Source organism: Pagrus pagrus (assembly GCF_965226575.1).
Source record: "Pagrus pagrus genome assembly, chromosome: 12".
NCBI classification, from domain to species: Eukaryota; Metazoa; Chordata; class Actinopteri; order Spariformes; family Sparidae; genus Pagrus; species Pagrus pagrus.
In genome coordinates this window covers 11467642-11601160 of record NC_140196.1, presented here as the reverse complement: position 1 = coordinate 11601160, position 133519 = coordinate 11467642, and the positions used below count along the sequence as shown (strand labels likewise).

The following is a 133519-nucleotide window of genomic DNA, read 5'->3' as shown; positions in this document are numbered from 1 at the left end:
TAGACAAAAATCAGGCTTTTAAATAGGCTATAAAAAGATTTAAAAAAAACACCTTCAATATTAGTCATTTACAACCGTAGCTTCTAAGACAATTAATAAACTTTGTCACTTTGCACTTCATCTGATATACATGCTGCAATTATCGTTGATGCTGATACAGGGTATTGGACAGCAAAACATCCAGTAATTAGTTAATTAATTAAATGTATTTATATACACATATTTTATATATCTATATATCTCTAAATATATAAAAATGTGTAAGTAAAAATGTGTATATATGTATATATATGTGTATATATATATATATATATATATATATATATATATATATATATATATATATATATATACATACACACACGCACAGTTTTTGCAATGACCCCTCAAAATGTGACATCTCGTGACAAACATGTAATGGAGGCGTGATATTTAACAATAAAGTTTATTGTCCTTCATGAAATCAGTGCAATGAAACAGTTGATTTCACTTGGAAATAAATAATTATAATTGATCCTTAGCATCCCATCGTGCATTATGTTCCGTAAAGAAATGATTTTCCTGATATATCGGTATTGGCGCATATATGCCATTACATATATATCTGTGATATCACAATAACATATATATAAAAAATAGAAAATTGTCAAACTGTTTTGGTCGGGCTCTATAATTTAGGACTTTAGTAATTGGTTTAGTAATTACACATTTCACAGTTTACAGCACCCCATCATTAAATCCGACCATCACGAAAGGTTATAATGTTCAGTTTTTGTTGAAACTCTTTTAGAGACATGTTGATTCAACTTTATCGTCAGTGGAGGCTGTAGTTTGTGGTTGCTGTTAAACTCTTTGATTTACACTGAAAGGACAAATGTAATCGATATTATCATATGACCGTTTGGGTATAATAGTCTCTTCTTGGTGTGTATTGTAAAAAAAATAAAAATATGGTACAATTTTATTAAAAATGTTTCTAATATTTTATAAAATGTTCTAAATGTATTTGACAGGGTAAACACAACAAGTGCCTTATCCCCCACATCTAAACATCTTAATTAGTATATTAACTACAATACCACAATTGTGAACATTTTTTATGTCAGCGTGTTAAGTAAAAAAAATGCAATATCTGTTCTTAATTTATTCAAATGCTAATTGCTCATCTTCTAAAATAAGAAAATTAAAAAAAATCCACAAAAGTGAGGGATTGTGTCAGTCATTTTTAGATTAATGTCATAATCAAAAGCCAGACAGTTAATAATAACTTGGACTTTTTGACTGGTAACAAAAACACAATAATTGTGATGGAAATATCTTTTGACAGTCATATTTCAGGCGACCCGGGACTCTGCGCCATAATCCCTGCCCTGCCTACAGTACAGTCTTAAATGTCTCGCTGCTGTATAATTCACACCGCACCGTGCCACTGCTGTGTTACATGTCATGCTGATAATGACACAACGCATTTGTCAGTTCATACCCTCTGGTTTGTCCCTCCCATCACGCTGCGTTTGGATAAACATTTGGAAATACAACTGTCGGCGCAGTAAACTGCGCTGGGATGCTCAACAGGAATGCGCACAACGCCACTTAACATCTTTTAGCAAGTCAAGGAGTCAGTTGGCCACAAGGAGCCGGAACACGATGAGTGTAACACAACAACACTACCAATTGAGTGATATTAGTGTCAGGTCTCTTGTTAACACAACTGTGGTGGTCTCCTTAACTGCTGTGAGTGTGGACCCTATGTAAAAATCCATATCGCTGTATGTTGTCAACACGTCTTTTTCACGGTAACATAATTCCTATAATAGGTGTCTGGTAACACTCTGAGTCGGCTGTATAATCAGTGCAGAAACAGCCCTAGGTGCTCAGTTTATTGTATGAATTGAAATTCATACTGATAGGTCAATCTCAAAAAGTAAGACTGTGCAGTGTTGTGAAACTGTGGAGCCGTGCTGCTACTGTTCTTCCTGACTTTCTGCGGATCATTTACTGTGGATTTCCAGTGCTGAACAGTGCATTTTGTCACACTGTATGGTGCTTAAAAACAAGAGGTTAGGCAAACATAACCTGCCTGTCTGGGGGAATATGCTGTGCAAGGTCCTGCTGCTTCTCACTAATTCCCAGCGCAAGAAAATCCAAGCAACACTGTGCCAGCGAGAGAAAATAACACATGTTGGCCGGTCTAATTCTATAGCGCACTCAGTAGAGTCAGATGAGAAAACATAATGCCTAATCAGATAATTGGGTCGAGGAATTGACAAAATGAATTACCCATCTGTTTGTGTCACAGCCGGTGATAACCATGCAATTTTGATTTTAAAAAACACCATAATATTTTCATGAGGGTCTGCAAGGCTCTGAGAGATTGGGGAGCAAGCTAGCCATCCAGAATGCACCGCATTACTTATCATAATAGATAACCCAGGGAGAAGTCACTCTGCGCAAGTGACCACTCTAATGCTGCTATTAAGTAATACATATATTTATGAATTTGGATTTAATTCGACAAAATACAAGAGCTTTCTGTGGAGCCACAACACTGATAAAATGTAGCGAAATATGTTTGGAAAAACCAAAGATATAACTGAATACAGTGATAGTTCTTTCTCATTAATCAACATTCAAGCAAACAGAAATGCACCTTAGTTAGCTGAATGGCTAGTTTTCATCAGCAGTCCCTTCACCTGATGATAATGGGTATTCTATTAAATAAATAAAATCAGTGCACAAATATATAAAGCTTCATACTTTGAGACACGAGACAACTGGTGGAAAATGCAATGTTTTTCCTTTTTAAGAAAATAGATGATGTATCTTTTGCTTGCTCATCTCCGTCATTATCCTATTTTTTCCCTTTTTTTTTAAATGTAATTATTTTTTCATGGCACACATTAAATTATTTATCTATGCCCTAATTTCCTTATGCAACAATTCTCACGTTGCTTACCACATTCCCAATTTTCCTGAGGGATTTATGTTAATGAGATGGGCGTATCCTTGTACGCACAGAGCAGTGATTGGTTCAGTGTGTGTGTATGCGTGTGTGTGTGTGTGTGTAGAGCAAATCAAGAGTATTGTGGCTGGCTATCTTAACTGAAAACACTGGTGGCTAAACACACACATGGTGAGCAGCTTTTTCAGCTATCAAGCTAGCTGAAGCTAACCACGTATGATAACCACACCAGTGTTTATTATCCATAGAGTGTCCTGTAAACTGTTGATGCTGTGGCATCTCAGTGCACACTTACACTTTGTTTAGTTTATTTAACAACATTATAAGAAAAGAGATTAAATCATTCCATCATGAACACTAGAGACATCACTGAAGATGAGGATAATGTTAAGAAGAAGTATGGTGTCTGAATTTCTAAGAAATGTCCCCCCATGGAGTATTTTTGTCTTGTCTGATTAGCTTCTGCTGCATTTTGTCAGTTCCATGGGCTCCAAACTGCCATGTATGAAATTAAGTTCAACAGAACATACTTTTTAATTAAGATTTCACTCGTCCACTTTTCCACCTGCAAATGCACTCATATACTCTTTTATCTGCATGTGAAATGGCTTTTGAGTTAAATTCCGAAAACTGCTCACGTACTTTAATTTTCCAAAATGTTCAAAGCACCAGACTCCTGAAAAAAATAAACCAAAAGGTTGCATCCTTTTGTTTTGTTGGAATTGTAATAAAAGTAATTTTTATGCTCTGTGGAAATTTAATTTCGGAATGAAACTCTTCACTTGAGACAGATTCATCCAATTATTTTTGGCCGTTTATTAATGAATTAAGTTCTATTAAATATTAAATAGAGAAAATGTAACAGAGGGCTTCATCTGCCCTTGACATGAGATCTGGCAGTGAGGAATGCTCGCAAGCTAAAAAGTTGCATCTCTGTAGAAACCTCTTGGCATCACCGTGGGGAGAGATTAACCCTGTCCTCTGCTGTTTGATGTGGTCGGCTGATGCAAAGCGGCACAGCCAATTGCATAAAGATACACCAACCCGTCACCATGCTAATGCTTTGAGTCTTGTGTGAGCCATGCAAGGATGCTATATGAAGCATGTTCTCTGCTAGTCCTCTCCGTAACAGCTTCCAGCCAAGGATGATGTCACTTCTTGCCCTCCAGAGGAGCAATCAGTCTCCTGCATGCCTGAAGGGCCCCTTAGGAGTTATCAGTCTTTGATAGTTGTCTCCATTGCGGCCGATTCAATCTGTAACATCACTTCAGGCCTTGTGTGAGCATATAACAAACATGCTTGATCATTTCCGTCGTTAGAAGTGGAGAAAATCCTCCACGAGCCTCCCTAGTTATGTTCTGGTTGCAGAGTATTAATATCAGAGCAGACATAGTGCTACGCCTTGCAAGAGGTATGATTACATACATACACATGACAGAGGGAGACGGAGAACGACGGATTCACACGTACACACCCGCAGGCTGATACAAGCACAGAGACACACACACACACACACACAGCTCAGTGTGCCACTTCCTCATCTCCTGCTGCTCTGTCCTTAAACCTCTTCACCCTCCATGCAGGGAGTAGACACTGTGCTCTTTTCTCTTTGTCATGGTAATAACACTAAGCCTAACTGTCCCCCATTTTGCCTGTCAACTTGCATTTATTTTGTTTTCCTTTTTTCTTTTCTTTCTCCGGCATGTACTGTCAGGTTTCTTGGGGTACGTTTAAGTCCCTCCCCGCATCATTCAACGCTCCTGGAACCAATTATATTATCCGGCCAGGCCCTTTCAATTCCTACAGAGGGAGGGACAGAATGAAATCTAGAGATCTATTCTCTATGCCAGCAGCATCACACCTTTACTAACCTACTCTTAAGATCCCACTCGAGAGATTTGCATTCCCGGCCCTGCTTGCTCTTTCCCTCTCAAACTCTTCCCTTCGTACTTTCTCATTCTTTCCATGAAGCTTCTCCTGACAGTGTGAATAAGGGTCTTGTTGTTTGCAACACCCAACATACTGCTGTGTGACACATTATCTGGTGTAGTCTGCCATTGCAGCGGGATGCTTGCCTCAGAGCCTAACCGTATTGTCTGAGCTTTCACCTCACCCCTGGCTATCTGCTGTGCTCTGGCTTAAGGCTTATCCTCAGGCCTCTGCAGAGCTGCCGGGCCAATGAACACTAACAACTTTCCCTTTGTATGCTGTGAGAACCTCGCTACACCACCACTGGCACATTTACTACCACTATCTACCTCTACTACTGATATTATTCTCTATGTGGTGCAACAATCAGTTGTATTATATTGGATTGTTCGGCACAGGGCTCTCAATTTAATACATGTGTTGCTCTGAACAATTTACTACTACCTACCTCTACTGCTGATATTATTCTGTCTGTCTGTTTGTGGCGCAACAATAAGTTGTATTATATTGGATTGTTCGGCACAAGGCTCTCAATTCAATACATGTGCTCTAAACAATTCACCACGCATTTTGTTCTCTTGAACACTTGTTTGGATGAGATCACATCTCTTGTTTCTGACACCACATCTGGTGTTTTTGTTACAATGTGAAGCGCGCTTTGTTTTTTGTCACGAGGACGGTAGGAAAGCAGTCGAAATGGGTCAAAAAAATATATTTATTATGAATACGAATCTTATTTATCTATGTGTTCATCCGTCGACACTACCTTGCCAAAAGTATGTGGACACATCAAGATTATACCCATATGTACTGTAATTGTTAAGGATCTTATTTCAAAAACCATGGGCATTGATCTGTTGCTATATCAGTCCCCGCTCTTCTGGGAAAGCTTTCCACAAGATTTTGGATGCCGGCTGCAGGGATTTGCTTTCATTCAGCCGCAGGAGCATTAGTGAGGTCAAGCACCAGTGTTGGACAATAAGGCCTGGCTCGCACTCGGTGCAGTCAATTCATCCCAAAGGTGTTGAAGGGGTTGAGGTTAAGGCTCTGTGCAAGCCAGACAAGTTCTTCCAAAATAAGAAAATCACATTATATAAAGCTGGCGTTGTGTATCTGTCTATCTATCTATCTATCTATCTATACATCTATCTATACATCTATACATCTATCTATCTATACATCTATCTGTTTATACATCCATACATCCATCATTCAGTCAAATATGTGAAAAATAGAACAATAACAACAGTCAGACAAACAAATCAGTACAATTCAAACACAATTAACATCAAGCCAACCTCTAAAAGTAAGCCAATAAAAAGATAAAAGAAAAATCTCCCAGCAATCTCTCTGCAGTGTATAACATCAAAAGCCTGAATAATGTCAGCAGTCCAGTTAAGAAAAAATATGACACGAGTTTAACAGGAAACAGAAACAAAGTTGATTTAGCCCTTTTGGTCCCTCCAGCTATCTATCTACCGACCTAACTTATTCCCTCCTTGTAAAAATGGCAGTCAAGGCTGACATTTTACAGCCCAGTGGGAGTTAGGACAAGATGTGTTGCCACCTGAATGATGACACAACGTCCATTTGACTCTCTCACATTTTTGACACCACTTAAAGATGATAGGAATCTACCCCCTATAGCACATGCAATGCTTTTTCAAAGGCATGGAGGTAGACATTGCATGCTAAACCATTTTTTTTCATCTTCTCACTGGCTGCTATTGCAATCAGACAAGGCTCTGCTCGCAAAGTCATTGGCTTTGATATGGATGCAGTTCCATTGAGATTTGTGTATCATCAATTCTTTTTATGTTGTATTTCTGAGCTGCCAGACATTGGTTTACTCTGACTGCAAGGAGATGCTCAACTTCAGATAAATTTAATATGAAAGTGATCATGAAAGTTTCTGATTCTCCCATGGTTCTACAGAGATGTAAGATGCTGTGTATGAGCCTGATTGAAATTCCACTGCTACATTCAAAGTTGTCCTCGGTTTCAGCTGAAAAGCGTTCCTATGTAATTATCCTAATCGCAGTTTTAAAAGCAGTGGAGCTGTCAAATACTTCCATGCAGGATAATACACATATTGGCTAGAAATGAGCTGTTCGGACAAGCGCAGCAATGTGTCAGAAATGTCACCAGCTGAACAAAATGCCCCCTATTGTTGTTCTGTGACACCTGTGGCTACCTTTTTGCAGACAAGCTCTAATTAAGCACTCAAAGAACGATGTGGATGGGAAATATTTATGCTAATTTATCTATGTTGGTATTTTTTAGGAATTTATTATGGCTTATGTTCTATTGTTGTTGTTGTTTGGCTCACTGCCATTGTTAAAAAACTTTTAGATAAATACAAATACAAAAAATGAATACATAAATGCATAGAGCTCAGAAAAACAAGCTGTGTAAAATGTTCACAGGTAACATAAATAAATATTTATATATGTATTTCTGATCTGAAGCAGACAGCTTAACACCTAGCAACCATGTTGGAGGTTCTGTGAATACCTTATGGTCGATAATACTTACATCTTCTGAACCTGCACTAATGTTGAGTCTTTCTCGAACAATGTAAATGTAACCGACAGAGATATACCATTCCAAACAATAGTGTTGTGATGTACCTCAGGATGTACTCAAAAGGCTAGAAAGAATGGCAAAGGTGGGCCTCCATCCACCTGTTTTTATGCACATTTTTCATTTATGAATGGAAAGAAAATTAGAAAATAAAATCTTGAAATATTGTTAAAAAATGTTGACACTTTGCTGATGTGGATAAAGATGGTCTATCAATAAACAGCACATCCTCATATCAAAATGACTGAACTGCCAGTGACTTCCAAAACGGCATTTATCACCATGCCCAAGACAACATGAGCGTTGCAGCGTACCAGCCCAGACACACTGGACCTTCATCTGATGTTCATAATTTGGTGAGCTTTAGGCACTACTTGGTTAGGTTTAGGCATAACATCTACTTGGTTAGGTTTAGACACATAAACTGCTTGGTTAGGTTTAGGCTCGTGAACTACTTGGTTCGGTTTAGACACAAGAACTGCTTGGTTAGGTTTAGACACTTAAACTGCTTGGTTAGGTTTAGACACAAGAACTGCTTGGTTAGGTTTAGACACTTAAACTGCTTGGTTAGGTTTAGGCACAAAAACTGCTTGGTTAGGTTTAAGCTCTTGAACTACTTGGTTAGGTTTAGACACTTAAACTGCTTGGTTAAGTTTAGGCTCTTGAACTACTTGGTTAGGTTTAGGCACAAAAACTGTTTGGTTAGGTTTAAGCTCTTGAACTACTTGGTTAGGTTTAGACACTTAAACTGCTTGGTTAAGTTTAGGCTCTTGAACTACTTGGTTCGGTTTAGACACAAGAACTGCTTGGTTAGGTTTAGACACTTAAACTGCTTGGTTAGGTTTAGACACAAGAACTACTTGGTTAGGTTTAGGCACAAAAACTGCTTGGTTAGGTTTAAGCTCTTGAACTACTTGGTTAGGTTTAGACACTTAAACTGCTTGGTTAAGTTTAGGCTCTTGAACTACTTGGTTCGGTTTAGGCAAGAAAACTGCTTGGTTAGGTTCAGGCTCTTAAACTACTTACTTATTTTTAGGCCAGAAAACATCCTGGTCAGGTTTAGGAAAACATTGTGTTAAAAAAAGTTAAAAGAACTCAACGTTGACTTCTGGTTTTACACTGGACATGAACAACGTTCACCTCAATGAAAGTCCTGTGTTTGTTTAACCCGACCATCCAATACCGACCTCCTCCCTATACAGACTTTTCGCTCTTTGTACTGCTGCTCCTCACTTCCTCCTTTGGAGCCATTATCATTACTACAGCAGCAAGAGGTCGCCGCCCGACAAGAAATGTAAATGTTGGTTGTAAATAGCTGCTGTCATTGTCGACCTTTGTGGTTGTTTTTCTGATGAACACTGGCTTAATGGCAGAATGGGACAAATTGCAATGGAAACAGAGATAGCAAGTAAATCTTGACGTACATGATGCATGCGACTTAAATAAGACTCTGCTCCACTCGAGATGAAAAATAGTGGCAGATGAAAGACATCATATCTATATGGAGTGATGAACTGACCATAACGTTAAATACATGAAGACATCGTCATTAGACATTGTCACCTTGATGCGCTCCCTTCTTCTGCAGTGAATTCAAACCGGAAAATAAGCACTACCAGCTGCTTATCTCAACAAACTAACTCCTATTAACTGGTCGCAGTTGGAACAAGCATCAATTTGCAGATTTTTTTCATGATTAAGTTAAAATTTTTACTAGATTTGGATTGAAACCTAGTTACAGATATCTGGTATAAGATTCTGCTTGGAAACAACATGCCAAGCTCTGGGCTAAAGGAATTATGGCTGCATTTAGGCAAACATGCACTGGGGTCTTGGCTGTTTCTTATATACTGTATATTGTACATTGTATGATGTATAAATTTGTTTTGGTCCTGTTTTGATCCCGCCCCCCTCAGGAGTTGAGTCAATCAATCAGCTTGCTTGACATGCAGGTCTGCACATCGCATAGTCTAAATGTGTGAGTCTCACGTGTCAGTTCCTCTGCGAGCCTCTGCAACCTATGGTTGCCTATATAACCCTTCCTCTATGTGTGTTCCTGAGACATGTATGTGTATCTTCAGAGAAGCATAATGCTAGTCTAATAAGAAAATGGTGTAAAGCTGACCTTTCCAGGGAAAGAGCGATTAGATAAGATTGTTGGTATACAATGGAAAAAGTGATGTGGCTGCTGAGGTAAAGGAAATTGATTTGGAAAAAGTGGATCATTACACACAAGATAGTGGTGATAGCTGTTTAAATAGATAATAGCTGGAAAAGAGAATGTGTACATGTGTAGGTAGCCCTTGACAACTAGTTTCCAAATATGAAACCCCAAAAAGAAATATAGTATGAAATATGAATATATCTCTGAATTTCTTGCACTAATGATTGAGATGTTTTATTTTGGGATTAAAATGAATGGTAAGAGATGCAATGGGCTGGTGATCATACGGAAGGTGTTGGCTGAAGCTTGTTTGCTCATGCAGGGTGGTGCTCGTATCTGCACAGCGTCCAACAGTGTATTGATCGGGTAGCGAAAAGCTCGTGATGGTAGGTGTTGTCATGACATGACAAGTTCAGAAGAAGCTGTCCTGACAGCGTGGAGCAAAACCGGCTCCTGGTGAGGCTTACAAGCCCTGTGCACACGCACATGCCGAGCAGATTCAGCAGGAGCTGCTCGCTTCTCAGGTCACTGACAGTTCAGACTCCCAGATTTTTGGTCCTGCAGTGAGGAGAGTCTGCTGCCGCTGTGAGAGGAGGTGCAGATCGAGACTACAGAGCTCTGCAGGCACAATCTTATTTATATTCAGTGTATAGATTTACCCTGACTCATCATGGCGCAGGAAGAAGTATTAAGAGTGCCGCTGCATATCACTGGAAGAAAACAATCTGCTTATACTTTGTGTCAGAGATATCAGCAAACAAAAAGCAAATCAATCATTTACATGTGACAGTTGGTTGTGAAACAGACACCCTTTTGTTTGCATAGTGACTTCCCACATTACTTTAATTTTTTTATTAATCCCTTTTTTCAAAAACGCCCACACGAAATGCCAATCAGCTCTCAGCCTGGCCTCATTTTTACACAATGCATTTCTTTAATAACTATGCAAAACAAATGTGAGATCACCAGCTTCCATCAAAGCCACCTCAGAGTAAATCTGATTGTTCGATTGAGTTGCATAGCGTGCTGTCTGTCTGCTCAGTGAGATGAAATAATGCAGCCACACCATAGTATATAGAGGGATGTTTCATCATATTGGAATAACAACTGTTATTCCTGATGCCACAAGCCACAGTATAGAAAACTCACAGCTGCCTGTGTTTAAGGGTCTATTAATTCCAGCCATGACTGCTGAAAGATGAAACAGCTGGCCATAAACTATCTTGACAAACTTGTGTGTTGTGTGACAAAAAAAAAAAAAAAAAGAACGGGAAGGACAGCCGCAGTTACAGTCTTTGTGTCCATGATTTTTTATTTCCTCTATCATCGCTTGTGCTACATTTCCCCAACTATGCCAGAACCATCACTTCTGAAGGAAGGACAGAGAGCATATTTAAAATCCCTACAGCTCACTTAGGACTGTTTCTTCGGATTCCTCAAGGACTTTGCAGGTAGCCTCTTTTCAGGGGTTTAGTGCTTACTCTGTACTTCCACTGGCATGAAAAATTAAAGGAATGGATTCTGCATGAAACAGCTGGGACATACAGTATGTTGAACCTCCTGTCCAGTGAGTCATAATGTTTGCATCAAGTTTGCATTTAATAATAACTCAAGATCTAAATCCAGGCTCCATCAGCCAACGTAGAGTTTATGTAACGCAAAAGCTATTAGTGATATATTTGAAGATTAGCCTTGAAGATGCTGCCCCTTTCCTGCCTGTGAAGCCAGCACCTCTGGGGGGCAGTAGAGGCATCAACACTTCCTTTCATCTCATCCTGGCTGCTGGAAAGGGGGTAAGGTCAGAGGGGATTTGAGCTTGGCTCTCCACCACATGTTTCTTTGCTTGCCCAGTCTTGCTTTAGGCTCAGATTATCACCATATACCGGCTACTGTTACAGGCTACCTTTGTGGCCGCAGCACCACGACAGATCCTGATTGGCGTGTCAAGAGACTCTCCCTCGTCCCCACCTTTTCCTTTCATATTTATGCAACTGAAGCCCTTTCTTCACCATACTAATAAAAATATACACAAACATCAAGGAATTTAAAGAGCTTCTTAAAGGATTTCCAGCCAAAATATACATCAACAAAGGAGAGCTGGGAGCCATATTTAGAGAGCTTTAGCTGGATACGCTTCAATGTGTGGACTGAATGTTTAGCCTTACCTTTACTTCTTATTGTGTGCCACTCCAGCAGTTTGAACATTCAAATTTTTACTTTAATTTGTTGATATCATACACTATGGCTCATATAACGATGGGAGCCATTTCCTCACCGTTTATTGTTATGACTTCCAGCCAGGCGTTCAGTCGGACACTCCTTTCAGGACGCTGTGTGTGATAAAAGATTAATAAAGCTTTCGGTACGCTCACAGTGTCCTTCACCGGCACATCCTTTACATGGCCTACATTTGTTTCGATATCATAAACACAATGAGCGCTCTCTGGGTTTGCTGTAAACTGGTAGCGTGTGGCTTGATTGTGCTGATGATTTGGCAGAGAAAAGAAGCGGCAGGCAGAGCGTGACTGAGAGCGAAATCTTCGAGTGAGTGAAAAAAATTAGAAATTCATTATGTTTCTGGGGAGTGAGGAGTGTGAATAGAAGATATGCGGTGCGGGAATGAATAACTTTATGACTCTCGCTACATAAAATGTCACCAATCCTGCCATTTGAGGAACACAGTATAATTGACAACTATAATGGTCTTTGAACTTAAAGAAAATAAAGAACACTTGAATAACTGTCAAGCATTGACAAAATAGTAATAATAGTTAATATTGTTATGTTTACTTCACTCTGTTGAAACACCTGAAATTGACTGACATGACTGACACAAATTTTCCTCACACATTTCTCCTGTAATGGACAATAAACAAAAATGCATCAAACTGCTGTCGTTTTATATGTTTCTCGAAATCTCTAGGGGCCTTAGGAGGACTTTGCTCAGAGTATGGCGAGGTCGAAGTCATCCAGCAGTGGCCTCCGTCTGGCATTTTACCCAGAGCATATCCTGTGGGAGCGGGAGCTTTGGAGCCGGCTGTGCGACCACATCAAACAATGGCTTTTTGTTGTAAACAAAGCCAGGGCAGCTTGCCGGGGGCCCGCTCTCTCTCTCTCTCTCTCCTCACACTCACGGCCCGGATCCAGTCTGCCTACTATAATTCTGGACTGTCAGACAAATGTGCGCCAATGCGCCACAAGTCTTTCTTATTTCATTTGCATTTGTACACACAGACCATGAACCTGGCAGCGCAACAGACAAATTCAAATGTTTTCGAAATAGTAAAGCGAGATGAATTGCAAAACTAAGGGCTTTGCCTCAAGAGAATAGTTAAAACACAATCACCTGAGCAGTTGGTTGACTGCACGGCGTGAAACATTATGTCCTTGTGTTTGTTTATTGGTCAATGCAGTCACTGCTGCAGCTGCTTTGTCCAGGGGACAGAGTTCCAGTTGTGCATTAAACATTTTATGTATATTTGTTTTCTTGACACTTACATACACTTATTTCACAGGTTGCATCTCTGTCATTTGAGAATATTCAGTGTCCACAGGTTAATATAGTAAAGCAAACATTTTCCTTAAGATATTTCTGAGTTTGCACTATCTCTGTTGCATGCTAAGCATTTTATGTCATTATTTGTTTCATGAAACAACAGTCATGGGCAGCAATATTCTTCAAAAGGAGAGAAAAATACTCAGTAAGGTGGAGAAATAAATTAAACAATGAATGGAAAACTGCATAACATATGGAAAGGTTGTAACCTTCATTTTTATCATTTTAATTACTAACATGAAACTTAAATAATCCCTGAAAAATGTAGATAACACACAGTGCCAGAAGAAAAGACAGTATCTACAAAACATTATTTACAGTCCATAGCTTATCTGTCTGGCTAGGTGAAAGTTTGTCCAACTACTATTAATGTTTATAATGAATTCAATATTCTAAACTCATTTACAATATAGCACAACTATATTTAATGTTAGTTTAACTCACATTGAGAGTCACTGCTACTCTTCCCGTTACGTTAGCTTTAGCTCGAGTTTAACCAGGTATTTCTTTATCCCCAATAACTAAATGACAGTCTCCATGTTCGGCCTGATGACGTTTAATACCCGTGACAACTTCTGTAGTCTCATTTAGCCGCTTGTTAGCAACCAGTCAGACGTGTAAGCACTTTATAATTCAATTATGGGACATTTATTAATGTATTTTATGTCGTAGAACAAAACATGTAAATATCTTATATCTCAGACCTTATTTCAGGCACGTAACCAAAAACCAATTCGAAAAACGAATTGACTTTGTAACGTTAGCTTAAGCTAGAATCTAGCTATCTAATATTATTTATCCTTAATGATTACATTTTGCTACAGCCTCATTTGGCTTCATGGTGTGACTAAATAACCAAGATGTAAGTTAATTAAAATTGATATATTATTTTATGACAGATCAAAATTAATGTGTAAATTTAGCTTTGGTTTTTAGCTGAGGCTAATCTCACCAGCTAGCTCTAGTTTGATAGAGTCCTCTTGCTACAGCTGTGGTTACTGCTGTTTGGCTTGGTTTTCGCTCTGTTGATCATAATCATTTTAACTATTGCCATGAACCCTACATAATACCTGAAAAATGCACATACCACAATCTACCTTTGGATAATCCTCATGGAGCGTAAGAGGACATATAGCCTATCTGCAATACATTATTTACTGTCTGTAGGCCATCCGTCTTGCTAGGTGAAAGTTTATCCAGGTACTATTAATATTTACAAGGGTTTAAAACTAAGTAACAATATAGTAGCCTCCTTTTTTATTCAGCTTAACCACACCAAATCACATGAATAGTCATTGAGAATTACTTCAACTCCCCCTGTTATGTTAACTTTGGCTAGAGATTAGCCGGGTATGTTTTCTCCTTAATGACTGGATTCAGCTCCTGTCATATTTGGTTATATGGAATAACTACCTGAATAACTAAGATGTCAGTTTTCATAAAATATATATTTTTAGATTACAGAGAAATTAATATGCAAATTCAGCTTTAGCCTCGATATAGCCCTCTTGCTACAGCTGCGGTCACTGCTCTTTGGCTTGGTTTTAAGCTCTGTATTGTTGTTACTGATACATAACACACCTCTGTGGTATATTATTCATTTGTTAAAATAGAAAACAGAAAGTAAGTATATGTTTATATGCGTTTTCCCTTTTGTAGAGCTGAATAGACCTCCTGCATTATAGCTCAGTTGGCACACTGACCAGTCTAACTAACAAGCCACACTCACCATGAAATTAAACTTAATAGGTACCCAAAGGTGCTGCGCCACAATGTCACATTACATTGAAAAATCCATTTCAGGATCAGGAATGATTCAAAACAGTACCAAATGCTGCAACGTGCTGCAACCCCTGCTGTTTCATGTTAGTGCCATTACCGCTCATATAGCAGGGCTGTACTTGATCAAAGGTGACAATGCAGAATGTTTTCACAGTAGGGCTCATGCTTATCCCATTAATTAGCACCATATTATTGTCAAGAGTGTTGAATGCACTCGGTTGGTATAGACCAGTGATCACATTTTCCCCATGATAATGAAATACTTTAAACACCAAGCTAATTGAAATGCTGGTGCAAGGTAGCAGCTGGTCTGCATGCCTAGCTATTATCACTACTAATAGTTTAGATCGGAAAAGGAAACAGGAAATGGAAAGGGAGGCCCATCTCTGTGTCCCAGGAGCCACCCAGACCCTCGGAGGCTATTAGAGTCTGTGTTTTTCTATTATGGCACCTATGTATATTTTATCCAAACTGATATACTGTCAGCAACTCATGCAGAGTAGAATTTGGAGAGCTGGTTAATTGCGAGGTTTGCCGATAATTGTTTCATTAATTCTAGCTCGCTCCCATTGTTCCTGGCCAGGCACATGGGTCCAAGCCTACGCAGGGCTTGGCAGTAGTTTTTAAACGAAGGGGAAATGGAACAACCTGCTTCACTGCCCCCGCTGATCCCTCGGGTTTCAGCTGGTTTTTCTTTTTTCTCTCATACCTAGTGTGTCAAGGGCATTCCCTGTCTCTAGGCTTCTGGAAACCTGCATACGACAATCACTCTAAAAGCCGGTGGAGGCGCACAGCAGGGGACCAGATTTACGTACTCTCTCCATATTCCCTTCGACAGAATAGCTGGGACATTTGTTCTTAATAAATTATACCAGAGCTTTTACGGTCTTGTAAAATATTCCCTTAAAAAAAATGTACACTGTAAGGTTCAGACATCATTTGTTTTGTTTTTTCAACAAAAGGAGGATTAGCATCCTGTTAACATTTATATTCCCATTCTGTTTCATATGAAGTGGAAATTATAATGGATTGAATTCTAACCAAGTATGTGCATGCTAATCACACGGCTTTGCCATTTGAGATCCACATGCTGACTGCTGAAGGGGAAAGAGGCGCCTATTGACTCTATTTGAATCCATTGGTGAGCACATGTTCCAATCTCAACACTGAGAACTGGGGTTATAAAGTGTGGCAATGGGAAGTACACCAGAGGGCAGAGGCCAGTGGCTTTATTGCTATTTGGAGCGCTGCTGTGTGTCTTTGAGGTTTCAAAAGTTTGAATTAGATTTGCTTCACCACATCTCCAGCTGGGAACTATGTAAATTGACAGTAAGGGACCTTATCTGTGCAAGAAAAAGTTAAAACCTCAACCATCAGCTCTACAGCCATGGGCACTGGCATTTTATATCCTCTACACTGAATGACTAGTCTATAAATTGTCATGTACCAGTGATTGAATAGGCGTCTCATCTTATCTGGTGGCCATCAGCAGAAAGAATGTAACTATATGAGCATATCCTGCTGATAAAATCTATTTCTGTTCTTGTTCTTTAGGACGGAACTTCTTTCATTTGAGGGAATTAACCCAGCATGAAAATATTTTTCAGTATCTTTTTGTTCCTAAAGAAAAACAGGATGCCTGGGCTTTTCAATTTATGTGCAGTTACTCAAAATAAAGGGAAGAATCCAATCCCCTCACCGTGAGGCTTAGAAGAGCACATTTCAGCTTTGAATCGCAGGGTAATTTCTGTGTGCTGCCTCTGCGGGCTGGTGTGGCCTGTAGACCCTGGGCAGGGCTTTACAGTGAGAGACAACAATTCACCGTCATGGCTGGTGGCCGTTTTTTCCTTGAACTGCGAAAACATATGAAGAGCCGAAGCGCCTCTGTATAGCTGAGAAAAAAAAGACTATCATTTATTATTCAAATGAAATGAGGTCCGGCAGATGGTGGAAGAGGGGCCGTGGGCTTGCGGCAGAAAACCTCCTGCTCTCTACCTCTGTGATTCCAGTCAGCCCGTGACGAAATAAAAAGTTCAAAGGGAATCAGCGATCGTGACGGCTCTCATTAGCATATTTCCAATGAGCAACATTAGAGGCAGAGATGGGGGAGTTGCGGGTGTATCCCATGCAGGAACTAATCAATGTATGAAGTGTATACATGATACTGCAAGCTTTGCTTATGTATACATCATTTAGTATACACTGGAAGATAGAACTTTTTCTTTTCAAACAAGAAGAGGCAGTGTTGCATTAATGTGAACAACGTGATCGACAGTTCAGACTCTTGGGTCAACAAAAAGCCAGAATTTTACATTCGATTTTCTGATTATTCTCCTCAGATTCAGTGTAACACAAGTCTCAAAGACCTCCATTCTGTTTTTGAATAGTTTAAACGTTTTGGAATGAGTGAATAGAGGAAGCATCCTTTCAGGCTTTGTTAGCTTTATATTACTCCAATGTCAGAATATATCGTGAAAAGAAGAACATAAAAAAGGAACAAACCCCACAGGAGACTGCTAGAGCTCAATTCTGACACAAAACTGACTTGTTTAGGTTATAGTTCAGCAGCTTGGGAAATTCACATAGCCTATTGACTTTCTTGCTGGGATTTAGTTGAGAAGATTGATACTCACTTTTTGTCCGTTAAATATTAAGCTACAGCCGGGAGGCGGTTAGCTTAGCATAAAGATTGGAAACATGGGAAAACAGCTAGTCAGGCTCTGTCAAAAGGTAGAAAAATGTTCTCTGCCAGCACCTCAAAAGCTCACTAACACATCACACACATCTTCTTCAACACATCTTTGAACCTAAACGACTGAATAGGTAAATTGCCAGCGACTCCCAAAACAACATAGCCTTTTACCTATGTACAAACACACGTTATGTAGCCATGTCAGCTTGTCAATGAATGCATGTTAGCATGTTGAGGTTAGCATTTAGCTCAAAGGAGTGCAGTGCCTGCATGAGTATAGCCTCGCCATAGCTATCAGCGAGTTAGTGGTACAAGAAACGAAGAGAAAGTGCATCCAAAGTTTTGCTATACTAACATGCTAGCTTGGCGTCAGTGAGTATGGCCGACATGACATAAGTTACATCATGTACATGAAGTAACTTACCTGCATTAGGAAGTTAAAATTACTCACTGTTGACTTTTGGTTTCATACTCGATGCAAACAGCTGTCTGTGTGTGTTCTGGCACTCTTTATACTCACCTGACTTCCTCCTTTGCTGCTGTTGTAATTATTGCCATCTCACAAGAAACCTAAATATGAGCCATATTAAGCTGCTTTCGCAGTCGACCTGTGTGCCTGTTATTTCTGATGAGGATGGGCTGGCCTTGTTTGTGAATCAATAAAGAAAGTTCAAATGTGTTAATTAGTGAGCTAATGGGTGGATATTGTCACCTCTGGACAGAGCCAAGCTTGCTAATTCTTCCTGCTTGCTCTAATTATGCTAAGCTAAGCTAACCTGCTTCAGGCTTCTTATTATCGGTACAGGCAACCCTGTCTCCTAGAAATTACATTTGTGCATTAATTATGTTAAATACAAAGCATTTCCTCATTATGTTAATAGAAAATGCAATTCGGTTAATGTTACAGTATGTTTCCCTCAGACGTACTGTGTTCACTGTTGCAAATTAGTTTTATACAAGCAATATGTTGAGGAAAAAGGGATTTTACAGACATGAGCATGGTATTGATCTTCTCGTCCAACTCTTGGCAGCAGAGTGAATAAGCCTATTTCCCAAGAATGTTTAACAACTCCTTTAAGAAGACTTTTTTCTGTCTTTTCTGAGCTCTGCTTACAGTCTCCTATAGGGTTTGTTCAGTTTGCCTTTTCTAGTTTGTCACAACATACAAAAACCCTGACCCAACATGGACGATATACCACTACACAATATGGTATGTTGTACAATAGATACTGTAAATGGTTATATATTCCCAGAAAACCACAATGGCTCTATTCACTCAGTGGAAACTGTAACGTTATGGAGTGCAGTCGCGTCATGCCATTTGCCCGAGCACTGTAAAACACTGTCATGTGTGGGGTGAACAAACCAAGGCTGGGCTTGTAAAATAGCAGAAAACTCTTAAGCTTCCCTTCAGACACATAAGACTTCAGCACCTGTCAAGGGGTAACTTAAGTGTCAGGCTGTAACCACGTGCACCCAGCAACATGCAGCCAGCCTATGGTACATGGGGTTTTATGTTATTTAGTACTTTATTCTTTAGGAGACCTCTCCCCCTTTCTTTTCAGAACAGAGTACCACTCCATCTGATTTGAAATACTGGGCTGGGAGATGCTTTTGCCCCCTAGGCGCGACTGTATTTCAAAAACTGAAATTTGAGTGAGTTTTTCTCAAGTTCCCCGTGGTGCTGTTCTTTTGGACCACAACAGGCCACAAATCTGGCAGCGGCAGCTTTTTCTCAGTGAAAATACAGAGGAACATCTACCCATTAAAGCACAAGAGGAATTTGGTTAGAACTGGAATGCAATAAAAACGTATAAAAAAGCCTGATTTGACTTTACACAAAGGATCTAAGAGTGTCTCAGACCCAATGAGGGATAAACAGGAACAAATAGATGACAGTCTTTTTTATTTATTGGATATAAAAGAAGGGGTGGTCACATCCTGCAATTGGGTTTTGGTTATCACACAACATAGGAATGTAGTCGGCGGACTAGAAATACATTTGCAGCAAATGAAATCAGGTGATATGTTAATTCTAATTTGGAACTGATTGTGGAGACATGTTGGCAATTTGACTACTACTTGTTATTTGCATATTAATTAATTGGGTATAATTATAACATAATACCCTCTTTTTTTGAAAATGTGTTACATTACAAACTGAGAATCATGATGGAAGTCTTTAAGCAAAAACATTTGGGAATTTGGCTTGGCGTCTCTGTTCTCTTTTGTTCAGCACAGAAGAAAAATGGCTTAAATACAGTGCAGATTAATATAACAAAAATCCCATTGCTGGGAAAACACCCAAACCTTGCTATATTGGCAAGGATCGTGCTCATGAATGTCTGTTTTGAAGATTAATGACTAAGAAGACGTTTCAAAACAGAGACATAGAAGGGACAATAAAGTGGCAAATTGTAAGTCTTGATTTAGGAGGGGGATCAGTGTTAGAAGCTCTGGCTTTCTTGTAGCTACTTCCTTCTTCCTGCCGGATAAACAGAGCCCTCGTTGAGGCTTTTTGCAGATCACACATGGCACTCTTGCAATATCAGTTTGTGAATCCCATTCTTTTTAGCAGTGTCACCTTGTAAATTCCTCCCCCCCCCCCCCCCCGCTTGAAATGCATTTTTACAGCTTTGAAAATGAAGAGACCACCATGTGCTTGGAACATACCTTCGCTCGCTCGCAACAGGTTCTTCTTTTTTTTCTGACTCCCACTCAAACACTCACCCACTCACTCCTCTACACTTGGCGACCAGAATAGAAGCAGCAGAGCGACATTGACGAGCCTGCTGGGCCTGCAGGCCGACGTTAGCCCACCCTGGGATGAGGTCGGTGGAGGACCACCCCAGCAGGCTGCTAAGCCAAGAGTGCCTCGGCCAATTTATGACACCTTCAAGGAGAGATTGCACTGTAGACACTTTAGAAAGCAAGTGGCTGAGTCATGGACCTGCTGCATGGCTTCCTGCTTCCATTTAAGGGTCTATCTCTATTTGTTTTTGTTATACCAACTGATTTCTTTGTTATCTTTATGAGTGTGATTGCTATGCTGCAGCAATCATACTCATATTGTATTCCATACTAATCATTATGTCAATTGGGTGCCTTCTTTTTTTTTGCTCACTTCTAGCTCGACATGAATTGTGCAATAAATATGTTCACATTTAAAAGTTAGTTTTCTGCATTTTCATAAAAAATACTTTAAAAAACACTTTTGTATCTCTTAACCATCTTTTGTATTATTTAATAAGATTATTTAAATTTAAAAAACAATCCATATAGTCATGAATCATATTGTAGCGAATGCAAACAAATCAAATTCTACTGATTTTTCAGAATGCTCAGTATCACACACTGATCAAGGGTACATAGGCTCATTGTGATAACATGTGCGGTTTATGAGTCATTCTGAGTCATGTACTGTTTACAGTTTTGTAAAAAGTACCCAATAGTCATACTTGAGTAAAAGTAAAGATATTGTGTTTAAATGCCACTTTGGTAAAAGTACCATACTAATAATACTTGAGTAAAGGTCTTAAAGTATCTGACATTAATTGTACTCAAGTACCAAAAGTAATTTTCTGCCAATAAATATGGGATCAAGATTTTTCTGATTATCCGAATTACGTTTTTTTAAGTTAATTAATTGAAATAAATGAGCTGCTTTGGCTCTGATGCAGCATGTACTCTAAAGTCACAAGTAACTAGATTAATCAAATAAATGTAGGGGAGTAAAAGTACAATATTTGCTTCCAAAATGTAGAGAAGTGGAAGTATAAAGTAGCAGAACATCGAAATAGTCAGAGTTAAAGTACCTCAAAATTGTACTTGAGTAAATGTACTTAGTTACATTCCATCATTGCATATATAGTGTTTTAGTCTACAGAGTTAATTTACTCCCATTTCCTTTAAGTCAGGACATGTATATGTTACAACCTCAACAATTCTCACACTACAATACATTTATTGTGATGCCATGTTGGATTTTGGAGTAAAATAATGCATCATTTTCTATGGAAACTATTTGACCTCAATTGTTTATATACCTCTGTCATGGTAAGTAGTTAATTCGAATTTGAAGATGCTCAGTATTGCACAGTAATCAAGTGTTAATAAGCTCACGGGGACATTCACAGTTTGTGAGTAATTTTGAGTTATATAATAAACAAGTCAATACATTATACAAGTCTATTATGTCCCATTGTATTTGTCACTCACAGCGACTTACACACTGATTAAATGTGAATAGGCTCTTTATGATGACATGTACAGTTTATGAATAATGTACAGTTTTGCATTTAAGCCTAGCACAGCAGTATTTTACTGCCATTGCTTACTCTAAAAGTCATGTCATGCAGCATCAACACAAACACCACTGAAATGCATTATTATTATTATTATTATTATTATTGTTAATATCATCATTATTATTATTGACTCCTGACATTGATGAAATTGCAGTGAGCCTTCAAAGCTTTGGACAGTAATCAGAAGCACCCCTTCAGTCTGACGGCACAAAAAGGAGTGAAATTAAGACCAGACCCGACTGCGGACGAGGCTTAATCCACAGCAGATTCTCCCCTCAGCTTGAATAAAGCTTTGCAGCGTGGCTCTCCACTATGTCTGCTTGCTCTGGTAACAAGCCTCTTCTGTGACCGGGGAGGAAAAAAAAATCATAAGCAAGGAAAAAGGTAGGGATAACCTCCCTCCCTTCCTCTTCAAATAGAGGCATGCTGAGCTTCGCTGGAGAGGGTGGCGGTAGGGGGGGCACTGGGGAGCATTCAAGCCCCTCTCCCTCTCGCTGCTCAGTTTTTAACCAGCGTTTTCCATGAGCCAGTGTGCACGCAAGGCAAGCCAAAATAGATAATGAGGAATGTCAGCCTAGAAACAGAAAATCACCTCTACCAAGACCAAGCTGTTCCAGAGGACTGGATTGCATTCCACAGCAACTCTGAGTGATTTATTACTACCAAAAAAACAAGTCCCCCCCCAAAAAGACATATAGCTACACAGCTGGTTAATGCCAACTGGTAGTGACTTGTGATGAGTAATGACATCCCTTTGAGTCAGTAGCTTTGTTCTGCCGCGTCTGGATGATGGATCATTCTCTTAAATCAGTTTTCAAGATGTGCAGATTATCCGTTTCGTAGTTATTATTTTCTAAAATGGAGCCGGGAACTTTAAGAAGTCTCCCCGCTCTTCGCCGGGTCAGTTGTGTTATCACGTTTCTGCGAAGCCGAAGCCGTAGATGTCCACTCCTCACCCTGCTCATCAACAGTAGATCCAGGGTCCATACAAACCCAATTAAGAATCAATTTGAGCCAGTGTCAGACAGTCTGGCGCCTGGAGAGGGGTAAATGCTTTTAATATGAACATTTTATCGTTGTCTCACAGTCTTCCATCGTCTAACAGTCTGGCATGTGTAAAGTATCTGTCATGAAGCCTTACGCCTGAGCACTACCACAGTAGTGCGTCTGCGGACCTCCACACATGGCATGCATGTGAAAGGAAAGGTAGAAAAACTGATATGTGAGACAATCCTACTTGAAAGGCATAAATCTTGCGATACTGGATAACAATACGATTTTTGACAGTAGCTATGATTGGCATATTTATTCCTCCCGCTGTTCAGTCTCAATTTAGTCCCAGGACAAATGTCATGGCGTGAAATGCGCACTTGAATCGTGTCAAACACGCTTAACATGGGCACAGAATGATGTTGATGCCATGAAGGCGTTGAAAAACGGACACCTTTGCTACTTTTAGCCTTTTAGTAACTCGGTGCCACTTCACGTCTACCACAACGCAACTAACAGTCAGACTAATGGAGTGTGTACCATATATGTATCTGCATATCTTAGCATTTGTTCATAGCTTTGAAGACCTTTATTGAAAGTGTAATAACATCATTTTCAAGGAAAAGTAGCATGTTTTATGTCAGTGCTAACAGAAAAGGGCATAGATGCACATCAGGCACTCCCTGTGTCACGGCAGACATATGCCATTCATAATGGTGCTATCAAATCAATATCATACCATACTTCTGCCTCCGCTCCCACCACGTAGCACACTGTACCTGTATTTTTCCATCAATTTGCAGCATTTCACATAACAAGAGCCTGCACTTAGAGCACACGCTGCCTGAAACCTGTGCTACAACAGCCTCTTTTGGCGGCTCTCTCCACGCTGACATACCTGTGGCTGTGAAATGCCATGATTATCATTTGAGGCAACACTGTGGAGAAAGGCGCTGTGAAGAGATGATGGCCTCTGAGGGCTGAGTGGCAGTCAAGAAATGAGTCATGTTTTCTGAACATATTCACTTGAGCGTGAAGGTAATTTTTACACAAAGGTTTCTGAAAGTCGCAGATGGCCGTGATGTTTTTCATGCTGCTATTGATTAAACAATTAGGTTCACTTATTTACTGGATGCATGTTTTCAAACAAAACCGGTGGAGAGGTATTTTTTGAGAGTTGCGCCAGTAAAAAAAAAAACTTTTATTGATATTTTAGATCCAAATTTTGTGTTGATAAACGACTGACAGCACACACCAGGGACAGACTTTCGAGCCACCTTGACAACAGTGTTTGCTTGGACTTCTCTCTGGAAAGTTAAAACAGAATACTGTGGGTTTCTTACTGTATTTTAAATGTAATGGGTGTGTACTATTAAACACCTTTTTAAGAAAATGCTAAAAATCAGTGTGTTATGTCAGCGTTCAAGAACCACTGTATGGCTCCCATGAAGCTTTAAAACTTCTTCTGTGTCTGATGAAGCATTAACACAGTGTCTGGAAGCAGACGAAACCTCCTTTTATTCTGACCTGTTGTTCGTGCGTTAATCTACGATATTTACGATATATTAGTAGCAGGTTGAAATCAGATAAACAGCGTATAGCTCCATTAGCTATTCTGACTGAATTTGAATTCTTGTTGGATTTTATCTAAATGCGACTGCTTGCAATGGTTGTTATCGGTATATATCAGTTGTCCAATCATAATTAAGCGTGAAATGCAGCCTAATTACAACTTGGATGCTTACATGAACAGAAATTTAAGTGAAGGGTATTGAAAATAACTGATGACATGTAACAAATGCTGTTCTTCGGTGGCCCTGCAAAAGGAGAACACACCCATGCAGGTGTTGTTAGGAATGATGGTCATGTTGAACTTGGGTGGAGCAGTAGACCATATTTATACAGTGAAGCTAAAATGCTGGGATACTATTAAGCTGCTCTGTTCCAGCTTGCAAGTTGTATAAACAAAGGGAGTCTGCAAGTTGTTATCATTTTACCCTTTGATCAGCAACTAAGTGGATGATGGATATTGAAATCTGGAGCGACATCGGGCCGTATTTCAAGGCAAAACAACATACTTGACAACCTATTAACATGCAAAATGTAGCATTCAACCACTTCCGAGCTAACATGCCTGTTTGATAGTGTTACAGGATATGAAAGGAATAGCGTAAATTCATTCCTATGCAGTTGCTGTTAAGTGGATGAAGCAACATACACTCATCTCAGTCTAACTTACCCGCGTTGGCGCATCATCGTTGCTGAAGATATATGTTCCAGGAAGTGGTTGAATGCTAATGTTAGCCAATTGGTTAGCATAATGTTAGTGTAACGGGTGTCATCTGGCGTTGTATTAAATAAAGAGGCCTAACGCCTATATGACAAATGGGTTGTCAAATATGCCATTTTTACCTTGAGATATGGCCCGATTTCACACAAGCTATCCATCATCTTTTCAACACCTGATCCATCAGGAAGCAGTGAAATGATAACAATTTGTCAGATTCTGCAGCCTATGTTTATATGACTTGCAGGGATGTCAAAGGAAAATGGCCGGCGTTTGAACATGGTCTATGCTGGGAATTACGTGAGCTTACTGAACTACCAAATAGAGATGGTAGAGATGTGATTTGATAGGCGGAAGACCACTAACAGGAGAGCAAGGCAGCTCCAACAGTCTGTGCAAATCCACTGAGAGAACGTCTTATCGTGTGTCTTATGTTGGTTTAAAAATGTTATACCAATTTATCTCAGAAAATGGATAGCAGCCCGCGGCGCTTCAGCTTTTCTGAGAAAACAATTCAAGAAAGCCTTTATGAGAAAAGGTAAGTGGAACAGAAGCTTGGAAAGGGGTAAGGACGACATTCCCACCTTGTGTTCCTCTTGCATCCATTCCACTGTGCATTTTTGCATAAACGGTTTATTTCACCCAATTTTCCTTGTGAGCTGCTTTGCAAATTAATGACTTGAAACCAACCCTGGAGAGGATAATATCTTCCTGTTTGGCGGATTTATTATTTATTGCGTCTGTGTTTGTGTCAGGGTTAAACTGTGTGGTATGCGTCTGAGCACCAGGGTCTAAAAATAGACGCAGTCCCAGAACTCCTGCTTGAGTGACAGGATTCCTATCACTGGCACGCAAGGATGACCCATTTCCTCTTTTCCTAAAAAGTTTACCACAGCCTGCCTTATAATGTTATTTTAAATGAATTCACTACTTTATTTGGCTACAATAATTTCTGCCAACGAGCTATATCAAGGGTGTTTTTAGCATTCTGCCGTTTATATTTTGCTTAAAGATAGGTCTGAGTTAACTACGCGCTACTGTTGAATAGAATCATTAGATGCTGTAAATCTTTTTTTTCCTTTCCCTGTCCTTTTTTCTTCGCCTTTTTCATACCGGAACAATGAGCATCTGTTTCCATTTTTGCAGCGTGTTTCAGCCTCGTTGTGGAAGAGGGTAGACTCGCTGCACAACAACGGAGCAACAACACTTCAAACTACACTCTAAGATAAACATGCACCATTGGAAACTAAATTAAAACAAATGTTCCCAAGTGCTTTCGAATGTGCAAGTAAAGACTGAGATGTTTTCATCAGATAAGCTTGTTTTTGGGCTGAGACTCACAGATATTTTTGGAGCAAATCACACAGTTGGAAAGCAGCGACTGTGGTGCATTACATTTATTTGTTCTGTGCTTTTCCCCATATAAGAGCATTTTTACAGACGTCCCAAGGACAGAGGAAAGGCAAAGTTCTGTGAGCCAAAAAGATCTAGAGAAGAGACAAGCCTGGATCCATGTTGCTTGTCAGATTTTATCTATTGTAGAGAGTTGAATTCGCTTTCTATGCTTGATCTAACTTCTGTCAGTGGAATCTGCAGTCGACACAAGTCTCATGGGGTGGAAAAAAATGGAGGACTACATAACTTCCAGAAGGGAGAATATACTGTATGGTTCTGAAACTCAAAGCCATTCAGTAGCTTCTGCTTCTCTAGCAGCTATATGCGCCTAATTCTGTTGAATTGGAAGCAACAATCTCCACCATCAAACATTCAGTGTATTACTGATCCTATACAGTTTCTCCTCCTGGAAAAAATAAAGTAGGTCTACAGGGGCTCAACTGACAGACAGGTCCTATGACTTATGGCAGCCATATTTTTATCTTATGTGGGCGACCCATAGCATAAGGATCTAGATTTTTTCACATTACTGTTGAACTGTGCAAGCTCCCTTAAGCCTGGACTTACTATTATTAGTTTGTAAGTACTTAAGTACTTAGGAAGTGATTTAGTACCTATTTTTCTGTCAACAAGATGAAAATTTAAGAAATAAACGTGTTATGTCAGTTACTATGCTCAGTTTTATGTAAAGACAGTCATTTTCACCAGTTCATAATGAATTCCAAATTAGCCTTGTTGTAATGTCGAGTGTTTACTGAAAGTAGTTCTTACATAGAGATCAGTTTTAACTAAATATCTCCACCCACTAACTGCCAGGTGTAAGTTAATGTTAGCTAACGCTAAAGTTAGCTTTCTGACCCATGTAGAGTAAGAAGTAGCCTAGCTAATAGACGCAATGTTAAATAATGGAAACATATCTGACCTGACATTTGAAATTTGGTTCCATAACTGTGTATACTGGCATATTTTTAATTACTCTTTACAAAAATAGCCTACCTCAAATCACAAAACGTTCTGCTAACAACGTCAGGCTAACACTCAGTACGTCAGCATGCTTGGACATTTTTCCATTAATTCAGAAACATGCTGTATCTCTCCATGGATGTCTTTAAATAAAACAAAATTACAATAATTTAGAAGTTAGTTTAGTTGCATGTTGATCATGAGGCGCTACAGATGTTTACTGAGAACTGGTTTACACACTTCTAAAGTCGCTTTAAGTTTTAATGATGCAATCTGATTTAGTTAATAAGTTTGAAACTAGCTAGTAGTTAAGAATTGAGGAAAGACATGCACAGTCTAATTGCTGGTGCAAACGAATGCCCCTGCTTCCATTGAACTCGTTCGTTGTCTTCACGAATGTGGTCAGGTTCACTCGCGGTTGATTCTTATAATGGAGCCCGTTCCATCACAGGAGCCGCCATTATATGACCATCAAGATCATGACGATTCCCACCCGTTTTCCTGTTGCCCTGTGATTACAGAACTATAGAAAGCTACTCTGCACAATAAGCTGGGAGATGGATGCTTCAAAGAATTAGCTTCCTCTCAATGTGGAAAGAACAGAGAGCGTTTTCTGTCTGCGTGAAACAAAAGCATTTATCAAATCCCATAGAAAATCCTCAAAAACTCAGCGTCGATCCTTTGATTTTTCCTTTTTCAATGAATGGCTTTTCCCTTTAAAGTTTGCGATCGCCTTTGATTTTGCGGCTTTTGATCTTAATGAGTAAAACCACCTAATAATGACTCCAGACATATTTACCGCAGCATTCCCAGCTGCCCTCTTATTTACCGCATGAATGTTTGTTGAAACACCCCACATTATTGCATGAGGTTTTGGGCCATAATGTTAACTGCACATTTGGAGGAGGGGGGGAACACACACAACGCATGAGAGGACAAAATCAAAGACAACATGTCGAGGTGAAAGGACTTCTGAAACTGTCTCTCTCTGTGGGGTCTCTGCGGCTGAAAAATACCACATAAAACCTACCACAAAAAAAAAATTTAATTAGCACCCCTATAATCCAGTGTAGCATCTGAAGGCTGGATTCACAAGAAGTGGAGTTGACTTTGAATTAAGGCATGCGGGCTGCTGTTTTCTTGTGTTTCGGCAGCTAATTTTCAAGTGAAGGAATCAGTAACATGAGCAGAATTTCAAAGCAGTGGGTGTATTATTATCAGGGGTGGAAGTAACTCATTACAGATACTCAAATTACTGTAATTAAGTCATTTTCTGAGGTACTTGTATTTTTTCAGGTCTGTAATTTTACTCATACTTAAGTATGCATTACACCATGTAATGTACTTAGTTATTTTGAAAGCTTAATGGATAACTGAGTACAATTTGAATGTATATCTAAACCTTTCATCTGCATTTTTGTAGCCAATAAGGTTATCCGATCACAAACGGGCCAATGAAAACACAAAATGCTAAACATCAACAGTTAGAAAGTAACTCTGAGTGCTGTTTGAGAAGAACACCAGTAGTTTAACTTGTGTTTGAGTAATATTTCAGTTATGTAACTGTTCTTGTACTTGATTACAGATTTTCAGTACTCTTTCCACCACTGGCTATTATGTATTGTAAAGAATCAACAACTAAATAAGTAATAAAACTAATACAAATGCATTCATACAACACAACCACAAAACACAACCACAGTTGTACAAATGTTGATATGTGTTGGTGAACAGAGTGAACGGGAATATGTAATCAGTGTATTCTGGTAAAGTTACAGAAAAGGAATGTAATGTAATTAGATTAAAGATGCATTCAGTAAAAAAGGGGATTACTAACAGGATTACAGTTTTAAAATAAAGAATAACACACATGACAGCACTTTCTCACACAACATCACAATGGTCTTGAGTGAAACCGAATGCACAAGTGTGTGTTCTTACAGATTACCGATCGTTATCAAGATTAAAGGTGCCACGCTTAAGAAATGGACACCTTGAATTGATCCCAACAAAGAGGATCATTCACACCTGGGCTCACCTAGCCCTAACGACCGTCATGAAGGCCGGTTGGGTCAACGACTCACAAGTTGCTCTACCGACTCTGAAACTCAGAGTTCACACGTGTCCTTTACGACTCTGTAAGGACACTTCCACACAGTGTTTAAAGCCTGCAACTCCCCTCCATTTAGTTAGAACTGAAGAAGTCTGCTGGATGAGAGGTGAAACGTCTTCAAGCAACTGAAACCAGTCTACGATACAGCTGGTTTTTATATTGCTAGAACAGAAGCTTTGGACTGCTGGGAGAAGGTCTAGCTGGTTAACATGCTAACTTCAGTAGACACCTCTTTAACACAATGCATAGATGTCTTTGACATAACGTTAGAAATGTTACTTCCTCACATTCTGTTGATCACTTTAGTTATAATCGAATGTTTTAAACATAAAGTCTTACATATTGCACCTTCAAATAGAAACTGTCTTATTGACATCTTTATTTGCAGATGTTTGGTATTGCGGTTATCCAGAAATAATCAAGTTACATTACTTTAATATTGTGATACTTGGACTACGTTACTGACTTAATTTTTTCTCAGGTACTGAGTAACTGTAGCAGAATATATTTTTTAAGTAACCTTCGCAACACTGAGAGTGAGCCAGTAGGATTGTTTCTGTCCTAAGCTATATTGTACTGTAAAGCAGAAGCAACCACAAGCAGTCATTGACGATGTAATGTGTATGGATGGTAATTATTCTCCCCAAAGTTAATTAACACAGATTTAGTAAGCAAAAGCTAGGTCAAATGTGGAAGTGAAACTATGGTAAAAAGTTAGCAAACTATACAGGAAACAGGGAGCATGTTGTTGTTTTTTGCACCGCTATAATGTCAGGGTGGCTTAAAGTGGAGATCGATAGAGACACGTAATTACAGCATGAAGTCTGTTCTCATGATAACGACCGATCTCTCGCTGTGAAATGTATTTGCTCTCTCAAGATGAGTCAGCAGCGAAACTTTTAGCCCTTTTGTGACTTACTGAGGGTTTTCACTGCACATTGAACGCAGGCAGGAATGACAGGCTGCAGCAGAAAGAAGCAAACCAAAGCATTTCCTGACAACTTCATCAGTCCTAAAAAAAAAAAAAAAGAAGAAGAAGAATAAATAGAGACAAGGGCCGGCTGTGTTTATTTACATATATACTGCATTGACCACAATGAATAAAACACCAGCAAACCGAGCTCTCTTGGGTCAGTTCAAATGAAATAGAGAGTTTGCACTTTCAGTAGTAGGCCATACATAAACATTGTTTCTCTAAATAAGAATATGTGCCAGTGGATCAGCATCATTACATCTGCTTTCTTTTACTCTGCTTTTCTTTATTATGTAAAACTACGCCTCAGAAAACATGCGAGCTCTGCACTAATCCTCTGCCTTTCCACCTGGCGAATTTGACCCAAATTCACATTTCCCCTGTGCGGCTAGGGGACTGTTTTTTATTGAAGCCACGTGTAACAGAGACCACTGACCTGGCTATGTACTTCGGCTCACGCAGCGAAGAAAGGAGAAATGATATTTAGGACATTAGTAGCTCCAATCTTGGCGATGGAGTGTTTGTTCACTGACAGACTTTTCTCAGGCAAATATGTCCTTCTCCTGATTTTGCAACACTGAGGTAGCTCTTTTATTACAATGCTGAAAAGTAAGGATCTAAAAATAGAATCAGTGTTGGAGAAGAATGAAAGCTCTTGCTAACAGTATAATATCATGTTCAAAGGAAAGCTGCATGGGGCTGAACTTTCGAAACCTGAGGAAAATGTTACCATAAACCTGCTTCCAGCTGGGCAGATCATTTTCCTTTCAGTACATCGATTGTTGAGAAATGACAACAGAAACTTGACATGGTATTTAGAGGCAGAATGACGGAGCTCAGACAGCATATTAAAAATCGCATGTCCCCTGAGGAGGAAGGTGGATGTGCGGAGACACCTTGGCTCGGAAAGAGGACACAGCTGGTTGTACGACGCAGGTAAAAATTACACATCTCATGAACCGTTAGTGTGCTGTGTTGCTTTGGCTTATAATGGGTGTAATGGTTTCTAATGATAGCCCCAGTGTGGTGACTGAATAAATCAGAACATTATGAAATACATTTATTTCTTCGTTTGTTTTGTTCCTGCATTTGCAAGATGGAAAAATATGTAGCCTGCAGCTGCCACATCCAAAGCAGTCAACAAATCATGACTAAATAATTGGGGATCTGCCGTGCACAAACATGCGGTTGTCCAGTTTGTCATTAAGATTATATCACATTTGTTTGCAAATGGCAATTTAATGCTAATGTTTTGCAGCTTACAGTGAAATCCTAATGGGCTTTCAGCTTTGAAGTGTAATTTCATCGACAAAGCCGAATCATTCCCAGTCAACTCAGTTATAGTTTCATGTTTTTTGGGGTGCCAAGTCAGTTACAATTCTGGTCTCCATTCACCACCATAAAAATCAGGATTCAATTTGCCCCCTCTCCATTGTAACCAAGGCAGAGACGTGGTGTGCTTTAAACATGAAGGCAGGGCTAATGCAAGAAATTTCCTCTTTGCGTCATGGATTATTACTTAATTTAAAGGCAGGCGTCTGTGGAAACAGTGACAATACTTTCCACCTAAATGAATTAATAATGATATCCTGCAATAAACAACAAAATTACCAAGAATACAGAATCTGAAAAATCCATACAGCATCCCTATAATGATTTGTAGTGCTTCTTCAGGACAGTTATTTTATCTTCTAGTGTGATAATATTCTTACAATGATCTACTTAATGCACTTGAGTGAGATGTATCCTGATCCACCAAGTCTTTGCTTAAGAATAGACATCATCCACTCACCTTATAGCTTTAATTCAATCAATATGATGCAGTTTTATTGAGTAGATAATTGATACAGTTCACATTTCCCTGAAAATCACATTGACCTGCACTAATTTGTGTAGATTTTCATGTTTTTCTACAACTGGTGCACACTTTCAATCAAAGCTAACCTATTTGTAAACCATGCTAATGTATTTTAGGAATTTGACCCTAGGAACCATTTACTCCTACTCATTTCAATTCATTATAGAAATCAGTTGACAACCTCAAAATACATCACAGTTGAAATTACGACTGAAAAGAAATGACATACTTGTTGAGTGGTAAATTACTTTAATGGCAGATGGATTTAAAAGTCTGCACTGCCTCACAAAAATAGTATAGTTTAGTGTAATGTAGTACATTTTCAAACACCTAACTTCAAAGCTGAACGATTCATAATATTTCTTGGCAGCTGTTGAACTGAAAGTGCCTATTTTGTTGAGTGGCAATTAATTCCAATGGCAGATTGATATAAAAATCTGTACTGCCTCACAAACATATAATGCAGTACACAGTATAGAATAGTACATTTTCTACAAATGGTGTACACTTTACATTAATACCAACCAATTTGTAAATTATGCTGCTGTATTTTTGAAATTTTGTCCTGGCAGCCATTGACTTCTATTAATTTCAATACATTTTCAATACAATAGAAATCAGTTAACAAACTGAAAATGCATCACATTCGACATTAAAACTGGAAAAACATTAATGTTGAGTGGTAATTCACACTAATGGAAGATTGGTTTAAAAGTCTGCTTTGTCACACAAAAATAGTATAATTTAGTACAAAGTATTTATTTTCTACAAATCATGTACACTTAACATCAAAGCTAACGAATTTGTAAACCAAGCTGCTGTATTTTAGAAAATTTGATCCTGGCAGCCATTGATTTCTATTAATTTCCATACAGTATAAAATCAGTTGACAAACTGAAAATGCATCACAGTCAAAATTCAGACTAGTAAAAATATTTACATTATTGCTGAGTGGTAATTTATTCTAACTGAAGACTGGTTTTAAAGTCTGCACTGCATCACAAGAGGATAAAATTCACAAAAAGTTAACACAAACTGTTTAATTGATTTTCGTACTGTAGAGAAATTAATGGAAAACAATGGCTGCCATGAGCATTAGGAAAAACACAAGTGTGCTTTGGAAAACACACCAGTGTGGTACTTAATGTTTCCATGTGTAAAACAAGTAGTCGTAGAATTACTTGACAATATAATGGTTATATAATTGTGAAAATGACATTCATGTTACCTTTTTGCATATGAAGGTAAATCGCATTTTTCACTTGATGCAAAAACTACAAATCAGTAATAAATGAATGTATCTATAAAGCTTTTTATGGTTTTGAGGGTTTCTGTATGTAAGGGACTGACGATGGCAATCGAATGTATTCAAATAAATCCTTGAGATTTCAGTCGAGCATTTTAGCGTCTCGTCGTCTAAATCCTGTTTCAGATTTTTTTTCTATGTCGACAAGTAAAAATTCAAAGGGAGGCGATGAACAATGGGATTTCTTGCCGTGAATATATGCACGCCATATGATACTTTGAGCTGTGCAACGTATATAAGCGTCGGCTCTGCTCTCTAAATGAACACTGTTTACACTTGAGAACATGATTGTGTGAATATGATTGTATTTCCTTTGTGCATGCTTAAGGCTGAGGGTTATGTTTGTATTGCCATTTTCCTTCAAGTGTGTTTGGGTTTGATGCAGTTATAAAGCAACACTGTAGGCTACATATACTATTACACATAACAGCTAAGCTCTTCATCTCTGGTAGCATGACCCTGTTATATATTATAAGTACCCCTTGTTAAACATAGTCAAATGCTTCTCATGGAAGGTGAGTTTTTATCACCTTCTGCATTTACTAACCTACTTTATTCCTAAAGTCTGTGCACTTGCCCAATTAAAACAAGTTGGAGTCAGCCTCATTATTCGCTGCTGTTGTTACAAACTTCTAATTATCCAGGTGAACACTGCTGCCCACAATAGTGAAAATCCAGCAGGAAACGAATTAGTATGCTATTTATATGAGCTGCTTTCAGTAGCATGCTTTCTTAGTAATGACTGGCCTTGTACTTGTTCGCACTCCTGATTAAACAGCGGGGGATCCTGATAAAAAACACAAAACAAAATTTAAAAAAAAGTGCTTCTAGGTTTGTTTAAGTCTAAAAACTTGGAGAAAGCACAGCAGTGCTTTAAATCTGAGCACACACCAGATAAGGGGTTTAACATTAGCCTCAATGCGGGCTGTCATAATTAGCATCAGGATCCAGTCCGCTCCCTGGCAGCGATCCGCTCCAGGTTTTGCGCGCCGCCCTCCTCGGCCAGCTGCTGCAGAGCAGGGGACCGGTGCGCCGTCTCTGCTCGCCTTGTTCGCCTCCAGTCCGGCTGTAGCTCCGACTGTCTGCGCGGCGTGTGGATGAGGCGCAGAGGGAACAACCGGGAGCGCACCGAAAGCCAGACTCAAGAAGTCATATCATCCCTCTCCGGGCTGTATCTGTGAACCAGGCCCCGCTGGAGACGTCTCAGACAAGACTTGACAGTGTGGAAGACGTGCTCGGAGTTTCATTTCGTGGCGAGACTGAGGGCGCATCTCGTCTCCTTGAAGTGCTCCTTTTCTCTCTCTCTCTCTTTTTTAATGCAGTCTAACCGTAGCGCTCCCGTCGGAAGGAGCCTGGGTGCACGCACTAGTAAAGGAAGAGGAGGCGGAGGTGGCGGAGGAAGAGGGGGCAAGTAACGATCATTACTTTTGAACAGAACCCCCCCCCCACCCCCCCTCGCTATGGAGCTATCCGTCCGGTCCCGGACGTATCGGCTTGAACAGAAACCTGCCACTGGAAACACCAGCGCCGTCTGTCCGCTGTGAAGAAGAAAGTGGAGCATGCAGCCGAGCCCCAGCCGTCTTTGTGCGACCCGCTGCTTAGTTTCTGGGGGCCTCTTCTGAAAAAGGGAGAGGAGAAGGAGAAGAGAGGAAGGGGGGCTCCTGGTCTTCATCTGAAATTCACACTCCATGCCGGGATCCATATTTTGGCACGGCGTACCCACAGTAAGTAGCCTTTAAAAGGAGGATGTTTTGAGTCTTTCAAGGGGAGATGCTGGGTTATGCCTCTCTGAATCGATACCATTTATTTACACTCCCTGGATATGATAAGGCAAATGTCAGAAAAAGGGCCCACGGGCTCCTCCAGCAGTTTAAAACTGTTGTGATGAGATCAATACGCACAGCCCCGTAGTATGGGCTATGATGTTATTTTGCAGCCCAGCCGTCTGTTGCCTCCAGACTTGTGATTAATATGAAGTTGCTTGTCTAATAGGATAATCCCCAATGTGGATTTGAGTGCATATGAATTAAATTAAAAGATGCAGTGCATGGCAAAATGTGTTTTAATAAAAAGAAAAAGAAAGAAATGCTCAAATTGAAGCTGCTTTCAGATGTGTAGGAGGTTATTTTTTTATTCGAGTTAAACTCTGAGACAAAAGAAGTCCTGGATATGATGGGAAAACGCCTATAAATAACAAAAAAGGAGGTGATTTATAAGATATTCAATGATGACAAATCGGGCGTGATAACACGGTGAAAAAACAGAGCTCACACAAACATCTCCACCCAGTCCAGGACACCGGGAGCTGAGTAGTTGGATGTCAGTTACTGTCTCCATTTACTTCTCCATTTTGCGGCTATAAAATAAGATCATTTCACAGAGCATGTATAATTCACAGACCTGAGCCAGCCATGTGTGATGATGGGACACACACACACACACACACACGCACACACACACTCACACAGACACAGTTTTTACAGGCTCAGAGAACCATATCTCACTCTCACGTGAAGCTTTTAGAGATAGGGCCGCATAGACTTGTGCAAGAAACCCCAGGAGGGCACGACCAGCGGTGGACTGAAGAATCAAGGTTAAATAACATTAACACATAAATCCATACTGTCAATGCCAAATCAGGATAGTGGTGCAACATTATATAAGCCATACTGACAAGTTGGAGGAACTGAGAGCTGCCCCAGCCGGCGTTCACTTATATAACAGCTTTTTCGTGCAAGTGGAAGTATGGATGATGACTTTTTCAAATCTTTTTTGGCAAAACCGGCAAAGAGTTTTTGAGCAAAGAAAAAACTGCAACATTATATAAGCCGTACATGCACAGTGTGACAAATTGACTTGCCACCACATAAATTCAAGCATATTGTGACCGTGGCGGAGAAGTTTTTCCTGTCACGCCAGCCATTTTGGAGGAATAGACAAATAAAGAATGGGATGATACTGACATGGCCATCTCTGAAAAGGAGATGAAAAGGTCGTTCTGTCCCCCCCCTGCCTGTGGGCCGTTACGGGGTGTTTTACTTTGAAAATGCTCCGACTGAGGCTATTTCTTGAAACAAATGCTGGGACAGTGGATTGAGAGCAGGGTTTGTGTGTGTGTGTGTGTGTGTGTGGCAGGGTGGACAAATGTTCTGTTGCCTCTTCCTCCTCCTCCTCCTCCTCCTCCTCCTCCTCCTCCTTTCCACCCTCCTCTACCTTCACTCCATCTCTCACCCGCCCCAGACGTGCTGGTTTGGTCCATTTGTCTGCGTTGTCTTGGGAGGAAGTGCCATCTCATCTCACATTGCGCAAATGGTTTCAATGCATGCTAGTGTGAATTCTAGCGGGTTTTTGTAACTGCCAATTTCCATATCAAAGTGTCTGCATTTCAATGGGGAGAACTTGAGCTACCAGCCCCCTTCCTCTAAGCAGTTTTGTTCTGATAGTGTTGCTGCTGCTGCTGCTGCTGGCGGCGGCGGCGGCGGTGGAGGCTACTGACAAGGATTGCTGGACACTGCAGTTGGTTGTGTGTGAGAGGCAAGTGTTGGAAACAGATTTAGTGTGGATTGGGAGAATTTGTTGGTCATAATCTCGCAGCAACAAGCCATGTATTTAGTGGAACATTTCTGGACGGCATTCAGAGACGTGGTCATGTTAAAAAGATTTCGTCTGTTACAGTATTTTCCCCCCAGAATGTCTCCACGCGAGCATGAAACATCAACAAAGGTCTGCATTTTATTTTCAAGCAGGATAAGAAACCGCTGTGTCCGGGCCGAGGGAGAAAAATAAAGCATAAATAACTTCTGTTTGCATATTCCGACTTGTATTTTGGCCGCAGCAGAAGCCTCCAAAGTGAATTTGCTTTCAAGTGGTTCTCTTGCACAATAAAACGGGGTTTAATTCAACAGTCAGCGAGTGTAGATGTAAAGACGCAGAGCATTCAAGCTTCGTGAGTCACTCTGAGCACCTAGTGGTGTCTGATTGTTTTTCTGTCGCAGAGATAATATTTATTTCCCATTCTGTGCAGCTGTTGTTTGTCAGTGAAAGAACGCAGAAAGACACTGTTTATTTTGACGGATTCCTTCCTTTTTTCTCACTTCTTTGTCTTGAGATACACGGCCTAATGTTCTCTGCAATTTTAGGCAATTTAGTCGAGGAGAAATAAACACTCATTTCGACCACGCACAAAGAGAAACTCAAAAAAGAGGCTTTCTTGCCTTTGTCCGTGGCCTCACTTTGGAAGGAGTAACAGCGTAGGTTAATGGTGAAAGAAAGTGCAGCGTGCGAGATGTTATTACGCAGAGACAGGGAATGTAAATGCCATCGGGAGCGCAGTAGGGGTCGGTGGCCCCTTCATGGTCATCCGGCTCCTGGGTAATAACATGAGCCAACTGCGCCCCAACCTGCCGGAGAAGAGAGGGCTCGGCCCCTCCTCTCCTCTCCTGCTGCCTTTGTTCGGACAAAATAACATAAAAAGGAAAACTTAGAAAAGAAGTGGGAGTTTTGAACCCAGAGAGCAGGAAGGAGGGGAATAAAAAGAGGACTTCACCTGCCATCTTCACTCATGGCGGACGGGTTTGACAGCTGTCTTGTTCAATTCCTCTGACATGCTCGCTGTGAAAAGTTGGACAAACAAATGGACAGAGGGAGGGCGAAAGAGGGTGATGCATGATGGTGGGTGAGACAGGTTTTGAGGAGGTGAAATACTTTTACATCAGTTGCACATAATCAATTTTTAGATGTTTGGCTGAATTCTTTGTTGACTTTTCGCCAGTCTGCACCTCTTCCTGCTAGTGATTTCCTATGTTTTCCTGCAATGATTTCTGACAAACGGCCCAAAGAACAGGGCCCTCTGTGTTGTGTTCGTGTAGGAGGATAGGGCAGGAGTGAAAACAATAGCGAGCATAGTAAGTTTTGTTGAGTTAAGAAAAAAGAGTGAGAGAGTGGAGCGGGAACCATGCTGTGGTGTGCTGAGCCGAGCCTGGTTGTTCAAATTATTAAAAAGCCTGCTGAAGAGGAGGAGAGGTACAGGCATTCTGCTCCGTTGAGGCTGCTATCGGTGGAGAAATTGGCATCAGTGCTCCTTCTCAGATGGATTTCTTCCTGGGTGAGTGTTGCTGCAAAATGGTCTAGAAAGTAGTCTCTGATTCTGAGGGGCTGACACTGAACCTGACATTTACTGCTGATGCTGTGAAGAGGCACCAACCAACTCCCTACAAACATTTTTTTTAAATTATTTTTTGAAAGAACATCCAAGCTGCACTCTTGTTGTTCGCATTTGGCCATGTTGGACGAGGAATACAAAACAGAGGGAGTAGGTTTAATGAAATAAAGGGGGCATTTTATTTATTTAAGAAAATGCTTCGGGGTGAGTTTCTCATTTAACCGCAGAAAAGCCCAGCGTAGCTATTCGGTGGCTCGCCTCAAAAATAAGGAGACAGATGACTGGAACGAATGATTATGCGTTAGGGTAGTTAACCCGATGGATGGATATATGGTCTCGCTCCTCATCACATCGGAGGGAGAGAAAACAGCTCTCCCATGCTGCCGCCTCCTGTGTTTAAAATCACAGTTAACTTTCCCCCACTGGTTCAAAATGGATGTTTAATGATCAACAGAGGCTTGGAGCTTAGGGTCTAGCAGTCACGCAGGCTCCATACGCGCTCTACGCCGAGCCTCTGCTAAGAAAGCTACCCCCTCGGTGTTGCTGCGCTCATAAGGAGGCTGCTTCTTGAGTGATGGATCATCAGAGGTCTCTTTGGGGGGTGTGTGTGTGTGTGTGTGTTAACTCTTTAGTGTGTGCGCATCTCTCTCAGTTGGGGAGCCGTTGGCGGCGTGTGATGGATGTGTCCCGGGTCTTTAGGCTCCATATATCAGAAGATTAGCACTGACCTGTGAGTTGTCTGGGCCGCCCTCGGAGCTTCTTCTCCAGCACTGGCCCGGCATTAGCATACGAGGACACTGCTCTGTCTCAGGGGGATACAAAGATAGTGTTCTTTATTTGGTTCTGTCATAGCACAGGTCACAGGAAGTGTGCAGATTAAAGGCTGAAGGCTTTGTCTTTGTATTAGGTGTATCTGACGGGTCATCTGTCTTCAACTGTGGAAGTGCTTTTCTCTTCCCCAAATTCCTAAATAGTAGCCCATCATGTAATTATCCTAGAAATTGAGGTTCAGGACATGCCTCACTGCAGAGAAATCTCTCCCCTGTCCTCCGTCACGGTATTCATGAATCGTATAAAAATGTAAATCACTCGGCTGATGTGGTGTAACATTGTTATATCTCGTTCTGCACAGGGAAGAAAGGGGACGTAACAGGTAAACACCCAAACTAATGTTTTCTTTTCCAAATAAGTCGTCGAATTCTTCTATTAAAAGCTTTCACACAAACATATTCGCTGTGTTGAAAGGCTAAATTCTATATTTTCATGCGTTTTGCAGCTTTCAAATTATCATAAAATCCTTCCACATGCATTCTGTCACCTCCCACTGTACCGCTGGCATTTGTTGTTGTGTCTTTATGTACAGAAAGTATGCTTTCAATGCAAATTTTCAGAGAGATGTTTTCACGTCGGATCATCACCTTTAGTCTGCCGCCTCTCTGTCTGCCATGTCTAATGGCTATTTGATGCCTACTTGGTGTCACTTGGTGTCTTGCGATGAAGCCAATGTGTTTTCAAGGTGAGGAGATATTGTCAGAGCCCTTGAATGTTCCCGCGGCTTTGATTGGCAGGCGTTGTCACGGAAGATGAGAAGCGGTGGGAGTCGCTCAGCAAAGAGAATCTATTACCTAGGATGGCAAGGCGCGCTTTCACAATGTGTCAGTGCAGTCAGCCATCTTGCTCTCTCTGTGTCTGCGGAACGGTCCCTCCTCTGCACAACCAGGGAACAGCTTTCAAGTTTAATTTCGGTGGCTGCCATAAGTAATGTTATTGATGGCTCTTTTTTTTTCGGCAGGGTTTCGCAGAATGATGAATTATCATGTAAAACCAAAAACATTTAAGCGCTCATCATCAACGGTGCGTAATCCGTTTTACGCTTTGCCGGCAGTCAACATTATAAAAAAAAAAAATGTATTGCAACGTAAATGGCGTCTTTAGCGAAGTGAAAAAAAAAAAAAAAGCAATATAGAAGTTGTAATTCAGCTGCGCCCTTTCATGTGGAGTTGTGCTGATTTCCTCCATTTCAAAAGCCTCCTTAAAACAGAGAGAGAGAGAGAGAGAGAGACAGAGAGAGAGAGAGAGACAGAGAGAGAGAGACTGCAGGCTCTGTGAGATGCAGCGAGAGAAGGAACCTTGTTGTTGATCAGCCAAGCAAATCAGATCTTGATATTTGAAGAGTGGAGTTGTGATTGCTAATCACTCCACTGCTGAGTTTTAATTAGGAGACTCATAAGCATTATGTCATCCCTCGGCAGAGCATAGTCAGGCATCAGATGAACTTAAAAGAACAAATAATTAGTTTTCTTGTTAGTTGGGCCTACAAAAACAAGCATGGGCTCCGTTTTTGTACTCCTGATTAATGAATATTTTTATTTAATGTGCTTGCATTGATTAAAAATATTGCAGCATAATTGGGCTTCATGTGAACTCGTGTAGGTTACACGTTATCTTAAATCATTACTTGACCTTATTAAGGGATGAAAAAGACTTATTTGGAGCACAACAGCCATGCATGGACACTTATTTTTTTTCAGCAAGGAAAGCCTGAATCTAATCTTTAACTATTTTCTAGGAGACGGTGCAATAATTTGGACTGAGCTTATTTTCAATGGGTAGGTTTCTGTGCTGTGCTCCTAAGACCTTTGTTAGGACATTTTAATTACAGCAGAGCTGGATGTAATTGATCTAGGCTTAGAGGGATTTCACTGTCAATGAGAATGAGCCTGGGCGTTAATACAGCCGAGCAAATGCTTCCACCCCTGTGCTGGAGGAGGTGAGGGGAGCTCTTCTGCTTGACTTTGCCTTAATTCGGCCAGGCGTCTGTCTTTTACGCGTAACGGTTAAATCAGCTGCACAGGGCCGGCTGGCACGGCGTTGCAGCCAAGTCTTCGTCCGCCTTCACTTAAACATACATTGTTGTCACCTGGAGTGTCCTCTTACGGGGCACTTTCTTCATGGTTCCGTGTTGTCACCCACAATCTTTAAATTTTCATAAGGCTGTTAGATAATGCTTCCCGATGAGGGTGAATTATTGATGGTCTTGTTCGTATGAGTGGGACAGGGCAGGCTTTTAACTCTCTGAGCTGCTGGGTCTCTTATCCTGTAACTAAGGGACACCGCACAAACACCCAAAAGAATGATGTACTGGAGGAGAAGGAAGAAAAAAAAAACGGAGGCAGGGGGCTGAAAATAAAATAAAAGAAGCATGCATCCTTTACACTAGTGTTGGGCTAAGCCACAGCACAAGTGAAACTTGGCAGCAGAGGAAAGCGTTGCATCTACAGAAGCCTTTTCTCTGTTTTTGAAGCATTGAGGAGCGGTATGGCGGCTGTGTATTTGTTGCTTATGTTTGTTGGATTGTATGAGAGTACACACAGCGCTCTCTGGTGCTGCTATTTTATTTTGTAGCGACAAATGTTTCAAGTTAGGTAGTTTTGTTAGCAGAAGGAGGATCGGGCTGGGATGTAAAGCGGTTGCATTGCTTCAAAGTTATTTTTTGGAGTTTGAGTGGACATTTAATATTTGTTGCCCCCAGAGCAGAAATGGTTAGCTTATTAATCGAGTGGTCGGTCAAAAGAAAATGAATCCGCAGCCATTTTGACAACTGATGGACTGTTTCAGTCAATTTTTCCAGTAAAAACTTGGAGCGTCCATTCTCTGACTTCTAGGCGGATTCTTTGCTTTTCTTTGTTTGACATCCTGTAGCCTGAATATCTTCGGGGTTTTGACTGTTGGTCGGAACAATTCAAGCAATAAGAGGATTCTGTAAACTTTTCTTTTTGTGGCTTTCTCTCTCCGTTCAAAAGACTTCAAGGTTATTTGATTAATCATAAAAATGACCAACAGATCCATGGATAAATGCATCCCTGGTCAAGACAGTTAACTGGCCAGATAATGCAGTGCATTCATAGTTCAAGTGTCCTTTTTATTTTTCGAGGGGAACAAGTCTTATTATTGTTATATCCTTGGTCCAAGGCAGCATAAACAATATTTCAGAAAATTTTTTGGAGAAAAAAACAGCACAGCCACAAGAGATACTTTGCTTATAAATGGAGCTTTGACCCTGACTGAAAAACTGTGAAACGTGCTGCAAACAAAGAACGACTGCACGAACGTAAACACACAGCTACATTTTAGTGAAATCACTGCCTTACCGCTAAATGTACACCCGTGCACCCTGACAGCTGTCCAGATTCTTATAGCTCGCACTTTCAGCATTGTTCCAATTCATTCTCTCTGCACTCGCATGGCCCTCTTGTTTGCATCACAATAGGCCGAGCAGAACAAACTCATGGAAATACTGGTAAAGCGTACAATTTGGCATGCAGAAATTCAGCCGTATTGTTGTTTGAGCTTCATTTTAGGTTCCATTTTAACATTGATTTAGAGATGCTGAAGTTTCTCAGTCAGAAATTGCTACGTTTGGCCCTGTAAACAGCCTGTCTTTTGTCCAAATCTCACAGATTTTGTGCATTTAAAACATGGAGTCTGGCCAATGCTGCAGTCCAAGATTGGACTCAAATTTGTGGAGACTTATCTAGTTGTTTCGAGGTTATGTTGTGTGATTGTGTTGTATTTTTGCCCACTCTGACTTGTTAAAAAGTCAAGTTGTGTCTGCGAATAGTCCCTGACAAAAAACACATGTTCAGCCTCATTTTAACCAGCAGACATGAGTCTAACTGCTCTAGAGGAAGAGACATTTTAAGCCCAACAGTAAACCTGCAGTGTCCATCTTTCAAAATGAAAATTAAGTGGTTACCAGCAGAATCGGGTCAGTAAATCTTCAGTAATAACCCTGAGACTGTCACGGCGAAGACAGGAAGAGAACAAGAAAGTGATTATGTACAATGCAACAAGACAAACAAGTCCAACCAGTTCCCATTTCCCACTGGAAACGCTGCAGATTGGTGGCTGTGCTCTCAGTTTCCAAAGGAACAGACAGAGTGGGTGGACAAATTAATAGAAACCAATACTGAGAGAACTCGACTTTGAATTGAAAACAAGCACGAAACCCATCCAGGCCTACAGCGCATACATGCATATTAAGTCCATGGCTCATTTCCAACTCAATACAGCCAAATGGTAGAGCTGGGCAATATGGCTAACAGATAATAACTTGATATTTTACGCCTTGGTGAAATACTGCATCTCTACAAAGGATTTCTTCTCATTAGAGCAGTAATTGAGAATAATCTGCCTCTAATAAATGCTATTTGATTTGAACAGGCCGGCACAATCATGTTTTCATTCAAGATTATTAAGCATATTTAATAATGTTTTCACGAATTTTGAGTCAAAAATAATCAGGGTTTGTGTCCAAGACAGTCCCTCCAGGGTCTTGGAGAGATTTCCGTGATTATGAAAAGCCCAGAATACTTCCATAAAGGCCGTTTTTCGTTCATAGAGTAATTTTAATATCCCCTTATTCCAAAATCAGAGTACACACACTAACATTAACTGCCACTATCAACATGTCATCAGGCGTGCCTTATTTTCTCTTTCACTCTTTCTTTAATCGAAAATTTAACTAAATTGTCGGTTATGTGTCCCCTTCAAAAGAGGATAATCACTGCTTTTTAAACCGAACTGATGCAACCACCAGTTCCAGCAAGACGTTAGTGCCTGAATTGCAGATGTATCATCCACAAAATAATTAAGGTGGAATTGGAATCGGTAAACACAAAATTGATGGCAGCAGTGGTGGTTAGTGTTTAATTTTTGATATGAGGACTAAACAAAAACATTGGTTTCATAAAATAGTTGGACAAAATTACAACTGAAGCTGCACTCACTAAAGGATAAGTTTACCCAAAAAGGAAAATTGAGTCATTATCTACTCACTGACGGAAAGTGGGTGAGTAGATAAACATTTCTGTTGCAGCATTGCACCCTAAACAACTGAACAAATGAAAAAAACATCTGAAAAGTAAACATAAAATGACTCTATACAGCTCATCCAGCTTAATTCGTCTAATAAGTCTACAGAAGCCCCAAGATCCCAAATGGATTTAAGAAAAAATAACATTATATAACACCCTTTTTAAAGCCCAAATCTTTGCTGCTGAGCTAATAGTGTTTGCACGCTCCCAATCTGAAGAGGGTGCACAATCTAGATTGCACTGAAAGGGTGAAAATAACATATTTCAAGTGAATTAGGCATCGGGGGCTTCTGGAGACGAGCTGTGTTGTGCAACGCTGTTTTGCTGTGAAGCTCCAGAAATGTTTTGTGGAGTAAAAAATTTCACCAGACCTTCCAATGATTCAAACGACTACATGCAATGTCAAATTGGTCACTCCCGGTGATATAGCCTTTTAGCGCCTTTTTAGCAAATTGTTTGGTGTTACACGCCAGAAATTCAGTCATGGCAGGATTTTTGGCAGCAGCGGGCAGCTACTTTCAGTGAAAAAGCTTTAGAAACTTACTACACTACCTGCTATTGACGTGCAGACAAAGTTAGCAAATAGCAGGTGAACACAGAGATATCTGTGGGGACATCTGCATGCCAGATATTTCACCTGGGAGTTGGTAGAGACCAAAAACAGAGTTAAAAGGAGAGTGGATATCTGTGCTAGTGTTGCTCTGTGTGTGCTGGATGTGGAGGCCGCTGTTTGCCAGCATGTTCACTATAAGCTGCCCGGACCTACAGATCTTGTTCTTCAGGCGTGTATATAAAATAGTGATGCAAAAACTGATCGTTCCCACTAATCGTTAAATCATTTGGCAATCAAAACATCTGTGAAAAATAACGTGTAATATGTTGTTTTTACAGCAATTAAAAAATGTAGATACAAAGACACCTACTGGGATAGCTAGTAAACACAATAAAACGGACCTCATCTGTTAAACATCCCCGAGCTAAATACATTGCCTTTAGGAAAGCGGGCACTGCCCAGAGGAAGCAGCAGGATGATTCAAGTGATTTATCGGTAGTGAAAGACTTAAGATTCTGTATGTGAAAGGTTAAAATTCAGGTTCAGGCGGCAGTAGCTGGAAAGCAAAAAAAGGACAAGAAAACAATATAGCGGCTAGGGTGAAGTGACAAGGGGTGAATGAAAATAGGATGGTTAAATAGCTGGAGGACGGATGAGGAAAATGAGGACAGGTGAGCAGGTGGGGCGGTGAAGGTCAGGTGATTGGGGAAGGAGGGTAAGTTTGAGGGCATCTGGTGGACATGAAGAGCAGAGAGAAGCAGAGGCATTCAGTGGGTTACGGTGTAAGAAGAGAAATAAGACAACGCTAAACATTTCTTGCACCCTTTTCCTGCATTCATTTGAGTTTACCTGCAGAGAAAGCTAGAAAATGTCCGCTGTCAACTGTTGGTCTATAATAGCATAGTCAGCCGTCTCATGGGACTCATTAGGACCGACAATTACTTTGCACTGTTGTGTAATGGCCAAGGTATATGAGGCAATTTTACAGGACTCCAGTAGCTGCGCTGTGTTTTGTGGTGGTTTCACGAATTAAATCAGATTCCTGGTCTGGTTTTCCCCCGTCACCAGATCTAAACATCATTTAACATGTAGGGGAAGTGTGGAGTCGATTTCCACCTCATTCAGCTCTCACACAGCAAGAAGTGCATAATTTACCTCTCCTAGAAAATTATGCCCTTCAGGACTTGTAGATGCTGTAGTCATACCTACCTCTTGTCAGGATCTTGATATTTACATACTAATACGTTTTCACTCTCTATAGAAGAAGACATTCTTTATTAATCCCCCCAGGGGGAATTTAATATTTTCCACTCTTGTTATTTTACACACACACACACACCCACACACACACTCACACACAAACCCAAAATACGCTCGTGCACAAACAGGACCTATACACATGCATCATTGTATGGAGAGATGCCATATCGAGGGGGCCTCCATGAAGTCAGGCGCCCCGAGCAGTTAGGGGTGTGCTGCCTTGCCAGGAGGTGAGCTGGCTGCTCTCCAGCTACCAGTCCACACTGCATACTGATTGAAAGGTTCATGCTGGACTTGAACCAGCAACCCCTCTGTTCCCAGGCCAAGTCCCCACGGAAAGACTTACCGATGCCCCAGAGCTCCACCATATTGACCTGTATGGCTTCAAAGGTGTTTGGCATAATTGACCCTAGTTCTATAGTATTTTACATGTGTTTGTCGTGTATTGTGTTGGTGAAAAAAAAAATCAATTTTATCATATTGACTTCAGTGAAGTCTATTGTGGCATATTGTGATACCATTTTACAATACTGCAGTGTCCTTCAGTCTTGGTCCTGCTCCAACACACCTGATTCAAATGAATGGGTCGTTATCAGGCTTCAGCAGAGCTCAATGATGAGCTGATCATTTGAATCAGGTGTGTTGCGGCAGGGAATCATCCAAAACATGCAGGACAGGGGGCCTGAGGACCAGCATTGAAGAACACTGCGATACTGTGTGGTCCAAATGAACAAATTCTACCAAGTTCTCGTGAAAAACAAAGAGAATGAGTCACAGAAGTCTTGGTTTTACATGCGTAAAGAGTTTGGCCTGATGAAACACATGATATCATAACCCACACAATCTCATTTGTCCGTGTGGAAAAAGTGCATATCGGAGAAATTATCCATTCAAACACGTGTTTAACATTGTGAAAGGGTGTTATTTCAACTCAAACCATGTTTTCTTAACCTAACCAAGTATATTGTTGCCCAAACCTTTTAGTTCCCTAAATCTAACCAAGTATTTCAGTTCCCTAATTTTTTTAGTCCCCTAAATCTAACCAAGTTTTTTAGTTCCCTAAACTTAACCAACTATTTAAGTTTCCTAAACCTAACCAAGTGTTTTTGTTGCCTAAATATTTTAGTTCCCTGAATCTAACCAATCATTTAAGTTCCCTGACCCTAACCAAACAGCAACAGAAAATTGCAAAAACATGGAAAGTGAACTTAGTGTAAAAATAAAAAGTGAACTGTATGAAAGTATATTCCCTAACCCAACACCAGCACGGCAATATCAGATAGACCACTTTAACAAATTTTAGCATTTTATAGGCTGCAGCTGATGATTGCTTTAATCATTACTGACTGTTCTTTTCCCAATACACTTTTTAATCGTTTGGTCCACAATGTTTTATTGTGAAAAATCACAATTCCCCAGTATCCACTATAACATCTTCAAATAGCCTGCTTTGTCTGACCAACTGGAAAATATTCAGTTTACAGAGACAAACAACAGTTTGGCATTTTCCTTTTTAAAATGTAACAATGAACTTATCATCAAAATAGTTTTTTGTTCTGTGTTTTGTTCTTAATTCAGCTCCAGATAATAAGATAATTTTAAACTATTTTGTGTTCAAGATATCACCATTCACAGTCGCCTGGAAACCGGTACACCTCAAACTAAAATTAATGCAATTTAATACATTAACCCTGCAATAACTAGATGAAGGTTTGAAAAGAGCTTAACTCAACTTTATACTAATTTTAGAGGCGTATTGTTGAGCTGTGAATGTATTTTTATGTCAGATAAAAATATTCTTGTCACTATCGTGATTCAGCTGAAGTGCTTTGGGCCTTTGTAACTGTGACGTGTGTGTTTTATATAAATTCAGTATTGTCACTCTGCTTCGGCGTGCACACTACAGCTCTGAATTAAGGCAAATTAATGCACGTCAGTCACTCAAGACACTGAATGAATAGAGACCACACATACCGTCCACAGTTAGAATGCAGCCCATGTGCTGGCCATGCATAGGTAATGCAAAGCAGACTGGATTCTGGACAAAAATGTGCTCGAGGTCTGACAAAACTTAAAACTGTACAATGAATCCACTGCAGGAAGGTGATGAAACTGGGAGGATGGATGTACCCGTGTATGTGAAGCAAGCCATCGTGGAAAAACATTAGATTGTTTCCAGTCGACAGAAGCCGCATAACTTTAAATAGCTGCTACAATCAGGATGAAAATGCATTGAGCATGAAGTGTAAATGTCGTTGTCGGGAGAGAGACAGCAAGCAGCTTGTTTGAGTGATGTAAAATGTCTGGTTAACAGTTTAGGTTCTTCAGATAAGAACAGTCTCACAGACATGGATCTAACAGCTGTGTGGCTGAGATACAAGCAGGAAGCAGTCAGATGTTGGCAGATTTGAGCTATTTGTCGTAGGTGTTGCAAGAGTTTTATCCAAACTCGAGTGGGAGCAACTTTTCTCACATTTTAGAAGTTTTATTTGTGTTCAGTATCATTTGAATTTCATAAGCCACTCAAAAAAAATACCAAACGGATTTCCATGAAACTTGGATGGAGGATGGGTCTCGGTCCAGAATAGAGCCCATTAACTTTTGGTGCGAATACAAGATCTTGTTCTCACTTTCTTTAACATTGCGAGGTGTTTTTTTACATTAATCTCATGGATCCTGATGAAAAAAATCAGCCATATTTTGGTGGTTGGTGTCTACAAGTGTGTACAATTTTGGTGTGGATCCAGATCTGGTGTGTTAATATATGCTTTAATGGATACTGGATTAGGCCTGATTAAATTTAAGGGTACTGCTGGGTTTCTGCGGAGGTATGCGCTATACTTCCATTTTGTTAACTTACTGTTTCAGCTCAAGTGTGGGTTCTATAACTGAATCTAAATGATTTAAATAATGCTGGCATGAATACAATTTATAATTTTTATGAGACTACCATTCATTTGGAAAGCTCAATAACCAGTTTTAATAATATGTATTAATTGCTCAATGGATATAAATATGTAAATACAGGAAATATCACCTCTGACTTTGTGTGTCTCCTCACCACTCCTGAAACCAAATGCACGCCTTCGCAAACAATTCAAAATGTTTTTGTTTTTTTTTGGCTACACCGCCAACCACTTGCTCCCCTCGAGGATTAATAGTGTTTGGAAAACTAACTGCTCTTCGCTTTTGGCAACAAAAATGACACTTTGTCATTACACCACTTTGTCATAAGCCCCTTTTGGATGGGATTAGTTTTACGGGGGGTGGAGGTGGGGAAATGTAATCGAAAATAGAGCATGTCTGTAAATTTTTTCGTCCCGCATGAATCTTGCATGTCAGTAACTTGGGCGGATTTTAGTGGCTGGCCAAATCTGGGATCTCCAGGCAGAAATAACCTCAGATAAAACCTGAGCGAGTCCCCTCCGAAATGACAACCCCTGAGATAGTTTGCAAATAATGTGTCATTTTTTCTGGCGGGGGGGAGGAGAGGGACTGTGCTCGCTCGGCACACTCCTCCGGCTCTCGGATGCTCCAGATGCAACATTTCCTCTCCATCACGGTTTTGTCATTATTTAAACAAGTTGCTGTCAGTTTGCGGAAATTATGTTTGATTATTGAGATGCGTTTTTGGTGCGATGGCAGCACATGAATGGAGCTCTGTAACACTGGAGACTGATTACACAGATCTCTCCCCCCCTGCTTTTTGTTTGGTAACATCACAGATGTTATGTATTAGCAGTTACTTCACGTACACTTTGCTGAAAACTAATACAGCCTGAATGGGGCTACAGTGTGTAAAAATTTTAACGTGGTGTCAGTGTATTTTCCCCCCAGAAGGTGTGAACATCAACACATCATCTGCTGGAAACGTGCTGAAGGAGTGAATGAATTTGTAGTGTGTGTGTGTGTGTCATGCTCACGTACAAATGACGGGTGATGCTGCCGGGCCAATCCTGGTTTCCGTTGTAAAAGCTGTAGCATTGGAGCGAGCTGGAGGTGAGCAGTGTGTGTGTGGGTGTGTTTGTGTGGATAAAGAGCAGGCAGGGAGTGCTAGATTCATGCGTGGAGGAGGTGAGAAGTGAGGCTGATGGTACATTTATGAAGAGACTGATTGAAAAGGAGCAACCTCTCTTTTTCCATGTCAGCGTCTTTGCTCTTCTCTGGTGACCCTGCTGCTTAACCAACTGCTCAGAGGTCAGCCTATTCACTTGAATGGCAAACAAACATCTCTTTCTCACACATTTTGGTCTCAACAAGCCAACGCAGCCTGCACAAGATGTTCAGGCAGAGAATCTTAAAAAGGAGTATAACCATGAAAGATTTCTGCAACAAGAATGTGGCTCAAATGTCAAGATTACCATTTTGTTATTTTTTTTTTTTTAAAGCAAAATTAGCTTCCTGAATGTGAATATTTTCTAGTTCTGTTAACCTTTCATGGTACTTAAGTGTATATTTTCAAATAGCACACGGATTGAATTGTACTGATAAATGAAAGATTAATCGATAATGAGTAGCACGTCGCAGCTTCTAAGTCAATTGCTATCGCTATTGAAAGGTGAAGTAGACAGAGATGATAGTAGAGTAGAGTCTTTAGGCCATGTTTCATTATTTCCGTGCGATTCCTGCTACAGACATCGACAGAAACATCCGCTCTTACCCTCTTTCTGCAACTGTCTGCTCCTCTGCAGCTCCTTTTTTTTGAACACCGACACACCACCCTCTCTTCATTTCGCCTGACACTAACCTGGTTGTTCAGTCTGGGTCTTCTTTGTTCTCTTTCACTTTACTAAGCTTCTTTGCTCACCCCTCTCTGTTTCACCATGTCCATCTGCCCGCTGGCACTCTATCTTATCTGCTGCCTCAATCATTTGGCCAAGAGCCGCTGAACACACCAACTGTTGTCCTCTCTCAATAAAATAGTGAAGCGTTGCACCTTTCAGAGGTTTTCTGTTTGGGCTTTTTTGAGCTGCGCTGAAGATCTTTTCTTTTTTATTTTCTGTTGGATCTCTCCTTTTAATCCAGAGCCATTTATCCCCAAAACAAAACAAGACATAAAAGCCGCAATTTATGTGCCTTGAATTAGAGTTTTTTGCATATTTAGATGTTAAAGGATCTCAGTGTGACCCAGACCCAAACAGAGACGATGTAAGAAGTTCTGTGATCTACCATCATAAAAAAATAACACCTGTTGACATATCAATTATTTATAGGCACTGAACCAGGCTGTGTATGATGATGAATAAATAGCACGAACAGACTTGTAGGAACTTGGGATGAAGAATTTTTTTTCGGGTTTTTGTTGATCTTAAACCTTTTCTCAAAGAATCACACACACATTTTCCCAATTTTTGCTTGTTTTGTCTGACCAATAGTCCAAAACCTCTTTATATATATACTCATTTTACCATAATTGCCAACCTCGAGGTCTCAAAAATAGGGAGGATTTCGAAAACCAAAGCAGGGATCTGGGGGTCCTTCAATTCAAAAATGAGCGATTCAAGGATTCCTGCATTCTGGTGACATTTAAAGAATGAAAAAACAAAACAATACATAAAATGCAACAACATGTTTATGTCAAATTATTTTAATTGTAAGGGTAATTATGTTACTACCAACCTGCTCATACTGATCATGTGACTGCCTGCTAACCTATAACTGGAAGAGCCCGAAGGTAGCCATTTTGTACTGCCCTGATAAAGGCCTTAATGGCTGAAATGCATAGGCGTGTTTTTACTGTTGCTGTGATTCAACAGCCATGATTAATTAAAGGATTTTTAACTCATTACCCTTTTGAGTGCCTCAGACTTTATGTCGATATTATATCGTCATCGTCTTAGATTTTGGATATTTAAATATCATGATATGGCATAAGTTTTGTGTTGTGCTGGTTTTAAAGGCTGCATTACAATAAGTCATTTAATATTCTGAAATCCCCTTCAGCTCTTCTCAAGACACATTTAAGAAGTCCTTGTTGTTTTAGTGCGTTGCACGGGTTGTAAGTCGCAGTTTACAACCTGTTTGTCAGACTGGTGTATACTGTATATTATCAGCTCCCTGCTCGTGCAGACTGCGCTCGGTGTCGGCCCATCTCTGTCTGGCAGTTGATGGCAAGTTCTCTACATCACTGGTGGAGCCAAGGAAATGACATCATGTCCCTGCAGGGGTTGAAAGCGCAGCCCTGACAGTCCTGTCATGACAAAAGAGTTCCTTGGGAACATCAGGGTGCACCGAAGACAGGGGGGAAAAAAAGTGTCTGGAGGCTGTGTTTTCTTAGTTCCTGTAGTTCCCGTCTCCCACTTCTAGCCCATCAACCATTTTCTGATGTTTGAAATTCCCCTCTCACATGTGCGTCTTTTTTTGTCCTGAATGTAGGGCATGGGGGCGGAGCCGAAAGTTCTCCAAATTAGTAGTTATTCAAAGAGTGGAAGACGAATCATTGTGTTGGCGAGATGCAGCTCAACAGAGCCACATCTCTATTTCACTTGTAGGTTTTCAGCTTACACTTGGACTTGCGCATTAGTTTTGTTCCAGTCTTACTTGATATGTATGTATGCGCTCTTTATCTGTCCCTCCTCGGCGTTGACAATTGAAAATAAATTAACATTCCTGGGCTTTATTTTTGTCTTCTCTAAGCCTGTGGAGAAAACTTGGAGGCGAACCCACGAGGTCAGGCCATACTCACAGGCTGTCAATCCTCCGCAGTGACCCCACCGCCCCTTCCTTTCTCCCCCTTCCATTCTTCTCCTCCTCTGCTCTCCCTCTCCCATCTATTTAGTCCCTCCCGGCTTAGAAACTCTCAAACTCCCCCCCCACTCCTCCCTCCTCCCTCCTTCTCTCACTCTCTCTTTCATTGGACGCCTCTCCAGCTTGAGTGAGGCAGACACAAGCTTTGTCAAAGCAGACTCACATTCATTCAGCCGGCTGTTGCACGCAGCCTTGTGTTTCATGTTAAGACATGTGGGCTGTCTCCATCTATCCATTTATTTTAATTATGTTTTAATTGCCCGCCGTCCTCTTTTAAACGCTTGCTTATTATTTCTATCAGGCTGATGTGAAAAATTGGCTGTGGACTGTGATTTCCTCCATTATCTTAACTGATGATAGATTTCCCTCCTTGGGTTTCCACTGTGTATGTATAGAGACAAAAGAAAAACAGATGTCCTGGATGTTTGCATATCATTTTTCATTTCAATGCTGGAATTTTTTTTTTGGTCCTGTACCCAGAAATATATACTGTTAATATGGATGGAAAAACCTGAGGGAATATATATACGTGTAATTTTTTAGGCAGAGGAGCTCAAGGCGCTGATCAAAATGAATAACTTTTATGCAGCCAGTGGTCTGCTGGTGCATTTGAGCTCATTAGATTTAGTGTAGGTGGTGACAGTTAGTCATAACTGTGTACCTTTTTTTAAATATCTGCCTCGGTGGAACATGATGATCATTATGTGGAATTTGCTGGCCGAGAAACAAGTAACCTCAATTCCCAGGCTTGGGGAGGGGTAACTAATTCCTCAGCACAATCTCTGAGGGGCTAACGATGCCTCACTTACCTCTTAAAATCATTTTCTGCTCGAGAACATCTTAGCCCCCCGCAACCGTCATCCCCCCCTCTGTCCCCTGATGTGAAATTATGATACGTCTGTCAGCGCTTGTGTAAAGCATCTTAATGTTAATCGCCTAATCCTTTTATCTCAAGTCCGGACCGATTCAGTGCAGAAATCCCACCAAACAAAACTGTTTTTTAGGAAGATGAGCATGGCTGTGTCCTCCACCAGCTTAAGGGAGAAAGGAGACATGTTACCCAGCGGGGCGACGGCTGATCGGGAGAAAGAACCCCGGGGTGGTGAGGGCAAGTCTGCATCCGCGAGGCCCGACAGGCTCTCGCCCCCTGGTGTCTGGAGGGGCTGAGTGGCTCAGCGGGCTCAGCAGGCCTGAAGGGCAGGGGGATGTCCCCCCAACAGTTTCCAATCTCCTCCTGTCAACCACCATTATGGTTACCCCATGGCCCCAGGCCTCATATTTGCAGAAGATAAATGGCTGAGGAAGAGGTCACGTGCGTCTCTGGAGATTTGGTGTTCTGCCCAATATTGAACTGGTGGCAGCGCTGTTAGAAGACTTGAGAGCATGAGCAGCCTCAGTAGACTGCTGGTGTTGCAGGAGAGCTTGTACCCTCCATTTCGGTCTTATCTGATCTGGTTGGGCGCCACTGGGAGATAAACAACTGGAAGACAAATAAAACCTCAATTCCTATAAAAACCACCCGAGTTTAACTGATAAATTATAAGTTAGCTGTTCGTGTGTTTCCTCGGCTCGGCCAGGGTGACCTCAAATGAAAATAAACACTCTCAGGCTGCGCCGGGCTAGGTGCAGATCCACTGGGGCTTTCTTTCCAGCTATTTTCCCCCCTCGACAGCATTGGTCATGTATAGAATGAATCCAATAGTGACTTAAATTATTACTCAGTGTGCTAATGTGAAAGCTTGCCATGTTTTGTGGGTTTTTCATGTTGCCAAAAATATCCGAGCGCATTAGCGAGGCCCGGAGAGCGATCAGAGCTGACTGCTCTGCTGCTCAAATTTAGGTTCATTATAAAATAATCAGCGTGGTTGACGGGTGGCTCTGGAGGAGCAGCATTCAGAGACGGGAAACATTCACTCCCCTCTGCATAGCGACGGCTACCAAGTGACCAATCCTGTTTATGATGTTGATACGCGTGTGTGTGCGTGTGCATCGGGGAGATGTTGGGAACAAACAAGATGTGATATGTCCGTGTGTGTGTGTGCCCTTTCTGCATGTGTGTCCTCGTCTGCATGTCCTTGATTATATGTCTGTGCAGGCATGCACATGTGTGTGTGTGTGTGGCATTTCACATATGACACAACACATCCCTCCTTGGTGTTTGACTTTGGTAAGCAGCTTATCTGTCTGGTGTGTAAGGCTCTAACCTTTTGCCGCTTTTGTAGACAAAGGGCTGTTTTTGCCTCCCCTCGATAAGGAAGGAGACAAAAGTAACTCACAGAGCAGCCGTGTCTCTAATGGCGTCCTGTGTGAACGTGTTGCCGGAGCGACAAGCGTTCTCCCGTGGGGGATCGGGGAGTACACAGAGAAGGTGGAACGGGGAAGAGTGGGAGAATGAGGCAGTGTAAACACTGAGTTGTAACACGCCGCAGAGTGCTGCAGAAGTGCGGCACGCTATCTGCTTTGTGTTCCTGTCGGTGTGCTCAAGAACATTTGAGAACAAAGTTTTAGTGTTTCTGCAGGAACTTCTGAAAGACACTTTTGTCTAATCAATCAAACAGCCGGGAATGTGGTTTTCAGATTTGCGTTTGACTGGAGCATTGTTATACGAACATCTTTTATTGTCATGCACACGAGTGGAGCCGAGATAAAAACATTGTCTGTGCAAAGTCTTGGAAGTTTTCTTAAAAATGCTTAGATTTAACAGATCAAGGTTAGGAACATGCTTGAACTTGCATATAATTCTTCAAAAATGCTTGATTTTCAATATAATCACTCATGTCAACTAGGGATGAGCAAGTATGGGTATCATCTCAGTAATATGTGTCCATAGAAGAACTTATGTGTCCACATAAGATGAGGCTGTTCTAATAAATAAGCAGAAAGGCACGTACCTACATACATCACATACCAACCAGCCACCTACATATGCCTGTTTTTTTTTTCATCAAGATCCATTGAGTGCATTATTCCCAGAGAAATCATCAAAAACCCCGCACATCCTTGCAAAATTAAAGAAAATCAGAAACAATTCCCGATTCCATCTCTTTATCCGGATCCGCAGCTAAAGTTAATGGGGTCTATTCTGGGCCGTGACCCATCCTCCATCTAAGTTAACCCTAACCCAGCATTAAATACACAAGCAAAACACAGAATGAGAGGTCATATAAACAGCTGGTAAACAGAGTGACAATATACACTGATTGCTGTGGGTATAAATGGCATTTAATGAAACAATTTGGACGAGATGATAAAAGGCTTCTAGAGTCTGGAAATTTTTTGGTTTATGTGTCTTGAAAGTGCTCGAGTCGTTCTCCTAAAAACACGACACGCGAGGCTGTGATGACTGTGATGACGCCAGTAATGATCGTCCATTTTCCTCCGTTTTTATGCTCTTTCCTCTCTTCTTTTCCAGATGAGAAGATGACTGGTGATGCTTCTCCGAGAACCACTGATCGTTGACATCGCTCCAGCATCCCGCTCTCCCGCTGCAACACACTGAATCACTATTATTAGCCACCAGGCTCCTGGATCGTTTGCATACAACACACAATGGCCTCTGCACTGTGGAGGTGTCCAGTGTTTCGCTGCCTCTTGCTCCTTCTCTTTTGCTTTCAGACTTCAGAAGGTGAGTTACCAGTTACGGGCTTCTGGGGCAGAGAGGGGTGTTAATTTGATTCTGGTCAGCCTTCAAGAAGCCACTTATTATTCAGCTTAAGAATGTGTTGAATTTATAAGCACACATTCTTCAGTGTGTGCTAATAGTTTCTCTTCAGCGGTTTTACCCTTGAAGACACGTTCACTTTGTACCGAACTCATAGAAAATTCCTGGCAAACCCATCGAAACACTTTCAGCGACACATTTCTTCAGGTTCAGAATCGCGTGTTCTGACGGAGACCTTCCCCTAAATGTTCGCAACTGCACCTTTTCTCCACAGCGAGCAGATTGAGCGTGCTTTGAGGCGCAGGGGGCCGCAGGGAATAGGCGCTTTTTTTTTTTATTTGCGCCTAAATCGGATCGTTTTCTACAGCCGGTACACCTGCAACCATCAAAAGCAGGGCACTTGATTCGACGGTAGACTCACTGCACTGGGATAGAATGTGTCACTGTTTTTTAATTGTGTGCAATGACATCCCAGGGCTCTTCTTTCATTCTTGGTTCCTTCCCCTCACTTTTGATTAGTACATTTGGCTGTAATTACAAGTATTGTCACAAAACACACCCGTCTGTTACATGCCCATCAAAACCACTGATGTTGGTATGTCTGCTTAATGATGATCATTACATTTTTTCCCCTTTCAGTCCCATTGTACCAGGAAATAAAGTAACCCAAAATCATATGCTTGCATGCCAAGCATTGATTACAGATAGACGTTGAAGTGCATTATTTTGGGGGCTTTCCTTTTCAATTCATCCTTTTTTTCTCGCTCTCGGTGTTTTGTTCCACGGTAGGTTTCTCCTCCAGTTTTATTTTAGGTTTGGCTGTAGTGCACAATTTGTTAACAAAGACAGATTGCCACGGAGCAGGCTATCCCAGCAGTCTTTCAAGAAGGAAGCATTTTTTTATTCTTTTTTTGTCGATTAGCAATTTCAGATAATATAAAGGAGTCTTACTGAGCCATCTGAAGAATAGCCCTCTGATTTGGCCTGGCTTTTCATCTGAGTTGAATAGTCCTGTTGAATTTTTTTAAAAGAGAAATACCGCTTTGGTATGCAGAAAGTCCAGGTTTTGGGTTTCACTTGATGTGAGGGCTCTCAGGCCTAAGAATGCATATTTGCCCATCCATCAGTAAGGGAATGTGTGTGTGAATGTGTATGTGTGTGTGTGTGTGTGTATGTGTGTGTATGTGTCCCTCTGAAAACAATATCTGATTCTATCACATGCCACTCACCTTCAGCCCGTCCAGCCCTGAGGGCCGGCATCCCAGCGCTTATGATCTACGTTTCCGTCAGAGTCGCTGCAACAAAAACTCCACCTGATAATTACCTCCTGTCCCTCACCAGGAGAGAGTATAATCAGGTTATCGCTTTCACCCAAAACATTCCTCACGCTTTGAGATCCTCATCGACGTCGCTCAAGAGAGAGTGATTTTTCTCTCTCCTGGTATTGACTTTCCCGGCCAGTATGAAGAACGAACGCCAGCCGAGCTTCTGTTTTGACATCATTCGTCAATTTGCGCAAAATCAGATGGAATTAACTGCTAACGGGGGAGTTGCAGCTAATGCACGTAGTCAGGCATAGATTATTCAGTTAAAGTTTTAATCTTTAAAGCGGCTTTAATCAATAGTAACAATGTGAAAGAGGTCGCTCGAAGTGATGAACCTACATGGAATTATCACCTGGATCTGCAGCCCTCCTCCTCGGCTTTACAAAGCCTGAGAGAGTTTCAGCTAATTTTTAGCTGTTCGGTAGCAGCTCGTCTGTTTTGGTTCACTCCCAATGCTCATATGGTCGACTTAGGCTGCAGCTACAGCATCACAAAAAGCTCCAAGGACATTGTGCACTACCTGTTCAGCACCAGCAGACAGAGAGCCAAATTCAGAGTCAACTGAAAGAACATAGTATCTCCCTCAAGAGCTGGTAGAGAGTGAATATTGGGCTACATACACCATGACTCAAAATGAATGATAATTTTGCTGGGTGTATAAATTAGCAGCTGTTTGCGAAGTTTGTCATATCAATTTAACAGATTATGATTTGTTAGTGTTGCGTCCACAACTTGTTTCCGCTGTCCCCAAACGCCCGAAAAAGTTAATTAATGCAGGATTAAGATTTCAGTCCAGGTTGATTTGGTGACAGCAGACAGCAAACACTCTTCATGACTCACATTATAAGACCATCAGCGAGATGGGGACGATGCCTGTCACTGGATTCTGACTTGTCTGGGGTTGGATGAGTCATAAAATCAAAACAATTTTTTGTTTTGTTTTGACTGAAGATGCTCTGTGGTCTGGTGGTACGGTGCTAAAACAATCTTTATCCAAAATGCACCAACAGAATCAACAAAAAAAAAAGAGTTCCTTTTAATATCTATAAATAAAGTAAAATAGGTAAATAAGTGGTCCTTTTCCGTCGCGCCATGAGCATCCACAATCTGATCTCATGGCGCGAATGCTGCAAGTAGTTAAAAAACAGGAATGCTGGATTACGTTCGTGCCTTGTTTTCCTGTGAATTTCCTGCATTTAAGGGCAATTTGAATTTAGCGTGGGAAACTAAGAAAGAATCTGATACATAGAGAGACAAGTACGGAGTGTAATATATCGAATGCCAACCATAAATAGTATCAAAAACGGGCTTTGATTGCATAAAAATCTTAAGGATCAAGATTAATCTTTTTGATATTTAAATTAAGTATAGCAGTGGGGAGAAAACATCAGCATGACTTTTCTGAATTCGCTGCTGTTTCTTGTTCTCGCTCTTTGTACTCCATTTCTTCCACATCCTTGTGCCATTATATAACGCATCTATGAAATGACGCCGCTGCGAGAGAAAAACTAGGTCATGCAGGTATCAGTTGTTTTAGATGTTTCCGACCGCCCAGTCTAGAGAAATGAAAGAAGACAACCAGATCAAGGGGAGCAGCCACGAAGGTGGGGCGAGTGCACAGGCACATACCTACTGTGAGTGCATGCGAGCTGTTATCTCAGTCTTTAAAGTAAAGAAAGCCAGATTTAGGGGGGATTATGTCGTGCAGTCAGTGTCAACACTTTTAGTTAGCTCTTGTGTTTGTGCTCTGTTTAAATGCCAAAAGGAGAGCAGCCACCTCGGCCTTCAAATGTGAATATTGCACAGAAGGGAAATTAAGTGGTTTGTGTTGGATAGCTGTTTCATATCTGCAGAGACGGGGAGAGCATCAGAGTAAAGGCGCGGTGTTTGTTTAGGTCCTGTAGTGATGCAGCGTGGCAAGAGAATGAGGCGCATTAGGATGCAGTTTTTTTTTTTAATAATCGTGTCCGTAGACACAAAAATTGTGCATGACAGAAATGCAAAGAGAAGCAGTGGATTCCTAAAAAACAAATTATCCGTTGTGTTTTTTCCTGTTCCACTCTAGAAAACACTAACTGTACAATGGAGATTTTTTTGTTAGTGTGAAATATTCCTTGGTTGAACATACCAGCATGCTTGTGTCTCTCCCAGGAAAGGTTGTAAAGGTTAAGAATACGTCTCAGCACAACATTTGTCTCAAGCAGTGCCGTGCATTGTGCTGATGGAAGACCCTCCCTCGTGCCACACTGGTATTTCCAGTCCTGGGGTTGACTGAATGGAGAAGCCATTGTGCTCTAACTCCTCTCTGGCCCGGGGCCATACACATCCAGTCTGTCATCCATTGATATGCTTGGCTTGCCATTTTATAATTCATATTGAATACTGCGGGTCCATGGCAGGGCGATCATGAATTATCAGCTAAACCATGGGAGATTCACAGATGACTGGTCAATCTGTGTGGCGAGAGCAAGCAGAGAGGAAGAGGAAAAAAAAAATCTGATATATCAGTATTGCATGGAAATTCTGCCCCGACTGGAAGCATTTCAATAAATAAGGCAGGGGTTCATCATCTGGATTGAATGGACTTTCTTGGAGATTTGGTGCCACATGGAGACAGATAAATCATTCCATTTATTGTTCTTTTTGCTTTATTTCTAATGCATTTTGTCAGCACTTTACCACAACCCCTGCAGTATGCAGCTTTTCAGTTCCTGCACAGAGCCCCAGATATATTTCTGTATAGCGTTGCGTAACAATACGCTGTTTTAATAATAACTGAGGACCTGGAAAGTTTTGAATCATGAGAGAACATGGAATTGAAATGAGCCAGAGTCACATGAATCTCCAGGATCAGTATTTCACTCAGAGGAAATGAAATACAATATCACCCTTGATGGGGTCATCCTAGATTTATTGCAACAGCGATTTCCTGAGTGCGTTTTTGGTAAAGCAAAAGCAGCAAGAAATGTCTCCATCCAATATGTGAAGGAGAGCAAACCTTTTTTTTCTTCCTCCTTCAGGAGAGAAGAGGCTTGTGTTTTATCGTGTGTTTAGCGGTGATTGTAAAAGTGGCTGTTATATGGGCAGCTGATGAACAAACACTTAATTTAATGGAGCAGGAGCTACACTTTTCTGACAGTTTGATTTCATTTGTTAAGCATGCTTTAAATCTCACTCGCTCTCGGCGTCTCGGAGCCGTTCAATTCACACCCCTTATGGTAACAAGTTGTATAAACATCGGACCAGATGCCTACCTCACTCTTTCCTTTCTTAAATGCTGTCTGCACTTGTTTTTTCTTCTCGGGGCAGCCTAATTCAAATAATAGATGAGTCCAGCTTACGACCACAAAGTAGTTTGCCTCAGAGTCTAAACTTTTGGATTTGCTCGGTGTAAGTCGCTGCATCACATGAGGGTTCAGCTGTCATAACAAAGTAATGCATTTAATCTTGAGAGGAAGCAGAAGTCTACGATATAGAAAGCTGTAGACTTTTTCCTCTCCTCTCCTCTCCTTTCCTTTCTTTGTGTGTGGGGAGGTGTTTGCCAACAATATACATCAGGTTTGGAAGGGAAACAAAAGTATTTACGGAGGCAGCAAGAACTTGTCGGATTTTAGTGTTGCTTGACGCTCGCCCAATACTTTTAAATAGCTTGGAGGCATGTCATAGCTAATTTTGTTTGAACAAAAAAAGGCACAAGAGCCAAACAAACATGCGAAAACAAAAGCAAGCATGTAACATTTAACACCAAAGGGACATCGTGTTAAGGCAATCAAAGCAGACTGTTGCTCTGACTAAATACCTGCCGCAGCGGATTTTCTTTTTCAGCGCAGCCACTCCAGCTGTTTTGTAGTCACATACGTTTTAAGCATTAATTTGTCGAAGAAAGGTCGATCTGGAGACACACCATGTGTGCAAAAGAACACGAAGGCCATTTGAACAAAAAGCCCCTCGCTGTTAGAAAAAGAAAAGGAGAGCGAGGGTGCAATTATAATTACAGTGTGTGAAAGTTGTTCAAAAAAAACGGTGCATTTGTCTCCACCTGTCCTCCTCGATCCGTATCAGAAATGTCACAACAGCTCAGGTCTCACATTTTTGTTACTGCTGGTTGTGATTTGCACAGTAAACGCTGGTGTCAAAACTATTGTCGACAGTGGGGAAAGGATGACAATCAATAAAAGAAATTATGATGGATTCTGTAAATGCGCCTTTGTGTGCTTTCCGTGACGAGAGTGTGTGTTTTAGTGTGTGCACAGACTTTCTGATTTGTCTTCAGACAAAGAGAGCAGAGGAGGGACTGATGTGTAAATATAACATGTAACTGGTTCCACTTTTGTTTGCCTACCAGTGTTTTTTTATTCATTTCGCCCACTCTTGCATGGCTTGAGGTCATGTATGATTCGAATCAGTGTAATAACGTGTGTTGGATCCCTCTCTCTCTCCGCGGCTGTCGGCTCGCTCTCACTACGGGTCATGAATGCAGCTCTGTTGCATTCACTGTATTAGTAATCTCCTCAGGCTGAGAGGCTGTGCCATAGAGCATGACCACACATTTTTTTTGTCCAGGAATTAAATGTCACCTCAGGGTGGGTCACCTGCAAACAAAAGGCCACCAGCCGATTTGCAGGTATAAACAGTCTAAGATAAGGGAGCCCTCTCCTGCCGCGCAGGAAATTGAATAAGTACGCACCAAGAAAAAAGTCAGAGAAACAGCGAAGCACAAAGGACGTTTTTGTTTGCCTTACGCTATCGGTATTGACCCCCTCTTGTAGCGTATATCCCCACTGAGTGTGCGAGAGGCACAATGGCCTCATCGAAGATGAGGGGCAGGAAACTGTCTGTCATCAAGATCTCCCCATCTGTGCATCTCTTATCAGCGTTCCTGTTTTCTGCTCGCATTGACCGGAATGCTGGTGGAAGGGAATGGGGCAAGGTCATCACGCTCAAGCCAATCAAAGTGGTCAGTGTTCCAGAGATAGCAGGGGGTTATTGCCAAGGAATGTGCCTGGATGTTTTATTTTCACTGACTTTCCTGGTAAATCTCAGAGAGACTCAAAACAGAGCTGTGTAAAATCACACAAAGGCTTCCCCTGTTGTGCCCTTTGCACATTGTGTAGCGTGCAATTCGCAGTGTGCAATATCTCCGACGGACCGTTACGATCTGCAAAGCGATGGTCACATGCTTATTTTTGGTAGCCTCACTAGCGTGGCTACTAATAAGGCCAGTCATGATGAAGCACATAGCAACTGTACTGAAAAATTACAGACAAATTGTGATTTGAACAAAAAGAAAATCTCAATGTATAAAAATTACAATAATAAAAAAAAACAACTCTTTTTAGCTAGTCAACCTCGTCCAAATCCAATTATATACCTTATGACATTTTAAAGTTCACATCCATTTGAGTTAATAAATAACAAATGTTATTTTTTTAATCATATCCTCTTAAATGTGTCTTTTGAAACCTTTTTTAAAAATAAAAACTTATATAAGAAAATCATCAAACCCACAGCCAGTGTCGTCTGACATTGTAGGAGGTTGCTCAACCAACAGTTGTCAGCTGGCAGCGAGCATGCTAGCAGATTAGCTTGCTAGCTCGGACCGTCACCCTCGCTTTACAGATTGTAGCAGTCTTGAGTCAGTGAGACCCTCCCTGTATGTTTATATTGACCCTATTTTTTCTGAAGCTGGTCTGACCAACACATTTTTGACCAGAAGTCCAGTCCTGGTGCTTTCGTATACGCAATCTGGAAAGCATTGTGAGCGGAAGCTGAGGATGTGTCCTGAAGACATTCCCGATAACAATCAGCCATTGATCTTTGCCGGCACAGACTCCTTAATTGCATTAAAAATTGAATTTTAATGCACAGTGAAATGTGCACTAGATTAAAAACGTATGTCAAACAAAAGAGGAAAAACAAAACATACATGAAAGGGTTTTTTTTTTTTTCATTTCTCTCGTGTGCTGCAACTGAAGCCACAAAAAATTCTTGTGTTGGGATGAAACACAGAAACATAATTTTATACCAAAATTGCACTGCACCACCTCATCAGCATAACCGCAACCTCAACTACACCATCCACTTTGGCACTAGTGGGTTTGTTTCAAGGCACGAAAGTACCAAACTGGACTTGTGCCCAATGAAATTGACAGCCCTACTGTGTTAACAGCCTCTTCAGGCTCTGCATGAAGATAAAACCTGTGTCTCTTATCAGAATTGTCTGTTCGCTATCATCTCAAGGCCCTGATCTCTGTTCCTAGTCATCCTCGTAGTCTCTGGCTCATTATTCATGTAATCGGTGTTCCGGTTGCAGCTTCGCCTGACACCCTGTCCGTGTGACGTACTGAGTAAGCCTCCTGGGCTCAGCTCGGAGTGGGGTGGAGGAGGTGGGGGGTTGATTGGGAGGGTGAAACGGGGAGACTTTGCACGAGAATACAAGAAACAGAGAGAAAAGCATGTGATGGAGACAAAAACACATCCTCCTCCTCTTCTCTCCTCATCCTCCTGTGTTTTCTTCCTCTCCATCCCCATCCCCACCCTCCCCGAGGGACGCAACTGACTTATTCTGAGACATCTTGTTGAGCAGAAAATCCAACTGAGGTTTAAGTGCAATGGTAAAATATGGGCTTTGAGGGGAGTTAAGCATCACTCAGGGCAGATCAAACCTGTGAAACTATACCCCTGCTGCACTCGGGAGTGTTCCTTTAACTCATCTCTTTCTACGTGTTTCATCAACTCCCCTGCAAAGAAGAGATGCAACAGTGTGTGAGATATTCAACTAACATTGAACTAATTCTGTCAAAATGGCACCCTCCCAGGAGCATATAGGTTTTTTCATCTTCCAAGTCGAACAATTTTTTTTTTCTTTCAAATGTTTAGCCTCCGTGACAGTTATTTGTATCTTTACAGAAGGGTTGTTTTCTCAGTAGACTATACAAGGCGTCGAATTATACTCTGCTTTAATCCAAGTGATGTGTCCATGGACCGAACAGAAAGGAGACGTTACATCTCGGTAATGTCTCTGCAACTGAATTACTCTTGTCACTTGTCAGTGTGACTTATATTAAGCACTGACCCTCTTTGCATTTAGAGGATTATACGTATTAGTAATGTAATGATGCTCCTCTCTCTTTCCCTGGTAGTTGTCTTTGATGTGCGCCCACAGGGTCAGGGATCATCCAACCAATCGACGGAGGAGAAAAACCTTGATTCTCGCGGCCAAATTAAGACACAGTCATTATAGCCTACACTTTCAGGGCTTTTTTTTCTGTAGTTCTCACTCCCCTGGGAGAAATTCTTCATCTGCAGTCTTCTGCAGCTGAGCCGGCTGTTCTGCTGAAACAAAATAATCCACCGTGTCGACTGTGCATCAGTTGTGGCAAAATTTAAACATTCTCTCTGTGTCGTGTTATTCCAGACTGTGATTTATGCAGCATCAAAATATTTGTGCATGTCAAATAGTGTGTGTACAGTGAGGCGCTGTTGGATACTTTATAAATGGATTTGCACATTTCAAGGAAAACTCTGGTATTAATTAACCCTCAGACTTATTCTCATAATTTCTAAAATAAACGAGTTTCCTAATTAATTTTAGCTTTACATAATTTCAAATGCTCGTCGCTCAGTCCCGCCAACACACGGACAGTATTGGCTGCTGTAGCCAACCAACCAGTTAACCAAGCTAGCTAGTTTGTTCTGCATACTAGCAACTTACTTAAACTTAAACAGATATTACAAGAAGTTCTGAAGACTGTTTTGTCCAGTCAGCCTCTGTCTTTTCTTCCAGTTGATTTTGGTCTTCAGCACAATAATGTAATGATGTAATGACATACGCTTCTTCGCATTTTTGCTGAGTGTCAGACGAGGGAGCAAGTTGTGCGATAATTATGTAGCTGGTGCCAGCGTGAGGTAAGCTAAGATGTTGTTTTTACAAGTTTTTGGATTAAAGAAACAAAATATACTGTTTTAATTGGTGAATTTGTAGGTGGTAAGTGATGTTAGGCAGATTAAATTTGGTCCCTTTTGAACAGAGCTAACTGCTTCCGACTTTACATCCGGCGGCTGTAGCTCAGGAGGTAGAGCGGGTCGTCTAGTAATCGGAAGGTCACTGGTTCGAATCCCGGCTCCCCCTAGTTACATGCTGAAGTATCCCTGAGCAAGATACTGAACCCCAAATTGCTCCTGATGAGCAGCTGGCGCCTTGCATGGCAGCCTCCGGCATCAGCGTATGAATGTGTGTGTGAATGGGTGAATGTGGCATGTGTTGTAAAGCACTTTGAGCTGTCCGAGAGGACTGGAAAAGCGCTATATAAATGCAGACCATTTACCATTTACCATTTTTTCAGTCTTTGCGCTAATCAAGCTAACAGGCTGCTAGCTTCATATTTTAGCATACACACATGAGACTGGTGTCCATCTTCTCATCTAACTCTCTCAAAATACTGAAAGTAGGCTATTAGTTTAAATAATTTATGTACAATTTAAATGTATTTGGAAAGATTTAGGAGGCTTGTGTAGCTAGCCCAGATATAACAGTTAGCCTAAGTTGTTTTGCCATAGGTGCTGAAACTTAACAATAAAGGTGGTTTGTGCAAAGTGGAATACACACCCAACAGTCCCGTACGTGACATCTGCTCATGTAACTGTCACCAAAACTAATAACTGAAACCTTGTACAGCCCTGTCACATATATTAGCTAGTTCACAAAACTGACGACTGCTCCTTTCACATAACTGCAGCTGTAATTATTGCCAGACTTGTTGTAATTTTCACCTCTTTCATACCTTTTCCTCTGACAAGATTACCCGGAAGGGGTGTGACTTCACAACTCTGTTATCAGAATAAGACCCAGGTTGAAAAAAATTGTCGATTTTCCCTTTAAATTCTTGCCGCTCAGCTAAAAGAGAAAACATTCCACGCCTGCGTTTGGTGTGATAGGATCTAGCTGTCTCTAAATGGACCCACCTGAGGAGTTAAGAGGCAGCAGCAGGGTCTGTCACGCTTAGCCTCAGCAATATGACAAATCCTTACCCTTAAACCCCTTCAAGGAGACATGCGTCAACACGAAGCATGTGATTCTCTCCTCCCACCCACTGTTTTTTTTTTTCTTTTCAAGAAAACATTCAAGAGATGCATTAGAGAAAAAGCATGGTCATGAATACAAATCGTGGCTTTGGAATTTTGAAGTGGCAACGCTGAATTCTCGTATCAACAGAAAGAGAAAAGAGATATGACTCAGAGCGCTCCGTCTAACCACAAATGGACTCTGGTCTTATATCGCCAGTTTCTATTTTAGAATACTTATATCGGAATCAAGAGTGTCTGATAGCAGTTGTCTGGGAAAGGCGGGTGTAGCCCCGGGGTTTGTGGTCTTGTCTGACACTGTCTTTAGAAACAATTCCCAGCAATGTGGACTAGAGCGCGGACTAAAGTGTCATGGGAAATGGTGCCATATGTCCAACTAGATTTCCAGTGTTTCACCGCATCTCAACTGTTGAAATGAAATACGAGCCGCTGTGGCATAGTGAGGGGTTCTCGGGGTGTTGCCTGTATTTGAAAAGCAGGTGTTATTTTGCGAATCCCAAATCTCCTTTCTCATCTCCCACCTCGCCCCTTTGTGTCTCGCACTTCTGATGGGCGGTCATGTTCTGCATTTCCGAAACTTGTGTTGCACGCCTCACAAATTTCGGGATGTGGAAATGGAAATTTTGAAGGCTGTTTTTGCACAGTGTAAGCTGACTTAGTCCAAGTATTAAGTTTGGCGGGTTTAGAGGCATGTGCACGGACAGTGAAGTGTACTTTTGTTTTATCTAATACATAAAAGGTTTGCCGCAGTGGTCTCTTGAATATAATTTTTTTCTAAGCTAATTTTACTCCTTGGCCGACAATCAAACCGTTCCTCTGAACAGATTAGAAGTGCTGCAGCAAAGAACAAAGGAGCTGGGAAAAAAAGAGCCGCAACTCTGATTGTGCTTTGAAAATCTTTACTCCACCAGAGCAAAACATGCTGTATGACCACTCTGTCACTCCGGATATTGGATTATGGAGGCATCCCCCGCTGTTGGAGAAAAAGCTTGACTCTAAGATCTGCTCTTTCTTCCAAAGATGTTGGCTACCAGTAATATCGCGAATAAAACAACGTTAAAAGACAAACAATCCTGAAGTACTCCTGCTGTGACCACGGTGGGGGCACTCTTATTTGACTAAAGGCTACACCCTCCTTTATGCTGCAGAGAAAGCGTCCCTGTCAAACCCAAGCACAGAACAATGGGGGCCAGCCTTGGGGAAACAGGGCCATTTGCATGCAGCTGTTTGCCGTTTCCAGGACCACAAAGGCCAATCAAAGGAACCTTAATGGAGGATGACAAGCGTCAACCAACGCCTTTGCTCTCTGTCTGTGCCAGCCCTCACCACACTGTCTACCCTCCAAAAAATGGCCCAGTTTTTTTTTTTTTTTTTGAGTGATCAAACATTCCTCCACTTCTTTCCCCCGAACAGTTTGTCAGGGTTAAAGGTTCGTCACGACTGCACTCACACACAGAAAACACGAGCCTCAACCTTTTGCGCTTTGGTCTGGCGCTCGCAGCCGCCAATCGGCAACATGTCGACGCCAAAACCTCCATTATCTCTTCGTTTCATCTCCAGGGTTTTAAAAGCCGCCGAGTGTAACTCTGCGGATCGTTTCAGATGCACCCATCTGAGCCACAGTGCCACTTCCAATTTCAAGGGTGTTGATAGAAAACAAAATATGTATTATGAGGTGGTGGGGGGGGGGATTGTCGCCAGTGAATTATAGGCTGTCAACTGGAGAAGAAGAAAAACTCCCAGAACGCAACATATTGAGAAGCCGACTCGGCCGATGCTTTGCTCTCTTGAGCTCAATAGACGGCTTAGCAGGCAGGTCAGGGGGGAGGAATCTGAAAAGCTACTTTCCTCACAGTCACTCACTGACCAGAATGCATGATAAGGCTTCATGTCAACAAGGCCAGGGATAGGGATCACAGCCAATTATAGCTAAGTCAAAGAGGCTACCATGGCAATTTGACTAACTGTTCTTCATCGAGATTGTTCAATTCCCATCCTGATTGTGTAATTTAACGTTAATCTCAGGTACAGATACAGAGAGAGCAACCTCGTTCTCATTCTTCCTTTTCACACTCACACACACACACACACACTCACGCAAGGATCGTGTTATGGATTTTTTCCTGCAGTTTTCTTGACACCGTTTTCCCCATGCAGCTGGTGCCCTTCTGTCGCAGTCTTCAACTTCTGCAAAGTTGAGCAGTCAAACAAAGCACAGAACGTGAGATGAAAAGCTTTTCGTAGCTCCCTAAGACATTGACATTTGTGCACACAAACAGTCTTCCTCTCCCTCCAAAACCTCGCCAAACTTGTTTAAACCGAGAAAATCAACACAGAAAAATACCTACATCCAGAAACCTTTGTTGTCACAAGGTTTTTCCTTCTTAGCCGTGCTTAAATCCTTAGATCTTAAGCAACATCCTGTTAAGTCGACCGAAAATACATTCTCTGAAAATCAGCACTCCTCCTCCTCCTGCAGAGCAGAAAATCTCCTTTATATATATTTTAACTTTTTAGACAGATTTGTCATTACTTGCCCAATTACAAGTTGACAAGGCAGTCATTAATGAGGCCGAGACTATCCGCAGTTTGGAGAAGAGGCAATTTGTTCTTTAGGCCGCCAGTACAGTCTCGATACTCCCCCTAATTGATGTAGTGTTAGCCTATGACCAGAGAGATCTATACTGGCGAGGGAGGAGGAGGCCAGCGAGGCACAAGCCTAATCAATCGCTCGGCTTCTGTTGACAGCAGCGTGCCATCATGCCATAGTGCTCTGATAGATGGGCAGAGTCAGAGAAATGGGGTTACGAAGGCAGATGGCGTGCGCATGTGTGCGTCCGTGAGGGTGTTTTTTAGCTGAAAGACGGTCTCTCGGCTCCGGGATTTTTAAAACCCCATGAAATGCATTCTTTCTGCGTGCTCTCTGTCGCTGCCGTGATAAACCCGTCACTCCTTCCATGAGGAATGGCAGGCGGGACGATCATTAGTCTTCGCCGTAAAGCCGGCAACTTCACTCTGGGTTTTATCATCCACCATTTCTGGACAGGTTTTCTGAAAGGCTCGGGTAATTGTCGTGGTTATTGGAATAGATGGAGTGACCCCACAGCCCTCCACTTACAGTCGGGCTACACTGACGTCTCCTAATGAGGTGATAAACAGTCCAGCTAAGCAGAATCTACTGGCCATTAGATAGATCATGGTATTATAATGAAATGTCTAGTGGCAGAATGCCAGAGAATTTATACCATTAGTTTCATATTTTGTAATACAGCTACCACTACTTGTGCGTGCAGGAGTTTCTCCTAATACACGATGACTTTTCTATTCTCTCAACAGTGTATGTTTCACAGATGTCGGTGTGTTTTTTTTCCTCTGTTTGCTAGTGTGACATGAACAGACTGACATAGAATATCATTATATCTGAGCCAGGCGCAGCAGGCTGAAATGACTAGCAGACATGTGGGTCGGGGGTTTCAGGGTAGGAATTTCAAGCCGGAATCACTTCAACTTTGAGCGGTTCAAACAATGCTAATTGCGTAGGGCCCTGACTGTCAAAAAGTGTGAGGATAATTAGAGTGAGGGGGCAAAGTGAACCCGGGGTGGTAAGCGTTAGTACATGACAATGCTCGGGAGCCAATGGGAGCATGGAAAAGGTAACAGGCTGAAAGGAGGGCTAATTAGCAGAGAGCAGTGCAGAAAATACAAATGGTAGCTGCCCCCTCAGGGACCCACTATTGCTGCAAACAACAGCGATTATTGACAGTTCATGCAGCGCTCTGCTTGCACTTCTTAAATGGAACGCATTTGCATGTTCTACTTAGATTTTACCTAATTGTTTTCTCAGAATTGCAGACAGTTACATTTCTTTTTTTTTTTTTTGCTCACTTTGGATCATTTTAACCTCAGATAATGGATTTCTCTTTCTCTTGTTTTTTTCCTAATTGTTTTGTTCTCTCTTTGCAAAATCTCCACATCTGTAGCTCCACACTGTTTGTGACATGACTTTTTAGTACTTACAAGAAGGAAATACCAAAAGAATAACCCATTTCATTGTAATCTTCTCTAAAAAAGGAGGGGGGGGGGACAGCTTTGAGTGAAATAGTTAATTTTCCCCCAAAGTAGAGCTATTTGGCTGTGCTCCCATCTGCTGTGTTCCGTGTATAGATTTTTCCTCCTGTGTGGACTCCAGACTCTTCGATCGCCGACACTGTAAAATGGATTATATTACACTCCATTCTGCCGGGATTCTGCCTTTTTCTCTATCTTCCTTTACAGAGCAAGTAAAGCAAAGAAACAAATGAGTGGGGTTTGTACGACTCATCTCGGTCCAGATAGCTTCGGCTTTGCGGTGGATGCTCTCTAGGTGGAGGCCTTCCTGATGTCTCTGTAGCCTTTGTGTTTGCCCAAGAATTTATGAGGTTAACATAGGTCTCCAATGACTTAGATTAGATGCCTTAGCCAACATCCAAAGCCACAGAGAGATGGAGAGATGAATTGTTTCGTCTTTCCCCCATTCCTGTATAGCGTGTAATGGCCCGTCTGTTTAAAACTGCGGTAAACATTGGACTGCTGTTGCCTATTTATTTTGTGCCAGTGGATCTGACTTGTGTGGTCTTATTGTATTGAAGCAGCGATCCCTTTCCACTCATTAATTTCATTATTTGCCTAAAGTTTTTCGTCTCTGTCTCCTCTGTCAGGGTTCAGCCGTGCGGCCTTGCCTTTCGGGCTGGTCAGGAGAGAGCTCTCATGCGAAGGATATGCAATTGATCTCCGCTGCCCGGGGAGTGATGTCATTATGATCGAGACGGCCAACTACGGCCGGACTGACGACAAGATCTGTGACGCTGACCCGTTCCAGATGGAGAACGTCAACTGCTACCTCCCCGATGCCTACAAGATTATATCACAAAGGTAAAACTCCGGGGAGAGGAGGGATTTGATTTCACAAACATAACCAGGAGCTAGAGAGGCAAAGTGTGGACCTCTTTTCTTTTTTAACCCTCTCTGAGCTGCGCACAAAAGAGATGCTTAAATTATCACCCTGCTCTTGCAGCCACCTACATACCGGACAATTAATCAACATCTCACACCTTTTATTCCTTCATTGACTAGATTATGTAGGTGGCGTTTTTGAAATTCAGAAAACTGGGGCGCAGATTAATTCTTGACAGGCAGGAATTGACATCCGTGCGGCACAGCTCTTCACACCAGCTGCGCGTTGTTGCTGCTGTTTGAGTCATAATCAGCGTAGCTCACAGAGGCTGCAAGTCGCATGAACACCTTCTTAATTCCCTCTCCGGAACATTGGGCTTGCTTTGTTCAAACACTTGTACCGCATTGAAGTGGCTTTGCCTCAGGTAGTGAGCAGTGCCCATCATCGTTGCCTTTTATCCCCGTTACCCTCTCACAGGACGCCGCTTTGCTGTCAAACGACAGTACAGCAACACTTCACTTCACTGCTGCCTACCCCTAGAGGTGTGTGTATTTTTAAAGGGCGCCAGATGAACTATTCATAAATAGTAACCAGCACAGTTCATCTTCTAATGCACCACTTTGCCCTAACCTGCCCTCCCTTTAGCTCGCTTCTGAGCATCATCGCCCACTATCTTACACCTCAGGGTTTTTCCCCTTGCATCATTCACTTCTGTATTTACTCCCATGAGATGCAGCACTACAGAATAGCTGAGGCATAGATCAACTCATCCTGTCTTGCTCTATCTTTCTAAATTTACAGCCCAGTCCCAGTGCTCTCATACAGTAACACGCAGCTGACAGTGTCCATGCCCTTCGGTTTGACTGCGACGTGCTACATTGTGCATCACATCTGTTGACAAGTCTGACTCGCACTCGCCGGAGCTGCACTTCAAACTTATCTCTGTCGTAGATCCCCCGGAGGCAGCGTGCGAGCTTTTGAGAAGACTTTGCAACACAAGCCCTTAACCAGAATTATTCTAATGATTCAGATCAGAGGAAATGGGCTCCTGACCGTAATTAAGGTTGATGCGATAACCAGGAGTGTTAAAGCAGTCGCAAAGCTTTGGGAGCCTCTGATTAGTCCTCCTTCAATCTGCAGCAAAGTGAAACAAGGAGGATATTTTAAGTACGTCACATTAGGACACAATGTGCTGCCAATATTGGGGGGAGATTAACAAAAGGCAGTAGCACGGCAGACAGATAAACAAACATATTAGACAAGATTGGATAGATAGAAACAGTGGGACGTCTGCTGCACAGAGTGGCAGTTTTGTTGGTTTGGAAATTGTGGCAGAAAGTAATCATCAGCAGCCCGTTTCTCAAAACAAACACCAAATAGACCGACTGCTTGATTTTCAGCAGCATTTACATCAGAGTGATTTGTGGAGTAAAATGTGAGGTTGTTGACAAAAAAAGTGGCTGGATGAAAAATGGATGAAGGAACTGATGGAAACTCTGTCTGTTAAGATCAACTGTAAATGGACGTTTTCTCTGACCTCTCTGTTCCTGCCAACCTCTCTGTTTTCTACCAGTGTAGGTATAAAAAAAAAAACTATTCACACACAAGCTCATAATCTAAACAAGGTTGTTTTGCCGACTCGGCCACCTATTCTCCGACCCAGCGCAACTGACAGAATAAATCTTTTAGCCGGTCAGAGGTGCAGCTCTTAGATGGAAAGCAAGCAGGATTCAAATACTTTACTACCATGAGATTGTGCTCAGTGCAATAGAGATTACAAGCAGTGATTCCAGTGGCACTTTAAAACAGAGCAAGCGTGTCAAAATGCTTAGCAACAACACCTCCCTTTACTCCGCAGCAGAAGCATCTGAAAACTGCAGCCGAGTAAATGCCAGAGCGAATTCTGAAAAAGCAGGTGAAAGATATATTTAGAGTTTACTTAAAGCTGCATTAATCAAGCTCAAAACGGAGCTAAAAGGAGCAGATATTGGAGTCCAAATGAATGTTAATTAATGTCACTCTGTGTCTTCTTGTTTGCAAACGCATTCATCATATCAGCGTAACAACGTGTGTTTACAACTTGTTGCACTGACCCCGCGTGGCAAAAAAATCTCCAAAAGAGTTTATTTTATTAATGAGGTATTATCACTGATGCTTCAACAGATAAACAGGATTGTAATATTGTGGCTGGTGGAAGTGAAGCAAATATACTATACATATATAATGCAGCTTTCTTTTATTTTAATAGCACTTATCAAATGATACGCAGTAATATATGATTCGATCAAGATAAAATGTACAAAACAATGGATACATTAAAATAGAGCAGTGCAAGTGCAATATCCTCCACAGCCGAGGAGCCCCAACAGCAAACGCTCAGTCCCCTTTAGTCTGTAAGTGTCAGTTGGGAACAAGGAGCAGGTTTCTGCCCGAGGATCTGGTCGGTAAAGGGCAATGCAGTTCTGATAAATATTCTAGGGGCCGGGCCATGAACGGCTTTAAAAGTAATAAGTAAGGTCTTAAAATCAATCATAAAAGCAACGGGCAGCCAGTGTTAGGGCATGAAAATGAAGTAATGTGTTCCCTTTTCTTGCTTTTGGTTAGCTGTCGCACTTTGTGCAGTTTGATTTCTGTTGAGTAATTTCTCATTAATACCTGTTTAAAGAACATTACAATAGTCCAACCGCCAAGAAATAAAAGCACGAATGACACTTGCATATATATCAAATGAACTTATCATATCTTGCCTATGTTAAATCCACTACAGTATCTATAGCTGACATTTATATCTAGTGGAGTAGAGAACATTATTTTCCTCTGGAGTAATTGTATCTCAAAACTGTATATAAGGGCTCCACTTAATGTACTTTACGGTGTTCAGAACTACAGTGTCAGCCAGACTTCTAAACTCTAAACACTGAATCAAACCGAATATCTTGCGGTGCATTTGAAGTGCTCTCATCTGCTGTCAGTCAGTTCACATTTTGATGCAGTGACCCCTCTCCCTCGCAACAGCTCTCGCTGCAGTGAAGCCATAAAAGTGAATCTCTTAAGTGCAGCTGGCACCATATTGTCAGTGATGTTTAAACCATCGCTCATGATGCTTCTGAGGCTATTTGTTAACTTCATAATGGGCCTTGCACCTTTTTTTATATCCTTATATAATGTTTAATAATCCATTAGTTTCAGCTGGGTTTGTTTTGAAAATGCATAGGTGGATTTAGAGTGCAGCCTGAAAAGTAAAGTTTCTTTCTGCTTAATGTACGTTTACCTTTTTATTCAATACCGCATAGTTAAAAGCGCGCAGTCATGGTTTTTGTGTGGTTTGTTGTGCAGCAGAAATCCCATTTTGCAGCGACAGAAAGCCTCTTTAATTACTAATGGTTCTTTGAAAGTCATGTCCAGTGTTGAAATGTGATGTCCAACTTGCATGACTGCTGCTGACCTTCTGAAATATTTATCTCAGTCTTGCAAATTGTTGAATGTCCTATTTTGGTGCCAGTTTTTTCTTGTTTGCCTCTGTTACTGCTGACATTATTCTCAATCCCTCTGCCTCAAGCGAGCTCGATTGAAGCGGAGCCAATTTCACCCTATACAGTATTCACACACACTCAGTGCTCTGCCATTCTTTTTTTTTTCACCTTTCCCTCTTTACTTGAACTTTTTTAGCACCCGCAAACATCTGCAAAGACACTCACACTAACCTTGCCATTCACACATTAGATTGGTAATTCATTGAGAGACACTATTTCATTCTGTAAGGCAGAAACGACACATTCGTGTTGTTTGTTTGCGTGCACGGGCTAAAAGCCTTCGCGTCTCACCAGAGGCCAGTCCGCCGTATGTCACCGCCACCTGTCGTGTGTGTTTTAATGAATGTTAACCCTTTCAATAGTGACATAAAGATGCCATGAGAGGAAATGCAATCCCTAATTCCCGACATGCCTTAGCAGCTCTCTCACTCTGCTATTCATCATCACATCCGTTTACTCTGCCTTAATGCTTTCATTCCTCTCTCTGTTTGCCAAGGTTTAAACTAGAATGCATATGTGACAGCCCAGGCGGGGATTTCATCAATTTTCTTTGTGGCTGTAACGATGAACTTTCCCCCCCTTGGCGTTATTAATGTTGTCTTTTGCCGAGTACTCTTGCTGTGGGGAGTCATGATGAAATCTCTGGTCAATCTTTTTCTTTCCTCCAGGTGCAACAACCGTACGCAGTGTGTGGTTGTCACTGGCTCTGATGTCTTTCCCGATCCATGCCCTGGCACCTACAAGTACTTAGAGGTCCAGTATGAGTGTGTTCCCTATAGTAAGTATCGCCATCCAAATCTCATCCTGAACTCTTATTGTGTGTTTTTGAAGCGTCTGTAGAGTAGACAGATGTGCTGTAACTACAGTCTCTGTTCAGTTGCAAATATATGTCTGTTTTACAGATGATCCCTCAACTGGAAACTGTAAGTATTTGGAAGGCACTAATGATGATAGATTAAGGTGAAGCATTAAGCATTACAGTCGTTTAAAGGGTCAGTTCACCATAATGACTCCGGTGGAAGTCAGCCATGCAGATAGTTTTGTTTTTACCTCGTTTTGAGATATCCGCCTTTAGACTTCTGTTTTGAAAGCTGCTTCCATTTTGGATGTGGTTCCAAGTTGGCGAAACACCCAGCTTTGTTAAGCTCAAAGGCTAAAGAAACTTTAATTGGACCTTATTGTATTTGTTAATTAATGTTAATTCTGTAATGGCCTAAATGAAACTTCTGGCAGCTCTCTGGTTAATGTGCTCTCTGCAAGCCAGCGTCTGCACTCAGCCAGAGACTGTCTGTGAGAGAAAAGAAAGATTACTCTAGTAGACTGGCCCCCTTTTCCACCAAATTAACTCTGGTTCTTGAACCGGTTCCGTTCAGGTTTCTTGAAACTTGGTGTTATCTTGCAACCAGCCCAAGTATTCACCTGTTTAGAGCGGAACCAACATAGACTGTATGACCTGTAAAATATGACACGCCCAGTGTGGTTCGCACTTTTCTTTGGTTCCAGCTAGGAACCAGCTTTTCCGGTTCCAAACAAATTAACTTTTGGTCGAGATGATCTGAATAGTTCAAAATAGGTGTGTGAACCAGATTGGCACAGGAAAAAAGGGCCTTAGGTGTTTTTTGTGTTTGAAAGTTTTTTCTAACTTTTAAACATTTTATATCAGCGTTAAGGATTTGAAGTACATCTTGACATAATTTGTACTGCAGTTTCATGCATTCCTGGTCAAATATTACTTTATAAATAAAGTTTAGAATTATACATAGTTTTGACTGTTACTTCAAGGCTCATTGACTAGTAAAACTTTGTTTCAAACGTAAGGAAATTAGTTGTTCGATAATCAAGTTTGAGTTCATTTTTTTATGAAACACATTTTAAAACAACTACAGCTGACCAAAGTGCTGTCCAATGCCAGAATCTGTGGAAAAGAGCATAAAACATCACAAAGACTCAAAGATCAACACAAAAATGTACAAAGTATAAAAATCACAAACAAGCAAACAAGCAGCTTATACAGATCAGCGAGTCTCAGATGCTTAAAAAGTATGTTTTAAGCCGAGACTTGAGTCGACAGAGGGGGCGGATCTGATTGACAAGGGCAGGCTATTCACAGTCGAGGGGCGGCTATTGCAAAGCACAATCAATATAAGATCAGCTTCAGTTGAATGTTCTGAGATTGGATCTTCAGGTTTTAGGTCAACTAGCTCGTGAACAATTTGGCCTATAAGTTAGTAGGATACACTTGTTGTTACAATATAGTGGTTCATTTTCAAACTAGCAATAGACAAGTGTTTTGCTCTAATGGATCATTATGAGACAAATGTTGATTGCACAAAGTGGTGGCTGAAGAATATTGACACCATCTGCGTGTAGATTGGCTCAATATGCAATTTTTTGTGCCATCGGGCACGAACTCTCCCTGGAAAATGAAGCCAGACTGGCCATCCAGTCCGGCTGGCAACCTGGCTCCATTTCTATCTGCGTTCACGTCTCCATTATAGATTAAATGAATGAAAAAAAACTTTGTCATGTTTTGTAGGGGGGAAAAAAAGTGTTAATGACAATAATACCACTTGAAAACACTAGGTGACAAAGGGTTGTCTGTTTCCACTTGAAGGTCGTAGCTACAGGCTGTAAACATTACATTTCTGGATTCAGTTCAAGGTTATCGAATCTTATCCCTGTTCTTGTGAGATTTCAGCTTCCACCACAGTGTCCCTGTTATTCTTTCTCGCTGTTTTGATTGGAACAACTTTCCACGTAAGAAATAGTCCATAAGAAAATGTTTTCTCCTCACTGCTGCGAGTACCAGAAGTCAAATTCCATTCACTTCTATTGTATTTGGGTGGTGGAAGAAATCTCAGAGGCCGCAAATAAAACCATAACTATATGCATGACTGGATACCGCTTGAGGGTAACTGAAAAATAATATATTTTCTTGCAATTTGGGTGAACTGACCCTTTAAATAGCTTAAACAATAGTGACTTTAGATTTGGTGTCTTTTGCTGAGATAATAAAGGAGAGATTACAAAGAATTGGGTCTTACATTCACTAATGTCCTGTGGAAACACATTACAGAGGATATTAGAGTAAAATAGTATAAAAATCCTGAAAGTCTGAGATGACTCGGCATGTTTTCGAAGATTAACCAAATTCCTGTATTCCGGTCATGAATCGGCTTTAGTGTCTCGCCGTGAAAATTGTTTAATCAAATGTACTGTAGAGTTAGTTAAATCCGGCACTATTTTAAACTCTGTCTATGGTATCTGATGTGAGCTAATCTACCTTAAAAGGGTGTTTTAGATTAGTTTATAAGAGCAGCTTTAGGCGTCGCCGCTGCCTGTGAATGTACTTTGTATTTCAATTGATGAATTGTAAACATTTTCAGAAATATTCACCTCTTTTTTTTCTTCTTTCAAACAGACCTCCCTTTCACCTCCTGCCCCCCCCTTTTCCCTCCTCCCTGACTAACGTCTTTGCTCTCAATTTTTTTTTTAGCTTCCAATTTTTCACATATTGTCTCCAGCCTCTCTCTGTAGCTTCGACAGTCTGCTAAAGAAAACTCCATATTAGGCCGACTGTTCATCAGTCATCTCATGTGCTGTTGCTCTCTTTGGCTCATTTAAGAGTTTGGTCTGTAACATTAGCACCGTGTCATGTTTTACGTGTGTGGGCGAGCTAGTTTGGAATCAATTTCTGATTTGTGTTTAGAAAGTTTTGAACAAATTCCACCCGCAGTCAATACATGCCAAAAATAACTGCTGTGCTGTTTCTCTAAGAATCGTATCCATCTACATATGACCGGGAGATTTTTTTTTCCCTCTCTGCTGCCACTTAGGAGAAGCATTTTTTAGAGGGATTTATTCTGCTTTTACAGTGGCCAATGCGTTATTTTGTTGGCAGTTAAAGACGGTAGGAATGAAGAGTTTAATGTGCTGGAAAACATAGCACATAGCTTGTCTCCAGCCATAACTTGTCTGTTTTTATATCCTAGGAAGAGAGGCTGTTTCAACTAACAAACAAGCTTTTTTTCTCTCTAGCTCTTTTTCCTATAGCAGCCCTGCAGTTCAGCTCATGGTCATATCCTCCGACTAATTCTTCTCTTTGTACCTGGTGGTTGACTCATGATAACCTTTCTCTCCCTTTTGCACTCTTTTTTTGCTTTCTTTTCCAATGCCTGAAATAGAAGTGGAGCAAAAAGGTAAATGAGTGGTCTGGTCCTCCCCCACCCCTCCTCCTCTGGCTCCTTGTTCTGTGGTGTTGAGTACAGCTCCCCTCACGTCTCCTCCCCCTCCTGATTGCCTCTCCTGTCAATTGCTAGACCCATAGGAGGATTGTTTGCACCCATGGAGTCAAAAAAAATGAATTTCAAATACAGAATCTCAAATGACATCCACGGTTATCGAACATAGTGTTTTTTCCCTGGCAATGTGAAAGAAAACACCAGCTGTTCGGTGTCGATTTGTTCCGGGGACTCTTGCATAGCACTGTGTTAACCTTTGAAGAAGAGTAGTTGTGTTTATATATACTTAGTTTGCTTGGCCCAACTTCTGCTGCACCCATAGCACGTGATGTGAAATAGCAGTGATGGCTGAGTGAGATTGGCGCAAAAAGTTTGAAAGGAAAACAAGAATTCACTGTGTCCCTTTTTTTATCCTGAACCAATCAATTTAAAAGCGTCTAAATGGGAATCTTGCCATGACCTCCCTCACCCATCAATGGTTTCTCCTGTCTCAGAAGTAGTGAAAATCCTTTACCACTGTTGTTCGATCTATCCCCCAACCTTCCACTTTCATTTTACCTCTGCTTTGCTGCCGCCACCACCATTTACAACCTGTTGTTCACTCTTATCACAAGATGTGAAGTCTGTCCCCTTATCATTTTGGTTCATGACCTCAGTCATGTGAGTATGCATGTGCAGTGTGTCCATCTACCCAGCTGTTCATGTGGCATTTGACGTCAAAGACAGGGTGGTATTTACAGAAACAGTGTGACCACTACTTCTCCCATTTCCCATGTCTTTCATTTGCAGGGTTTTTACCTTTTTCGTTCACATTTTGTTTTGTTTTATCCCTGTTAGGTCGTAGCAGCAGACCCATGAGATGCAAGTTCTCTTAACCCTACATTTCTCATTCTGAATAATCCTTTTGAAGCATTCATTGTTTTTCTTTTTTCCCCCCGATTCATTAGCAGTAGCACAAAAGCGCTAGTTAAAAGAATCCTCCAAATTCACAGTCCCTGATCTTTTTGTCAGCAGCGAGAATGATGTGTGTCAAATGTGTTGTGTGTGTTTCAAATATTTTGCCTTATTGTATTTTGTTTCACTCTCTTCTCTGTCACTAGTTTTCATTTGTCCCGGGACTCTGAAGGGTGTAGGAGACGCCACCTTCCTGTTTGAGGCAGAGCAGCAAGCAGGCTCGTGGTGCAAAGACCCGCTGCAAGCCGGCGACAAAGTCTTCTTCATGCCCTGGACGCCATACCGCACAGACACCCTCATCGAGTACGCCTCTCTGGAGGACTTCAAAAATGGACGCCAGACGACCACATATAAACTGCCACACCGTGTTGACGGGACAGGCTTCGTAGCCTACGATGGTGCTATCTTCTTTAATAAGGAACGCACTCGCAACATTGTCAAGTTTGACCTGCGCACTCGCATCAAAAGCGGCGAGGCCATTGTTAATAATGCCAATTATCACGATACCTCACCTTATCGCTGGGGCGGCAAGACGGACATTGACCTGGCAGTAGATGAGAGGGGCTTGTGGGTGATCTACGCCACGGAGCAGAACAATGGGCGCATTGTGGTGAGCCAGCTCAACCCGTACACTCTCCGCTTTGAGGCCACGTGGGAGACGGCGTACGACAAGCGGTCCGCCTCGAACGCCTTCATGGTGTGCGGCGTGCTACACGTGGTGCGCTCGACCTACGAAGAGAACGAGAGCGAGGCCAGCAGGAGCCAAATCGATTACATCTACAACACCAAGCTCAGCCAGGGCGAGTACACCGACATCCTCTTCCCCAACCAGTACCAGTACATCACCGCTGTGGATTACAACCCGAGGGACAACCAGCTGTACGTGTGGAATAACTTTTACATCCTGCGCTACGACCTGGACTTCGGGCCACCCGATCCTGCAGAAGGTGAGAGTTGCCCCAGCTTTTTTTGTTTGGTGGTCCACCATCTTTGTGCAGTTCCTCTATTGTTTGGTTGCAGCGTGGCATGTCACAAATGGTTGCCTTTTAATTTAGGATGCAATTCAGGTGTGATAAAGAAAAGAGGGTTGTGTTAGTCTTGGGGAAAGGGCTCATTTGCAGACAGAAATTACAGATTCACCTTGGAATGAGGGATGGCTCCCAGTGGTATCACGGCGCCTCACAAACACATTTCTTTATTACCATGAGGCGAGCTGAGGCACTCACTCCAGCCGAAGCTTGGACCCTATCAAATTCTTTTGTCTTATCCTTATCCTCTTACCTCATCCAAAACCATTATGAATTTATAACTTTATATACAAAATTCTAATAACATAATTTTATTTATACATATATAGATGTATATATATATATATATATATTAAAGTTGGGAATGCATCTGAGAAGTATTGTGCAGTATGAGGTTATCCTCGCCTCCTTACCTTGGGATTTCAAGTTGTGTTGCTATGGCTACCTTAACAACTTCACAGAAGCCATTTTATATAATAGATCAGAAGATAATCGCCATCCTATTGTGGCATAATATTTCTAAAACCACCAGGCTGAAGTGTGTGTGAGTAATGTACCACATGGTGAATCAGGGAAGAAGAATAGCTGGAAAGAGAGATCAATTACAGTGAAGGATCTTGTCAGGCTGTTAGGGGGCTTAAATTAATCTGTGAAGTGCTGAGAGGCGACATACGTGACATGAGACTGGGACCTTACATTAAACTGATGATGGGCTTAATTACCTGACTGCACCCCACAGAGCCGGGCTAAGTCTCCCGCATGAAGTGGGGAAACAAGGAGCTTGACCCAACTTCACGGCTCAGGTTGCCCCCGAGCGCTGGTCTGGATTAGGTTATGATTTTTAACTTCTGGAAATTCATGCCAGGGGGAAATCTGAGTCTTGACCTGTGTTGTCGAAGGAAGGGGAGGAGAGGGGGGTCGGTGTTGATGTCTCAATGGCGGCTGTGTGCTCCTGAACTCTGGCCTCTTGTCAACACGTCTGTTTTTTTTTTTTCTTGGAATCTCCCCTAGCATGATAACTCGACACCCAAGGGGGCTCCACGTTTGTGTCTGTTTTGCTGAACAGCCAAAGCCTCAATTAAGAGCATGTTAGAGGAAAGATATGAAAAATACTCAAACTTTAATGAGTTCCCCATGCATGCAAACTGCCTTCTCAACTGTTCGCGTCCTGATGTATGTAAATGTAATTAACAAGTGAATTATCATAATTACCCTCCTTGTCTCAAAAGAGGCTCAGGGAGAAGAGGAAAGTGGCCATCACAGAGCATTTCCAATGAAGGGTTTAATGTGCTCTCTCAGCTACTGTAATGCCTCAGTAAACATAAATGCCACATAGGCTTAGTGTTGCCACTTGCTGCAGGAGCAGTGCATTTAATTCAAGGAACCCAACAGAACATAGCTGTTGATTTCACTCATTATTCTGAGTACCCGCTCCCCTGCCACTGTTTTGTTATTGGGATCCAATCAGAAATGCGTCCTTGCTGCAGAACATGTCACTTTGGATCATTAAGTGTGTTTTGTGGGAACATTTTGAGCCTAAGAAGGAGAGAGGAGGCATCTCGAGATGCCTCGACCAGCGGCGGCATGCCGGGCTTTCATGAATAGCACTTGAAAATAATTGGTTCTTGTTTATAAGGGTTTTTTTCAGATCTACACCTTTAACTTCTTTACTGTGTAGCTATTAGGAATTATTGCTGCCCGTGATATGGCGTTGAATTAAACAACCTGTTCTGCAGGGTAATCTAATGGTGCTGAAATAATGTCTCTCTCTCTGAAACTGAGGGGCACTTGAGGCGTAAAGGAAATTAATTGTGCCCATTAAGATTCATCGACCACAGAGTGAAGTTACCTCGAACACCAAACCCAGTGTATTTTCTCTCCTTTGTAGAACTCATGTAACACAATGAGCGTCTGTGTCCTTTTCTGTCAGACGCATCAACCTTGGCTGCGAGGCTCATCCCGGAGAAACGCTGAAGTGCCAGCAGGATTAGGGGGTTTATATTGAGGGAGTTTTAGGAAAGTGATCAAAGCACAAAATAATTGAGTTTAGCAACTTGTCGCTATTTCCTTTACCTTGTGTAGAGTGTTTGTAACGTTGCAGGTTTCTTAATTCTGGCCCTAGTTGACATGATTAGCCGAGATCATTCCCCACATTGATCTTACTGCTTATTGTTCCAAACAATTCACACGCATTTAAAGAAAATGCCTTTTTCGCTGCTAATGCATTGTGAACACAGAGCAGTAATAATCAATAGTTAGAGAGTCCACCTCCTCAGAGGTCTCTCTGATAGAGGTGCATGCCAATAAAAACCACACCTAAGTGCCCGATGTTACACAACTTGGAGGGACACCGGTAATGTATTCTCTGTGATGTGCACAGGCATTAACTGATTTCAGGCCAATGAATTCAGAAAACCAATCAGAGGAGCCAGTAATTGCCGAGAGCATTTCAAACTAACAAGGGGAGAAAGGAGAAAATTAATTTGTCTTTGAGGTAGCATTGATCTGAGGCCTTAAAGACGAGAGGCATAAAATTAATGGCTTTGTCCGAAAGGCTTTGCCACTCAGCGTAATCTGGTCGCAGTGAACACGAGGGGGCTCCGAGCTGAATTGAAATGTCAAGAAAAAACACTATTTGGTATCCTGCATGCAACACGATAGAGACCTTTCGTCACAAAGCTGAAGCCATTTTGTGGCTAAACCCAGCTTTGCACCTCGCTGCTCCTTGGTTTGCTTTTGAATCCCCTGAACGACGCCTCCAGGTGAGCCTTCAAGACGGAGGACATTTATAGATGTATCATGCACTAAGCCTGTGTTCCACCCTCAGAAGCATGATGTTTGGCAACCAAAATAGCAGCTGAGGTGAAGGAGTCTGGAGATTTGCAAGAGCTGTAATTGTTCTGCTGTCATGGTGAAAGCTGGCGAGATTATGGAAGGGAATTGTTTAAGTGGACATTACAGGCGTAGACGAGACGGAGAGTTTTGCCCTGTCTGTCTGCACGTATATCTTCCTGTCTGCATGTGTGAGCCGCTTTGCCACCTTCCTCTGATTTAAACCGTCTAGTTGTGACTGCCTCATGTCTGCTGCTCCACAGTGCTCAGTTTCAGGCCTCATAAATTACCCGACAAAGACACAGGATATGTCCGGCAGAGCTTTTTCTGTCTACTGCTCTTTTAAAGAACAAGTGCCAATAAAGCAGTGAGGCCTGCAACAATTTCTCAATGGCTTGCGTTTGTTTCATTTAGCAGAAATAATGACATATTCTACAGTGTTGGATAAGGCACATGATTTGTCTTGTGGACCTTTACCTTCCATGCCAAGCTGTGTGCTCCCGTCACGTAGGCTGAATGAAGCAGAACAGCATGAGTGCATATAAACAGCCTAATGTAAAATTCATGTCTTGTGGGATTTGTCTCTGTCATTAATTACCAGCACTGGCTCGAGGTAAAGGGGCAAAAAGACCAACTGTAGCTCATACACAGTCCTCTTAGACAGTCTTGTTATTGAGTCAAGATAAAATGCTCAGAGAATAAAGAAGCATGGATATATAACACACATGGAGTCACACCATGTCTTATTCACTGAGGTATAATGGGCATCATTAGTGTGGCAAGATGCCTATTGGTCTTTATTTAGTTAAAGCAAAAGCCTGACATTTCAGGAAATGTCAGATGTTTATTTATGCGGTAGAGTGTTGCAGGAATGAGTTCTGAAAACTGGAAATAAGTTAGGAAGTCAAAAGTTCTTTCCTTTTTTCTTTGTCTTTGGTTAAGTGCCTGAAGTAAAGTTAACACAATAGCTGAAGAGATTTTCACATTTTGCTCTGTGACATAAAATACATCAGTGAACACATCACATGTGAATTCTTTAAGCTTTAACGTGTCTCGGTTGCTAACAATTGACTAAATGAGACTACAGAGGTTGTCGAACACCAAACACAGACACCATTCCATCTTTACAGGCGGACTTTAGTGTCCAACTTGTAGATCGATCAATTTAAGGTAAAGTTTGTATAGTATAGTGTAGTCGGAAGCTTGGTCGTGGTGACATTAAAGTCGTGTGACCGCAATGTAATTAGTTTATAGCCTAACATAAGTAGCGACTGGATATAGCCTTAAATTTACCGTTAGTGCATTTATCACGCTCTCTTCTTATTCTTGGATTTAGACTGCTTGTTTAACCACAGGATCTTTTTTTTTACTGTTTTTACATGTGCTAATAGACACAATAGCATTGTGATAATTGCGTACATTGCCCAACACTGGTAATTAGCATGTTTTGTTTGTTTACAAAAAGCGTTGTGTAACAAAGACAATTTGCTGCACGTTGTTGGCTGTGAGCAGTTGTCAGGCATCCAGCAGAGCCTTCAAGAACGTAATGTGCCAGGAAATAGCCTGATACGTAACCTACCATAAAATATAAAACATGTATTTTGTTTTATGTTTTGCATGATTGAACAAACAAGACATCAAGTTTTATTAAGTGAGCTCTTGATGTGCTGATAATTGGATTTTATTATGTTTGGCTAGCTGTTTCCCTCTTGTTTAAATTCTTTATACTAAGCTAAGCTAACTAGCTGCTGGATATAGCCTTAGATTTACCCTACCGTACATTTATCATGCTCTTTTCTTGTTCTTGTGTGTTCACGGTACATTGAAAAGAAAGTTAAGGCATAGCCATATTTTTTATTTTTTCATTTGGATTGTCAACAGAACGTTTGCTTACCATTTAATATGGTTTAAAAATGGACCCCTGCTATTTAAAACAGGGTTCTTTCCTCATCTTTTAGCATTATGCAGCTGAATCAGGTGCTTCTCAGCTCGAGGATAGCAAATTTCAAAGACAAACTAAAGAGGACAAGAGCACACTGATTGATTTGCAGCCTTTAATGGTGTAAACAGATCCTGCTAAATTAGGGATGATTTTAAACTGAGCTCTGCCTATTCAATATTTCCTTTCCACTATATGTCTGTCTGTCTGTCTGTTTGTTTTTGTACTGGGAGGATTAGCCTTGTAAGTGATTCATTATCACAAAATGAAACCACTTAAAACAGCTTGATTTGGCTGCGAGTTATCTTCCCTAATAGCAGGTATTAGGCAGCTTATGATCCATTTATCCTGGGTGTTTGTATGGACAGGTAGATAGTTTTTATTGCTCTGACGCTATGTGTGTAATCTGAGATAAAAAACACTCTTTAATGCTTTGGTATACGCCGCAAAAGCAAGGACAAACAGAATATCTAGGCTTCGGATCATCTGATTATGGTTTAATATTTTTTGTCATCTTCCTCGCAGATACCTAAAAGACTCTGGGGGGCTATAAAATGATAAAACTAATTCTCTTTCATCTCTGATGTCTTGATTGATGAGCTCGGATAATCGTTTTTCTTCCTTTTAGCTCCGTTTTAATTTACACACTCTGTTTAGACTCGGGTGACGGCCATTTTTCAAGTGTTCAGTCTCAAACTCTTCCATTATTTACAAGAGGTATTATTCAGCATATGGCAACAGTATGCCTTTGGTGTCAGATTGCCCATAAAGAGTGACTTCACTGCCTCTTGGGAGAAATGGTAGCTAATTGGTGCAGCCCTCTCTGAGTCGAGTGCTATCAGAGGACGCAGCACTTGCTGGCCGAGAATTTGCTCTCCACAATCAAAAGAAAATTGCAGCGCGCCTGGTGCTCAGGCATCAAAATAAGCCCACAAATACATCGACGCCCGCCAAGCAGATTTCTGTAGTATTTAATAGACATGTTGTATGTTTAATGTTCTTGATGTCCTTCACAATCACACTTTGATAATCCTAACCACGCTGACTGAAAACATCCACAAAGATTGTATCTTGTCTTTGATTGAAAAAAATCACTCAGTCGACATCAGAGCGTCCCTCCTAATTAAATCGTGATGATTTAATGATTCTGCCTGAAAGACTGAACATGAGAGACAATGACCAAGTGTCTCATCGCATGAACTGAGACATTTCTAATTATGGGAATGAAAGGTAACTTGGCGCTAGAATAAAATATGTCATCTTAATATTACTCTCTGTTGGTTTTTGTGAGTGATCGTTGGAATTCGGGCTGCAACTAACGAGTATTTTTTTATTGGGTGATTTCTCTGCCAAATATTTTCGCAATCAATAGGTAAATCATTTTCAGAAAAGAGTGAAAAGCATCCATCAAAGTATCCAAGAAGCCCAACCTGATGCCTTCAAATTAATGACAAAATCAAAAGCTTAAATTTACAATGAAATAACAGAGAAAAGCAGAAAACCCTCACCCGACTGTTAAAGCTTGAACTAGAAATTTATTTTTGTTTTTGCTAGAAAAACAACAACAATTGATGGATCATAAGAATTATTGTCATTTTTTATTTATTTTTTTCAAAAGATTATTCTACTCAAGTTAGCTCTTCAGCGAAGGTTGGGTAATTGTTTGGAAATGTTTTAACAAAACACCAACAAATTAATTTTCTCTCTCTTTCAGTCTGGTTGGAAATGTGAATGTTTACTGGGTTAGCTTCATAATACATTTAATATTTTGAAGTTTTGGACTGTTGGTCAAACATATTCAATAAACAATCAACCTAAGCACTGGTAAGCGATGGATACTGGTGACATGTTCAAGACTAAATGATAAATCGAGAAAACTAGAATAGCACTCAGTAGAGCCCAACAATCCCCTTTTGTACTCTCTTATAGATACACGCCACTTCATCGAGATTTATGTATTATTCACTGAGAAATTAACAAAAATGTTGAAGAAAGTGAGAACAAAATTCCTGGATCCATACCAAATTTTATTTGGGTCTATTGTGGGCCGAGAGCCATCCTCCATCCATGTTTCCTGGAAATCCTTTCAGTAGTTTTTGTGTAATCCTGGTCACAAACCAACCAACGAACATAATGCGTTAACGAAAACAATCATTGGCCGCAACACAATAGAAAGATATGAAGATATTCCCAGTTGTTTCCAGTATCTTTATATTGATTGAATCACTAATGATAATGTGTGCTATTGAACGTGTTTGCATTTGCCAAGATCACAAAGAAACATTAAAAAATAAGGCCAAGACCGAACAAAATATGTCTTGATACAGTGAGCTGAAATGTGGGTGGCACAGGGCTTTGGACTCTCGAGGTCTCAGGAGCAGGTTAATCAGGTGATGCCAGCATGCTGTTACAGGCAGATGCATATTAAAGCTTATATCAGCCAGTGGAGGAGCAGAAGTTTGCTCAGGTATGGAGAGGTTTAATAATCTAAAACCCAATTACACTTGCCCTGGTATTGCATTATATGCGTATATTGAATCAACGGAGTCAGCCTATGAATCATCTCAGTTTTCCTGAGTCAATAAAAAATCTTCACTGGCAATACAAATTTGAAATACTTCTTTTTTTCTTTTTTAAATGTTGCACTGTTATACTGTTATGTTGTTTAGAGTTATTCATGCATTAGGAAATGAATCTTATTTCTTTAATCAGATTCACAGCTATCCTCTAAAAAAGTAAAAAAAAAAGGTAGACTATAGTGATCCTGTTTCTATTAACAAAATTCTAATCATCACTTTCTTGGTCTGTCTGCCATTTTTTAGGTCATTCTTAACATGTTTCCTGGAGCAATTAGGAACACCTTTAAAGCTGGGGGTGCTCACAATAACCACACTTGTCAGCTGTTACTTTTGCAGCCATGCTGGCCTGGCCAACCTGTTAACGTCTGGGTGACAGAAACACAATGACTGAATGAGTGTAAGGGTAATTAGCCAGGGCTCCAGCCAGGGGAAAAGGTCACTGAGTAAAATGTCACAATTCAGCCTCACTGTAGGGTGGTTTGAGGTTTATTTTTTTAATAGCGAGCATCACAGGAACACTGTTCCCTCCCTGCTGTGGTCTCCTGACCACATCGCCTGATATAAGCTTTGTAATAAACTCAAATATTCCACTGGAGTGAATAAGGAAACCCGCTGACTGGCTGACTCGTGTGAAACGTGAAATGTGGGCTTTGTCACCATTCTCTCTCAGGAAATGGAGATATGTGTCTGATGATGGAGTGTCAGATAGCATGATATTGCATTTTTTCCCAGAAGCACCAAGGGAACCAACACTATAGTGCCTTTCACATCAGCAGACCTCATTGTGGGAAGCTGCTTTTATCTCCAAGTACAATCAGGTGGTTGTGGGTAAAAATCTATGATCGTTCATGCAGGATACTAGTATATCCATGTAGACACTAACGCACGCACATACACTCTGTATCCACTGTGTTTCCTGTTTTATTCATATTGGCTATTCATACTGTATAAAATGTATAGATTTCCTATTTCTGCTCTCATTTCTTAGTTATCTCCGGGCTCTCAGCAGCAGATATCCATCCGTGCACACGCAGTGGTTTTAAGCAGGAACACACCTGAGCGATGGAGCAAACACAAGCGCCTGTGCACACGTGCATGTGCACATTCACACATAGATTTGCTTTGCAGGGTAGGCGTGGATTGAATACAGTGGAATTGCATTATTGCTGATGTATGTTTCTTGCTCGGAGCGGTGCAGTTCTCCTTCCGCACACCAGCTTTATCAAAGCGAGAGAGATGAACTAGGCAGGAAAAAAGTGAAATGCAGCCAGGCTTTGTCTTTATTGTTGACATTTAATCAGCCCAAGGTACTGACTCTGTTGGGAGGAAATCACGGATATGTCAAAGGATGCCACCGTCACTGCTTAGCTTATTTATGGGCTTAAGTAAACTAAAAATAGCAACAGATAGATGCGGTCTTGCATTGGCAAGTTTTCAAGCGGTGGAAGCTGGGAGAAGCTTTTTATTTCTAGGAATTATGGGCAGCAGTAACTCCAGAGATACCATCGAGCCAAAGGACTGAAAACAGTTGGAGTTTCCCCGCTACTGGAAACAACGGGAGTTCGAGGCAAGGGCATTTATGACTCCAGCTCTAACAGCCCCACTCTTCTCTCATTCTAGTGCCAACCATTGAAGATTTCTCCGTCTCCCCATCCATACCCAAGACCACCTCGGTTGTCACCACCACCACTGCGTCCACTGCGAAGGGGCAGGGTGACACGGTCACTGTTGGAGGAGCCGATCCAAGAGAGGGGAGGGACCCGTTTGAGGACAGTCGTAGCCCGGGCACAGCAGAGCCCACCGTCCCCGAGCTGCCACCAACACCCAGACGCTTCTGTGAGGCGACCAGGAGGAGAGCCATCGACTGGCCCCAGACCCACACTGGTAGCACTGTGGAGAGGCCCTGCCCCAAAGGGACCAGAGGTAGGACCACCATCTGATGTTTATGATACCTTTATGTTAACCAGAATTTTATTTAAATCTATACTATATCGTATTCATTTTTTTTAGATTTTTCAAAACCCTTTTCTGCTCTGCCTGCAGGATGTTAGCAAGGATTGCTAACACAAGGAAAAATAACACAACATTTCCTCGAACACAAGACTTGTGTCCTCACAAGTCTAATTTACAGGCACTTTCTAACTTTAGCTTTCCAATTTGTAAGTTGATCAATTCATAATAAAGTGTGTATAGTACAGTGTAGTAAGAAGATAATTGATGGTGACATTGAGGTCATGTGAGTCTAATTTAGTTTGTTTATAGCCGTATGTTAGCTTTTTACATCTGCCGATTTCATTTAAGCTTCAAAAATCATAAAGTGGTGTTCAGTTATGAAGATTATCTTGCTGAACGAAACCTGTAAGTATCATCAACTTGTGTTTTCCAAAAGAGCTTATTTTCTGAAATAATCCAGAATCCCATTGAAAAATCCCATTTGCTTTTTGTTGGGAGATCCAGGGGATGCTAACGTCAGAGTCAGCCCACAAAAATACGTCATCCCTGCAGAACTGCCAGTCAGCACTACACACACAGAGATATCTGATTACAAGTAGCCCAGTTAGCTTATTTGTTGCAGCAGTTTTTTTCCGTGGTCACACTTTTATGAGCTCATGAGTCATTACATTATTAACATTATTTGCTTCCAACACTGACAATCACTCAACCAGATGATTTTTTTTCTTTTCTGGTCTGGAATCTGATTTATCAACACAAACTGAAATGTACTGCGGGTCATTGATTATATAATCTTATAAAATCAGCCCGTTGCATAATAGTAAGCCCATGCATAGGAAAAAAGGAGTGTGTATAACCACTGTGATTGTGATGCAGAAATATTGTTTTGCACACTTTAAACAGCCACACTCAGAAAACTTCTATCATATTTTTTGTTATATTACAATATTGTTTTAACAACATGATGAGACATAACTACAAACACATCAGTCAGTCACCATGACTATTAAAACAGTAACATGACCAGCTGATCCCAGAGCTGTGCGAGAACTGATTTAATTGCTGCTCTGTAAATAGCGGTCAGTGTTTGTCAGACTGCTGCAGAAGAAAGTCTTATTTTCTCTCCAGTTCATGCTCATCTTTCTAGTATAAAATTGGTTCAATATTTTCTTATGTTAGGCCACGCGACATACACTCTTGTTATAGACAGGAAGTTAATGACAAATTAATGGAGTTGGAGCACCTCTTTGTTGCTGTGACGCATAAGGTCAATAACATCCGATTGTATTACCATGTACATGATTTTCTGCTATTTTTTCATCTCGTATAAGTTCATCTATTTTTAATCATCTTGATTGCTCGCTACTAAACTCTACAGGGGGTAAACAGGGATAGTGTTTTTTTCCATTAACAATCAAACATTTCAAAGAGTCTCAGAATCACACTTTCAGCATACAAATGATCAGAAACGAAGCTTCAAACATCCTGACAAAATAAGTGAAAATGGCACTTTATTTGTGCTTATTTAGGTGTTAGTGTGCTATTTCCATCTTTGCTTCCATGTGCCGAGAGTGTGACATTTGTACTGGCGGGTATGTCATATTTGAATCTATAATCTAGCATGATTAGAGGCGAAATGACTCTGTTTTAATATAATGGCATAATGTACATTGTTCCTGTTTTAAAGCCAATTTAGTTGAGATTGCAAGGAGAGGAAGAACAGAAATGCTGTTGCACATTTCATATGTAACAAAGCAAAGAAAACAGTGAAGATGTTTGAAGTTATAAAAAAGAAATCTCCACCAAATTCCAATGACTGCTAATTGTCAACTGTCTGATTACATCCAGACAGTAGGCTCACAGTTACTTCTTGCTTTTAAAATCACTTGTGCAGTGAGGGGGAACATTGTGTTGATTGCAGTTATAACATTTCAGTTGACAATGATACTCACACAGGAATCCCTCACAAGTTACCTTAACACCCCATCACAGAGACTGACAGAGCTGTCAAAATATAAAGCAGGGCTATCGGAGGATGAAAGCCAAAAAGAGACAGTGTTTTGACTGTGGGGGTGAAAAGAGAACGAGTCTTGTATTACATATGTTGTCAGCAACGAGGCATTCATTAGGAGTTATCTTGTATTTCATTTAGACATGCATATCGTGAGAGCATATGAAGTGTTTAGTGTTCTGAAATGTTTGCAACAACAAACCAGAGTCCATTGTTTTTTTCTGTCAGTTTTATCCAAGCTATGTAGGAACCTGATCGTGTTTTAGCCGCTCTTATACAATTTTGTTTTGTTCGTGTAGACCGTACAGATCTTGCAGTCTTTCAAATTGTTTGGAAGTGGTTGTTCCTGCAGAGCAGTTAGTTTCCTGCGTCAGAGAGTCCGTGTGAATGAAGGATCAGCAGGAGAAACTGTATTTGAGCAAGGTTTTGGCTTCCCTCCAACTGCTTTGTTTATTCTGTGGTACTGCAGGCATCGCCTCCTTCCTCTGCACCGTGGCAGGGACCTGGTGCTCCAAAGGCCCGGACCTCAGCAACTGCACCTCCCACTGGGTGACTCAAGTGGCACAAAAGGTAAAGCAGGAATGTGTCAATTACAAAATATAGCAGCGAAACAAACACGTTGCACAGGTAAAATCCAACATCGAGTGGCAGTTTTTGACCTTTTTGTTTGATTTGTTTTTCCTTATAGCAGCAGAGAGCCTGCTGGTCATGGTTATGAAAATATTTTATATATTTATTTTTTTCACGTGTAGCTAAGATACAGAGTGGTAGCAGAAAGAAATGAGCTTTCTAAAACATCAGGAGTAAATGCCAAGTTCTGCAGTCAGTTGCTGAGAATCAAAGAGCTCGAGCCTCTTTCTTCACAGACTCGTCTTCTTTGATGTTCAGAGTCACGCAGTCAGAAATCTAATGTAGATGCGCTGATAACAGTGTCGGTAGCCTGAACGGACCATAATGCAACTCAAACAGACAACATATTTTATTCTAAAGGAGATGGGGTTGATCTGAAAAACACCTTCCACACAGCAGGTACAGACTGAATGTTAGCAGAGGGAATACTAAACTAATAATTGTAGCCAGGTTTGGGAAAATAATGGAAAGTATACTGAAAAACAGGCAGCATCCGCAGTAAATCAGCTTGATGTTTGAGTGTGTGGTTGACACAGTTTTCCCAAGATACAATGCACAATAAGAAGAACATATAAAACCACAGAATTGATTTATTTCCTCTGCAATCGGACACAAAAAACACTGATGCTGATTCTTATAAAAATGCTGATTAACGTCCCCAATAATAGGTCTGTCTCTAGTTTCATGCTAGACTTGTACTGACACAAGAGAAGCCTAAGTTAGTTATTTTTATTTTTACATAATTGCTCATCAACAGAAAACATTTGTAATTGGCTGAACTGATTGTATTACCACTGGTGTTGAATATAATTTAGATGTAATTGCCAGCAACAGTGGTTTTGCAGCCATTATGCCACCAGATTGTCGACACTTCTGTAGTTCTTTTCACCATTGGGAGATATCGCAGCTGACAGAAATTTCTTGTATCTCTGACTTGGAATTACACCTTGGAGGCTGAATGGTATGACTGTTTTTCCCACTCTGCCTCTCATAATTATGGTCCGTATGATAAGACATTAGCTGCATTAGCTTTCTCTTTGTCAACTTTAATTGGCAGTGGAATTCCAAGGTTGCTTTTTAATTGATGTCTGTGCATGTGTGGCTTCATTTCCTCATAGTGCAGAGTGGAAAAGTACATTGATTTCTTGTGCACTAACCACAGAATGAATATTAGTATCTAGTATAGACTGAATAACATTAGTATTGTAACAATCTCCCTCAATTATTAACTCAAATAAGGAAAAGTACAAATGCAAATTTTAAGGGAACGGGCGGACTTGATAAGTGTCGCGAATGGACCGAAAATAATTTAACCCCCAAAAGTAAACAGCAAATCTCTCCCTTACACCTATGATAATGTAAGAATACATTATAAAGAAACTAAAACACACAGAAGGTTTGATTTATCACTATGTATTAACAGAAAATAAATTAAATTACGTCCGACCAGGACGCACACACCAAACACACAATAACCCCAAAAATCCCCACAGTTCAAACATCCAAGTCCCAACGTAAAGTGTCCATGAAAGAATTAGTCCTGAAAGAAAACTATCAAAATAAAACTACCTTTGACAGGCCATAACTCTTAATGAAAAAAGAAGCGAACCCACGCAAAACTCACCCAGCCTGTTTGGCAACCGGATCGCGGGCATGCAGTAATCTGGTGGTCTTTTAATCAATTTTTTTGGTTTCTGTTGGATTCTTCCTGTGGAGATTCACCGAACAATCCAGTTGGCCACGTCCTCCACACTTCGACGGTCTCCACCTGCCGCGCACATCATCTCTCTCACGACCTTTCCCCTCTCCCCCATTTATCACATTTGGTAAAAATAAACAGTAAAAAATGATAATACCAGTCCGTATTAATAATCCTTCTTCTTACCCTAGGCTCCTGATAAGTTTGTACCCATCATGGCGATTGCAATTATGGCAGAAGACTAAACAAGAAACATGTTAATCACCATAATTACCACACATCCAGGTAGACTTGGGCGACCCTTACAGTATGTTGAATGAAATTAGGCCACAATTCAGGCAAGGCAGGTCCATGCTATTATATTTCCTGCTCAGTATGTGATCCCTGAGTGTTTACATTCATGCTGCGCACAATTACTTTCCTTTCATTCTCAATATGCCCTGTTCTAATGGATTATGACTCTGTGGTGTCTGTGGGATACATTATTTCAGCTTCATATTGCAGAACCATCTCAGGTCGGCTTCATTGACGCTTCACTGACACCCATGTTTTCCCCATTGCTGTTTTTAGATTCGAAGTGGCGAAAATGCTGCTAATTTAGCCAATGAGCTGGCACGCCACACACAGGGCCCGGTGTTTGCCGGAGATGTCAGCTCCTCGGTGCGCCTGATGGAGCAGCTCGTGGATATCCTGGATGCTCAGCTGCAGGAGCTCAGGCCCAGCGAGAAAGACTCAGCTGGACGCAGCTTCAACAAGGTACCGTGAAAACTCCTGTCTGGCCTAGACTTTGTCCCCCCTTTGGCTCAGCTCTGTGTCAGCATGACTCAGGACATTCATTAGCAGGACACCTACAAACACACACAAACAGATGCATTCGCTAACATGCACACACACATTCATGGACACACACACAGTCTGAGGTGAGGGGGCTAGAGGCAGGTCTAGCCCCGGGGGGAAGCTCATTCCTCTGCAGCTCCTTGGTAATTACCGGCTTTGGGAACACAGGCTCACCTGGCAGTTCTACCTTAAAGGAGCTAATGGCCATGAGCCCCCCACCAACACAAAGAATAACTCTTCATTGCTGACAAGTGTGGAACTCTCCCCTGGAGCTTCTGCAAGCACTCGGCATGAAAAGAGCAGACCTAAGACGCACCTACAACTCTCAGCTGCTGGCAGGCCCATGGAGAGATGAGTGACAGTTTGAAAAATTACATTGTTATTCAGACTTGTCTCGACAGCAGTTCCTCCGTAAACAAGGTGATTTTCACCAAAATGACGCCTGTCGTTTGTGCCCTAATGTTCAGACAGCCACGTTTGCTATTAGCGCATTTGAAGATAAGAGCTGAAAGGTTTGTCACTGTAGTGCCGATCGTGTTGGAGTCCGACATCACAACATCAACAGCATGTGATTGGCTGATTACAAGGCAAAATGACAGGAGTTAAAGGAGGACCATAAAAGTGATTTTGCAAGTTTTATTCCCTTCACTTGAAATCATGTAGTACTACTCTTCAAACCAGGCTGCTGTGTTTTTTAATTTTTTCTACCGTTCCAGGTAGCCATTATTTCCTCTGCATATCTCTATGATGCTAAAATCTATTAGCAGAGTTGCTTTAGTTCCTGTAGTCAACATCACGCCTGCATTAGTTTTTGTCAAAATTGCATCACAGCCCCTTGTTAATTTAGTTTAATTGCAGTTTGACTCGAAAAGTCTCCACGATGATAACACAGCTCTGACAAAAATGAGTGCATACTTGATATTCATGGTTACATGCACACAAGAAAACCAGGTTGATTTGAAAAATCAAGCTATACATGCGTTTACAGTACACAACCTCTAGTAACCTGAATACTGTTAAATCCACATACACATGTAACAATTCAGTAATCATCCTCATTTTGGACCCACTTCTTACTTAGTGTAACAGACAGGTAGAACTGGCGGTTGATTTGCATTGCAGAGATATGTGAAATAGGCAAACATGTTTATGTCTGTCATCATTTTCAGCCCTAACTATAACATTCATAGATATCTAATTAAATACTATGGTCCGTTTTTAATTACATATCCAACAGCGACATCTCAGAATAACTGCTAGTTTTGAGTAAACTCAAGCTGTTATTTTCTTAATTTTGTGACGCAACAGAAAAAATAGGTCTTCATCCGAAGGTTAGTGAAAGCGTTATTATATATGAGATACAAAAGCATCAACGTTGGATGAATTAGATGGATAAAATAAACATTATTTTGTTTCCACTGCTCTCCGTTGGTTAAGCCCCTCTGTAGGGATGTACTGGTGTACTTCAGGACCTGGTGACATCACTATTGGGTGTGGTTAAAGGTGCAACAGAGCACACCTCTGACCACACCCAATGAGAGGTAAAACAGACTTCAACTTTGCCCCAGAGGGGGCCTGGTGTTACTCTTTAAAGAGGTTACTTTGTGTTTGTTTCAATTTTAGTTTAGTTCACACTATAGTCATTGTTGAGCACATGCATACTCCTAAAAAGCTGATAAGAAACCTAGTTACACATATAAAAACGGCCAAGAAATCCAAAATCAGGTTTTGCCCTGATTCCCCTGCCCTGATTATGGAAAGTCTCTTTCTCGTTTACACGACGAAGAAATCAGGTCACTGCAGAAAGCCGCCCGCAGCTGTACTAAATGTAAACGCATATAAGGCAACTTGAGTGTCAAGGATTTTCATGCCATACAGAAATCAATGGAAGCCAGAAGGGTGCTTACGATGAAAGGAAAATCTAAAAACATACAGCATGCGCTGTAAATGTACAGCACAGCATCCATGAGCTAGAACATACAGAATCACTGATGTGGTCCTTTTAGTTACAAGCAGCACTTAGCCCACAAATCAACAAGTAAATACTGGTGTCTGTTGAAGCACCCTTAACTCGACTGAAGAAACATTTTGGTTCCAAGTGTGTGTTTGTGTTACGATGTGGAGGTTGTAATCTGGATACGAGGAGCATTTTCATCTCTTTGTTTTCCAATTCTGTGTGAAGCAACAGTCTGTGGTTTTCTTCCGGATCCACTCAATTAGGAGGAGAAGGCGACTTATTTAATGCCAAGAGACCAACAAGGAGCTAGTGCTGTATTACTCTCTCCATACCGTGAAATACAAATGACCTCATCCCACATTGTTTATCTTCTCAATGTATTTTAAAGCATCGCTAATGGGGACCGGAGGAATCTGTTCTCAGCATTTTTTCCTCCACGCCGCCTTGCATTTTTCATCTCTTCACCCCTGATCCATTTTCATATTTAGAATTCATCCATCGTTTCTCCTGAAAAGCATTTAGCGCCGTTGCGTCACTTTAAGGTCGTAGTTCATACACCTGTGCCTTTCCTTCTTTCTATTGAATCTGTAATTCATGGTGAGTAGCATGATTTAATAATGCCTCCTGTTTTCTTACTATCTGTCTTTTCTGCTCGATCCTCTTGTTGTGTGGAAAAGCTTCAAAAACGAGAGAAGACATGCAGGGCGTACATGAAGGTATAACTACCACTCTTAGGCTGTTTCATGTTTTACCCCGATCCCTAACGCCTGACCAGTAGCATGCAGCGCTGTCCGTCTCCACGTCCTTGATTGTCTTGTGACAGTATGTGCCTGGCGAACTGCATGAACATGATAAGGCTGCTGTCTCGCCTGACTCAACTGTCTGTTCTCCTGTCTTTCCGTCCATCTGAGTATGCCGCCGTCAATATCACTCCATCTTTGCCCTGTTTTCTCTCCTCTTTGTGCTATCATTCGTGCATCTTTCTTTCATTTGTCTCTCTCCTTCTTTTCTTGCTCCCCCACTCGTTCTCTCTCTCCATCTCTCTTGTCGGCTTTTCATACCTTGTGTGAATAATTGCCTTCCCACGGTCGTAATTGCACCTCCCTGTCAGCTAGAAGTGTGATCAAAGTGGCAGTGTGCTCAATTTTCACTTGCTTACATTGTACAATTTCTACTCTCCCTTGTCCCTTTAGCAAAAAAAAAATAAAAATCCCCTCTCCTGTTGCAGTTGTGTTTTATCTGCGATATTAATTTCTGAGCCCATTAATATGTTTGTGCTCCATTCTGATTTTTCGGTTTCTCCTGCAGACATTTTGCTTTTCATGTGCAGTGGCAGGATTTATTGCCTTGGGTGGGTTCTGCTGAAAGACAAGAGCTTGGTGTAAACACTCGGAGGAGATGCCTTGCATGGCATAATACAAATGATCTGATTTTGTATTTCTCAGTGGGTCTTAGGGGATCCCTAAAGAATGAGTTGTTTTTACTTGAGGTCTCATTTTACTGAGAGAAATGGGTGATGCCTTCCCTTTCAACTGATTTAGAAATGTTGTTTTAGCCATGCTAGCGGCTCTATGGGTGCTGACGTCGGCCGGTCTTTCAGTACATCCAATTGGTCCAGATTGAAATACGTTTGATGGATTGCCATGGAATTTTGTTAATCGTTTCTTGTCGTTGTGCCCGGAGGATGAAACAAGACTTTGGTAATCCCCGGACTTTTACTGCACTGCCATAATGAGGTTGACATTTGTGGTTTTAAAGTTCCCATGAAATCAAAATTGATGTTTTAAGTGTTTTTGTATCACATATTTCTTGCTCTATATCTCACTTATACACCAGTACCAGGTCCAACAATGGCATAAAAGTCATTTGTAGGTATTTTGAATGCTATTTTAGAGCAAGTTGTTTTCTGGAAAACAGTAAATGATGTTGATGACTCATCCTGCACTCAGGAGGGTGCCCAATCTATAATGTTTAAAAAAGAAGGATGTTGCCAGAGTAGCATGTTTCTGTGGACCGGGCCTCAAGGATTACTAACTAACAACTCACTTTGGAACTTTATTCACTGATTCGGGCGAAACTGGATCATATTTTATGGGAAAAGCTATTTCTGCCATCCTCCGGCTCCTCTGCCTCAATTCTGAACAGATAGCTTTACTTGTTGTTAACGCAACTGCTAACCGTTGCTAACCAGCTGCTGTCCCAATGAACACCTCCAGATCATACGCAGCCGTCGATTCGATTCGATTAATGGTATTTATGATGGACATACTGCTAGTGTTGTTGCTAAAGTGATCACTAACTGCTGCTAAACATAGCTGTTGTTGGTTAGCTTGTGATTGTATTTGCTTAAACCTCTATTCTTTGTAATGGCCAGCAGAGGGCAACTCCACTGGTTTCAAAATTTAGTCTGATTGTATGTAAGCTTATGAGAAAAATAACTTCTCACTTGATTTATTATATCAGTAAACAGTTTTGTTCACTTTGTACATTATGGCTCCATTTAGAGTAAAATAGACATTAACGCACGGTATGCTTTTGGGCATGGCTAACATTGATTGACGAAACCATGGCAGCCATCAATCAGGATAGTGGTGAAGCTGTGTGTATGCTCCCCAGCTCCACTCTCTTCTCCAAATGTGGTCACTTCTGGCCCAGAAAATCCAAGATGGCAACGTAATGCAAACTCAAGGCTTTGTAATGGTTATTACAGTGCTAACTGGCAAATGCTAGCATGCCAAACCGCTGCACTAAGAGGGAATATAATTTCTCAGAGTTGCTATCATGGCTGCTAGCTGTTGGTCTTGAGGTCACTGCTGTTCGACTGTCCATCGAGCTCCCACCATGCGATTCTTTACTCCAGTCGTAACAAGCCATAGGGGCTCCCCTTTTAGCACCCCTGTGATTTGTAAAGTGACCTCCACCCAAGCGAGAATTAAAGAGGATTCAATCAGAACACAGATCCTTCCTGTGCGACACAAATTAGAGACAGCAGACTTTTTTTTTTCGCCCTTTTGGATTTCATGGGCCCTTTGAGGATGGCTCACCAGGGGGAGAAGACCATTTAGTGTCTGTCTGGTTGTAATGGCTCCGACCCTGTAATAGCCACTAGTCTTTCACATATACACACACACATACACACACTTAACTCCCATCATAGTCACAGCTCACAAGCGTCTGGTTGCCTGCAAGGTCAGGGCCACAGAGATTGATTTCTGTGCTCCAGCGCGGGATATAAAGACACGCTGCGAGCCCTGCGTCTGGATACAGTCATCATCACTGTGGTTAATATGAGCTCAGTGGTTAAATGTTGCGGTTAATCATATATTGGTGCAGACTTCGGTTGATCCCCTTTCTTGTTATTCCAGGCAAACGGATAATCCTGTCTGTGGTCAATTAGTGTTTTGGATAATCATAGCTGTGACTAATTGGTACAGTGAGCAAGGGCTTGTTGTGGTTAATTACCGTTATTGTGGTGGGCCTTGCTCTGGTTAATGGCACCTATGGTTAAATTGTCACTCTGATTTATCACACCAGGGGTTGGCTGTAGATTCTGAATCTGGGATTTGAGGAAGTTATCGACGTTGTGGTTGATCGTGTCAGCAGGCAGGAGTAATGAACTCACCCCACCAGGGTCAAAGGAAACTCTTGTTTTATCAACATATGATACTTGTGTGGGTTTTGTGGAATGTTTTGCTTACTTACTGCTTATCAGAAAGCAGGAAATGAAAGGATTGCAAATGAAAACAAGCAGAAATTTTCCCCCATCTCGACTCAGATGGCCACTCTAGACATGGATTTCTTGGTAATACCCCCTTTCCTCCTGGAGAATAGCATTCAAAGCCTTTATAAGCAGATCCTGTTAGGGGAAATAAGACTATTGTTCATGGTAATTGTTCTTTTGCAAAAAGCTACTTAAAACCAGGACTTGAGGATGCAGCATTGTAGAGATGTCATTCAATGAAGGAAAAAAAAACATTTGGTTTGTATTTCTTTTCCCCCTCAAGCACTTTTACATTATTCACGAAAGAAACTAGTCCAAAAGAAGCTTCCTCAGATTAGGCCTATTTCTTGTAAACAGAATTTTAAATAATACATCCTGCATTTTTTATCGTCATCATTATTTTAGTTACCCTTGACGTCCTTGAACCCTCGTCTCATCAGCGGGAGTGATCTTGATATTTCAGTTTCAGTCATTGTTGCTGCTGCTGTCACTGTTGGCCATGCATGCCCTTTTTTTATCATTCGCTGCTCAGTCCCCTCCCATTTGTTATTAAACTGAAATTATGATGGGAGGAAACAGCACGCTGACATTTCACTTGTCTCCATGGATACAGGCAATCGTGGACACTGTTGACAACCTCCTGAGGCCAGAAGCTCTGAAATCCTGGAAAGACATGAATTCAACAGAACAAAGTCACGCCGCCACGATGCTGCTGGACACGCTGGAGGAAGGAGCGTTTGTCCTTGCAGAAAACCTGATCGAGCCGGCGATCGTAAAAGTGCCTGCAGAGAATATCAGTAAGTTCCTCTCCAATAACTATAAAACAGATGAAAACCACATCTACACATCTGTCAGTCACAATTTATGATGCTGATGGTTGTTTTTCTTCTTGGCTTTGCACCATTTCTCAGTAGAATTGATTCAAACTGACTTCAGAGTGAATTTTATTTTATTTTTTCGGGTACCTTGACAGCTATTTACCAGGAGAATCTAATTTAAAAAACGACCACATCTTGCTGACGTCACATTAAAAGATTTAACCGAGCAAATGTGTCCTCACAGGCAGTTTATTAGCAACGTGATCTCATTCATTTAAGTCGCCTTTGTGCAGTGAACTGTCACATTTCTGCTCATATCTCTTTGCTGCAATGGTTATGGTCTCCGACTCACCCTCTTTTGTCTTATACCTCACTGATTTTTAATCTTTTTCCTGCATCGTGCAGTCACCTCATTCAATATACGCTGCAAGATGAACTGTCCAGACCTCTTGGGGAAAACAAAGAAACCAATTGAATGGCATTGTTCCATTCATACAGCACTCTATCTGCGCTCTCCAAGCCTTTCCCATTAAGTGGTAGTTAGCTAAGCTGATAAGAACTAGTTGCTCTGTCTCTACCACAGGCGCTGATTAATACATTGTGTAATATGCAGTATATTGGCTTCTTTATTCGCTGCATTCAGGCAGTTTTCTAGAGCTTGTCAAGCTCTCACGTATCTGCTCGACTGAGATAATTTTCCAGCCTAGAAACATAAATACAACCATGTAAAGAAAACACACAACCTCAGAGAGCAGCTTACCTGACCTCCCTTGAAGCGGCGGAAAAAATGTGAAAATGATTGTTGCTCCTAATTAGCAGTTTGCCAAAGCCCAAATGGCACCTCCAGGCGAGCATCAAGGGCAAAACGAGGGAGCTAAAAAAAAACTAGACAGAGGAGGAGAGAGAGCAACCAGAGAACAATTCCTCATCTCCGTCTGTCAGAAGCCATCTATCTGAGGAAGTGAGGCCGTTTCTGATGGGAGGGAGTGTGCTGATACGTGTGTCCTCCTGACCCTTCAGTAATTTCACACATCAAAGGGAGCACCACCCGGCAGCTGGCATACCGGAGAGAGAGGGGGCTGCAGGAATTTGGAGGATTTTCAGAGATTTGCTCGTCGAGCCCAGAGTTATCTGAAGCCACAGGGGAAAGAAAAAGTGAAAGTAAAAAGCTCAATGATATTTTTGATCCTATGAATATTTGACATTCATGCTGCAGTAGGCTGTGCGCTCGCATTCGCTCATCCCTCTATTGCCGCCCTTGTTGTTATTTTTTTCTTTTGCTCTTGCCTCAGAGGCCTTCACAATGCCAGCCATCAGCTTAGTGACATGATTTTTTAAGTATATGACACACTACAGGGTCTCGCCAATAAGATTTAGTTCTGTCACGATGAACCTCGTGTCTTCAGACATACCCTGCTGAGCCTAAAGGGTAGAGAGCTATCAAACAACATGTGCTGCCTTTTAAATGTTGTCTATAATGCATTCTTTCTTTCTTTCCCTCTCTCTATTTGCCCTCACCTCTTACCATCTCTCAGTGTTGGATGTGTACGTGTTGAGCACCGATGGTCAGGTGCAAGACTTCAGGTTTCCTCAGACAAGCAAGGGTGGAGCGACCCTTCAGCTTTCCTCCAACACGGTCAAAGTCAACAGCAAAAACGGTGAGAAAATGCATAGTATTCCTCTTTAATTCTTCTCCTGGCTGACGTGTTTATTGTCTTTCGTGCAGGAGAAGTTCACCATTTTGGGAAATATGCTTAGTCACTTTCTTACCGAGAGTTAGATGAGAAGACGTCATATCGTACATTAACTATAGAGCTAAACGCATGAGGTGGTTAGCTTAGCTTAGCACAAGGACTGGGAGCAGGGGGGAAACATATATAGTTCAAATATAGGCCTTCCAAACTCTTCTTCTAATGTATCTTCTAATGAAATATCTCTTTTCACTGAAAAGATATTTGTGCTTGTTAATGTGCCCTCTGAACGTCTGATGATTTTATCATTGCCGGTTGCAGGTGTGGCCAAGCTGGTATTTGTGCTCTACAAACACCTGGGTCAGTTCCTCAGCACTGAGAACGCTACGCTGAGGGGAATGGGCGACCTGAATAAACGCAACCTCTCCCTCACCGTCAACTCCCACATCCTGTCAGCCTCTATAACCAAGGAGTCCAGTCGTGTGTTTGTGGCCGACCCTGTGATCTTCACTCTGGAGCACCTGGATGTAAGACTCTCCAGACACTGTAGAGCAAAAAAATACTGGAACGGCTGCACAGCCTTTTCAGCGAAGAACAAAAGCAGCGCTTTGATGTATTGTTGAAGAAAAAACGTTGAAGTAAAGAGACAGCATCTTTATAATGCTATATTCATCTGTGTCGTGTTTCGTCTTGATTATTTTTTCTTTATCTGGATCTCATTCCTCCCTTTTCTTCCAACAATTTATCACATCTAAAGATTTGTGAGCAGATACTAGCTGATAAAACAAGCACATATAAACATCTGGTACCCTGCCATCCTCTTTCCCACTGTTACACATATGAAATATACAAGGTGTGTTTGTGTACAATCATGCATATTGCAGCGCATGTTCATATATGATTAATAATTTTTTTCTCTCTCTCTGCGTTTGTGTTTTGCAGAAGGAGCACTACTACAATCCCAACTGTTCCTTCTGGAATTACTCGGAGCGCAGCATGATGGGATACTGGTCCACTCAGGGCTGCAAACTGCTGGAAACCAACAAGAGCCATACTACTTGCTCCTGCAGTCACTTGACCAACTTCGCCATCCTCATGGCTCATCGGGGAAATGTGGTAAGTGGCCCTCTCCATGCGGTTTTGCACGAGCTATTTTTCTGTCTCAGTTAGTTGCTCTTCCGTCTCGCTGATAGATTTGTGCGCACACGGCAAGAACAAGAATGGCATTTCAGTGGAGATAATTAGATTATTGCTGGAGGAGAAGGTAAGGGGCGGCGGGAGGAGGGGGAGAGGTGGAGAAAAAGAAGCGGGCTGTCACTTTAAAAGAGCGAGATTGTGGATCAGGAGAGGAGGTGCCATACCATTATCAGGAGTAATTATATTTTACCTATGGTCCGTGTCTAATATTCCTCCATGCATATGTGCCAGAGAATCATGGGAAAAAAGTATAACCTCAGCTTTAACTTGTGTTTCCACCCCTCTTGAAGTGGTGTAGGATCCATTTGGTCGCAAAATGCAATTACAATCCAATTACATGATAAATAGCATGTGTAGCAAGGACCTTGCCAGTATTAAATGTGGAGGATAAGTTTGTGGTTCATTTAATAATAAGTCTATACTCGTGAACTCTGTCCCTGTCATCTGTCTTAACCTCAACCTTAACCACAGCTTGAAACCAGAGCCTCGAGGCTAGGATTAGCCTCACACCGATTCCCTACACATCACCTCAAATGCAACTCCTGCCCTCAATAAAATTACAAATATCACAGGAGGAATTGCCTCACTCTCCGCCGTGTCCTTGAGTGATATTTGGTATGGTCAAGTCTGCTATTTCCACATTTTCCTCCTGCGTGTCTTGTAAAATGCTCAGTTTTTAGACTTCCTGAAACACGACGTGATTCTACCTCAAAGGGAAACCTCATGCAGACGTCACATGACATGTTTATGGTTCTTTTTGGCAGATTTTACAACTAATGTCACTTTCTGCGCCCCTATAATGTGGTCTTTGTTTGAGCCGAATGTCGTCAGGTGTGATCAGGTTTAAGGATAGCTTCACAATCTTTCAAATCTGAAGAACTTGAAGTATTCACGTTCCCATGTGGGAATTGGATCAGTTTTTGCTCAGTGTAGTTAAATTTAATTTAAAATATCCCTTCCTAATGTTCTTTCAATGTGACTCTTTGCAGTGATGGGGGACAAAATCCACAGTGCTTGTTCAAGCAAAAATACATTCCAGAGTTTCCCTGAAGCTAAAATGAGGCTTCAGCAGTCTGAGTTAGACAAATGAAGTAGATATCATATAAAGTTACTATTTTAGTACAGAATTCCTGCTTTTGCTTCTATTTCTCACTGCAGCTCAAGAGGGAAACATTGAGGAAAACATGAAGAGGGTTTTTGTAATTAAAAGACAGAACAGGAAGGTATCTACTTGTCTCATTTTAGCTCCAACTAGGGCTGCAACTAACAGTAATTTTCATTATTAATCGATTAACTCTTTAATAAATTGTGAAAAAATACTCATCACAATCTCCCTGAGCCCGAAGTGACGTCTTCACTTTGCTACGATTGGCCAACCAACAGTCCAATACTCAAAAGAGTCAGCATTTACAATCATAAATGGCAAAAAAGCGGCTAATTCAGGTGTTATTGATAGAATTTAGCCACTAAATGGGACCATCTCTCCCCCTTCCACTGCATTCACATCACAATACCGCTGTTGTTCGAATCATCTGCCCCCTGAAGTGGTTGCTAGTTTGTTGCACTAGCAAACGCTGCTAACACTCGCCAGCTATCTTTAGAGCAGTACAGTATACTGGGCACATACTGTAGAACTTCTGAGGTTATTTTGGTGCTGACAAAAGACTGATACCTCTGATACCAACGGCGATATACTATTGGCTGACAAGTCTAGTGAGAAACTGGAACAAAGAGATAAACAAAACCATAATTTTGGACCTGACAAAATGTTTAAAATTATTAATTCATCATGATAATGTTTTTAAGGGAGAGAGATACTTTTATTCTGCCCCTTTCTACAAGCTTTGTAGATGTGTTATTTTTCATGTAAAATAAATGATAACAATGCATAAAAATGTTATAAATATAATCTGTAAGAAGCTGTAACGAGCAAATGTTTGACATTTTAGCTTGAAAAATGACTAAAACAATTAATTGATTGTCAAAATTGTCAAATCCTTAATTAAATTGGCAAATAATTTTCTTTCATTTGAGTAATTGATTAATGTTAATTAACTGTTGCAGCTCTAGCTTCAAGTAAACATTTTTGTTCAAGTCTTTTCCGCTTAAAGAGCATGAGGACGGGACTTTTTAATTGCTCTAACAAACAGGAGGACTGATTAAATAAAGCAGAAATGTCTCAATACACATACAGACTTAAGGACTCTACAGCTCAGAATTCTTCATTTCAGATTCATTCAAATCATCAAGTTTTCCAACAGGTCAATATTTGCATCTCAACAAATATAGCTCCATCTGCTTTAATGCCACCACTCATTATGAAAAGCGTGGAGTTGAAGGTCAGTCTGTCTCTCTGCAGGGCGACGGCAGCGTCCACGAGCTCCTCCTCACCGTCATCACGCGGATGGGCATCGCCGTGTCCCTGGTCTGCCTCGCCATCAGCCTCTTCACCTTCTGCTTCTTCAGAGGTCTGCAAAGTGACCGCAACACCATCCACAAAAACCTCTGCCTCAACCTCTTCATCGGCGAGCTCGTCTACCTCGTGGGCATCAACATGACGGAACCAAAGGTACCGTGGAAATTACATCGCAGAGGGTGTTAACTCTCATGCCGCTGATGAATGGGCTCATCTGCTGTGATTAACCTTTAAGCACTTGAATTTCTCCTTCAATTTTTCTTCAAGAGGCTTCAAAGTTTAAACTGCCACAATTTTATTCAGTATCTGATGTTCTAACACTTGAAGATCTGCAATGCTGATTCTGAGTGGAATAGTTATACGTGGGATGTTTTCTTTTGTGGCTGCACCATTTCATCAAACGATTTTATACACAGTTTCCCACATCAACTTTGTGAACATAACTGAAACTTTGAACAAAGCTTAGTTACATAATGTGCATTTTAACGATGGACCGACCATTGTTTTTTAAGGAAATTGAGGCCAGAGATGCCTGTGTATAATATTGTATGCTGTTTGTTCGCTAGTGATATTAGCTAGCTCATTTGTTGAATAGTTACGGGATGTGTACTGTTGAGGGTAGGGTGAGATACTCAAATTCTCACATGAGTGTTTGTACTCATGTCTAATGATTGTATTTTTATCAAATATTCATTTGTACAAATACTATAATCTCATTCCTGGGTTGTTTGGTGGAGTTGCCCTTTAAGCAGCTGAATGCTCACCAGCTTGTAATTAAGATCTCTCTTGTTTTTAGTTTTTAGTGCCGTAAAATGTTGAGCTTAAAGATGTTAAAAAGCTCAAGTGATGTCTTTAACACTCAATGTTGTCACTTCATCCAGTTAAAAATATTGATTTAGAGCAGCTTTAATTAGAGCCAGTACTTGATCCCATAGACATTGCGATCCAGCTCACTGAGCCTTTAAACTCTTTGGGTGAGCAATGTAAAAAAAAAAAAGTCATTCCGGGTTACTATGAAACATCAGATTCAACTAACCCCAAATTTTCCATCTGAACGACCTCTTACCTTTGTGTCTAATGCCTGCACGTGTCCTCCTGTCAGCTGGTGTGCTCCATCATCGCCGGCATCCTCCACTTCTGCTTCCTGGCTGCGTTCGCCTGGATGTGTCTGGAGGGTGTGCAGCTGTACCTCATGCTGGTTGAGGTGTTTGAGAGCGAGTTCTCCCGCAGGAAGTACTACTACATCTCCGGGTACCTCATCCCAGCTGTGGTGGTGGGCATCTCGGCAGCCATCGACTACAGAAGCTACGGCACACACAGAGTGTGAGTGTGGCATCTCTGCAGAGATTCATTTTTCTCCTGTGGGATTAAAATCAGGCGCATTAGTCCTCCTGTCTCCCCATCACGACAGAACCACACAGCGTGCATGTATGTGCTAATGATAGTAATATAACAAAGAGTAGTCCACCTCTGCCCCCTGGCAAATTTACACCCTGTCACTGCTAAAAGAAGAGGCAGCGAGCAAAGCCGCAACATTAATGAATACACCGGCTAGCCGCACTGGCCTGCTGGGTTTTTATTCTTTGCATGAGGATAATTGCCGCCTTGTCAGTTAAAAGTTTATGCACTTCTCTGCTGGTCTTTATCCAAGCAGCAAGCCTGCAATCCTCTAATTTATGGGATTTAAGTAAACTTCATTTTTACTGCTGTACTCTTCACTTCATTTCTGTTTCCTGGCGATAAACACAGGCCGAGGTGCAATTCATTCTCCAGCCGTCTACAATACATTGTTTACTGTTCAGAGTCTTAGGTACACACTCCGACATCCCACATTTGTAGACATTTGCAGACTGTGAAGTCATAAGTCCAATAACCACTGGCTTTCAGACTGCAGATTCTCGTGGCACGAGGCCAACACTCCCTCAAGGTCGGGTTTTCTTCTCTGTGGTCAGAGGAGTCTGTTGCTGCGGCCGATCATCCTGCCAGCTCTGCTCGGCCCTGATCGATGAGACACAACTTTGTTTTGGCAATGAGATGATTTAATGAACTGAATATCACCTTTTTGCCCCCCGTAGATGCTGGCTGAGGGTTGATAACCATTTCATCTGGAGCTTCATCGGGCCTGTAACCTTCATAATCGTGGTAAGTTGTAATTCTTGTGCACACGTGATAAATATATATATATATATATATATATATATATTTTTTTTTTTTTTTTTCCTTTCGAAGAAAAGCTTTGAAAACAGTTTATAGATTTTCTTTCTCTCCGTGCTGGCAGCCTCTTAGCTCTGCTTTCTTCGATCAATTTGCATGAAAGGAAAGTGGTCCCATTATAGCTGACACGAGGACATCAGTGTCCACTCAGCTATGAAATCCTCTGAAATCAGAATTGGTGAGCGGCAACAACTTAAAGCTGTTTGGTGCTTGCTGTACATCTAGAAAATACTCCCCTCTCGCAATCAGGAGGAGAAATCGTCTCAGGCATGAAGGTCATTTGCTCAGTGGGAAAACAAGGGTGATGGTGGCGACGGTGGTGGTGGTGGTGTGGGGGGGTGAACATGGAAGTAATGAGTGGGTGGGCCAGACAACCATTACCACAGCTCATAGCCCTGCTGAGGATCATGACACATCCCCAGCCAATCCCGGCGCACGGACATCTCCATCTTCACCTTTTAATATTTCATGTGGTGCGCTGGGTGTTCACAATGCGCACCCACACACACACACACATTTAGGACACATGCATGCAGGAATGCATGCACGCAGTCCTGAACAAACACACGGCGTATCCATACAGGCGCATGCTTAAACAAAACATGTAAATCTGTCCATAGGCTGTGAATACATGTAAAACCAAAGAAGTGCAGCGTCGGCAGCGTTGTTTTTTCTCGCACTGGATTTGGCAGAGAAGCCGGAGACCTGAATATTGTAGAGGACAGTCCCTTAGAGACTGGGCATGAGGGGGGGGGGGGAGTCCATATGTAGTTTGCCTCAGCTTTCTGCAGAGTGCCTCCCTGCCTCCTCTTCTCTCTCTTGCCTCGCCTCGCTGTCCGTCCGTCTGTCTGTCTGTCTGTCTGTCTGTGTGTCTGTCTCATCGGATCTGTGTCATCTCTTGCGGCTGTGTTAAATGCATCTCCAGCCACTCGACTCATGCGGACGTAAATCGGCCCCAGTGGCTGGGAGACAAAACTCGGCATTACTCTAAGCTGTGATCTAAAAGCCTCTTTCTGTCCTCTTAGCCACTCCTTTTTCTTCCATCTTTCTTTTTTTCGGTCTCCATCTGCTTTCCACTCATCGTATTGTTGTTCCATTTAAAAGACGTAAGAAAATGAAGTATTTAATAAACTGAGAACACAACATGGAGTTCATTCTGCGTTGTTTTCCTGCCCGCTCGTGCTTTTTGCCGTTTGTTTCTCTTCACGTACAGACGATTGGTCACGCTTTTAAGAAAGGGTCGCTGGGAGCAGATATTTCTTATAGCGAAAAAAATCCAGATTCATTTCTGTTTTTTGTTGAATATTTACAGAAATGCATATTGAATGTTTGAAATGGTATCAGGCCAATCTGAAGCACATCTCCTCCCTTTACCTCGGTGGCCATGGGCCCTCCAGTGCTTACAGAGAGACATCCTGAGAGCATGGAAACCTTTCTGGATGTATGGCTTGAATCACTTAAATGTTTTTCCTGGCCTCGGTAAAAATTGTTTCTAAACTATGGCGCTGGGCTCCGTTCTTTCGTCTCTGAACTCTTCTGGAGCTTTTTGTCCGCGGTACATCAGTTCTGTTTGGACTTCAGCTGATATACATTCTCATATTCAGTGTGGATTTGCACTCTGGGATCGACTATAATGTCAAACAAAGGAGGGAAGAGAAACTTGTGGTGAAGGCCAGAGCTGTGTGTAGTAGACCAAAGCTTTAACCTGGAGTCAGTGTGCTTTATGATCTGCACTGAGGCGTTACATTTTCTTTTTCCTCTCAGTAAAGGTAGGCTGCTAGTGGTGCTCACTATTGAGCCAAAACCACTAAAGATTGAGAAATACTCTACGTCAATGTGAAACAGAACGACAGGGCTTCACAACCAGTGGTGGGATGAAACGGAGTACATTTACTCAAGTATACGTATATTTGACGTACTTGTAAGAAGTATTTTCTTTTTGTAATGCCACTGTATTCTTCTGCTCCACTTCATTTCAGACAGAAATGTACTTTTTACTCCACTACGACTACCTAACATCTTTGTGTACTAATAACTTTACAAATGTCGATGTTTGCATTCAAAACACAGAAGAGCTTTTTCAATATGATTCTTTGTCATGATTAAATTACCCGACATGTTATAGAAGTAGAGCCGCAACAATTGGTTGACTGACAGAAAATCAGTTAACGAGCATTTAGATTTTTTTTTTTTCTTTCAGGGAAACATTCCACGCAAAAGAATAAAAAAGAAAAACAGAAGTGTGCACACTTAATGGGAAAAATTACACACACTAGATAGAAGACAGATCTTTAGACATGACAAATAGAGTCTGAAGAAGGGCTGGTGCCTGAAACAACACATGGAGGTAATAAATGTTCATGGGAGCATTTGCGAGTGTGCAGACCTTTTTTCTCTATCTCCGAGGAGGTTATGTTTTTGCTCATGTCTGTCTGTTGGTTGGTCTGTGAGCATGACTACACAAAAACTACTGAACAGATTTCCATGAAACTTGGATGGATAGAGGATGAATCTCAGCCCAGAATAGACCCCATGAACTTTTGGTGTTGATCCAGATAAATGGACGGATGCAGGAATGTTTTCTTTCTTTTACATGACAAGATAAGATGTTTTATGACATTTTTGTTCATTTCTCAGGGAAACTAATGTATGACTTTAGCTGGTATCTTTCAGTGAGTTTGATGAAGATCCTGATCTAGTGGATTTAATTTTAAAGTAATTAAAGAAGCATCGTCCTCTAATTATTTCAATTATTATATATATATATATATATATATATATATATATATATATATATATATAATGCGTAAAAGTCACATGGGCCATTTTTCTGCAATGAGGAGGTCCATTAAAGTAATACTTGTGTATTTTCCTATTTGCACACGTAGCTCTTTTTATATTCTGCAGAGTTAGTGCTATCAGTGTGGTATTAGTACTTTAATTAAAGTATTTGAATACTTCTTCCACCGCTGGCAACAGGAATTTGATGCCTGTCTAAGTGCAGTCTGTTAACCCCCGATACGCGTCTGTTTTGACAGGTCAATGTCATCTTCCTGGTGGTGACGATGTTCAAGATGGTGAAGCACTCCACCTCCATGAAACCGGACTCGTCCAGGCTGGGGGGTATCAGGTGAGGGGTGTCACTCTGGGAGATTAGCCGGCCGCACTGCGGTTGCTTGCTCTGAGACTGTGTGTGTGTGTTGAGTAGAGGATGGGGGGGTCACTTATGTGTGAAAAGAAAAATAATATGCACCATTACTGCTTTTGCCTCCCTCCAAAAAAAGCAGCATCTGACCAAGACGTTTATTTGATTTTCTCCTCTCTTAAACCCGACTGGACCAATATTTTATATTTTCCCCTTTCAGATTTATATTTTGGCCCGTTTAGGTGCTGCCTTTTTACTTCACTTTATGATTTCAGTATTTGCTCTACGCAGGGTTATATTGCCTTTGCTATTTCTTCATAACTGCATGTTTGACCTTCAGTATCTCTTTGCTCCTGTGCTGGCATAGTTTACAGGCTTCCTTGGAAGACAGACTCAACCACATGCATCACAGATTTAAAGATGGTAAAAATGGAAAAAAAAAAAAGCCCTCTTCTCTCCCCCCTCCTTCATCTTTCTGCTTCCACTGGGCTCGATAAAAAGACAGGTCCCTGTATTTCCGTGCCTGGATTCTTCTTCAACAGTATGTTTGAGGGAAGGCCAAGACATGTTATGTGGGCGCATGATTTTTAGGTTACCACTCGGATTTTGGTCCAAACCCAAAAAAAAAAGGGATTGAATTGGGCTTTCAGGTTTGTTTTTAGCACACGGGAAGCCGCATTAGTGGATGCTGGATTTCACACATTATTCTAAGAAGTCAAAACTCATTAACTGTCATTAACGAGTCTACCTCAAATCCGCTTTGTATTTAGCGTAAAAAAAAGGTGAAATAATTGGTTGCATTTGTGTGATTATTCAGACAGAAAGTCTCTCGTCTTTCTGCGGATCCTCCTCTCATGTGATATGTCGTCGTCCCTTTTCTTCCCTCCTCTCTGCATGCTCGCTGTATCTCTCACAGGTTGGCTCGCTTCTCTCTCGTGTATCAATAACCACCAGCCATCGTCATTGAGAGTGACTGTGAAGTTATCTTATTTCTTCTAGGCTTTCCTGGAAACCTGCTGGGTTTGCAGTCTCTCGGACCGGCAACTGCAAGGAAGACAGCGAGAATATATTTTGACGTGTCAAAATGCAGAATGCACATTCATTGTTAAAACTTTGCATCAGCATCTCTACGCTATGCCGCCTCTTGTGCAACTTGTCTAAAACGAAAATAGCAAATAGGTGTATTTGTTTTGTTTTTTTCTTTTTAACAAGCTGCTGACCAGGAGGAGAGAAACGCCAAACCAAGCAAAGATGACATCTACCACAGTTTTGCTGTGTCACGCGTTAATATCAATCTTCTTTCTCTTTTGCAGGTCGTGGGTGTTGGGAGCGTTCGCCCTCCTTTGTCTGCTGGGGCTCACATGGTCCTTTGGCTTGTTCTTCCTCAATGAATCCTCCATTGTGATGGCTTACCTCTTCACCATCTTCAACACCCTGCAAGGGATGTTCATCTTCATCTTCCACTGTCTTCTGCAGAAAAAGGTAAAATTTGATCCTCTTTGGAAATATAATTATTAGTTGTCGACAACCACAACTGGATTATGCCGGGTGGCAATCAGCGTTTAGTTGCATAACCGCCACCTACCTACCACTAACAAATTATTTCAGAGGTGATGTATTATTTACTTGATATTATAATATGTCTATTATTAACACAATATCAGTATTTCCCTAAATATTGCAATTATTGTCAGTATTGATATATCGCATCACACCTGATTCTTTGGTTTTTGGACTGATGGTTTGATGAAGTTAGAAATTTGAAGACATCACCTTGGAAATTGTGCAATTTTGAACTGTTCAGAGCAAACAAATAATGAATTAGTCAAATAAATAATAGACTGATTCATCTGCAGTATGATGAAAATGAAACAAGTCGATTTTTTTTAAATAAAGGACAACAGAAAGTAATCATTCAAACCACCTTTTAATAATTCAAAAATTCTCTTATTTCAGCTTTTCAGAATGTGAAGATTTCTTGCTTTTCTTTGTATCATGATAAATTGAGGTTTGGGGGTTTTAGACTGTTCAGACAAATCAAGACATTTTGAAAATGTTGCCTTCAGGTCAGAGATTGGCTTTTTTCCCCTGACATTTTATAGACAAAACAATTAATTGAGAAAAGAATCAGCAATTAATTGATTCTGTAATGATCATTGGGTGCAGCTTTAATGTCAAACCCAGCCGACTCCCTTCCAAACTGCAGGTGTGGATCTGTAAATATCTATATTGCATGATATTTATTCGTTCTCAGATGTATCAGAGGGCTAAAATGTTACACAGTATTTGTTATCCCTGTCCTTGTAGAAGTGGCATTTAAACTTCTGTCAGCTGTATGGCTTCAGATAAAGATTTGCGAATTACATCTCTCATGCGGGCAGTGGTTAGCATTGCATCTTCTCCCAGTGTGTTTTGCCCCAGGGCCTCCATTTTCCTGCCACCGTCCAAAGACATGCAGGTTAAGTTAATTGGCGATTCTAAATTGGCCCTAGGGGTGAATAATGTGAATGGTGTGAATACGGCGTGTCCAAGGTGTTACGCCGCCTCTCGGCCCTCAAGGATAAGCGGGTATAGCTAATGGAGGATGGAAGGATCTCTCATGGGGCAGATTGTGTCGCTGTCTGTGCCCTTTGTCCGTCCTGACCACTTGTTCCTCCGCAGGTCCGCAAAGAGTACAGCAAATGTTTCCGTCAGTCCCAGTGCTGCGGCGCGCTGCCGCCTGAGGGTCCCCACAGTTCAGCCAAGACAGCAACATCTCGATCCACGGCCCGCTACTCCTCCGCAACACAGGTATGTACGTGTACGCCACCAGGAATCAGATACGTCAGGGTTAAGGATTTAGAAATATAGCCGCAAATAGTCGAGATATTTCTATTTCACATTTGTTTCTAATGTAATGCCTTTTTTTTTTTCATGAGAACTGATAATATCAGTTTAACAATTTGAGTGAAAAATGCCCATAAATTTAAGAATGTCTTTGTATTCTGTGTGTTCCCTTTTTGCTTTAATGACAGCATGCACCTGGGCTGGCATGGACTCCACAAGTTTGAACAAAACATGATGATTCATGTTGTCCCAGCATGATTTGAAAACGATCCAAAGAGCTTTTTGTGTGGTCACGCTGGGTCTGCCTGTTTCTGCTTGGGATACAACAGATGCAGTTTATGTAAAGTGTTTTAAGTCAGTTACTGCCCCTTAGAAAAGGAATCTAGCCATGATTTGACATTGAGAAAGCCCCATTTTGCTTCAATTAACAATTTGACTCCTGACACTTTCGGTTTATGTGATAATATGAGAGATCCTGGTCTGTGACTTTCTCTGCACAAAATAAATCAATATTCTTTACTTTTTAAAAACAAATTTAGGGATCAGTCAGGGATCGAAACCCAGTGGTGATAGTCATTGGGTTTTTGTGGTCAAAAAATCCCAGAAAACAATAACAATAAACAATAAAACAACAATAAAAATAAATACAAAATAATTAAAGAAATACAGTATCCAGATCTTTAAAGCAATTAGTGAGCCTGTTTTTATTTTTAACAGTAAATCCATTAAGAACATGTCACGATACAAACAGAAGGAAACCAATCTTGGCACATAAGCCACATCAATAAATTCAGGAAATAAAAGAGATACAAATAAAAATACTACAAAAGTACAACATAAATTAGGTATGACATTTTCATAAAAAAGAAAAATGTAGAAATATTTCCATCCATTATGTTTCTTTCTTTATAGCCATTAAATATTGAGACTTCATAAAACTTCCCTCGGTAATTATTAGTCCTTGAGATTAAAGATTCAAAAGAGGCGATGTCCGACATTAATGTTCACCATTCATCAGAAACAGGCTTTGTTTGACTCTTCCAATGGTGGAGAACAATGCTTGAAGCACCGATAAAGCCTGCCAATACAAGTCCAAAGTTTCGTTTAAGATTTAGGTTCTGAGGAACAAACGGCCTTGGCCAGAAAAGTCAGAAAGTATTGAGAGACTGACAAGAAAGACTCAAAACTCTCTGTTTATTTCACTTGAATGTGATAATTGAAAAGCTAAGCCTTTTGATTCTTTCGGCTAAACACAGTCTGAACATTGAAATAGAGATTTCACTGCAGTACTTGATTTTGCTTTGTGATGTTAGGCTTTAGTATCAGGACTGCCGAGGTTGTTTGTCTGGAGATGGGAATGAAACTTTTCATGCATCAGCGCAGTGAAGTGTGTTTCAACTTTTCTCTTTTAAATCTTCTTTTATACCTGTTATCATTGTTGAGAGCCTATTTGAAACCGATTTGAAAAGAGAGAAACTGAGAAAATTTCAGAACAGATAAGAAAGTATCGTTCAATTGAACACGCTGGTCTCTAGTCTCTTCTATATTAAAAGCACTTCTGGGTGTCTTGCAGCGGAGAAGAAAGTGCCTCACAGCGCTGATCTCTCACATTACAGCCTGTAAGTTTTTTTGAGTATTCATTTAAGGCACCGTCGTGTTATGAAGCAGTGACCCAAGAGTTGAAAAATTTGGTTCAAATCATGATCCCACGTAGCCACTTGATCCTCAGGGCCAGAATCCTTAAATAACAGCGGCGCCATGTCGAGTCCTGATCAATGGCTGCTTTTCTCTCCACCCAGAGCCGCATCAGGCGGATGTGGAACGACACTGTGAGGAAGCAGTCGGAGTCCTCCTTCATCTCGGGAGACATAAACAGCACCTCCACACTCAACCAGGGTAAGCAAGCGTTTCTTCCACCGCCACCAGACGAGACACAGTCGCCATTCTCTTTGTGATGAAGCCCTGAATTCACAAGAAACACTTCAGTGGATGCAGCTCACAAGGGTCTGTGACAGCTCAGAAAAGAGGAAAATGAGACCATATTTAATGTCGCAGTTCTCTTTTTAGTGGAGAGCGAAAAATGCCGCGTTAAATGCCGCCTCCGAATCAGAGCGTTTTTGCTGCATTTCACCGGGATCAGGTGAAAGGAGAGGCACAGAGACAGAAAAGTGGTGGCGTGAAATGTTCCTGACGAGGAGTTCAGATCCTAACAACCCTGACTGGAGAGGCCGACTGTGACGCAGCCTCCTAACTCTTCTTCTACTCGAGACTGATTGTCAGCGTGAATGCAGGGGTTGGGGGAGATGAGCAAAGTCAGGCTGAGGTCAGAGCAGATTTTGGGAGTCATCCCGGGCTTCATGAGGCTCAGGCTCCAGACTGTGCCAGCGCGGATTTGGCTGTACTTATGAATTAGTTTAGTTTTTTTTTTTTTTTATAAAAGAAACACACGCCAGAGTTTCTCAGCGATCCGTCCAAATGACGGAGGATAGTTATTACATTCTTGAGGATTTACACAAGCGATGATAGGGATACTGTATAATTCAGGACAGGCCACTTAGACGTGTTTTGTCTAGCGTCTCCGCTGGATGAGGTTGTTTAGATAAATTTGTCTCAAGTAAACACTGGAGTTGATTGTGTTGCCAGGCCTTGGTCAACACTTGTTATAATAATATTGTTTGTCAGTTACATCATCCGACTGTTTGGATAATGTCATGCTGTGACCAACGTTTCTGTGGCTGCTTTGTCCGTAATAGAACGCAGACATGTTGGAGGTCATAAATCTTTTGTGGTGTCAGATGTTGGACAGGGAATGTCAGTGTTTTGTTTATGTCGACAGCTACCCAGCGCACCACCACAGACCGTGGAGTACAGTACCTCCAGCTCTTTTTCCTCAACTGTTTTTTTCCCTCCTGATTTTTCTCCCTCTCTCTCTCTCTTCTTCCTGTTATTTCAGGGATGACTGGCAACTACCTCCTAACTAACCCTCTCCTCCGAACCCACGACACTAACCCTTATAACAACCTGCTGGCAGAAACTGTGGTGTGCAACACCCCCTCTCCACCGGCCTTTCACTCCCCAGGTGCACATCCACCCTCCACCTTTATTCTTACGTAGATTTGTGTTTGTTGTGAAGAAAAGGTTTGACATCTTATTGGGGAGAGTTTGATGAGACAATCTATACCACTCACATGTCATGTCAGCTAGCAGCTAGTTAGCTCAGCTTAGCAGAAAGACTGGAAGCTGGGGAACAAACGGCGAAAATGGTATGAAAATCTGACTAACGGCATCTTTAAAGCTCACAATTACCCCTTTTTCACCAACATTAAACAGTCCTGCTTGCAAGCCTAATTTTAAACCGTTAAACTGATAATAAATTGGTTCTGAACCTGAAAAGCTTGCTCCCAGCTGGAACCAAAAAAAGTAGGTTTTTCAAACTGTAGGGGGCTCGTCATATTCTACAGGTTGGAAAGAGCGGATTGAGACGGCAATTGGCATTGTCCGAAATAGGTTTTCTTATTTTTTCTAATCAGTAACAGATGTTCCGTGCTTGTTTCTTGTTTTTTTGTTTACACTAAAATCGAACTGTAAAAGCAACAGGTTGTGGTCTTTATGGGAAATGGCTAGCTGAAACGAGCTGAAGCTAGCTTTTGAAGCTCCATTATTAACAAATATCTCATTTGTTCGATCCATACAAAAGCGACAATTTGCTGCTTTCGGGGTGGTCATGTGCCGTACTACTTCTTGGCTCTGAGCAATTGTTAGCAAACCAACGGAGACACAAAGAAGTTGCTGGTCACAGCACATCATCCCCTGTAGAGCACTGAGTTATCTGTTTTACACAGACTGAACAAAGAAGACAAACTGTGTTTCTTAGGGAGCTTCAGAAGCCATTTGACAGAGCCAGGCTAGCTCTTTCCCCCCGTTTGGAGTTTTCGTGCTAAGCTAAGCTAACCGACTGGCTCTCGCGTCATGATAAGGGACAGATATGAGAGTGGCATCGAGTTTCTCATCTTACTCTCTCCTTTAAGTGTGTGACTAATTAAAAACACATGAAAAATGGTTGTGGCTCTGACGCAGCATGCAATGAAAATGTTGAGAATAATTATTCTAGATTTACCTTTTGTTCTTCTTCATTCACACCTTCTCTGCATTACCAGTAGTTCTTATCTCGGCCAGTTCCTCCTTTGTAAACACAGAAGGAGATAAACTCAGACGTCAGGGCTGTCTTATCTCGTCTACTGAGCAGCCGAACGGGAATTCCTCTGTGTTGAATATGAGCTTCACACTTTGGTTCAAGTCATTTACGTTGTCACCCTGCACTCATGAATGTGGATGTCTTTGGACTTTCTTTACTTCAAATTAGACTGATTTAAAGCCTGTCAGTGTTTATGGTGACCTAGTTCCTCACTGGCAGAGCAAAAGAAACCCCAATCAAAGAAGAGAAAAAAAAACAGAAGCACATGACGCAATGCGGGCAGAGTCATAGCCCTCAGATATTCACAGGCATTTGATGATAAAAGAGAATATAGAAAAACAGCAGTATGGAGACTGTGTGTGTAAGGAGAGGATGTGCAGTAACATATAGCTTTAACCTTCTGCAGTCAGCCCAGCCTTGTTTTGTGCTGCGAGGTTGCTTACAGCACAATGAGAGTACTTCACACTCAGAGATAATGAAGCAGGGCTGGGACCAAACAATGTCTTCACAGAAAATCAAAGACATTTTACACTTTTTTTTTTTCCCTGCGCGTGTGTGAGAGAGCTCAGCAGCAGCCGAGCAGCTCCGACACAGAAGTCAGCATGTACGCAGACAGCTTGTGCTTTATTGCCCTAAAATGTTTACCCGCTTAATCATTGTAAGGATAATTGCGTGTTAACACAGGAGAGCACCAGAGACAGATAAAAAAAAAAACTGCAGCGTTTAATTAGCAGGTAGTTTTGAATGTCGACTTAAGCGTCTCCTTACCTGTAGAAACACTTCTTCCCCTGAGGCGACCCGCTAAACAGGCAGATCAGGAAAGCAGAGAGGAAAATTCAAAGATTTAACATATGGAAAATAGTTTGAGCGACGCCGTGACACACAAACGTCAAAACCTGGTGTGAAGATCACCAACCAAGTATGAAATGCGCGCAGAGAGACTGTCAACTCCAACATATCGCCTGCTATAGTCATTACACTTAGCTCCTGGAAAAGGATGAGCGTGTCTTCTATTATAAGTGTATTAATACTAAGTAATACTCTGCAGATGTTCATCCGATGCAGTAAAACTCGGTAAGGGGAACATCTCTGCTGGAACAGTTCCCAGAGTGCAGCTGTCGCCGTGTCCAGTTGAATTCTGTTCACATCATTTCCCTCGCTCCCAGTAGACAATACCTGTCTGCGATGAAATTACAGACCGGGCATAAACAAATGCAAATTTGGAAGTGGGGTCTATTCAGAGAAGTGTCTAATAATCTTCCCCCTCCCCAGTTCTTTTTTTGCCCTTTTGCTCCTTTCACTCTTCTTAGAAATGTCTTTGATGTCGTTGTTTTTTTTTTTTTCCCTCAGTTGAAGTCATCCATTTTCTGACATGTTGGTTTGAAACCTAAGACTACAGTTTCCCTTTTTCTGAGTGGCTATGACATCATGCCTCCCACCCTACAAAATGTCACAGGCTCACAGTGTACCCAGTAAATAAAATCCTCATATCAAATCAAACTAGCCCCCCTTCACTTTCATCCTGCTACCTGAGCTTAGTCATAGTGCTGCACAAAATTATCTTTGTGTGTGTGTGTGTGTGTGTTTTGTTCACATAAAAGTGATAGATGTACGCTTCTGCAAGGGGTGAAAAAAAAATTAATATGTGTCATTCAGGAAGAAATAATTTCGTCAGGAGATGTTCTTTTACCTTAGAGTTTTTTTTTTTTAAAATAAAGACTGTGCTTGCTGCTGAACCCTTTCACCTGCTGAGTCCAGGATTCAGTTGTCCTTGGTTTGTCCTTTAGCGCTACTCAAACTGTTAAACACGTAATTTCGCTGTCATTCTCCACCCACCTACAACAATTTGAGCAAAGCATCACGTGGGCTAAATTACAGTTAATTGCAAGGACACGATCCGAGCTGGATTGACTGAATCCCGGTTGGATGTTACGAGCTTCCACTTTTGTCTTATTTCAGTGATTTTGTTGTTTCTTGCTGCAATTGAAAAAAAGCATCTGTTTTACTTTTTTTGCACATCAGCTGTTCTTAGGCCAGATAGCCTGAGCAGACACACTTGATGTGAGTGGTGGCAAAGTGAGTCATTGCACCGTGCCTGTCTGTCGTGGTGTGTCGGGGCTGTTGCTGTGCTTGTGGGGCCCCAGTGCAGAGAGGTGGCTGGCCATCTGTGTTCGACATTACTCTTTTGTCTTGCCTTCCTTTAACGGCTGGAATGTTTTATTCATTGTTAATGTCACAACACTTCCTCATCAGCTTGTATTTATTTATTTATTTAACTCCCATCCAGTCAGCCGCTCTCTGTATGCTGCTGTGTTGTTACCTGGTCATCAGCTACTGTATACCGTCTTCTCGTACTATATTTTTTAAGTTTGAAGTCATCTTTTGTTCTCATTTCTCCAATATTGTTCAGGATAATCTCTTAGATTGGCTTTAATGATATTCAGCCATGATGAGGATGGACATGGTGGGTAGCTAATTGGGTTCTCCTTTGAATTTTAAAACTTTTTGCATTTGCATAAAATTAAAATTAACCCAGAGATCAAAGAGTACAAGAGTGAAGTGTCCTGAGCAGTATCAAGTTGTATGTGTATGGTGTGGTGGAGATTGTTTTGTTCTATTTAAAGGCATGAAATTATACCTCACGCACTCTTTCTGCATTTTCTTGCAGGACAGCACTCTCTGAGCAACAGCAGGGACATCAGCGCCATGGACACCCTCCCCCTCAATGGCAATTTCAACAACAGCTACTCCCTGCGCGACGACGACTATGAGTCTGTGGGCGTCAGAGCCCCGGGTGAGCTGGGGGGCCTCAACCTGGACGATGCCGCCTTTGAGAAGATGATCATATCTGAGATTGTCCACAACAACCTGAGGCCCCGCGTGGCCCCCAAAGGTCGCGACGCCCAGAGGGAGCGGGACAGACCGTTGCCTCCCCAGACCAGAGTGACAGTTGACCGAGGCGGGGGTGGGAGCGGCAGCGAGGATGACGCCATCGTGGCGGATCACGCCGAGGCCTCATCCCCCCAGAGAGGAAGTGGAAGAGGAGGACACGCCACCCTGGAGCTGCTCCTGCACCCCCACCACAAGGAGGCGCTGGAGGCCCCCCTCCTGCCCCAGAGGACTCACTCCCTGCTCTACAGCGCCCAGAAGGCCCCCAGGCACCTGGAGGGGCAGGGTGGCCATGGCTCTGAGACTGTTACTGCAGTGGAGGACATGGGCTCCCATTCACCCAACAATAACAGAGACTCCCTTTACACAAGCATGCCAAACTTGAGAGACTCACCCTCGCCCTCAGCTTCGTCGTACCCCCCTGAGGAGGAGGAGGAGGAGCTCTCCCCCTCACCTCGAAGCGAAGGCGAGGATGCGTATCATAAAAGCATGCCCGAGCTTGGCGACGCGCCGCAGCCCATGTCCTACTACCACATAAACCGAGGCACCAGCGACGGGTGCATCATCCCACCCAACAATGAAGACTGCGCACAGGAGGGAGAGGCACCCACCGACGGACAAATGCAGCTCATTACCAGCCTCTGAGTCTTTATTTGCACAGGATTTAACAGATGGGTCCTTTCAGTTGATGTCAAGAGAGCCAGCAAGCCTGGCTCCGCACTCAACATGCCCTTCCTGTTAGGACAGGAAGTGAAATGTTGTTGGGTGGGAAAAGGAATGAAGAAATGACTTTTGCACACAAATCTCATTAACACACAAAACACGTCCATCTGAGGCCAGACAAATGTGGACTGTGAAAGCTCTGCTGTTGGACTAAAGAGGTGCGGAGAATGACACACATGCCGCTGTGTCAGAGAGACGTCTGGCATTTCTGTTCTGTACTGTCGATGAATAAGGGATAAAAAATACTCAAAGCAAAGAACTATGAAACTCCTGTCATATTCCTGGGGGGCTTTGCAGAACCAGGGTCTTTATAGTCATGAGGAAGTACAGAACTAGAACTAGTGTGGCTCCACTACACAGTCAGGACTGTAAAGTTAAGAAACCACTAATTCAGACTCAGGCCTTATATTTTCTCTATTGCACATTTAACTGTTGTCAAAGTAACAGCTAAAGAAAATATATTTTGCTGTACCACTAGTGTAAAAAGTCAAAAAAAAAAGAAAGAAAAAAAAAAGAAAAGAAACGGCAACCATTCAGTAGTAATGCCCTTTCAATGTTAATAAGATTCTTCAGACAAGGTTAATCAAAATGGTGGAAATGTGCTTTTTCCTCTCACACTTGACTCGTTGTAGTATGTTTGAATATGAAAAAAAAAAAAAAAAAGTTTCGAGAGATATCAGTCCATATGAAATCATGCTCACGTCTCTGCTTGTGAAGTGCTTTTTGCTTTCATGAATGATGAGTTTTTGCCAGTAGTATATTTGTTAACACCAGGCCATGCACAGATTTGGGGTGAATTGGAAACTTGTGTAATTTATTTTACTTGAAAGAAATTGTCAGGTTTAAGGACTTCTGTTCGTGTCAATGCGATAGTGCAGTTTTTTGCGGACATGTTTCATCTTTCGACACTAATTAATTTATTAACTGAACTATTCAGAAAGAAAAAAAAACAGAGAAAAAAGAACATGGTTGGAAAGTGTGAAAAGTTGTTGCAGCACTGATTAGGTTCATTTAATTTCTTTTGTAAGAGCCCATCATCAGCTGATATTTAATTCAACTCCTGTTTGATATCAAATAAATGTGAAATTTTTTCTTGTTCGCAGATGTCTGGCTGCTTATTCATGCTTTGGTTAAAAGATTTGCTATGATCCATTTATGTAGGAAATGACCAAAAGCTGCAGATATTCTTAAATGTGTCGACAAATCTCGTGAAAAATCCAAAACTAACAATGTGCGACTTTCAAAGCTCCTAACCCATCAACTCTTGATGAAGATGTTTGTCTTTAATTTCTGGTCACCAATATTTACTTACGCAAAAACACCATCCTTCAACTGAAGGGCACTTTAGATTATTTTTAGCAAATACAGGAATATAGAGTGTTTTTTGGGAAGGTCAAAGTGTTCGCAGTAGGACCTTGGTAGAGTTGCCAGGTTTTTTCATTTCCTGCAAAAACTGGGCATTTATGATGAAGTGTGAAAGAGCGAGACACGGGGGATACCTGACCTGATGATTTGGCTGGAGGTTTCACAGAATAATTGACTAGTGGAACAACAAAAAACACTAATTGACACTGTGCATTGGTGTAGACTAATCGTTCGTCTGAGATTTTAGCACTTAGCTGTAATAAGTGACATCATAATGACAGAAGGTGGACATAGCTTTTATTTTTTCGTTTACACAATAATTTTCTACACGATGCCATGTTAAAAAAACAAAACATGATTTAAGCTATTTAGAGAATGAAAGACTGGACTTACTGAGGGTTTATTCGTCTGCTATTCAGCGGAATAAACCCTCTGCTGTTTAACGTATCCCCTGGTTGATCCTGCCTACATGCTGGTTGTATTTTAAATCTTTTTTGGGACATACTACTTTGTCATATCATTGCACATTTTGTTCATACAGTCTTTGCAGTTTGTGGAGCAAAAGTGAAAAGAAAAAGTAAGAGTTTGGGACGCAGCTGAAATCTGGCTGTGCTCCGTCGCCGTCTCAGTCTATGTGACATATCTTCTGTTGCACAGAGGACTGTGGGTCAGAACAGCCAGAAAATCATTCTGGCTTGCACGCTGCAAAATGCGACCGGATGCAAAAGGACATCTTGGTATTTTTGGCATACAACATTTGACATACATTGGGGCATGCTAAATCATTTTCTGCCAATCTGGATAGTATGGCAGTGTGGGTACTGGAACGAGGCCATTGTCTGCCGGCTGCACCGACAGTCGTGGGGTCTAGCAGTTTAGTGAAATAACTTTAAATATAGCAGAATTTAAATAACATCACTGCTTGATATAACTAACATCAGTCAATTGATATTGTTTATAAAATGTAGATAAACATGCCTACATTTTGATTATCATTCTATCAAACAACTTTATAAATGTACCTTTAGGGACACATCCCAGTGTCTTAGCTTGTCTGTAATACATGTGAACAGTTATGATCTAAGACATCAGTAACAAGTAGTATAAATATTCAATGAACCAACATCCCCGCCCCTCCCTTTTCCTAAGAGTGGATCGGGAGTGGATGTTTATTTGCACCAGTCCTGAGATGTTATAAAGAAAATAATAATGTTGGAGATAAAATGAGAGCATTGCTGTGGCTCAGCTAGAGCACATGCTGCATTGACATCAGGTTTCAGTACATGTATTTACTTGTAACATGTCTTGTGAAAATCTATTTTCAAATCTTTTCAAAATGATTCATTGTAGTCTCAATTTTATATTGATATAAAATATGAAATATCTGTTTAAAATGAGAGAGATAAATTCCTATGATACGCATCCTGGTTTAGCCAAGTTATATAAGCAAATACATATTGAATGACGCAAACATTCTGCAGAGTCGAGCTATTTGTGTTAGTCTCACTCACCAGATATAGACTGTTGGTATAAAGCCTTCTACCTTTTGCTGTCTGCTGCTACAACCTCCAAGCGATGTGATTGGTTTAAAGAGATGTAAACCAGCCAAAGCGTTGTTCCCACTATACCAGAATGAGAATTGGTGCATTCACACCTTAACCAGTGCTGTGGAGATAGGTGCGTGTGTGTGAGGTTGTGTGTTAGTGTTCATGCCAATTGGATAACAGGAGTGGTAATGTGAGGGGCCCAGTAGGCAATTTGAGGAGGGGATGAGGGGGAATACCATCCAACATGACCAAAATACATCCCCCAAGTTAACCTACCACCCCCCATCTCCATCCATCAGTATCAAAGACAACTTTACGTTTCTGACAGAAAGGTTCAATTTTCTCTTTTATGTTGAGACAACCCTGTTCTTAATCTCTAGTCAGGTTAAGTGGCACAAAAACCACTTGGTTAGGGTTAGGGAAAGATCATGTTTTGGCGTAAAATACCTGTTTTGGTCACCACAAACATAGCTAGAGATGTCTCAACTCCTCGTCAAAAATATTTTTTGGGTCATCTCAAACAAGGTTGGAAATTGTTCCGAGGTCTCCTTAAAAATATCCAGTGGTGTGACACTTACAAAAGTTGAAACGTTGTCTTGAACTGCGATCACCATCCCCTCCACCTCACGAGACGAAAGTCAAGTCATAAACCGGTAATGTTAATGTGATATGAAACGTTTTGTAGAAATTTCAATATGGTACGTAGTTGATGAACACCATTTTGGATATTTAAAGATGTTTGTCCTCCTACTTTGATTTCAGTATGAGAACAACAGCAAATGCAGTTAATTTTGTGATCAAATTAATTATAGTTTTGTGTTTTTGAACAAGATTCATGATTGGCATTTGACGATTGTGCCAAAGCAACTGAGAAAAAATGTAAATAGCTTTTGGACAACCATCAATGTCTGTGACAAAGAGGAAGAAGCTATATCAGGCTTTGGCTACACAATCAGTTCATGAGTTGTTTTGTTCTATGTTGACAATAACTAAAATATAGAAAAGCGCCAGCCTAATCCTTTAACCGTCACTTTATAAACACACTATGACAGTAATTATGCAAGTTTAATTAGATGTACCATAATCATTGCTCATCAGCGTCTAAATCATTCCATGTGCTGAACTGCAGCACATCATCTGAGGAGAGGACACGTCACAGATTCAGCAGATTTAGTGTCTTTCATCCGTGTCTCTCCAGGAGTCTCCCGCTCCAACTGACCACACACACACACTCAGCAGGCGTACAGTACATGCAGTCACTGAGGGATATGGGTGGTGCACTTTTATTAGTTGGAGCTGGGTGCCAGTTCGCTGTCATGAGACTGACACGGAGGCCAAAGCAAAGCTCTGAGTCCACTAGAGCTGTCTGCCTTGTTGTTTGAACATCAGCCTCTCGGTTTACACAGAGCCGTCCAAAAGCTAGAACCGGTCTGTAAATTATACAGAAAGCTGGCTTCTGTTCAGTTATAGATAGATTTAAATTAAATGCAAAGTCAATGACCCGCTCACGTTTCGCCAGGAATGGGCCGGCATTGTCTGCAAGAATTTCTTTATTATAAACACTCGGAGATCGGCCTCACATGAGACTAACCCTTCGGGGCGTCGGTGATGTCACTTCGCGGAGGGGAAGTTTCCTCGTCTGCATTTTCATAACAGGCAAAATCGTGATGAATGAATGTGCTGAGATCCCTTAGCCGAGCATAAGGATCGGTTTTGCATGATGCATATATATTGGTTCATTATCACTAAGTCACCTGTGCTCTGTATTAGCTCGCTCACCCCATTATCTTAAAGAACATTGGATCCTGAAATTGAACAATATATAGATGATCACGTCTTTTCCCCAATAAGACTGGGTGGTGGTGGTGGTGGTGATGGGGGAGGTTCTTGATGTAAAGATCATCATATCCTGGACTCTCTTTATCCTGCTGCGATGATTTCCGGCCATTCATCCTCGTCAAAGATACAACCACCACCTTTTGACTCTTCATTGAGTCACCGGCGTTCCCCTCTGTGATTATCTGATTATATTATGATGCAGCACATTAGTCATGCAGTGTTTGTGTTGCAAATGAAAAAAGTTGTCAAAGTTTGTTGGAGATGAAAGTGCTTCATTTATCGACTCATCTTTTATCTAGGCGCAGTCAAAGCCCAGCTTCCATGGGGCAGTGGCAAATGAAGGCGCAATAAAGCTCAGTCCGAGAAGACATTACCGTGTTTTCATTTGAATCCGTTTGATGTTGCAGCCTCTGGTGATTTGGACATTATTTCATGTCCATCATCAAAAAGACATCAAACAAGATGCTGGATTCAAAGTCAGATCACAGCGGACGGCCAAAAATTTGGTGTGTGTGCTGACTGCATGGAGCCTATATATACTTGAACGTGTGTGTGCTTTTGAGGTACACATATTTTTTCATGGATTATCCTAAACTTTTCCGTAACTGGAATGAAAATTGTGTATATTATTCAGCTCCATCGACTGGGGCACCCGCGAACCCCAGTTAAACTTTTTATCATCTCTCACAGGTGCTTTGTTTTATCGTGTCGTTCTCAATCAGTTTGCCTCTAATTACTGCATATCATTGTTTTCAGTTTCTGTTTTAATTAGTTCTTTTTGAAAAATATCATAGTATTCGCGTCCTGCGGGAGCCCAGTCAAGAAAAAACAAAACAATTCCGCCTCTGCAGTTTTAATAGATGGAACTATTCATTGAGTTCATGTTTGCCAAGGGTCCTAATTTAATAAAGTATCGCACACTGTCAGGGGGTTTAGGGGCACTCTGTCAGTCATTTTGAAGGCGACAGGCACAGATGTTGCAGACAGATGTAAAAGTGTTGAAGTTTGAATGACTGTGGGTTTACTTGAAATTACTGAAAACTAATTAATACCCGGATTACGGAAGCCCTAAACGCTCATGGATCAAACATATTGTTTCCTCCTTCTCCCTGTGATAACAAGTTAAATTTCATTTGTTTTGATTTATGTCATTATCACAGAATAACAAATGTGCTTTTCCAGAGATAATGGGGTTTTTCTTACAATCGTTTTTATGTCACTATCACAGAATTATTGGTCCAAGATAATGAGATAATTATTTATTGTGAGAAAAACGGCTTCATAAGATTCATTAGAGTTGAACATGGTATACACACACTGCTCTGTTGGATGGATTTTGGGAGTATCAAAGAAAACCGTACAAACTTTTTATTAACTTTTGCCATTTGAATGCTTTATGTATCGATTTGATATGAGTGTACTTAGTATGTAGTAGCATGTAGTGCCTGTTTCCACAACTCAAAGGATGGTAAATAAGGTTTTTACAATACGATATGATACGATACGATACGATACGATACGATACGATACAATGCAATATGGTATGGTACAATCCGACAAGGTACGATACAAAAGACCTTCATTGTCAGGTTACACTGAAATTTAGTTTGTTTATTTATTTCCATAAGCCATGATCATAAATCATATCACATAATATCCTCAGAATTAGATCTTAGTTAGCAGCGCAATGATTTTGGTTTAGCAACAGGATCGACTGATGTATAAAATAATTGTACAGCCTGTTGTGTCTAAATGGAGGAGGAGGGACTATAAATGGCCTATTGGAGGGCAGAAGTTCTCTGTGGAGAACAATTATAGTACTCATGTGGATTGTACTTGGGATAAAAGCGGCAGTATACATAAGAGAAAAATGTTTATCTTTTAAAAAATATACAGATTAACTAACGTTCCTAAAATAATAACCATGATGATTGTTTCTTAATGTAAACGATTCTTAAGTTCCCAGGGACCCCGGCTGGTATTTCTCGTATCTTAAATATGTTGGCTGAGGGTTACAAAAACAACAACACAATACAGTGACAACATTGTCATTATTAAAATGAAAAGGCGTTCTTGCAGACAATGTTTACAGCCTTGGATAGCAATCGTTTCTGTAGCATGTGCAGGAACTATGCATAATTACATTAGCACAGCCACAATGCAGAAGGAGTATTATATTTCCTCGGGGCCTCTGTAAATGTACAGCTTACATTCCTCTACATTTCACTCTGCAGCGGGAAGATAAAGAACATCTGAATCCCTCCTGCTCTGCTGCCACCGTCCCACCGAACAACAACAGCAGCAGTGCCTTGGCTGACTCGGCTTCTCTGTGAGCATTTAAAGATCCGGAGAATTCCTGCCAGCGAAAACAAGCTGAAATCAGGTTCCCCCAGATGTTTATAGCCGTGTCACATAATGCAAACAGCACTTATAGGCTGTGTTATAGGGTGGATGTAAACGTGTGAGGGTGTGTGTTGAGGAAAAGCTGCACGTGTTGCCCTGAAAATCCTGCTATTGTCGTGTCTTTGTTACATAATCTCTTAGCGCAATTATTACAATTTACCTGTGCTGCAAATTTTCAATTTAAACCTCGTGGCATTTCTAGTTTGTTTTTTTAATGCTTGTTAGGATATATCACCACAACTAGCCCCCTCCAACAGTGGGCTGTTTAAAAAGAAATATGGGCTTCCTCTACGACTTCAACAAAGAAGCCTATTATGAGAGATTAAGACTTTCAGCTTAGAATATGCTCAAGAGTCCTCTTTGAGTCGGGCTGAGAAAAGCTTGATATAATTTGTTGCCCGTGTGTGTGTGTGTGTGTGTGTGTGTGTGTGTGTGTGTGTGTGTGTGTGAGAGAGAGGAAATGAAAGAGAGAAAGAGTTTTGCATAGACAGTCAATGTGGCCAAGGAGGAGAAAGTGAGAAGAACAAGAGAGAAAGGGAGATCGTGAGACAGACGGAGAACAGCAGCAGCCCAAGATGTCAGAAACGATCCGAGTCTGAGCCGTGCAGTTGTAAAACTGTCATACCTCGTAGGAAACACCAGCAGTGACCTCAGAATTGGACTAAGGTAGCCTGTCACACCCATTATACAGTAAACACTCAACAGAGGCCCGTGTTTTTGTTGGGTTGTCTCTGTTAAAATAATAGCAATGCATTCCCCCGGCGAGAGAAAACATAACACATGACTGCTATTAGTCAAGAGCTCAAGAGAGGAATTTTCCCATATTTAAGCAATTGGTCCCACAGTTTTTGGCCATTTGAGACTCAACGTAATGATTGCAATTTTGAAGGGCGCAGGACTGGGAAAAAGAAAAGTGAATTTGTGAATATATTCCAGTCAATCACACCCGACATCAAACATGTGAAAAACACAGTCGAACATTAAATCTGGTCTTTTTTTTTTAAGAGTATGTGGCACTTCAAAGTCTCTTTTGATATGCCAATTCATGAAGAGGCAGTATTGTCAAAAACAGCCTGGACAGAAAAATCTTTGAGCAATAAGAATATTATTTTTTCCTCACTGAAACTTATATTTAGGATAGAAATAAATGCTTCAAGGAAAGGCCTCACTCTTGTCTTATTCAGTGGTGTTTCAGAGTCAAAATTACGGATCATTCTCACAGATGTTTTACACATTATCTCTGAAACTGTATAGTCATGATTTACATGTAAACCCCACTATCATACACATGTGTGCCTATTTTACATTTTCCAATTTATCACAAAAAAGGGCAGTCAGCTGTTCAGCTTTGAACGCTTCATAAGATATTGCGAAAACTTTTCTTAAATGCCTACATGGCAATGCACCTTCCCTGTAGAGGGTTAGGGCTCCCGGTAGATTCAACACACGGGCCTCATCAAATGCTAACCGTTGCATTGCGATGCTCAAAATGTCATTCGGACCATCAGTCTTCTCTGTTAAAGGAGGAAAACTTTGGAACCGCCTACCCAGCGAGTTGAAAATGCAACTTTAATGTTTTTAACAGAAGTGTCAGGTCACAGCTGAGAGAGAAACAACACTGTTCTCACATTTCATACAAAAACACACACAAGTCTGTACTAACATGGAGCTGTATGTTAATGCCTGCTTGTATTTTTACTTGCATTGCATTTTTAATTCATTGTATTTTAATTCTTCCTTTTGCTTTACTTTTATACTTCCTTAAATTATCAAAAGCCCTGACCCTAACCCCCAATGGACAAGTGTTATAAATGAGCATCTTGCTATAAACACCAGGTGCAGTGCATCTGGTGCTTGTGCATGGTTGAATGTTGCAG

General features: G+C 41.3%; 1 protein-coding gene across 10 annotated transcripts; it reads left to right on the top strand.

Moving 5' to 3' along the window:
- Window positions 1-34834: 34834 nt before the first annotated feature.
- adgrl2b.1 (adhesion G protein-coupled receptor L2b, tandem duplicate 1) lies at window positions 34835-125586 on the top strand. 10 transcript variants are annotated; one of them, XM_084369020.1, is made up of 23 exons: window positions 34836-35584; window positions 56870-57082; window positions 72225-72438; window positions 76662-76771; window positions 81335-82135; window positions 91187-91489; window positions 94000-94100; window positions 96430-96615; window positions 99331-99369; window positions 102988-103171; window positions 104728-104850; window positions 105205-105410; window positions 105826-105999; window positions 108440-108649; window positions 109599-109819; window positions 110572-110638; window positions 113749-113840; window positions 115169-115337; window positions 116517-116645; window positions 118481-118577; window positions 119635-119760; window positions 122899-122952; window positions 123545-123636. In XM_084369020.1, the coding sequence occupies exons 2-22, from the start codon at window positions 57007-57009 to the stop codon at window positions 122934-122936; spliced, it is 3666 nt and encodes a 1221-aa protein (XP_084225146.1). In that variant the 5' UTR covers window positions 34836-35584; window positions 56870-57006; the 3' UTR covers window positions 122937-122952; window positions 123545-123636. The 10 variants fall into 10 exon arrangements, with proteins under 10 accessions (XP_084225139.1, XP_084225146.1, XP_084225147.1 ...); XM_084369021.1 differs by having other exon boundaries at window positions 122899-122937; window positions 123545-123634; XM_084369012.1 differs by lacking the exon at window positions 122899-122952 and having other exon boundaries at window positions 123545-125586.
- The last annotated feature ends 7933 nt before the right edge of the window (window positions 125587-133519 follow it).

Coding starts and splice junctions, on each gene's coding strand:
- adgrl2b.1 (XM_084369012.1), top strand. CDS start 57,007: ATGGCCTCTGCACTGTGGAGGTGTCCAGTGTTTCGCTGCCTCTTGCTC. Junction 105,411..105,825: donor TCACTCTGGAGCACCTGGAT/GTAAGACTCTCC, acceptor TGTGTTTTGCAG/AAGGAGCACTACTACAATCC. Junction 109,820..110,571: donor AGCTACGGCACACACAGAGT/GTGAGTGTGGCA, acceptor TGCCCCCCGTAG/ATGCTGGCTGAGGGTTGATA.